The following is a 144,179-nucleotide window of genomic DNA, read 5'->3' on the forward strand; positions in this document are numbered from 1 at the left end:
GGACCGGCGGGCCGACGGGACCTGTTCTCCTGGGGTCGATGCCATCGGTGCCGATGTCTCGGGCATCGATACCGGTACCGAAGGACCGGGCGTCGATACCGATGCCGTCGAGGTCGACGTCGAGGGGCCGGCGCAAGTTCCAAAAAGACGGTCCCGCAGAACTTGCCTTGCAACCTGAGTCCGTTTCCGGAGACCGAGACACAGGGAACACGACTTGATATTGTGCTCCGGCCCGAGGCACTGGAGGCACCAAGCGTGGGTGTCGGTCTGCGAGATCGGCCGGCCGCAGCGACCACACTTTTTAAATCCACTCGGGACCCTTGAGGACATCGACGGAAAAATCGCGTCGGCGAAGTCAAAGTCGTCAATGGTGGCTGAAATCACACCACGAAAAGGAAAACGACCGTGCGGCCACTAGGCCGCAACGCAGCATCCCCGCTGGAAGCGAGGGAAAAAGGGGGCGCGTGCTCCACACGCGCAGGGTTTCTTTTTTTTTTTTTTGTCAAAAAGAAACCGGAAAGTAACGAACAAAGTTAAACAAAGAAACAGCACGATCCGCGTAAACGCGATCGAAATCCGGCGGCTGAATAAGAGAGAGCGGCGAGGCACGACTCTCTCCAGACGCGGAAAAAAAGGAACTGGCGGGAGCGGTCGCGCACGGGTGGGAAGACGGCCGCGCATGCGCGGTGGGCGTGCCCTGCGTGCCGACCGTCACGCGAAGCTTTTTTCTGGTTGGTGGGGGCTGCCGCGGACGTCACCCAGTCGTGAGAACAAGCAGCCTGCTTGTCCTCGGAGAATACTAATGATACACCTAATAAGCAGCATTAGAACATTCAACTAACATAGATATGATGCTAAATAGTTTCTACAAGATGGCTTACCATAATTGCAAACATTTCCACACGGAATGCGCACATTGCAAACATTTCCACATGGAATACGCATATTGTAAACATTTCCACACGGAATGCGCACACTGTAAACATTTCCACATGGAATACGCATATTGTAAACATTTCCACACGGAATGCGCACACTGTAAACATTTCCACACGGAATGCGCACATTGCAAACATTTCCACATGGAATACGCATATTGTAAACATTTCCACACGGAATGCGCACACTGTAAACATTTCCACACGGAATGCGCACATTGCAAACATTTCCACATGGAATACGCATATTGTAAACATTTCCACACGGAATGCGCACACTGTAAACATTTCCACATGGAATGCACACATTGCAAACATTTCCACATGGAATACGCATATTGTAAACATTTCCACACGGAATGCGCACATTGCAAACATTTCCACACGGAATGCGCATATTGTAAACATTTCCACACGGAATACGCACATTGCAAACATTTCCACACGGAATGCGCACACTGTAAACATTTCCACACGGAATGCGCATATTGTAAACATTTCCACACGGAATGCGCACACTGCAAGCATTTCCACACGGAATACGCATATTGCAAACATTTACACATGGAATACGCATATTGCAAACATTTCCACACGGAATGCGCACACTGCAAGCATTTCCACACGGAATACGCATATTGCAAACATTTACACACAAAAATATAAACAGGATGGAGTTGGTCCGGAGGGTGGCTACTAAAATGGTCAGTGGTGTTTATCATAAAGCATATAAAGACAGATTAACAAACCTCAATATGTATTCCTTGGAAGAAAGATGAGAGAGTTGAGATATTATTGAGACATTTAAATATCTCCATAATATAAATTCACAGGAGGCAGGTCTCTTTCACTTGAAAGGAAACTTTGGAACCAAGAGGGCATAAGATGAAGTTGAAGGGGGACAGACTAAAAACTAATCCAACAAAAGATTTATTTACGGAAAGGGTGGTGGATGCGTGGAACGACCTCCCGGTGGAGGTGATGGAGTCAAGGACTGTATCTGAATTCAAGAAAGCATGGGACAGGCATGTGGGACCCTTATGGGGAGGAAGAAATAGTGCATAGCCAAAGACAAGAGAAAACCAGAAAACTTCCACACAAAATGTAAGTAAACCACATCAAGAATGGAAGATGACCAAATGTTGCAAAAAAGTTCCTTTAATGGGTAAAGAACATGTAGATATAAGTCCCAGACAAAGAACACAGGCTGTGTTTCGGCTGGACAGCCTTCATCAGGAGAATCTGTCAAGACTTCACAAATCAGAATTTAATCTGACCAAAAATATCAAACACTGCATTAATTAAACTGTCTGTAAGGGTGCATGTGATCAACATGAAATGTGTAATATGCAATGGAATAAACCTGCATTTACATGAAGTCCAAACCGGAATATCTGCATCAGTACACAAACAGTTTGCATGAAAAAGAAGCAGCCATAGAAAGAATTTGAGAAACTTAAACTGGAAGAAAAGAAAGCAGCGGCTGCCAGTGCATGCAGGAAAGCAGAATTAAAGGCAAAAGCAGTGGCTGCTATTGCAGAATTAGAAGAAGAGGTGACAGCCATTGCTGAATGGAGGAAGGCAAATTTAGACATCACCTTCAAGCTGCTCCAGCAAGACTAATAGTTCTTTGAATTTGTACAATTATCAGGATTTAATGTTTTGTATTCCTCTGAGCAGAAGTACGGATTGATAGTTCTTTGAATTATCAGGATTTACAATTTTGCATCCTTATGAGCAGAAGAGTGGATTGATAGTACTTTGAATTTCTGTGACTATCAGGATTTACAGTTTTGCAGATTATCAGACTTTAAATTTTCCATCTCTGTGGGCTGAAGTATGGATTGATAGTTCTTTGGATGTGTGTGATTATCAGATTATCAGGATTTACAGTTTTGCCAGTTCTAGAAGCTGCCACCCTAGGCAGCCTGTAGTCTACTTAATGGGTAAACTGGCCCTGTTTGAAATAGGAAGTAGTGAGGAAATTTTTAGAACTGCATCTGAAAAGAATTTGTGCTTTTATCAGGATCATAGTAAAGATCAAAGATCCACAATATTATTGTTGATTATTATCTATTTAAAAGCATTTTGCTGATTGTTGTCAGCATCAAAGGGATAAGCTCTGAAAAGGTCGGTGAAATTTAGATGCAAGCAGAAATTCTACACCAGCATTGTATGTGAAATTGCTGTTATATGACACTAGCACAGTGATGGGCAACCTTTTGAGCTTGGTGTGTCAAAATTCGCCAAAAAACCGAGCATAACTCGGGTGGTGTGTCACTTCGAGAAAAAAACCATAATTTCGCGATATTTATAGTTTAAATAACAAAAATGTATAATTGTAATATATAACTGTATTTAATAAACCAAAACCTAATTATTTAACTTACCTGCTTAGTGACTTCTTTGTTCATCTGTCAGTCGGTTTCTTTTGTTGGTCTTGATATTATTTAACTTGTGTGGGGTGCCGTGAACTAAGATAAGTGAGGGGGAGGGGGAATTCTTTAACTAATCTGCCTATTAGTGACATTTTTGTTGCTGAATTTCATTGGCTAAATCTTCAATTGAAGGTTGGTATTTTGTACACTTCAAGCCCAAGCAAGCGCTACTAACTTCATCTTTCAATCTGTTTCTTTTGTTGGTTTTGATATTATTTAACGTTGAGAATAAGGTTTCACAAAAGTACGTAGAGGGAAAAATTGTGAGTAAAGCCATTGCTATATTTTTCAGGGTGCTAAAAGTGTCTGGTAATCGGATCCAGGCACTCCAAATTTCCTGGTAACTCAGATATTCTCTTAATAATTGCATCTTTATTCTGCATATCGTGAAATAGAACTGGTGCACATCTTAGGAGAGTTTCTTTAATAAATCCTCCCTCACTGAGTGCTTTTCCATGCTGAGCTATGGAGTGAGCAATGCTCAAACTTGCAGATGTTAAATTTGTAGAACCTTTTACAAATGTAAGGATGGAATTAGATTGGCTCTTATAAAAGTGTAGCTGCCTGGAAATGTATTCCTTCCTTTCATCCTCACTTTTTGTTCAAGAGCTGGGAATGATTAGTTTCAAAATGTCTATTTATATTCCACGTTCTGCTTACTACCGTTTCAGTACATAGAACGCAAAATGATCTGCCATTTTTTTCTATAATGCCATACATCTCGGTCCATGTCTCTTGAAAGGGTCGGCTACTGCTACTACCACTTCCTTTACTTAACCTTGGTTTTTTATTTTTTGGGTTCTCCATCAGGGGGGCAGTGACAGAAGATAGAATTATAGATAGCCTGTTAGCCCTGCAGGCAATTAGGGGTTAACTAGCCTAACTGACCACCTTATGTAAATTAAGATGGCTGCTGCTATTTCTAATGGCGGGAAACGGCACCCATAGCATATGCCCTCGCCTCTCCCAGCCTCCCCCTCACCTATCTCAGTAATGATGGTCAATTAGAAATCCACGACACCCCAGAACAGTAGATTGGATGATGGTTGCTGGTAATGGTGATCACAGGGCCCTCAGAGATGCGTCCCCCACGGCATTCCGCTGCTCTCTGCTCCGCCGGCCGGAAGTGAGGTCAAAGATCCCCTAACGGCCGTGCAGGAGCCGGGGCAGAGGGAGCAGCAGGGAGGGAACAAGCGGAGGACTCGGAGGGAGCCAATAGGAGCGCACACGGCACCCCCCCAGCGGGTAAACATGCACCGGGGGGGGGGGGGGGGGGGGGGAGGTCACGCTGCACCTGGGGGGGGGGGGGGCGCATCGGTGATCCGCCCCGGGTGTCAGCAAGGAACACCGCTGCTTCTCTGTATGCGGCCACATGCGGCCGCGTGTCAGTACTGCACCCTATGCCTGGAATAAACTTCCTGAGTTCCCATATCACCTCCTGCTGATGAGAGTTCTTCCTGCTTATACTCTGCAGGGAGGAGAAGTGGGAAGAAATCAGGTTACACAAACTAGGACAGAACTTTCCAGCACAAGTTCAGCAGAATGAAAAAATCAGTATGTATGCATGCAAGTGTGTGAGCGTGCATGTGTCTGTGTGCACATATGTGTGTATATGTTTAACAGAGGCAGTTTTCAAAATTCTGTTTTTAAAAGGTCCAGCTACTTCTGGCTAATTTTCATAAAGAAATTACCATTGTGGTTTCTGTTTGAAAATCTGAGTGGCAAGAAGCCATAGGCAGTAGGTAACTCAACTGTTTGGGGAGGATTAGGGTGGGACTATAGTGGGAAGGGATGGGGGGGGGGGGTATGGTGGGGCAACACCTACATAAGCATATGTACCCATCTGTGAATGTACCAAAGTTCCTTACCTCATGTCCCTTGACAATGTCCCTCCAGGAACTTTCCAGCCGGATGCTGGTCTCATTCCCCTCACAAATTTCCCAGAACATTCGCAGGTCACGGGAAAGCCGTGGGAGTCCAAACATGCTATAAAAGGCAAGTTTCTTCTTCAGTTCCCCTGTTTTATCTGACTGTAAAAAGTGTAAATGGACCAGATTAATATAAAGAGATCAATCTGCCTATACATCAGGGAGACACACTGACATTGTAAGTTGTATTGCTATTGGATTACCCCCCCCCCCCCAGTCCATTTTAATAATGGTCTATGGACTTTTCCTTTAGGAAACTGTCCAAACTTTTTAAAACCCTGCTAAGCTAACCGCCTTTACCCCATTCTTTGGCAACGAATTCCAGAGTTTAATTACACATTGAGTGAAGAAAAGGTTTCTCCGATTTGTTTTAAATTTACTACTTTGTAGCTTCATTGTATGCCCCCTAGTCCTAGTATTTTTAGAGAGGCCATCTTTTTCGATAATACGGTTATGGCCAGCTGTTGCATCGCCGCCAAAATAGATCGTCGGCACCGTTGGATTATGCCACTCTATGTTACTCTTTGGGGTTCTGCATGGAATGTTGCTACTAATTGGGATTCCAGAACTTTCAGAACTTTTAGTACAAGAACAGTGCTGGGCAGGGTTCTTGTACTAATAGTTCTGAACAGTGCTGGGCAGACTTCTACGGTCTGTGCCCTGTGAATGGCAAGGAGAAATCAAACTCGGGTATAAAGTATCACATACCATGTAAAATGAGTTTATCTTGTTGGGCAGACTGGATGGCCCATAAGGTCTTTATCTGCCGTCATTTACTATGTTACTAAGTATGATTCACATCTACCCGTTCCACTCCACTCATAATTTTATAGACCTCTATCATATCTCCTCTCAGCCGTCTTTTCTCCAAGCTGAAAAGCCCTAGCCGCTTTAGGCTTTCCTCATAGGGAGTTGTCCCATCCCCTTTATCATTTTTGTCGTTCCACTATATCTTTTTTGAGATGCAGTGACCAGAATTGAACATAATATTTGAGGTGCGGTCACACCATGGAGCGATACAAAGGCATTATAACATTTTCATTTTTGTTTTCCAATTACTTTCCTAATAATACCTAACACTCTATTTGCTTTCTTAGCCGCCGCAGCAGCACACTGTCTGTGTAGATTGCAACCACCTGGAAGTCGTTGGTGAGGCCCCACTTTTTTTGTTGTTACATTTGTACCCTGTGCTTTCCCACTCATGGCAGGCTCAATGCGGCTTACATGGGGCAATGGAGGGTTAAGTGACTTGCCCAGAGTCACAAGGAGCTGCCTGTGCCTGAAGTGGGAATCGAACCCAGTTCCTCAGGACCAAAGTCCACCACCCTAACCACTAGGCCACTCCTACACTTGGAGTATTGTGTTCAGTTTTGGAGTCCGTATCTTGCTAAAGATGTAAAAAGACTGGAAGCGGTGCAAAGAAAAGCAACAAAAATGGTATGGGATTTGCGTTGCAAACTGTACGAGGAGAGACTTGCTGACCTGAACAATACTTTGGAGGAAAGGAGAAACACGGGTGATAAGATTCAGACGTTCAATTATTTGAAAGGTATTAATCCGCAAACGAACCTTTTCCGGAGACTGGAAGGCGGTAGAACTAGAGGACATGAATTGAGGTTGAAGGGGGGCAGACTCAGGACTAATGTCAGGAAGTATTTTTTCACGGAGAGGGTGGTGGATATGTGGAATGCCCTCCCACCTGAGGTGGTGGAGATGAAAATGGTAATGGAATTCAAACATGCGTGGGATGATAAACACAAAGGAATCCTGTTTAGAAGGAATAGTTCCGTGGAATCTTAGCAGAGATTGGGTGGTGACGCTGGTAATTGGAAACAAAATGGGAGCTGGGCAGACTTCTACGGTGACTGAATAGATAGGGATGGGCTGGAGTGTAAATTTTAAGGGGCTTCGATGTTAGCTTCAGAACTTAGTACAAGAACAGTACTGGGCAGACTTCTAAGGTCTGTGCCTTGAGAATGGCAAGGACAAATCAAACTCGGGTATAAAGTATCACATACCATGTAAAATGAGTTTCTCTTGTTGGGCAGACTGGATGGACCGTACAGGTCTTTATCTGCCGTCATTTACTATGTTACTTGAAAACTGTCCTTTTGGAAGGTAATGTTATATGCACCACGAGCATAAAGAAGGAGAAATTAGGTCTTCATTACTAGCAATGGTAAACACTAGTTAATGTCAAACTTAAACAAACCAAAATATAACAATCCTTGGCTGCAACTGGCACCAATTTTAGTCGATATATCGTTTCTATCAGGCTCAAAAACTCCTTTTTTACATTTGTTTTCTGTGCCATCATTTAGTGTGCATCAAAATAAAATGTTTGATCAGTTCTTGAATGCATCGGGAAGGTCTTAGAAGGATCTCTAAGCCCCCTCATGATCGATTAAGATGGAAAGCACTACCAGTGCCTCAGAAATAAGAGTATGAGTTCCTCTTTATGAAACAACCTCAATACTTTCATATCAGCAGCTCCTTCCACATCAGATAAGGGAGGAAAAATATATCACATTAGTCTTAACGTAAGTAATCTCAAGACAGTGAGCTGGTTTCACTCCTAGATCAGGTAGGCCAGAAGTGCTCATACTGGAACTAGGCTTGGGCCAAGATGTTCCTGCATCCATTCCAGGATTAAAATGTGAACACAGATGGAAAGTAGTTCAGAAAACAGGGAGAAAACCCAGATCTGAATGCATTAGAAGGGTTTATACATACACATTGGAGGGGTGGGGGCAGAACTCTGGGCCTGCTTTTGAAAATTTGGGTCAGGACTCTGTAATCTGCTCCCATTTCTCCCTAACATTCAGGGATTTAAAATGCAATCCCTATTTACTTTTCCTCCCCTACTTTAATGCCACTCCTTTTCTGTTGTGGGTACTTTCATCCATAAATAAGGGAGGGGTGGGGGGAGAAGACAGGTCCTTTCTGTATGGATAACAGAAAGTACCGATTCTCAAGTTTAATCCTGCAGTGGTTCCAGCAGCCGTGCAGACAAAAGAAAAAGGACCAGCAGCAAGAGGAAAACACGCTTTCCCAATAAGGATAAACCAGTTTGTCACCTGGCTCATGCTTTAAACCAGTGTTCAGAAAATTGCCCTCAAAAACAAATTACTTTTGCCCTTCAAGTCCACCCCAGCGTTTCATGCAACATGATCTTAATCTCAGCATTTTATGTCATTTATTGCAACCCCTTATCTAAGAAAAAACAAGTAATCCAGAACAGATGATTATTTTTTGCTTACCTAGTATGTGTTTCTCCTTCATTGCCTTCTGTTTCAGTTTATCAGCGAGGGTTATGCAGCACACTTGGCAACACTGGAATTTGGTCATCACTCACGTTCCAAAAAGAACAACTCGCGGATGATCCTGCGGAAAGGCAGCTTTGGCCTGCACACTCAGCCTGAATTCCTCAGGAAAAGGAACCACTTACGCAGGACTATGTCTGTCCAGCAGCCAGACCCACCTTCATCTAACCCGAAACCTGAACGTGCCCAAAGCCAACCAGAATCAGACAAAGACCACGATAGACACTTGCCTCCCATGTCTTGGGTTAGAAGCGGAGTTTACAAATTTGAGCCTTGCCCATAAAACTAAAATCAAAAGAAAGAGTGTTAAGCTTGCAAGTGTAATTTGGAAGATGATATAGAGGTAGGTTTACAAATCTGCAGTCTGAAACGAAAAAGGAATTTTGTGTTCCTGCGTGAAAGAAAATCCCTAAATACAAAAGCTTGCAAGGCCATGTAGAATATTGAATTGATTGCCAAATTTGCTTCTTTTTTTAAGCTGTGATAAGTTTCTCAGAATTTTAACCAAAATGGATATTTTGTTCACACAAAAGTGAACAGGAATTTAAAAAAATATGAAATTATTTTTCTACAATATAAAATACATATGGAAAAAAGGGCTTGGATAAGCCGCCTATACAAAAGGGTAATTATAAGCTGCTCTTGATAGTCTAACTTTTTTTTTTTTTTTAAGGGAGAAAAGGGGCAAACAACGGACATGTAGGCAACTGTGGTAGTTGTATCAGTTCTTGGTATAAACCATCCTGTTGGAAGTAAAAGAGAGGAATATAGGACCTGATATTCAGAGCGACTTAAGTGGGCAGGAGAGGCTCCAGCCCACTTAAATCACGGTGAGCCGCCCAACCACCAATATCAGCAGCGCTGTTGAATATCATCTCTGACCACCCACGTTAAAAGTGGGCAGGTCAACGGCAGTAACAAGGGGTTACACTGGGGAGGAGCGGGCAGTTATGCAGGTGCTACCAATACTCAGTGCCAGGACCTGCATAAGCTAAGTGGGTGGATTTAGGATAGCTCAAAAGCTGTCCTAACTTCACCCACTTAGCTATTTAGGCCCTGGCATCGAATATCGCCCAGGACCCCATATAGTTCATTTTTAATTAAGTGTCCCTGATCTCCCTCTTTATCATCCCCCAGCCCACGAGACTGAACATCCTCCTCCTTCACCCCGGAACTGCCCCCCCCCCCACCCACAGTCTAGGTCAGCCCCCGGACCTAGATTTGTTTCCTGGTGGCCCTAGTAGAGGCATGAGCAAAGCCCCCTCACTCCTGCCCCTCAAGGCTGCCTGTGAAAAATGGCCGCAGCCATTCTTCACAGGCAGCCACAGGACACAAGAGCCAAGGGGGCTTTGCTCCTGCCCCAATACCCCCACTAGATCTACCAGGGAGCAAATGTAAACCCAAGGGGGGGGGGCTACATAGACCGCAGATGGGGGAAGGAGGATGTTGAGTTTCACAGGCTGAGTGAAGGGGGTAGGAATGAGTGGGGGCTTTTGGGGAGGCAAGGAGGGAGATTAGGGGACTTAAAAATTTAAAATAAGTTATCTGAGTCCCGGACGATATTTAGCACTGGAAGTGGGGGGGGGGGGGGGGGGGGGGGGGGGGATCAAGGATCGCAAATTTTTAAATAGAGTTATGTGTGTCCCAGCCAATATTCACCCAGCGCCTGCATAACTGTCTTATGCAGGACCAGTTGAATAGTGGCCGGGACTCGCCTAAGCTCCCGCTTAGGCCTGCCCTCAGGATTTAGCCCCTGATATTTTGTGTCCCCAGCATTGAATATCTGCAGCTAATCTAGCTGACCGCTGCTGGCTGAATATTGTCTGGATAGTGTTTCTGAGGTGAACAGAACTCCTCTTTGGTGCTAAAGTCGTAGAAGTATTATATTTCCTTCACCCAACAGAACTAGAATCTTGTTTTACCACATATTCAGGATGCTTATGAAACCTCCATGCTTCCTGTCAAACATGAAACAAAAGTAGATACTTGTTTCATGTTTGATGGGGGCATACGATATCAGATTAGGCTAGTGTACAGATCTTAGGAAAACTCGTAGAAATCTGTTGGGATGGGCATTTTCACAATTAAGCATTTACTCTTCATTACTAGATTTTTACAATGTTACATGTAATGGATAATTTAAAACAGATTTTGTTATATGTATAAGAACATACTGAGTCAGACCAAAGCCAGGTCTGGGACCCTGTCTCCAACAGTGGTCAATCTAGGTCACTATAAAGTACACAACAAATCCCAAAGAATAGATCCATTCCTTGCAGCTCCATCCTAGAAATGTTTCATGACTTTTTCCTCTAGAAATTTATCTAAAGCCCTTTCAATCTCTGCTTTGGCCATGTCCTTGGGCAACAAATTCTACTGTTTGATAGTTCATTGAGTGAAAAAAAATACATTCCCCAATTTGTTTTAAATCTACAACATATTTCATGTAGTGTCCCCTAATCCTAGTACAGTTTGAATATATAACATATTAACCTGTTATACTCTATTCAGGATTTTAGACGCTTCTTATTCCTTCTGAGCTGTTTCTTCTTTAACCTCAAAATCCCTAATTCTTTAATTTAAATTTATTAGGATTTAATAACTGCCTTTATAAAGAATTTCACCAAAAGTGATGTACACCTTGATATAAAAACTTAATTTTGTTAACAGCATAACAATAGTAAAATGAGCAAATATAAGCATGAATACAAGCTTAGGTAAACCTGGAGACAGCAAACTGAGGGACCCTTTTACAGAGTGGCGGTAAGCCCAAAGCAGGCTTACCGGTGGTAGTCCCACCCCTAGTGCGCGCCATTTCCGGGGGGGGGGGGAGGGGCTGGAAATGGCTTCTGCAGCAATAAGTTAGCGGTAATTACCGCCGGGTTAGCACGGGAGCTCTTATTGCCACTTCATTGGGTGGTGGTAAGGGCTCCTCGTCACATGGCCATGCTGTAACAGCTCTCTTACCGAATGGTCATGTGTGTCCGGGGGCTTTTTTTACCCACTGCTCTAAAAATGGCCCCCAGCGCTAGCGTAGGGCATTTTCCCCACAGCTTGGTAAAAGGACCCCTGAATCCTAATATGAAACAGTAGCAGAAATATAAACATACAACAGAAATATGATTCCATAGCAGGCAGCATGGAGGAACTTTCATATGACACATCTTAATCGGTAGCTGAGGGGACAAGTGCAGTTGATATATGTAGACAGGACAAGATGGGCTAGTAAAAGGCTTTGGAATAAATAGACAAGTGGCTAAACTGAATGTAAATTATATGTAAAACAGGCCCATTTCTGACACAAATGAAACGGGTGCTAGCAAGGTTTTTCTCGGAGTGTGTATGTTTGAGTGTGCGTGAGAGTGAATATGCGAGTGTGTGTGTGACAGAGAGTGAGACCGCTGGATGCGAGTGTCTCGTCTGTCCCCTGCACCCCCCTCCAGCCACCCGATTCGCCTCTCTCCCCTGCCCCCCTGCAGCCACCCAGCATGTCTCCTCTGTCCCCTGCTCCCCCTCCAGCCACCCAGCGATTCTCATCCTATGCCCACCCCCCTGCAACCACCTAACGATTCTCCTCTCTCCCCTGCTCCCCTCCAGCCACCCAGCAGTTCTCCTTTTTCCCCTGCCCCCACCAAGCTCTTCTCTCCCCTGCCCCCCTCCAGCCACCCATCGATTCTCCTCGCTCCCCTGCCCCCCTCCAGCCACCCAGCGATTCTCCTGTCTCCCCTGCCCCCCTCCAGGCACCCATCGATTCTCCTCGCTCCCCTGCCCCCCATCGATTCTCATTCCTCTGTTTACCTCCGTCAAAGCGGCTGTGTCTTTGAAAGCCCTGCCCGTCTGTAGCCTTCCCTTCGACTTCGTTCCCTGAGTCCCGCCTGCTGATGTCATTTCCTCTTTCCACGAGGGCAGAACTCTGAGGGAACAAACTCGAAGGGAAGGCTATAGACATTGAGGTTGGTTGGTCAGTGCTGTTTGTGACGTCAAATCAGGAGATGGATACAGTGTTAGAGGCAGCACGAACCCTTCAACCTTTCACTGCCACGGAGTCAGCTTCAGAACGTTGGAGGGGCTTTTTATTATATAGGATGAGGAACTGGTCTAAGTTACAGGGTATGCAACAAGCTAGTCCAAGTGCAAAAGTGAGTGTATTTGAGGCTGGGAAGAAGAATCAGGCTTTTACCTGCTTCCTGAAGTATGGATAGTCTTGAGTTCAGAGTGCTACTCCTGAGAAGGTTTGCTGGCACATTCGATGAGGATAGTGATGCTTCTTAAGAGGACCTTAGACCTCAAAAGTGTGTAGAAAGTTAACTTATTCTTTAGGTTTTCTGACCCATTTTGTCTGAGGCCCCTGAAAATCAAATATACTTTTAAATTCGGCCCTGTTAGCCAGTGTAGTCTTTGCAGAAAGGGTGTGATGCAGTCATACCGCTTGCCGCCCTCTTATCAGTCATTCTGCAGCATTCTGAAGTAGTTGGATCTCCTGCAGACTTTTTTGGTTTGGCCAATGTACTGTGCATTACAGTGTGGTCAGGTTCATCTTTTTTAATATATGGGGGGAGAGATAGTTTTTAAGGGTTGAATTTGCAGGATCACAGATCTAGCAGAATCTCAGGTTCTGTGACTTAGGGGGGTGTTTGTTGATTTGTCTTAGGAACCCACAGAATCTCAGTTTTGCTTTTGCCCATGCTTAACTTGCTGTTAGACAGCAGTCAATTTATTCAAAGCTCTGGGTAGATCTGGTTTAATGGTATGAGTAGTTGCACATCAGTCTTAACATAAGGAAGCCGTTACATCCCCTTTGTCATTTTTGAGATAAGTTAGAACTGCACCACAGATCAATAGAGGCACTACATCAGAAATATAACAACATAAGCATTGCCATACTGGGACAGACCGTAGGTCCATCAAGCCCAGTATCCTGTTTCCAACAGGTGTCAAGTACCTGGCAAGATCACAGAACAAAACAGATTTTATGCTGCTTATCCTAGAATATGCTGTAGATTTTCACAAGTCCATCTTAATAATGGCTTAATGGACTTTTCTTTTAGAAAATTATCCAAGCCTTTTTTAAACCCTGCAAGTTTTAAACCTCAAAGGCTGCAAAAAGCCACATTTTTAGGATATCCCTCAACAACATGTGAGAGAGATCTGCATACAATGGATGTAGTAGGCATGCAAATCTTAGAGTATTGTCTAAATGACTCTGATACTTTTCCTGGAAAAGGGAATTGCCTCTCAAATTGACTTTGTTTTACCAGCTATTTTACCACCGCTACTCTGTGTTAGCAAGCACTCTATTTTACGCGTGGGAGTAAACTCCACCTGTGCTTTCCTTTCCAACTTGCCCGCTCAACATCCGATGTAAGACGTCTTGGGGATTTAAACCGCAACACCTAGCAGCATTGAGCTGCTCAGTGCCACGCCTAAGGTGCAAGTCAAAGGTGTGTACCTTAGCGTGCGCCTTTACGTGGCACCTGAAGTGTGACTTATTTATTAAGCATCTGAATGAGTTATACCCTTCATTAGTAGGTTCCCTTAATTGTATTCCGTTCTACTGTCTGCCTGAATGAAAAATGGATCGTTTTTGGCTGACAGGTGCAGTATTTTTTAATTATGGGTTGTTTTAATGAAAAATTATTCTTATGGGATGCCTATTTTACCAATTAATACTTTACGTTTAGTAGACTTTTGATAAAAGGCAGACCAATGGTGTGCTTTGTTCATCCTATATGCCAAATGGCATAATACTTTTAGGAACGCTGTTCATATAAGTATTATACTGAAAATTCAAAGCAAATTTCCTATAGAAAAAGCTACCATCTAACTGTAGATGACTATATTATTCTGAAACTGTTCCAATTTAATTTTTTTTAATGTTAATGTTCGCTCCTTGAACAAAACAAATATTATAAATGACTAGGTGAGACCCAACCTGGATTTGTCTGTTTCACTGAACTATGGTTAACATCAGATGATGATCCCATTTTAAACAATCTGTATCCAGTAGGCTATAAATTCTTTTATCATCTGTTTCCCATCAAGGAAAAAAAGGAGAGGAGATTTGGATTCTTTTAAAGTCAGGATACAGGAATCATTTTGTTATCAGATCCTTCATTAGTAGGTTCCCTTAATTGTATTCTGTTCTACTGTCTGCCAGGGAAATGGCATGATACCAAAGATGATTTTTATGAATTTGTGGGTAAAGCGAATGCGACATACCTGTAGAAGGTATTCTCCGAGGACAGCAGGCTGATTGTTCTCATTGATGGGTGACGTCCACGGCAGCCCCTCCAATTGGAAACTTCACTAGCAAAGTCCTTTGCTAGTCCTCGCGCGCCCATGCGCACAGCGCATGCGCGGCCGTCTTCCCGTCCGAACCGGCTCGTGCCGGCCAGTCTCATATGTAGCAAGACAAAGAGAAGGAAAGACACAACTCCAAAGGGGAGGCGGGCGGGTTTGTGAGAACAATCAGCCTGCTGTCCTCGGAGAATACCTTCTACAGGTATGTAGCATTCGCTTTCTCCAAGGACAAGCAGGCTGCTTGTTCTCACTGATGGGGTATCCCTAGCCCCCAGGCTCACTCAAAACAACAACCATGGTCAATTGGGCCTCGCAACGGCGAGGACATAACTGAGATTGACCTAAAAAATTTACCAACTAACTGAGAGTGCAGCCTGGAACAGAACAAACATGGGCCTAGGGGGGTGGAGTTGGATTCTAAACCCCGAACAGATTCTGAAGCACTGACTGCCCGAACCGACTGTCGCGTCGGGTATCCTGCTGCAGGCAGTAATGAGATGTGAATGTGTGGACAGATGACCACGTCGCAGCTTTGCAATTCTCTTCAATAGTGGCTGACTTCAAGTGGGCTACCGACGCTGCCATGGCTCTAACATTATGAGCCGTGACATGACCCTCAAGAGCCAGCCCAGCTTGGGCGTAAGTGAAGGAAATGCAATCTGCTAGCCAATTGGATATGGTGCGTTTTCCCACAGCCACTCCCCTCCTGTTGGGATCAAAAGAAACAAACAACTGGGCGGACTGTCTGTTGGGCTGTGTCCGCTCCAGATAGAAGGCCAATGCTCTCTTGCAGTCCAATGTGTGCAGCTGACGTTCAGCAGGGCAGGAATGAGGACGGGGAAAGAATGCTGGCAAGACAATTGACTGGTTCAGATGGAACTCCGACACAACCTTTGGCAAGAACTTAGGGTGAGTGCGGAGGACTACTCTATTATGATGAAATTTGGTGTAAGGGGCCTGGGCTACCAAGGCCTGAAGCTCACTGACTCTATGAGCTGAAGTAACTGCCACCAAGAAAATGACCTTCCAGGTCAAGTACTTCAGATGGCAGGAATTCAGTGGCTCAAAAGGAGGTTTCATCAGCTGAGTGAGAACGACATTGAGATCCCATGACACTGTAGGAGGCTTGACAGGGGGCTTTGACAAAAGCAAACCTCTCATGAAGCGAACAACTAAAGGCTGTCCTGAGATCGGCTTACCTTCCACACGGTAATGGTATGCACTGATTGCGCTAAGGTGAACCCTTACAGAGTTGGTCTTGAGACCAGACTCAGACAGGTGCAGAAGGTATTCAAGCAGGGTCTGTGTAGGACAAGAGCGAGGATCTAGGGCCTTGCTGTCACACCAGACGGCAAACCTCCTCCACAGAAAAAAGTAACTCCTCTTAGTGGAATCTTTCCTGGAAGCAAGCAAGATGCGGGAGACACCCTCTGACAGAACCAAAGAGGCAAAGTCTACGCTCTCAACATCCAGGCCGTGAGAGCCAGGGACCGGAGGTTGGGATGCAGAAGCGCCCCTTCGTCCTGTGTGATGAGGGTCGGAAAACACTCCAATCTCCACGGTTCTTCGGAGGACAACTCCAGAAGAAGAGGGAACCAGATCTGACGCGGCCAAAAAGGAGCAATCAGAATCATGGTGCCTCGGTCTTGCTTGAGTTTCAACAAAGTCTTCCCCACCAGAGGTATGGGAGGATAAGCATACAGCAGACCCTCCCCCCAGTCCAGGAGGAAGGCATCCGATGCCAGTCTGCCGTGGGCCTGAAGCCTGGAACAGAACTGAGGGACTTTGTGGTTGGCTCGAGATGCGAAGAGATCTACCAAGGGGGTGCCCCACACCTGGAAGATCTGTCGCACTACACGGGAATTGAGCGACCACTCGTGAGGTTGCATAATCCTGCTCAACCTGTCGGCCAGACTGTTGTTTACGCCTGCCAGATATGTGGCTTGGAGCACCATGCCGTGATGGCGAGCCCAGAGCCACATGCTGACGGCTTCCTGACACAGGGGGCGAGATCCGGTGCCCCCCTGCTTGTTGATGTAATACATGGCAACCTGGTTGTCTGTCTGAATTTGGATAATTTGGTGGGACAGACGATCTCTGAAAGCCTTCAGAGCGTTCCAGACCGCTCGTAACTCCAGGAGATTGCTCTGTAGATCACGTTCCTGGAGGGACCAGCTTCCTTGGGTGTGAAGCCCATCAACATGAGCTCCCCACCCCAGGAGAGACGCATCCGTGGTCAGCACTTTTTGTGGCTGAGGAATTTGGAAAGGACGTCCCAGAGTCAAATTGGACCAAATCGTCCACCAATACAGGGATTTGAGAAAACTCGTGGACAGGTGGATCACATCTTCTAGATCCCCAGCAGCCTGAAACCACTGGGAAGCTAGGGTCCATTGAGCAGATCTCATGTGAAGACGGGCCATGGGAGTCACATGAACTGTGGAGGCCATGTGGCCCAGCAATCTCAACATCTGCCGAGCTGTGATCTGCTGGGACGCTCGCACCTGCGAGACGAGGGACAACAAGTTGTTGGCTCTTGTCTCTGGGAGATAGGCGCGAGCCGTCCGAGAATCCAGCAGAGCTCCTATGAATTCGAGTCTCTGAACTGGGAGATAATTTATCACAAACCCCAGTAGCTCCAGGAGGCGAATAGTCATCTGCATGGACTGCAGGGCTCCTGCCTCGGATGTGTTCTTCACCTGCCAATCGTTGAGATATGGGAACACGTGTACCCCCAGTCTGCGAAGTGCCGCTGCTACTACAGCCAAGCACTTCGTGAACACTCTGGGCGTAGAGGCGAGCCCAAAGGGTAGCACACAGTACTGGAAGTGACGTGTGCCCAGCTGAAACGCAGATACTGTCTGTGAGCTGGCAGTATCGGGATGTGTGTGTAGGCGTCCTTCAAGTCCAGAGAGCATAGCCAATCATTTTCCTGAATCATGGGGAGAAGGGTGCCTAGGGAAAGCATCCTGAACTTTTCTTTGACCAGATATTTGTTCAGGGCCCTTAGGTCTAGGATGGGACACATCCCCCCCGTTTTCTTTTCCACAAGGAAGTACCTGGAATAGAATCCCAGCCCTTCTTGCCCGGATGGCACGGGCTCGACCGCATTGGTGCTGAGAAGGGCGGAGAGTTCCTCTGCAAGTACCTGCTTGTGCTGGAAGCTGTAAGACTGAGCTCCCGGTGGACAATTTGGAGGTTTTGAGGCCAAATTGAGGTTGTATCCTTGCCGGACTATTTGGAGAACCCACTGATCGGAGGTTATGAGAGGCCACCTTTGGTGAAAAGCTTTCAACCTCCCTCCAACTGGCAGGTTGCCCGGCACTGACACTTGTATGTCGGCTATGCTCTGCTGGAGCCAGTCAAAAGCTCGTCCCTTGCTTTTGCTGGGGAGCCGAGGGGCCTTGCTGAGTCGCACGCTGCTGACGAGAGCGAGCGTGCTGGGGCTTAGCTTGGGCCGCAGGCTGTCGAGAAGGAGGATTGTACCTACGCTTGCCAGAAGAGTAGGGAACAGTCTTCCTTCCCCAAAAAAATCTTCTACCTGTAGAGGTAGAGGCTGAAGGCTGCCGGCGGGAGAACTTGTCGAAAGCGGTGTCCCGCTGGTGGAGCTGCTCTACCACCTGCTCGACTTTCTCTCCAAAAATATTATCCGCACGGCAAGGCGAGTCCGCAATCCACTGCTGGATTCTATTCTCCAGGTCGGAGGCACGCAGCCATGAGAGTCACCACACCTTGAGCAGCGGCCCTGGACGCAACATCAAAGGTGTCATACACCCCTCTGGCCAGGAATTTTCTGCACGCCTTCAGCTGCCTGACCACCTCCTGAAAAGGCTTGGCTTGCTCAGGGGGGAGCGCATCCACCAAGCCCGCCAACTGCCGCACATTGTTCCGCATGTGTATGCTCGTGTAGAGCTGGTAGGACTGAATTTTGGCCACGAGCATAGAAGAATGGTAGGCCTTCATCCCAAAGGAGTCCAAGGTTCTAGAGTCCTTGCCCGGGGGCGCCGAAGCATGCTCCCTAGAACTCTTGGCCTTCTTTAGGGCCAAATCCACAACTCCAGAGTCATGAGGCAACTGAGTGCGCATCAGCTCTGGGTCCCCATGGATCCGGTACTGGGACTCAATCTTCTTGGGAATGTGGGGATTAGTTAGAGGTTTGGTCCAGTTCGCCAGCAATGTCTTTTTCAGGACATGATGCATGGGTACTGTGGACGCTTCCTTAGGTGGAGAAGGATAGTCCAGGAGCTCAAACATTTCAGCCCTGGGCTCGTCCTCCACAACCACCGGGAAGGGGATGGCCGTAGACATCTCCCGGACAAAGGAAGCGAAAGACAGGCTCTCGGGAGGAGAAAGCTGCCTTTCAGGAGAGGGAGTGGGATCAGAAGGAAGACCCTCAGACTCCTCATCAGAGAAATATCTGATGTCTTCTTCCTCTTCCCACGAGGCCTCACCATCGGTGTCAGACACAAGTTCACGGACCTGTGTCTGCAGCCGTGCCCGGCTCGACTCCGTGGAACCACGGCCACGGTGGGAGCGTCGAGAGGTAGACTCCCTCACCCGCACCGGCGAAGCTCCCTCCGCCGACGTAGTCGGGGAGCCCTCCTGGGAGGCTACCGCAGTCGGTACCGCATGCGGCACCGATGTTGGAGACCTCACCCCGGGCAATGGGCCAGCCGGCGCCTCGCTCGACGGTACCGGTGGCGCAAGCACCCCCGGTACCGGAGGAGTAGGGCGCAACAGCTCTCCCAGGATCTCTGGGAGAACGGCCCGGAGGCTCTCGTGCAGAGCGGCTGTGGAAAAAGACATGGAAGCCGATGCAGGAGTCGATGTCAGAACCTGTTCCGGGCGTGGAGGCTGTCCAAAGGGGAGCGCACCGACACCTCTTGAACAGAGGGCGAGCGGTCCTCTCGGTGCCGATGCCTACTGGGTGCCGACTCCCTCGGCGACCCAGAGCTCTCGGTGCCGACACGGGAAGGGGACCGGTGACGATGCTTCTTCGATTTTTTGGGACGAAGCATGTCACCGGAGCTTCCCAATACACATTGGCGGCTGTGGTACACATAGAAGGAGGGGGGTCTGCACAGAAATTAAATGACCATGTAGAAGTTATGTAAATACAGTAGAAGTCCAAAAATCCGGACTGCTCAGGGGTCAGGTCAGTCTGGATTTATGGATTTTCTGGCAGCTCTCCAATCCTGGCGCTGCACTTTCTCCCTCCATTCCTGGCCCCTCCCTCCCCCCATGGTCAAGATCTTTTCCCTCACTCCCAGCCCTGCCCTTTTGCTCTCTCTCTAACCTGTCCTGAAATCTTCGCTGCGGCGGTCTTACTCATTGGCTGTCTCTGGCATGCACTAGGCCTTTCCCCTCTGATCCATACTATCTCTTCTGAAGACATAATTCCATCAAAAGAGGTGGGAAGGGTCAGAGAGGAAAGACCCTGTGTATGCTGAAGGCAGCCAGTAAGTAAGGTTGCTGATGAGGTGAAGACTTCAGGACAGGTTAGAGAGAGCAAGTGGGCAGGGTCAGGAGTGGGAGGAAAGATGCCCGACAGTGTGGAGGACACCTGGGAGACTCTGTGAAGGGCCGAGAATGCAGGGGGAGGGTGCGCTGGGCTGGGAATGGAGAGAGAGAAGCTGCACTATGTTGGAGGGGAGTGGGGAGCCTGGATTCTCGGGCAGTTGGCAAACAAATTTAAAGGGTGCAGATTTCTACTGTAACGGGGATGTGTCTCATGTAAAATACCTGGTCCATATAGCTCTATCATACAGTTACAAACTGGTTTTGGGCAGAATGTGTTTTCCTCAAAAGTGTGTGATAAAGTGAGAAGCCAGATTTGACCTCTTCAAGCTACCTAAGTACATAAGTACATAAGTAGTGCCATACTGGGAAAGACCAAAGGTCCATCTAGCCCAGCATCCTGTCACCGACAGTGGCCAATCCAGGTCAAGGGCACCTGGCACGCTCCCCAAACGTAAAAACATTCCAGACAAGTTGTACCTAAAATGAGGAATTTTTCCAGTCCATTTAATAGCGGTCTATGGACTTGTCCTTTAGGAATCTATCTAACCCCTTTTTAAACTCCGTCAAGCTAACCGCCCGTACCACGTTCTCCGGCAATGAATTCCAGAGTCTAATTACACGTTGGGTGAAGAAAAATTTTCTCCGATTCGTTTTAAATTTACCACACTGTAGCTTCAACTCATGCCCTCTAGTCCTAGTATTTTTGGATAGCGTGAACAGTCGCTTCACCTCCACCCGATCCATTCCACTCATTATTTTATACACTTCTATCATATCTCCCCTCAGCCGTCTCTTCTCCAAGCTGAAAAGCCCTAGCCTTCTCAGCCTCTCTTCATAGGAAAGTCGTCCCATCCCCACTATCATTTTCGTCGCCCTTCGCTGTACCTTTTCCAATTCTACTATATCTTTTTTGAGATACGGAGACCAGTACTGAACACAATACTCCAGGTGCGGTCGCACCATGGAGCGATACAACGGCATTATAACATCCGCACACCTGGACTCCATACCCTTCTTAATAACACCCAACATTCTATTCGCTTTCCTAGCCGCAGCAGCACACTGAGCAGAAGGTTTCAGCGTATCATCGACGACGACACCCAGATCCCTTTCTTGATCCGTAACTCCTAACGCGGAACCTTGCAAGACGTAGCTATAATTCGGGTTCCTCTTACCCACATGCATCACTTTGCACTTGTCAACATTGAACTTCATCTGCCACTTGCACGCCCATTCTCCCAGTCTCGCAAGGTCCTCCTGTAATCGTTCACATTCCTCCTGCGACTTGACGACCCTGAATAATTTTGTGTCATCGGCGAATTTAATTACCTCACTAGTTATTCCCATCTCTAGGTCATTTATAAATACATTAAAAAGCAACGGACCCAGCACAGACCCCTGCGGGACCCCACTAACTACCCTCCTCCACTGAGAATACTGGCCACGCAATCCTACTCTCTGCTTCCTATCTTTCAACCAGTTCTTAATCCATAATAATACCCTACCTCCGATTCCATGACTCTGCAATTTCTTCAGGAGTCTTTCGTGCGGCACTTTGTCAAACGCCTTCTGAAAATCCAGATATACAATATCAACCGGCTCCCCATTGTCCACATGTTTGCTTACCCCCTCAAAAAAATGCATTAGATTGGTGAGGCAAGACTTCCCTTCACTAAATCCGTGCTGACTTTGTCTCATCAGTCCATGTTTTTGTATATGCTCTGCAATTTTATTCTTAATAATAGCCTCCACCATCTTGCCCGGCACCGACGTCAGACTCACCGGTCTATAATTTCCCGGATCTCCTCTGGAACCCTTCTTAAAAATCGGAGTAACATTGGCTACCCTCCAGTCTTCCGGTATTACACTCGATTTTAGGGACAGATTGCATATTTCTAACAGTAGCTCCGCAAGTTCATTTTTTAGTTCTATTAATACTCTGGGATGAATACCATCAGGTCCCGGTGATTTACTACTCTTCAGCTTGCTGAACTGACCCATTACATCCTCCAAGGTTACAGAGAATTTGTTTAGTTTCTCCGATTCCCCCGCTTCAAATATTCTTTCCGGCACCGGTGTCCCCCCCAAATCCTCCTCGGTGAAGACCGAAGCAAAGAATTCGTTTAATTTCTCCGCTACGGCTTTGTCCTCCTTGATCGCCCCTTTAACACCATTTTCGTCCAGCGGCCCAACCGACTCTTTGGCCGGTTTCCTGCTTTTAATGTATCTAAAAAAGTTTTTACTATGTATTTTTGCTTCCAACGCTAATTTCTTCTCAAAGTCCTTTTTTGCCCTCCTTATCTCCGCTTTGCATTTGGCTTGGCATTCCTTATGATCTATCCTGTTACTTTCAGTTGGTTCTCTTCTCCACTTTCTGAAGGATTGTTTTTTGGCTCTAATGATTTCCTTTATCTTACTGTTTAGCCACGCCGGCTGACGTTTAGTCTTTTTTCCCTTTTTTCTAATACGTGGAATATATTTGTCCTGAACCTCCAGGATGGCGTTTTTAAACAGCATCCACGCCTGATGCAAGTTTTTTACTCTGCGAGCTGCTCCTTTCAGTCTTTTTTTCACCATTTTTCTCATTTTGTCGTAATCACCTTTTCTATAGTTAAACGCTAGCGTACTTGATTTCCTAGTTTCACTTCCTTCAATGTCAGATTTTCTAATCTAATCTGAAATTTATAGACCACGCTAGTCCCAGCATGAGGTTCAAGGCGGTTTACAACAAAGAAAGCTCAGAACAGCAAGAAATACAAAATAAAAAAAAACAGATCAGAATTTATCAAAAAATGTCTTCAGCTTTTTTTTTCTTTCCTAACTACACGTCTGGACTGTGTCATTTTATGCACCTTCTGGCAAAAATAGGTAGTTCTAAAGGGCATCACTCATTAGTGAGGAGCAGTTAACAAGATTAGCAAGTGTTATGTTACTAATCAGTATTATCTATATGCACCAACAAGCCATGTATTTCTTACACTGGGTTGTACTTAAGGTGCAGCACAATGCTTTGTAAATCTGATTGCTGAATCCCTTTCTCTCAGAGCTGATACAATAAACACTTTCTTATAATGCTATGAGAACTGGTTATTTAATTCTGTACCAGTGTTGGTGGATGGGAATCTAGAGACTTTGAATTGGACTGTTTTGGATTGCCCAGGGATAACAGTTACTGCTTGGCACCAGGTGCTGTGTATGGCTAGGTTTTCTCTGTGGTCCCTTCAATGCCTCTTGATCTCTCAATTTTCTTTCCTCCTGCTAGTATAAAGCCAATATAGCATTATAGAAACTTTGAAGGTGGACTAACTGAATAATTTGGAAAAATATTTCAGCTTGCACTTTTTGTTACTTCCATCTAACAGATGGGAATTTTTCTATTCTTATCTCAGTGTTTCAGGGTTGGTTTCGGGAATAGCTTTCTTTCCAGTTTGAAGGACCCTCAAGTCCCCTCTGGGTGATACCCCTTTTTTCTGGTTCAGGGGCTCCCGGCTCTGTCCCATCAATACCCAGGACTAATTCTGACTGCAACAGGCAGCTTTTAAGAAATCGCTGATGATAGAGATATAATTTGTTTTCTTTGGCAGCAATGAATTTACCTGTGGACCTGGGCAGCATCCAAATCAGGTTCCATCGGACGACCCAACAGTGAAAAAATGGCCTGCTTGTCCTTGGAAAAGTAACACTAACACAGTATAAAATAAAATTATTCAGCTTAGGTACAAAATTACAAAGGTATCAGTTTTCATCCATTTTTGCTGCATACTTAAGCCTAATTATCTTTAATTTAGTTGCTAAAAATATATACCTTTTGAAGAACATGACCACTATGGGCCTCTTTTACTAAACCGCGCTAGCAATTCTTGGTGCAGCAAATGCGCCACAGTCCACACATTTGCCAGTCAGGAATCGCTAGTGAGGTTTAGTAAAAGAGGCCCTAGGTTTGGTCTTAATACACGTATAGTTAGCTTGTTTGACATACAACCAGAAAACAAGCTACTTTGCCTGGAGAAGAAGGGAAAATCATTTAAAAAGTATTTCTTTTAATTTAATAACCACTGCTGAAAATTTATGAACTACCAATCTGAGACAAAGAAAAAAAAATAAACCCCAATGAAAAGCACCGTACCATCTGTCTAGCAAATTATATGGAACAAAAAAACAAACAAAAAACACTTCCTTAGAAACAACTGAGACAAATCGCATTGAAACCAAGGCCTACATCAGAGAAGGGGAGACTTCACTTAAGGTCATGTTTTCCTTTGCATGTTTAGAGTTTTGCAGACTTCATTCAGCAGCCTTCTATAATTACTACACGTTATAATTTTCAATTCAAATATTTTAATGAATTCATTTTTCCTTGGTTTTAAAAGGTTACACGATGTTATATTTAATAACTACAAGATGGCACCAAGTATACATGGAAACCTTCAGCATAATGTATAAGTTGCGGAACCATACAATCTGGCATACTCTGTTAATACAGCATTAACTGTTTGACTACTTTTGAAATATAAAAAAATTGCAGAACTATGCAAGACCAAAAAATTAAGGCCTTGGCTCATGCTGCAAATCTTTCAGAACTTTACTAAAAACATCTAATTTTGTAGCTAGGAAAACAATCTTGGTAAGTATTAATTGCAGTGTTCTACTTTCCATTAAACTTAAAAGGGATCCTGTTACTAAGTAGTGGTAGGAAGTGGCCTGCGGTAGCATGGATATGTGGAATTAAAAACCCTATTTATTTTTAGATGGCAGTCGTAAATGGAAAAAAATTGGCACATGGCTATTTATCAGAGTGGAGGAGTGGCCTAGTGGTTAGGGTGGTGGACTGATTTCGACTCCCACTTCAGGCACAGGCAGCTCCTTGTGACTCTGGGCAAGTCACTTAACCCTCCATTGCCCCATGTAAGCCGCATTGAGCCTGCCATGAGTGGGAAAGCGCAGGGTAACAAAAATAAAATAGATACCATTGGAGATTCTACATGGAATGTTGCTACTATTGGAGATTCTACATGGAATGTTGCTATTCCACTAGCAACATTCCATGTAGAAGGCTGCGCAGGCTTCTGTTTCTGTGAGTCTGACGTCCTGCACGTACGTGCAGGACGTCAGACTCACAGAAGCAGAAGCCTGCGCGGCCACATTGGTGATCTGCAAGGGCCGACTTCTACATGGAATGTTGCTAGTGGAATAGCAACATTCCATGTAGAATCTCAAATAGTAGCAACAGTGGAGGAGTGGCCTAGTGGTTAGGGTGGTGGACTCTGGTCCTGGGGAACTGAGGAATTGAGTTTGATTCCCACTTCAGGCACAGACAGCTCCTTGTGACTCTGGGCAAGTCACTTAACCCTCCATTGCCCCATGTAAGCCGCATTGAGCCTGCCATGAGTGGGAAAGCGCGGGGTACAAATGTAACCAAAAATAAAAAAATCACCTACTAAATAGGAGTTAGTAAGGGCTCAGGCAGTAAAGGCTCGCATGCTAACCTGGTGCTAAATTAGGCACCGTGCGGCCCTGCTCAATTATTCCTGGGCATGTCTACTCTCCACCCCCTGCACTAGAACATAAAAAATTATTTTCTAGCCCGGGAAACTGTGCGCAGCAAAAACAAAACTACTGTCAGGAACCCAGGTGCTGTTTTGCCAAGAAGTAGCCCTACCACCTTTAAGTAAAAGGGCCCCAAAGATTTTATACAAAGAGTGTAAGATCCAGATCCTTCCCTAATACTGTGCCTAAAACAACCACCAACACCATAAATATTTACGATGGGCCTGCACAGAGATTTGCAGCAGACCGCGAGGGCAGATTAAGGAGCCTCTCGGCTCAGAACTTAGATGATGTTGTACATTAAAACCAAGTGTGATACAAATGTGTTAACTAACAAATACACATTTTTTTTTCACCCATGAGAATCCAAATATGTGGCCCCCCTACAAAAGGGTAGTCAGGGACCACTGTACTTAAGATCCTAATTGCACTGGTAATTCCTATTATATCTACATGATAGCATGGCCTAACAGACAAGCACCAGGGAAGCCAAAGTTCAAATCCCACACTTCTCCCACTCACTCTCCTCATGGCTTGGGTAAATCATTTCACTATTAATTATTTCACGTTCCAACTGAAAAGGTAACCCTTACGAATTTCTAAGCCTTGAATACAAGGCTCAGAAATACAGGTAATTACATTAAAGAAAAACAAAATACGAAGCTCACCACATTTTTCCAGATTACATGCCATAACTTTTCTATCCTCTGCTCCAGTACTGATAAAAGGCCTAGCTCTGGCTTATAGGTGTTCCGTTGTGAACATTATTCCTCCGTCATTTCCCCTAGTCCTACTAGCAAACTTCTAATTATATACTAACTAATCACTAAGTTTGGAGAAGCGTGTTTATGCTCTAAATTAATTTGCTATTATGAAACAGAGGAATTACAAAAATGGTCTTCCCTGAATTTTCTTTCCTTTAGCCCTTTCAGTCAAGTCCAGACTATTGGGCTATGTCCGTCTACCAATGGAAGAAGACAGAGAATTAAAGTAGTTCCTCCTTGAATCAAATAGATTGAAAATTCTGCAGGAAACACAACACATCTTGGAATCCCTATGGATTGAAATTCCATGTGTAAAGGAGAAAAGGATAGTGATCAGTATTGTGTTCAATTCTGGAGACCGTATCTAGCTAAGGATGTAAAAAGAATTGAAGCGGTGCAAAGAAAAGCTACGAGAATGGTATGGGATTTGCGTTACAAGACATATGAGGAGAGGCTTGCGGACCTGAACCTGTATACCCTGGAGGAAAGGAGAAACAGGGGTAATATGATACAGACGTTCAAATATCTGAAAGGTATTAATCCGCAAATGAACCTTTTCCGGAGATGAGAAGGCGGTAGAACTAGAGGGCATGATATGAGATTGAAGGGGGGCAGACTCAAGAAAAATATCAGGAAGTATTTTTTCACAGAGAGAGTGGTAGATGCTTGGAATGCTCTCCCGCGGGAGGCAGTGGAGAGGAAAACGGTAACGGAATTCAAACATGCATGGGATAAACATAAAGGAATCCTGTTCCGAGGGAATGGATCCTCAGAAGCTTAGCCGAGATTGGGTGGTGGGAGGCGGGGATAGTGCTGGGCAGACTTATACGGTCTATGCCCTGAAATTGACAGATACAAATCAAGGTAAGGTATACACAAAAAGTAGCACATATAAATTTATCTTGTTGGGCAGACTAGATGGACTGTACAGGTCTTTTTCTGCCGTCATCTACTATGTTACTATGTTACCCCTTAAGGGTACTGTGCAGCCATAGAATGTTCAGTAGTTTGACTAGCTAAGCAGTGCTGTTCATGATTCTACTTGTTGGTCAACACAAATTCATAACCATAATACTCACAACCAATAATTTCACTAAGAAAAAAGGCAGAGAGCCCACTAACATACAGGTATTTCACCGAGTCAGGTGATGTGCGAGACAGCATCTGCTGACAATGTTGTGAAGATGAGACCCGAAGTTTGTGAAAGGAGGAAAATAGGAAGAAAACCAACTAAGCAACAGGGTTGGTCTCTAAACTGGTTGGAAAAAAGGAAAGAATATTATCAGACGACATAATCGTTCCTTATCATCCATACCAGACCAGTCCAGACTACTGGGATGTAACAAAACAATGCCTAAAAGGATGGGACTAGAGAATTAAGTCTAAGAAATTGCCCTTTGACCTATTAAATCTGCAGGAAATAGAGCAGAAACGGAGTCCAGAACTAAAAAGACAAACTGGAAACAGTAATCTGACCATCTTACTCCAAAAGAAAAGGAGCACCCAATCTAAAAGAGGGCAAATGAATGTTTTAGAAAGAATGCAAGGTGTAGGCATACCTAGCACCCCAAAGAACAGAAATTTAACACAGAAGCCCCAATTCAAACCATTCAGGAACACAGTGCCCAGAAGGTAAAAAGGAATAAAAACTTTCCTAACAATAAGGGAGAACCAGATAATAAATTAACAAACCAGGATAACCACAGATTCTAAGAAAAGCAAGATTGAGCAACCTCTGTGGCAGATGCCACTGAGCGACAGAGGTATCTATACAAGAACAGCCAGTGGAAGAAGATAGATCCAGCTGAACTGGATAAGTGAATACAGGTGCTTGGAAAAACCGTAGAATATTGGTAATCGAAGTAAATGTGCATGCTAGACAGCTGTCAAAGCTGCAGAAAGAAGCTTTTGAAGCATCAATGAGCAATAGAAAAGTAGAGCAATTATTACTGACATGGACAACCTGTATCTTATACAAAACCGCTCTAAAAAAGGACCCTATTGACTGGTGCTGAAGCTATGCCATCAAGCTGACTCCCGAAGCAGTGGTGTCTAACTGGCTGCTAACACTAAGCTAATGGTAGCCTCAGGAGCAGCTTAGAGAAGGAAGCAAGCTTGAGTCTTCATCAAGTTTCTGATGGTGGTTGCTGCAACTCTTTGCAGGTCTTCCCCTACCTAGACGACTGGTTAATTAAGGTAGCCTCCCGGGGAGTCCAAGTACTTCCCAAAATCAAAGGAGAAGCAGAAATGAATGCATATGCTAAATTGCCTTGCCAACCACTCTACAGTCATACAGGGAAAAAGGAATGCTTTGTCCAGAAGTATCCATCTAGACCCATGCAACACCAGATGAAACATATGGCTAATGAATCAAGAAAAAACTCAACCCTCAAACTCCAGTAGAAAGAGGAAAAATAAAACACTTGACCAGTAACCTAAAAAGTCCATGCTCAGCAGATCCCCAGGAAACCCAAAAGGTGGCAAGATGGCTCCATGGCAGATCTGAGGAGCCATGGCACACAGATGGCCAGAGTAGGTGCATCAAGTAGGCAACTATAGTAGTTGAGTCAACATGCCGAAAAGTATCACTGAGTTGCAGTGCCACTGCAACTGAACCCAATAGCTGGCTAGCATAGACACATTCTACCACTTTCCAACTCAGTTGTGCTATAGCTCTGGGAGCTAGAACTGTAGCATACAGACATAGGCTGCAACTAAGCCACAGAACAGTTGACAGGTGCTACTGAGTCATGGTGCCTATTGCCGAAAGAAGATGTACTGGAGATTGTTGATATCATTTACATCACTGATTGCCCCAATCATGTTAAACAACTGGGGACTACAGCAATTGAGCCTCCTGAGTGCCATGGCAGCCATAAGAGAACCACAGATGCTGCAGAAGCTGCAACAAAGCCCAAGACTGCCATAGTGGTGCCACAAAGCAGAACGCAATTGTAGATGCAAAAGAGCTGGCTACCACTGCAACTGCACAGCATAGAACAGGCTAGAACTATAGCTAAGCCCAAGGCTGGCCCCAACTGTAGCTGATAGAAATAAATGGTGTTACTGCAGTTGTGCCAAGAGCTAGGCGTTGCCACAGAACTGATCACTGCAACAGTCGAACAACCAAGCCATTCAACTGTGGCATACAAGTAGTCATCACTGTCGCCAAACTGAACTGCTTGTTGCTGGAGCCGAGCCATACTAGTGGCCACGGCTAGAGCTGTGTATTAAAGGAGATCCCTACAGCTTGCTGTTGCTGAGCCTAAGACAAAGTTTGATAGCAATAAGCTGTACTATATAGGAGGCCGGTGAAAAAACAGCACATGATGTTGTGATATGTAATAGGCTACAGCTGAAGCTGTAGAATGCAGCTGGCCATGAAGGAGTCCACTGAAAATGAACCAAGAAACTGCCATTGTGGTGCACTGTGGACTTGTGCCAGATAGTGGATAGCTGTTGAAGCAATGCCATACAGATGCCTTTCAGATGTGGGAGGCATAGAAAACCAAATAGGAGCACTTTGAAGGAGAAACATACGCAAAAATGTAGGTGTAGGATTTGCTAAGCTGCGCTTTAGAAGTGGTTGCTGCAGTTGCTACAACCACATAATCTACTAGTCTGGTAGTGGCATACAACAGAACATTGTACACACAACAGTGCTTGAGATAAGTGGCACAGAAAAACAATATCCAAGTGATGTAGCCACCTAAAAGGGGCTGGTCACTGTAGCTATAAGGCTTCAGAAAGCAGCTGAGTTATCAGGCTTGGAATATATTGAGAGGAAAGCATCCCTGAGGAATTCGGAAGTGGAGTCGAGCCAATGGTATTACATGAACTGTTGAAACCACATGACTGAGTAGGCAGAACATCTGACGAGCAGATACTTGGGTGGAGAGATTCAGTATTGGTTGAGGAAGGAAGGCTTGGCTCTGAGTAGTATCGAGGAGAGCCTCCTATGAACTCTTAAGGTCTGAACTAGTTGAAGATGTGATTTGGGGTAATTGACCACAAACCCAAGAAGTTCTAGGAGCCTTATGGAGGTGTATGCCGACTCCTGGGAGGCTACCTTGATTAACCAGTCGTCTAAGTAGGGGAAGAGAACTGCAAAGAGTTGCAGCTACCACCATCAGAAACTTGGTGAAGACTCAAGAAGTTGAAGCCAAGCCAAGTCAAATGGTAAGACCTTGTTCTGAGGCAAGGTCAAAAGACTCTATGGCCTGGGGAGATCAAGTAGTTGCATATTCGAAAATGGTCAATTCTTCCCAGGCAAAGGAAGGGCTGAAAGGCCCCAAAAGGCTGAAAAACTAAAAAGAACCTGAAAAAATGAATACATAGAACAAATGTAACCCAGAAAGAAAAATATGAAGGAAAAAAGCCCCCAAAAGGAAAGGCACCAAAAGGCAAACGTGTGACGTCCTGAGAAAAGATTAGAAAACCAACTTCTCTGCTCTGCGGAAAACAACGGACTGCTGGTTCCACACACTAGCGTCGTCGGGTGGGAAGGCAGGCACAGTGGGGGCACTGTCTCATGGATTTAAAATGACAGTGTCAGCACTAGGCTCTGTGGATGACGTCACCCACATGTGAGAATATTATGCCCGCTTGTCCTCAATTTTTTTTTTTAATTTCTCCTCCCAACTCTGATGAGCAGAGGAGCTCCACAAAATAGCCAGAAATAGAAATAAATGCTGTGACTGAAAGGCAGCTAAGGTTTAACTTATACAGAGCAGACATGCTGGGTTCTAAGAGGAGATCTATATAGGAAAATCACAGCCAGACTGATCAGCAGTTATATCACGGCCATCATATGAAAGAAAAAGGCATGCCGTCAAAGGTGCTGAGAAGCTACTGAGTAACTAATAAAAAGAAATACAAGCACAACGTAGAAGCAGCTCTGAAGAAACTTGCTGAAAATGAGATTCTCTGTGCAGGAAAACAGAGCTGAAAATGACAATGAGGAGAAACATTAGAAAAACTTCAGTGAAATACCTAACAAGGCAAATTCACTTAAATGTTTATTCTGCAGTAATTCCTCAGAGAAAGAAATACGTACAAAGTTGGGATTTCAGGACTGAAAGCATTTGCAAACCAATTCAAAACTGCATAGAGCAATATTCAATCAAAAATTTAAACTCACCCTAATTGCTCCTAATCCAATAGGATAATGATGAGATAAAGAACTACTGTATTTCTTTTAATAATATATAGCCTCATACGTATGAGGCTATATATTATTAAAAGAAATACAGTAGTTCTTTATCTCATCATTATCCTATTGGATTAGGAGCAATTAGGGTGAGTTTAAATTTAGGACTGAAAGCATACAATTTTTCTGCCCTTCTGAGACAGAAACTCCAGTCAGGAAGCAGCTCAAAAGAATAATTAGAAGGAGCCACCAGAATTCTTACCACGAATGATGCCAGAAGCTTTACCTCACCAAGAAGAACTCCCTTAGGCTCCAGCACAGCTAAAAATATGAGCCCCATAAAAGCATAGTTTGGAGAAGGGGGGGGGGGAGGAGGGAGCTCAGCACAACTGTCACCCTAGCTCCTGTAAACCTGGAGGGTAAACCAAACGAGGTGCCAACTTCCATCCTTAGAAACCCCCTGCTCCACTGGCATCCAGAAACCACTAAGTCAGGAACTGGCTGAGAAGCACCAAGGATAAATGCTATTCATTGATTATTAATGTTTGTTTTTTAATTCTTACAACCAAAGAGTCACTTTTTTTATATACAAATTTGAAGATTCTTATCATCACTTTTTCACTATTTTTTCATTTGACGTTTTTCTAGTCATCTTCGCTGTTTTGTTTGTTGAGAAGCACCAAAACGGAGCTGCACCGGCCATCTACCATCTGCTTGGAGACAGAGAATATACTGAACATTCCATGGCTGCACAATACCCTTAAGGGGAGACTCACAAGGAACTACTTTTAATTCTCAGTATCCACCCACTGGTAGATGGACATAACCAGATAGAGCAGGTCTGGTATGGACAATAAGGAATGTATGTTACAGTCAGATAAAAACGGATATGAAACATTTTCTACACACTAAAATGGTCAAATGGGATCTTGGTAATAAAAAAAAAAAACCCCACAGTTTTTGTAAACTACCCTGAGACTGAGACCTCTCCCACCTTCTCTCTTTTAATTCTCCCCCTCCCCAAAGAAACGAAGCTCAGGCCTGGTATAAACACTACTAAATACAACCAAGGTATAGTTGTTTAAATTAAAAAAACAAAAAAAAAAACAAACCCTGAACTTGCAGACCATGCAGCATTGTACAAGAGTATCCATATGTTTAGAGCTTATTCAATTTGTTAAAAGTCTTTGAAAGAATAGAGCAGGCACCTTTTTTTCCACGGAAGCATCATTATGACTGAACGGGAAGAAGTTCCAAAGTTCAAATGCATATGGGAAAAAAGGTCATACTTTGCTAGCAACTGTGTTAATACTGTTTAAAGCCATTTTGGTCCATTGACCGAAGACGTCTTGTATTCCTTCGTAAAGAAGGCTTGAAGAATCTTTGAGTGCGTTGTGTGAGATGCAAATGGTGTACCATCACATGATGGTAATTTAATATAGCTTCATCTCTGAAAAGAAAACACAAAAAGCCATTATTCTCAAGAACCAGTGGTCAGGACAGTGATCCAAAGTGGCTCGACTGTGCAGGATAGAATGGCAAGGGCTGCAGCCACATGCATGCAAAATAGAGTAGAAAATATAGAATCCAATCACAGATCTTAAGCTTATGTACATCTGCATCAAAGGTATATTATTATTATTCAGCATGCACCAGCAAAGGTCAAACTGTATTGCAACTTAAGAGCCAGAAATCTATTGCAGTTACTGGCCTTAACACACACGATAATAGGAACCAGCAAAAAACTAGGTGAACCTTCTGCTTCTAAAAACATGTCTGTCTTATCTCAAAGTGTTTTAATCATAGAAATTTTAACCTGGTCACAGATAATCTATTTAAATGCAATGAAGAGTCAATTTATAAAATCTTCTAGTCCTGGTTCCACCCACACTAATAGTTCTTCATGGTAGCTAAGGGCTTCTTGGCCCACTAGATTTGAGCAGTTATCCCTTACTTACTGTGCCAGCTCAGGCCCTAAATTATTTTCAGTCTTCACTTTTACATACCATTATTATAACCCTCTGCATTTGTCCCATGCCAGATTTCTTCATATGTCCTTTGAGCCTGCCTGCTCCCCTCCCTCAATGGTCTATTATCCATAAGCCTCTTTTTAATTTAAAAAAATGTTAATTTGTGGAAGAAGCCTGTCAGCTATATTGATATTTCTAGAGTGTCCCCTTCCCCCACTTCAGATATTATGCTTAGATCTTATCTATGTGGGTATTTATTTTTCAGGTTCTGTATCCTTCCACTGAAAGGCTTTGATACTCTCAATTCTCTTAAACAACATATGCACACAGAAGCATTATAAGAAAGCAGACTAAAGACATTAAACACACCTGAACCATATACAAGATTATATATACATGTGTGTGTGTGTGTGTATACATATACACAAACACACCTGCATACATGTTTCCATTTAAACATGTCAATATTATGAGGACAATGTTATGCAGAGTAATTTAGGTACAGTTAGCTAGTGTGAATTAAGCAAACACAGGCAAATTAACAAACATTAGTGAGAGAACTGATCTGGAGTAAGAAAAACAGCTATTCTAAAAGTCATGGGGGATTTTGGTTTTCTAATTAAAAAACAAAAAAAGCACTCAAAATGATCTAAGTGCAACATAACGTTTGCATAGCATTTCAAAATTAAATGCTATTAACAAAAGAGTATGGTAAAATATACGAACAAGGCTGTCATATATACATTTCTCACTGATATCCAAAATACATAGTAGTAAAGATTTAAATTAATCTAACCTATCACCAAGTATCATTTTCTGCAGCTTGTATATCAAGTATCTTGAATACAATTTAAATTCATTTTAATTGTTAAATGTCTCCATTTATATTTCACAGTTGACTAGGGTCTCTTTATTAATTGAAGTGCTGGTACCAGTGCTAATTAAAAATCCAACTATTTCTAAAAGTACATAAGTGTTGCCATACTGGGACAGACCAAAGGTCCATCAAGCCCAGCATCCTGTTTCTAACAGTGGCCAATCCAGGTTACAATACCAGGCAAGATCCAAAAACAGTACAATACATTTTATGCTGCTTATCCTAGAAATAAGCAGTGGATTTTCCTTAAGTCCATCTTAACAATGGCTTATGGACTTTTCTTTTAGGAAACTAGCCAAACCTTTTTTTAAACCCCGCTAAGCTAACTGCTTTTACTACATTCTCTGGCAACGAATTCCAGAGTTTAATTACACGTTGAGTGAAGAAATATTTTCTCAGATTTGTTTTAGATTTACTACTTTTGTTCTCATAATTCAGGGGGGGGGGTCAAACTCAGATCTGGATTTCAGTAGGTCAGCAATAAATTCTCATGAGAATTATTTATCTGCATGTAAATGATCAATTTATACACCTTGGGTATTTCAAATGTGAGCCAACATGTGGCCCTCAACAACCTCATCCCCATACTTCTCAGCTTTTATAAGAAACCCCCCCCCCCCGGGCCACCTATAGAATAAGATAAAATTGAACAGCTGCAATAAGAAAATTAATGCTGCAGATACCTGCTATGAGACAAAAAATTTATAGGCCAAAAACTATGTGGAGTAAAAAAATTTGAAATAGGAAAAAATTTCTCGTCTCCATTATTTCCCAAAATCTGAAATACAAAGCCGTTTTTCTCCTCCCAGAATACACAAAAGTAAAAGAGTAAGGTGAACATCATGTTGTTACCTGGATTTATCATCTTCAGTTAGAAATGAGAGAAACGGTCATGTCGCTAATAAGATGGAAAAATATTACATCAGACTTAATAACAGTCACAATAGGAGGTTTGTAGTGGTTTGAATAAAACAGATTTAAATTCTGCATTATAGAACCCAATGAGACAATTTCAATCGCAATAATGTTTAAAAAACATGGGTTAAACTATTGCCCCAATCAAAAATGCAGTTCTAGGGGCAAATAATAGGATGGTAGTCACCAGAGGAAATAGAAATAGAATGCAAGTATAGAAGAGCTGCTAACATGTAACAGCTTTGGAGGAGTGGCCTAGTGGTTAGGGTGGTGGACTTTGGTCCTGAGGAACTGAATTCGATTCCCACTTCAGGCACAGGCAGCTCCTTGTGACTCTGGGCAAGTCACTTAACCCTCCATTGCCCCATGTAAGCCGCATTGAGCCTGCCATGAGTAGGAAAGCGCAGGGTACAAATGTAACAAAAATAAAAGAGATACTATTGGAGATTCTACATGGAATGTTGCTACTATTGGAGATTCTACATGGAACGTTGCTACTATTGGAGATTCTACATGGAATGTTGCTGCTATTGGAGATTCTACTTGGAATGTTGCTATTCCACTAGCAACATTCCATGTAGAAGCCTGCGCGGCCACATTGGTGATGTGCAAGGGCCGACTTCTACATGGATTAGTGGAATAGCAACGTTCCATGTAGAATCTCAAATAGTAGCAACAGTGGAGGAGTGGCCTAGTGGTTAGGGTGGTGGACTCTGGTCCTGGGGAACTGAGTTCAATTCCCATTTCAGGCACAGGCAGCTCCTTGTGACTCTGGGCAAGTCACTTAACCCTCCATTGCCCCATGTAAGCCGCATTGAGCCTGCCATGAGTGGGAAAGCGCAGGGTACAAATGTAACAAAAATAAAATAGATACTATTGGAGATTCTACATGGAACGTTGCTACTATTGGAGATTCTACATGGAACGTTGCTACTATTGGAGATTCTACATGGAACGTTGCTACTATTGGAGATTCTACATGGAATGTTGCTGCTATTGGAGATTCTACTTGGAATGTTGCTATTCCACTAGCAACATTCCATGTAGAAGGCTGCGCAGGCTTCTGCTTCTGTGAGTCTGACATCCTGCACGTACGTGCAGGACGTCAGACTCACAGAAGCAGAAGCCTGCACAGCCACAATGGTGATCTGCAAGGGCCGACTTCTACATGGAATGTTACTAGTGGAATAGCAACATTCCATGTAGAATCTCAAATAGTAGCAACAGTGGAGGAGTGGCCTAGTGGTCAGGGTGGTGGACTTTGGTCCTGGGGAACTGAGGAACTGAGTTCGATTCCCGGCACAGGCAGCTCCTTGTGACTCTGGGCAAGTCACTTAACCCTCCATTGCCCCATGTAAGCCGCATTGAGCCTGCCATGAGTGGGAAAGCGCAGGGTACAAATGTAACAAAAATAAAATAGATACTATTGGAGATTCTACATGGAATGTTGCTACTATTGGAGATTCTACATGGAATGTTGCTATTCCACTAGCAACATTCCATGTAGAAGGCTGCGCAGGCTTCTGTTTCTGTGAGTCTGACGTAGAAGCCTGCGCGGCCACAAGGGCTGACTTCTACATGGAACGTTGCTAGTGGAATCCACAACCTGGGCACTAGCTCTTTTAATTAATGTTCAAAACTATGTCATCTTACCTTTCTTTTCTTTGAATAGCATCATCAAACACTCGAGAGAGGCGTTTCAGCTGGTGGATGCCCAATGAGACACTCTCTAAGTCTACGTCAAACTGCCTGCAAAATGATGATAAAAACAAGTTAAAATAAGCAGAGCACAAATTACTGAACAATTATCACGTCCTCAGCAGACAAGAAATAAATCTGGACAATTATTAGCAAAGGTTTAGCCAGTCTAGAGGCAGTGAAATTGTTTATTTGGCTTCAGTTCATACCATTTCATTGGTAACTCAAGACCAAGTTTATTCAGGTACAGTGTTACCCTCTTTCCCAGAATGCTTACAATTTCTGCTCCTGTAGACAGCAGTATAAATTGTACACACCCAAAAAAGTTTTACTGAGAACTGAATAGAATTTACATTCGATCTAGTAGGAAAGCAGGAAGCAATCCCCCACAAAGCAGATGAAAAGCTCAGATATGCTGGGAGCTAATGAACTGTTGAGGAACTTGACTTCAAGTGCCAGGATGAAAAGGGGCTCTGGGGGGACCTCAATAGGGAAGGCTGATTCTCCAAAACCCTGCTTGCAGAACACGAAGGCAGGCTTGTGATTCCAAAGGGAAAGTGGACCGAGGAGTGTTATTTCTAACAGCAAGCCCAGCAGGCACTGAAGGGAGCAGTCCAGGTAGGACCCTGCCAGATGGAGGTGGGTGACTGGGTATTCTCATAAGGAAAAAGTGCTAGAAAAGCTTGGACTCACACAGGCTAAAAAGTCAACCTAGCTGTGACAGAGGAGGACAATTATTGTTGTTTATTTGGACCTTGTTACAAGCTGCAGGCTGATGGAAAAGCCTGGAACCACAGCAGGTTAAAGTCTACCTGATTTGAAAAGAAAACCTAATTTGCTACTTTGCAATGGGGGGAGGGGGGCAGCACTGGAAATGCAAGTTTATTGAGAAGTGGTTCCCTAGAAGAGACTGTTACGCTTTCTAAACCAAAGACTGGACCACATTGTAAAGGACCAGATTTGCTGGGGTTCTACGGAGAAAACTGATAGAGGAAGCAACACCCGAGTTCTACAGAAGCAAAATGTCAGTATGCATGAACTTCCTGTGCAGCTATTACATCACAAGACCTCTTCAGAGTTTAACTCCTCAGAAATGTGGGTGGATGTATGTTTATCCCACAAAAGGTACAGTAGGAGGCAATCCACTAGGTGGATGAACACAGACTCCCACGAAAAACAAAACTATATGATAGGGAGTGGGAAGTGGACCAATGACTCCAGGGAAACAGAACTATGGTGATAAAAGAAACAACTTTATTCACAGACTCGACACAGTACTGTGTTAAGGCCACAGGCCTGCCTCAGGAGTCTTGATAAAGACTATAACAATATAATTCGGGTAATGTAGCGTCACTCTCTGGTGTTTGTCTTTTTTGTACACCAGAGAGTGACGCTACATTACCCGAATTATATTGTTACAGTACTGTGTCTAGTCTGTGAATAAAGTTGTTTCTTTTATCACCATAGTCCTGTTTCCCTGGAGTCATTGGTCCATTTCCCACTCCCCATCATATAGTGTATGTTTATCCCACCTACAGAGAATCCCCATTACAAGTAAACTTCACCTTCCCGGTTGACAAATAAGACAATTCGGCCACACAAGTGTGGAATCCCAAAGTCAAGTGTTTAAAATTTGGTTAGGCTATCCAGAAGAGATTAATGAGGGGAAAGTAGATTCTGAATTCAAAATGCCTTGCAGAATCGATTGTCCACATATTAGTAAGAGGTAAAGGTGTGAACTGATAATCCAAGTTGCAGCTTCACATTTTTCTTCAATTCAAACTGAGTGGAGGATGGGGCACCAACGTTGCCACAACTCATTTCATGCACCTTTAGAGTCTCGAATTCTAATGTGGTATATTAGCAGCTGGCCTTACAGAATTCAAAGGGGGTTTGGACAAATTCCGGAGGGAAAAAGTCCATTGAACTTTATTCATTTTTTTTTCTTGGGTGGTGGTGGGGGGTGGGGGGGGGGGGGGGGGTTGCCGGGTTCTTGAAGCCTGGATTGGCCGCTGTCGGAGACAGGATGCTGGGATTGATGGACCCTTGTGGCGGTGCTTATGTGCAAAGTATGAAGGGTGCTATATTGGAGAAACAAGGCAGATGCTAAAGACAAGATTTAATCTACATAGACATCATATGAAAAATGCCAATGCCAACCAGGATGTCACCTCTGTAGGATAGCACTTCACAAAACCAGAACACTGCATCAATGATTTTATGGTGAGAATATTAAAAAGGAACTTTAAGACAACCCAGGAATGTTAAGACAAGTCAAAATGATGAAATATTCTGACACCCACCAGATAGGACTTAAGATCTGGCCTTTTATAAAACATAAAATACTACTGCTCTGACACCCTCTTATCTACCCACCCCACCCCCCTTCCTGTGAGACTGTCATTGGAATGCTTTTGTGTTTCACTTATATATACTGATAGTTGTCAATATTTGCTTATTTCCGATCTAAAGAAGGGTTACCTTCGAAAGCTAATCAAAAAATGTATTGTTACTCCAATAAAAAAAGGTATCATCTTATTTTCTTTTCTATGTTTTGTTTTATTTCGACTTCTTACCTTTAATAGGCATAAGAATAAGAAATACAGTTTGCTAGTCAGTTTGATAAGAGTTCTGTTATTGCAAATCCCATTTTGTCTGGGTCAAAAAACACATAGCACCTGCGTTCATATAGTAAATTAGAGTTCTTACAGTTTAAACATGCAAAGCCTGCTCACCCTGAGCATGCAGCTTTGAAAATAAAAGTGGGAAACACACTATGGCATTGTTGATATAACACAAACCACATTTTGGCAGAAAATTTGAGTGTGTTAGAAGTACTACCCTACCATAAAAGAATTGCAGCAATGGAGCTCATCAACTCTTCTGGCTGATGTAATTTCCAAATTTGAGATCTATAAGTCCTTTCATGACCTCAATTAGAACCACAGTAAAGATCCCATGTAGCCTAGTTTTTTTTAAGAATAGGTCTCATAGGTCATATCCTCTTCAAAACTCTTGAAACCAAAATATTTGTGACTGTTTCCTTCTATGGTGGGGATGGACTGTCTTTCACAAAGACATAGGAAATGTCAACATTTCTTGTTACACATCATTAAACCAAAAATGAGCAGAAAAATACATGACATTTTGTGTTTTTAGGTTTTCTAACAATACTGTGCACTTTTCAAAAAACAGCATGCACACTATAATGGAGTCACAGATGAAAGAACGGATAGTTAATTTTCTAGAAGCCAACGGGTTACAGGGCCTGAGGCAACATGGCTTTACCAAAGGAAAATCCTGCCAAATGAATCATATTGACTTCTTTGACTGAGTGACCAAATAACTGGATGAAGGACGTGTGCTAGATGTAATCTACTTGGGATTTCAGCAGAGCCTTTGATACAGTCCCCCACAGAAGATGAATAAGCTGACAGGGCTGAACTTAGGACCAAAAGTGGTGAACTGGATAGGAAACTGGTTGATCAACAGGTGGCAGAGGGTGCTGGTAAATGTAAATATATTTGATAACAGCATTTTTTCAGTTATTACCCAAATACAAACACAATTATAATGTTAATTAATAAATGTTGGATGTTACTGAATTCTATTATTCTGTCTCATTGTATTTCCAGTTTTGGCACAGTATAAGTCATCACAAGGACAAAATATAAGAAAACCAATGGCCTACATTAAAGAAAAAGATGGCATCTGGGAACTTGCTCCTTTTGTTTTGTGGAATGCAGTGGTATATTAGAAAAATGCACTTGCCTTTTTTTATTACTACTATTTCACAGACAGCTGTTGATGGAATAATGAGGGAAGGGCTTCCTTCATGCAGCAGTTCTGTCCAGAGTCAGTCTAAATGTGCCAACATTGTCCAGTTCAGCACATTGTTAGCCCCCAAGTTCATAAAAAGTTAATTATGTTCAGTGGAAGATAAATCTGTTGTCTCAGCCTACTTGCTACTGTTTCATTATTGCTACCAAGTATTACATATTAAGGACATTTGCTTTAAATTTGTTTTAATTCCCTTATCCAGTCCTTACATGCTTTTTTGCTGTGGTTCTGTATTAATGATTTTTTAAAGAAAATAAATGTCGTTCAGCTCTTCTTTGTCTGGTTTTTGGGGGAAGGAAGAAACTTCACGGCAGGAATATTTTTAAAGTTCTTCTTCGTCCTAAGATTGGTGACATTCTGGCCCTCTGTGCCACAGGATCAAGGAACTGAGCTGGACTGCATGGTGTTTTTGGTTCTGGCAATATGTTAGCTTTAGGATCACTGTTTTATGAAAACATATTTGAATTTGATATCATGTCCTACTTATTCATTCAGGGCCCTTTTTGGTGGTGGTGGGTATGCTTTGCACTTAAATTTTAATAACGAACAATAATTGTGGAGATAGTGTAGATATTTTAGAGAAGTAGGGGCTGGTGCAGTGTAACTCGTCATCGCAAATGCTTTCCTTGAATGTTTAAAATGTTCAATTGCTGCTGCCTGTTTGTGTTACTCTGCTTGTTCTAATATTAGCATAGGGCTGAGGCTATGGGCCCCTATATTTCAGTTAAGCTGAATCAAATCGAATCGAAAAACCAATTCATATGAGCGAATCGAAACAAAATATTTTTGTCTAAAATCAGACAGCACTAGTTTAAAGAGGTCTTTTGTCAAAGTGACTTCCGATGCCGTATCTATCAACCCCTCACACCAAAATTTCCTGAACCAGGATGAAGGGTACATCACTGACCCTTTGGCTGGAGATTACCTAGGAAATATCGGTGGCTGTGTAAAGGGACTCTAGCTGTAGCCAAGTTCTCGCGGGGTATATCATTAGCATTTGTATCGGCTGAGCCTATATAAGCAATAGGTGAGCTTGTTACCTGTCCAGGGATAACAGCAGTCGATGGTCCAAGGGCACTAGCATGTCAATGGTTTGGTTCTCCTACAGGAGAATCCGTTTTCGCTTCAGGCTGAGTAAAGCTAGGGATTCCAGATTCTGTTCTCTTAGGGGACCTCCAACGCCTCCCTTTAGGATGCTGACTTGGTATTGCGTCCCTCTACTCCAACAGACGGAACACTAGTTGCATGTTGGCTTCCAGACTATCCATCCACTTCTGGTATTCAGTGCTGGAATTTCTTCCAGGCCAGTTTGGCTGACTCCTTAGCCTTAATGGGCCGACTGGTTGTGGTCGACTGGTAGGCTTTGCTAGCAGGGGGCTTGCTACGTGCAAGAGTCCTGAGAAGGTCCCTTCTTCCAGACCAGTTTGGTCAATTCACCAGTCTTAACAGGCCGAATAGTTGTGGTCGACTGGTAGGCTTTGCTAGCACGTGACCTGGCAGAAGACCTCCCTCCACTTCCAATGACAAGGCATTTTATACAGAGCTTACAATCCATCTTCCACTGGTCCTTCCACCTGCCACGCCACCAAGCTTTAGTCTCATATAACTTTGACACGCCTCACCAAGGTGGAGATGGGTTAATGTTCTTTATCTGCCAGATAGATTTATTTTTTTTTTAATATCCGGGTCAAGGTTCTCAAGAATAAGGCCTTGAACTCTGCATCCTCCATCTCCTGAGGAATGAACTCAGTCTGTCAACTCAAAAGCAAAGCATAGCCACATTTCATTTTGTACGCCTTAAATGGGTCTTAGTATAACCCATAATGCTTAATCAGTGCTTGTTTGAATGCAGCCAAATTTGCCTTCTCTTAGGATGATATGGAGGCTACGACCTGTCAGCATGAATCCGAGAATGTCCATGGCAATAGGGTGATTAAGTCCTGCTCCCTTCTTATCCTTAGGACAACCAGTGCATCATGGAATTGGCACAAATGATCCTTTATGGAGACTATCCCACCTCTACTAAAATGGGTTGCCGTGTTCCTAAGTTCTATCATTCTTTTGCTATGGCTTATAGGCTCAGCCTCCTTTGATGATGACCGGGACCACAGAATGAAGGAGTGGCTCTCATAATGAGGACCAGAGAATGAAGGAGTGGCTCTTATGATCAGGAGTCTGTGTGCGGGTACGAGGTCAGGTATGAGGTGTTCTATGACCAATGCTATCCTCCAGCCATCTCACAGGGGTACTGCCAGCATGGGCTGTGTCGGATCCTTTTTCAAGTGACCAGTGGGTTCCTCCTTGGAACTCTCTTCACTGTCCCCATCAGTGTACGAGTCATACTCCAACTCCTGGTCAGAAAAACGTCTCCAGGCTAAGGTTACGTTTTTCCGGAATAGCTGCTTCCCAAACTCCTTCCTGCCGGGGCTGGGTATCTTGACTCTCAAGCATGACCACCTTATCTGCTAAGGCCTTGAGGTCTGGCTCTGCCCATTCCGTCCATTTCATCAGATCATCTATATCCAGCTGCACTTTAGTCGACTAGCTTTGATATTTAAACTTTGATTGCCCACATCTTTGACCTATTTTTGTAAATAGTCAAGGCGTCTTTTCACTGCTTCTTCAGCTGTGTTCACATGTGAGCATACAGCTGAGTCCTGTTCAATTTTCACCTGCTCAAGTTCTCTCCTCCTTTTCCCCTGTAACAAGAGGTACTGCTCCCATATCTCCTTGCACATTGGGATAGCTTCCTTTTACCTGGCCTACTTGGTGTTGCTCCAGGGCCAACACTCTATTTTGAATATCAAACAGATAACACCTCTGTACCTCATCATGGCCTTTAAGTTCTCTCTCTTTACTGTCCATGGTCTCATTAAGCACCCTAACCTGCTGACGAGTAGCATTCTTTCCTTCCAAGCTATGAAAACCTATCTGGCAGATAAAGAGCGTGAACCCGTTTCCATGCTGCAGACACAACTGAATGTTCTGTTATTCGAATGACTGTGCCCGCTGGAGCGCCGACTTATGTTCCTCCTTTAAGTTATTGTAAACTGGAGAGAGTCGTGCAGTCTCTACAGAAACAGCTTGTCTTTTACGTGTCTGTCCCTGAATCACCCCATATGATAATTCCTGATTTTCCTCAGTAGCTTGCAGGTTTGCTTGGAGAGTCCCGCTCTCCTTCTGTACCCTAGCAAGGTCTGACAGGGCGGTATTCAATTCACTATCTCGCCCACACACTGCGTGTTCAAGTGTTCCCGTAACTTTTCTGTTGTTACCATATACATGAATGCCTCATCAGCTATTGCCCACTCAGAAGGGGCATTTTTTTTCCTCTTCCAACAGAGCTCTAATTAGAGGCATATGGGTGACCTTTACCTGGTAATGCTTTCTCTGAAATAATGGCCCTGTGCAGCAAACCCATATATGCTACTGGTGAGCCACTACCACTGGCACCTAAGGACACCCTCTCCAAAGCCTGGTAGAATGGCTCCTATGAGGCTGCCACAGCAAAGCCTTCAAGTGGTTTAATACCACAACAGCCCAGCAGTACTTCCCACCTCCAGCGCACAGTCATATCCGGTGTTACAAAAATATATTTTTGTAGCACTGGTATGTACCCAGCAGTAATTGGGCAATGCCATGAGCTGCCCGGTTACTGCCGGGTTAGCACGGGAGCCTTTACTGCCACTTCAATGGGTGTCAGTAAAGGCTCCTCCCCAAAATGGCCGCAGAGCTATTTTTTTTTTTTTTTTTTTAAGAAAGGCTTACCTTTTACCCGCTGCGGTAAAAGGGGGCCTCAGCGTAAGTAAAAAATATACCGATTTCAGCGCAGTCCCCATTTTGCCGCAGCTTGGTAAAAGATGCCCTTAATTTGCTGTTTCCTGGAGGGCAACAGTACTTCTGCTGTATAGGGCACTTGCGTATCCAACACCAAACAAATGACTTATTAATCAGGACTGAAAATAAAAATTCCACTGCATGTCCCTTAAACAGACTAAATATAGCATACAATGAAATTTAGTTGCACCGATTTACTATTATGGACGAGTTAACGATGTGATTTTCCTTGCTACTTACAGAGGTTTAAAAGTTTAAAAAGTAAAACCTTTTTTCTTTCCTTCCTGAGCTTAACACCAGCTGTATAGCTTGCTATCAGCAAGGACACTGTTCTGGGAAATATGCCAAATTGAAGCACGGAAAAGAAACAAATAACATTTGTGCTTCAATTAGAAAGCAATTATAATGGTACAACACTTGTCAGTAATTATTTAACTGTAATTATTTTTATTTACTGTATCAGTGGACGTACCTCCAACTATAGGCGGAGCTGGCTTCAGTATAGTGTTTTTGTATGCACTATAGAAGTTGGAAGGACAAATTCTGTAATGCTATTATCGGGAGTTCTAAAACCCCTTTCCACAAATTATAAAACTCCAAGGGGGTATTTTACTAAAGGTTAGCTTGAGTTATCTGCAGCAGGTCCCATTTTATTCCTATGGGCCCTGCTACAGATAACTCTAGCTAATCTTTAGTAAAAGACCTCCCCTCCTCCCCCGAAGTTCTTTTGCTCCAAGAACTGACAAGCAAGGAAACAAACCAATTATTATAAAAATAAAGGCTACTTATTCACAAGTAAGTGAAACAACCATAAGTAAAAACATAAGTGACTAAAAATTAGGTGAACAAGCGACGTAGAGAGGAGATAGTGCCCATGGAGGGAAGGGGAGAAGAGGGGAAATTGTGCCCACGGAGGGAAAGGGAAGAAAGAAAGAAGAGAGGAGATGCCCATGGAGGGAAGATGAAGGAAAGAGAATAGATGAAAACTAGACAGGAAGAAGAAAAATGGAAGAAAGTTGAACTTGAAGGATGAATACAGGGCAGAAGTGGAGAAGATAGAAAAGAAATAATGAATGGATAGGCTACCCTGGAAACAGAGTTCAGAGCACAGACAGAGGAAAGCAGAACCAGAAGCAGGGAACAAGTGAATAGAAAAATAAAATTACCAGACAGCAGAGGTAAGAAAAGGGTAAATTAGACCTCACCTGCTAATTTGCTTTCCTTTAGTCCCTCCGGACCAGCCCAGAATGTGACTGATGGGTTGTGTATGCCTTCCACCAGGTGGAGACTGAGAAAAAAAACTGTGACTCTAGGAGCCAATAAGAACCCTTGCCAGCCAGAGAAAGCTCCAGTAATAAAGTACCAAAGCAGAAGTAAAGACATAGAAGAAACATATAAACTGTGCATCCAAAAACCTGAGCAGCCATCGGCACATTGCCAACATAGGGTGAGTGCCTTCAAGATCTCATGGTCCTACAAAGAGGCCATTTAGTAAACAGAAACAAACATTTAATTATTTAAATATTTAATGCAGAAATAAACTAGCAACACAGCTCGAACAAGAAAGTGCTACTTCTGAAAGGGAGGGGTCTGGGCCGGTCCGGACGGACTAAAGGAAAGCAAATTAGCAGGTGAGGTCTAATTTACCCTTCCTTAGCGTTCCTCCAGACCAGACCAGAATGTGACTGATGGGAGGGACCCTAGCAGCCCCGCCGACAAAACGCCAGCTCCAAAAACAACCTGACAACTACTGAGGAGATCCAAACGGTAGTGCTTAGAAAAAGAATGCAAGGAGGACCAGGTTGCCGCCCTACAAATGTCTTCTGGCGGCACCAGACAACGCTCTGCCCAAGAGGCTGCTTGACCTCTTGAAGAGTGAGCCTTAACATGCTCTGGAACAGGTTTCCCAGAAAGAAGATAGGTTGAAGCAATCATATCCTTAAGCCACCGAGAAACAGTGGGCTTAGAAGCCATGAACCACTTACGCGGACCTCCAAACAGAACAAACAATCAGATCGTCGGATGTCATCAGTAGATTTAATATAGTGTTTCAACACCCGTTTAACATCCAAACACTTCAAATGCCTCTGCTCCTCAGAGCCGGAAAAAGAACCTAAAACAGGAAATACCACCGGCTGAGAAACATGAAAGCGAGACACTACCTTGGGGAGAAAGGAAGGAACTGGTCGCAACGCCACGCGATCGGAACAGAACTCCAAGCTGGTGTCCTGGCATGTCAGGGGGGCCAGTGTACTACAAATCCTGGCCCCTCCCACGACCAAATGGCTCGGATTAGGACGTTTTTGAGCTGGCTGGCTTTAGTTTCCATTACGCTAAAAAAAAAAAAAAAAGCCCAGCTCAGAAACGAACAAATCCATGGCATTTGGTCCGTACAAACCATATTTTCAGAAAAAAAAAAACGTCGTCCATTTTTTTCGAAAATATGGTTTGTCCCTCCTCTTCACGTACCCGTTTTCAGACATAGACGCCCATGGAGATAGGCACTCGCGTTCGATTATGCCCCTCCATGTCTAATGTGACCAGAAGTGGTTTTTGAGTGGCCAGATGATTGTATTCTTCCAAAATGTTCATGAAATGTATACTGACCTGTATATAGGAAGGACTCTTGTTCACAAACGGTCTCAGTTCCTGAAGCGCTTCAGGTGGTATCAGAGACAGTCCAGTTAACCCATTAGTGCCCAATGTTCCCATATTTGGGAACAAATATGGGAACATTGGGCACTAATGGGTTAAGGACACACCCACATAGGATTCCATCAGGTTTTCTAATACAGCTGACTAAAATTGCTCTATCATAGTAACATAGTAGATGACGGCAGAAAAAGACCTGCACGGTCCATCCAGTCTGCCCAACAAGGTAACTCATATGTGCTACATTTTGTATATACCCTACTTTGATTTGTACCCATGCTCTTCAGGGCACAGACCGTATAAGTCTGCTCAGCACTAACCCCGCCTCCCAACCACCGGCTCTGGCACAGACCGTATAAGTCTGCCCAGCACCAGCCCCGCCTCCCGCCCTGGCACAGACCGTATAAGTCTGCCCAGCACCAGCCCCGCCTCCCGCCACTGGCTCTGGCACAGACCGTATAAGTCTGCCCAGCACTATCCCTGCCTCCCACCACCGGCTCTGGCACAGACCGTATAAGTAACATAGTAACATACATAGTAGATGACGGCAGAAAAAGACCTGCCTGGTCCATCCAGTCTGCCCAACAAGATAACTCATATGTGCTAATTTTGTATATATCCTACTTTGATTTGTACCTGTGTTCTTCAGGGCACAGACCGTATAAGTCTGAACAGCACTATCCCCGCCTCCCAAGCACCAGTCCCGTCTCCCACCACCGGCTCTAGCACAGACCGTATAAGTCTGCCCAGCACTATCCCTGCCTCCCAACCACCAGCCCCGCCTCCCACCACCAGCTCTGCCACCCGATCTCGACTAAGCTCCTGAGGATCCATTCCTTCTGCACAGGATTCCTTTATGCTTATCCCACGCATGTTTGAATTCCGTTACCGTTTTCATTTCCACCACCTCCCGCGGGAGGGCATTCCAAGCATCCACCACTCTCTCCGTGAAAAAATACTTCCTGACATTTTTCTTGAGTCTGCCCCCCTTCAATCTCATTTCATGTCCTCTCGTTCTACCACCTTCCCCTCTCCGGAAAAGGTTCGTTTGCGGATTAATACTTTTCAAATATTTGAACGTCTGTATCATATCACCCGTTTCCTCTTTCCTCCAGGGTATACATGTTCAGGTCAACAAGTCTCTCCTCATACGTCTTGCAACGCAAATCCCATACCATTCTCGTAGCTTTCTTTGCACTGCTTCCATTTTTTTTAAACATCCTTCACAAGATACGGCCTCCAAAACTGAACACAATACTCCAGGTGGGGCCTCACCAACATCTTATACAGGGGTATTAAAACTTCTTTTCTTCTGCTGGTCACACCTCTCTCTATACAGCCTAGCAAACTTCTAGCTACGGCCCCGCCTTGTCACACTGTTTCGTCGCCTTCAGGTCCTCAGATACTATCACCACAAGATCCCTCTCCCCGTCCGTACCTATCAGACTCTCCCCGTCTAACACATACGTCTCCCATGGATTTCTACTCCCTAAGTGCATCACTTTGCATTTCTTCAAGGATGACTTAGCCGACATTCCAATTCAAATTGATACATTTCCATTTATGTAAATGAGACACAGCGCAGGATATTTAAATGGCTGGGATCCGCTTCCAGTTTATAGGTCAGCACCATACAGCCGGAGGAATGTCATCTTAGGAGAAAGGCATAGCACTAATCTTAGTGAGACAATACTTGTCTTGATTTTACTTTGAATCTGTGATACCAGCAACAAAGTTGGTCAGTGTATTTTGTTACAGGCCCTTAGTCCCCTGAAGAAGCTCATCGTGAGAGTGAAACGGAGACCCTCGTTGGGACAAGACTTTGAAGCTAAGTGCTATAATTTAAGAAATAGTACACCTAATGCTGGATTTGAAGTACAGTTAAGTGCTGGTATTTAAAACGAAAATTTCAAAAATTGATAAAAAAACAAAAAAATTTGAATGATTGCAGGAGGAGCACAAGAGGGTTTTTTGACCAACGATATGACAATAGTCCAAGATGAGCTGGCATTAAGCTTGTAAGATTGCTGCCTAGCAAAGGACATCTAAGGTCTTTTCCTCCAGCAATAAGACATCATTTGATAGGTTTGATGAAGGGGTACATTGTCCATTCTGGTTTCTTCAGCTTTACAGAGAGTCCTATAGAGTGAATATCGCTGGAGTGAGTCTGTTTTCTAATGACTTCCAGAGGCCTCCATCAGACCTGAGCAACACTGCACAAACACATCAAAGCGACCATGAAGCAGTAAGGTTTCAGGCTGAGCTCATAATGTTTGACAGCATCCTTTCCTCTCAAACTTGGAGACTTTCTCCAAGGCAAACAGTTGAAACTCAGTGAAACAGCACAGTGGCCCTCGCTTCATCCCCTTATTCTTGCTACTTTTTAAACAAATTTCATTGAACAGAGCTTTATGAAGCCTAATATATACAGTGCTGGGTGCTTTATTTTCCTTTTTAAATTATGGCTTGCAGAAGTCATAAGGAGAGAATGGAACTAGAGGTGGAGCAGGAGGGAGACCACAGAAAAAGTACTCCTCTACCCCCGACCCCAAACCACTAAGTGAAAACCCACACTCGGGCCTTAGAAGGATGGTCATCTCTGGACTGATATCTTGGAATCAATCACCAGCCACAGGACTCGACTGTTAAGCCGCAGGCTGTGTATTACACCCTGGGAATAAGGCTTGTACCAAGAATTACACTGAACCAGTCCAACTTGAACCATCTGCTAGATGAACAGAAATAATGTCAACTTACAGGTCACTTAATGTCACTGACAAATTTCAGTTTCTCTGTCTCAATCTACTGATACAGGGACAAAACACATTGGTCTGGACTGGTCTAGCAGGATGAAATAGAAAAACATTTTACAAAAGGCTTCATGTTAGGTGGAGCCATTTGTAAAATACAGAGGGAATTTAAAACTTGTATACATTTTCTTTTATAAAATCGTTCCAAATGGTTTACAAAACAAATAAAACAAAGTCAAAGGTAGCATGTCATGACCTGGACATCTCAATAACTTTTCTAAAATGGATCTTCATATCCACTACATATAATAGGAGATACTGAGTGTATAAATTTAGGACACACACACACAAACGTATCACATTATGAACTTGCCTTATCTTGCTGATGGTAGCAGGTGACGAATAGGGGCTTTTCAGTGCTGCTGTTCTCACAGATCTCCTAAGACCATCTTTACCAACCCAGTGAGAGATAGACTTCCAATCTTCATCTTCACAGTGCTTTGGGTCTTTCCCAGAACCTGGCTTTGGGAAAAACTGCTTGCTAGATCTGGGTGTAACTTTGGTACTTGAGGATTGGTTGGTAGTAGGGATAAGCTTGCTGGTCTTACGGCCAGGGGTCCGAGGTGAAGCAGTTTTATTTGCTCCGTTGTCAATGCAGCTGCTTTGCTTGCCAATACCTTGGGCTTTAGCAGGAGAGGTCAATAAATACTCACTCGGGTTTTGGCAAGTCTTCTGTATTTTCTGTAAAAAAATAAAAATAATAACGAATATCTTGTTTATTTCATAACATTTGATTGTCCACCTTTCATAATAAAACATCAAAAGGAGTGTCCAAGTACAAAGGACTTTGTAAGACAGAATCATTAAAGAATATACCGTGGTTAATGTAGAACGTGTCCTAAAGTTTTAGTGCAATCTTTTATACTATCACACTATAAAATGAATTTTACTAATCGATGCAGTAAACCAGTGTTCTTCCATGCAAGGCCCAGGGGCCAATAGTGGCCCCCGGAGACTCTGAAGTAGACTTCATTAACATTCTTTTTTTTCCCCCTACTGTCCACCTCTCCACCTACTCTTGTGACAGAAAGGAGGAACTGGATGGGGAGGGGGGTGGGGGGGAGAGCTGCATGCTTCATGACAAAGCATTTCTCAATAGAAAAAGAGAACGTATTTGGAAATGCCCATCTCCTTGAAAACACCCCCAATGAAAAGTTTGAAGGCGGGCTGGTGGGGATGGATGTGACCACACACGTGGGAAGATATCTGGTGGTTCTCCTTCAGATCACTTGAATTCAAAGTGGTCCAAACTTAAAATTAGTGAAGATCACTGCAGTAAGGTAATGAGGTGCAAAACATAGAGGAGTAAAAAGTAAAGTGCTCAAAATTGACAGTGAACTAAAAAGCTAGGTAAGGTGAAATTGTGTCTTATGAAAGAGAGAAGAATGGGAAAAAAAGACCAAGGTTTCCAAGGACAGGAACACATTCAATCTTGAGTAAAACAGTGTTTATTGAAAAATCAAAGCGATGCAACACAACGTTGTGTTTTGGCCAGAAGGCTTGCATCAGGAGTCTACAAAAATAAATAAATAAAACGATATAACTTATGAACGTACAAGAGGTAAAAATGATGTACAAAGTGTATGAAAAAAATAACAAAAACCATAATACCAGGATATATAATGTGAGTGTGAGTACATAAGTTAACAGTTAAAAATACAAAACATTTTGCAACACAAGTATATTAGTCACATGTAGTACAATGTACAATTAAATGTAATGAAACTGTTGTAATGTTATGAAATCAATATAAACTATGGTGAACATAAAATGTGACCAAAGATATAAAGCCATTTAACAACACAAGGATATTAACGCCATGTGGAGAAACATTATAGTGATGTGCAAACACTATGACTTGAACATGAGAAAATGACTGGGGTACTTATCTAGTGGAAGAATTAAGACCATACTATTGTGAATGGTGAGCATATGTGTGTGTAAGACACAAAAATATGGGGGCATATATAGCGCTTTAACTGACCTGTGTGCACGTATCAGAATACAATCTTAGGAGTCACAAGAGTCATTCGAAATGGTTTAAAAAATGAAACAAATAATGAATAAGAGTGCTACAGAATTGGAAAGAAAACTGAGGCAGAAGGCAGCCCAGTAAGAATACCCCCTAATTCAACTGAACCCAGAACCCTGGCAAAAAGCAGGTGGCCAGACACTTGAGCACGTGGTTTTAGGACACACAACTTTACTGTGCCCTATCGCCACCTGCTGGCAGATGGACATAAACCCACAAGTCCTGCACCGATCTGTTGCTAAAACGAAGGAAAGTACATTTACCAGTAAAGGAAACAAAAATCTGGGTGAACTGTCCATGAGCATTAGTACAGATAGGCCAAGGCTCTTGTGCAGATCAAAGTATGCAGTGCGCTTTCACTAGGATGTTTTTTTTTCTCCACATATATAGTACTTTGGGGCTGCCCATGATAGATGCTAGCTGTAGCCCTATGGTACAAGCTGGATACTCTGTGGAGGTGATTTTAGCTCAAAGCACTTTAGAGTAGCTGTGTGTGTTGAGTGAGTTTATTATGCTGTAAGTGTGGGGTTCTTCTTAGTTTTTTGTCCTGCATCCTCTGAAGATTTATTCTTAGGGAGCTACCAGTGCCAGAAATGGTATTCAATGCTTAGGAGTCAAAGAAACAAATAAATCTCTATAAACCTAGAAGATGTAATGCAACAATTTGACAAATTGAAGAGTAGCAAATCGCCTGGACCAGATGGTATACATCCCAGAGTACTGACAGAACTGAAAAATGAACTTGCAGAGCTATTGTTAGTAATATGTAACTTATCTTTAAGATCAAACATGGTACCTGAAGAGTGGCCAATGTAACACCAATTTTAAAAAAAGATTCCAGAGGCGATCCAGGAAATTATAGACCAGCGAGCCTGATGTCGATGCCAAGCAAAATGGTAGAGAAAAAAAAATTACAGAGCATATACATTAGCAAGGAATAATGAGACAAAGCCATCACGGATTTAGTCAAGGGAAATCTTGCCTCATCCATCTACTACATTTCTTTGAAGGGGTGCATAAACAAGTGGATAACAGATGAGCCAGTCAATACTGTGTGCCTAGATTTTCAAAAGGCATTTGACAAAGAACCTCATGAATGACTCCTGAGAAATTAGAAAGTCATGGAATAGGACATAATGTCCTTTGTGGATTAAAAACTGGTCAAAAGAGAGAAAACAGAGAGCTGGGTTAAATGCTACCTCCAATGGAGAAGAGTAGATAGTGGGATTCCTCAGGGGTCTGATCTGGGACCACTGCTTTTTAATGTACTTATAAATGATCTAGAGATGGGAATAACTAGTGAGGTAATTACATTTGCTGATGCCAGAAAGCAATTCAAAGCTGTTAAATTGCAATAGGACCTTACAAGACTGGAGAGACAGCATTCAAATAGCAGGTGACGTTTAATGTAAGCAAGTGCAAAGTGATGCATATGGGAAAGAGGAACCCAAACTATAGCTATGTGATGCAAGGTTCCACATTAGGAATCACAGCCCAGGAGAAGGATCTAGCTGTCATTGTTGATGATACGTTGAAACCCTCTGCTTAGGTGTGCAGCGGTGGCTAACAAAGCAAACAGAATGTTAGGAATTATTATGAAAGGAATGGAAAACTTTGCATTGCTCTATGGTGCGACCGCACCTCAAATACTGTGTGCAATTCTGGTCACCACATCTGGAAAAAAAAAAAAAAAAAAGATATAGCAGAATAAGAAAAAGGTACAAAGAAGGGTGACGAAAATGATAAAGGGGATGGGACGACTTCCCTATGATGAAAGACTAAAGTAACTAGGGTCCTTCAGCTTAGAGAAGAGATGGCTAGGGGAAATACAATAGAAATCTATAAAATACTGAGTGGAGTGGAACAGACAGAGGTAAAACACCTTTTTACTTTTTCCAAAAATATTAGGACTGGTGTGCACGCAACAAAACTACTAAGTAGTAAATTTAAAATCGGAGAAAATATTTCTTCACTTTGTTGCCAGAGAATGTGGTAAAAGCAGTTAGGGTTTAAAAATAAAAAAAAGAGGTTTGGATAGTTTCCTAAAAGTCCATAAGCCATTAAGATGGACTTGGGAAAATCCACTGCTTTTGTCTAGGATAAGAAGCATAAAATCTGTTTTACTGTTCTGGGATCTTGCCATTTACTTGTGTGTGACCAGGATTGGCCACCGTTGGAAACAGGATACTAGGCTTGGTGGACCTTCGGTCTGTCCCAGTATGGCAACGCTTATGTTCTTATCTGAAATGGGATAAACTTACAATCTCTCTTATGAACTCTGTGAAGGAAAGTTCCTCAGGAGGGGACAGATCTGATGAGGTACCAAGGGACCTTTCTTCCTAAAGGACCTCTGGGTCCTGGTCAGACTCCCAGGAGTGATCTGAATCAGACATATGCCTGTGGAGAAACTTGAGTCCGTGCCTGCCTCTGTCTACTTGGTTGCTGGCCAGGAATGCCAATTGATAGGTATCCTCTTGTGCTCTAAGGAAGCTTGCTCCCCAGAAGGGCTGGACAATGACACCATCTCAATCAGTGCCAATTCTGACACCCTTCAAGGCATCAGCATTGATGCACAGTAAACAAGCAATGTATGGGACTCCATCGGGGCGACACTGATGGCCTAGACGGCTCAGCATTGCATCGGGTAAGAATGTGTCCCATATTCGCTCCTCAAGGTCAGCCGTTGGTAAAGGATAGGTTCCAGCCGATAAAGTCACATCTATTGCAGGTATGGGGGCTGCATGGATGACCTGGTCCCAGCTCGATGGAATCCGGTGCATCTGCTTTGGAGACTTGGAGAGGGAGCTACCCTCTTGGTGTAGACATTTCTCAGATAATTGATAATGTGCTTCCAACACTGTGCTTCAATGGAGACCAATGCTGATGCTTCTTGGCCTCTGTCCAATATATCAGTGTCCCTCGGTGCCTAAAGAGGACGACATTGAATCCTTACATGTCCTCAGGGTGTGATCAGAGGATGCCTGAAGCTGATTTCCTCAATGTCAATGAATCCCCAGTGTTCGATGGAACCAGGCATTCCACAGTGTCCAATGGAGCCAATGCCTCCAATGCCAGCGTTGATGGACTGGGCTTGTCCATGCCATAATTGTTTGTGCTGCTGCTCGATTCATAATGCTTCTTGTTGATAACTGTGAATACAATTATCAAGGATTGTGGCCAGGTCCCATACACTTCAGGTACCATGAATGAGAGTTATCGTTTCTATCTATACTGCTCGGCATATTTTATCCCAAAATGGTAAGGGTCCGATTATACAATTTAACCTCTCGTTAGCATGGGACTTGGTGGATTATGATATTATGTTTTCTGAACTGTCATATAGGTATTAATGGTAATGTTTTGAATTGGTTTAGAGGTTTCTAAGTCTTATAGTGTAAAACAAAATGGGAAGCTATCAGATAGTTGGAAAAATCCTTGCAGCGCACCACAAGGATCTCCTTTGTCACCTACGCTACTTAATGTTTTCCTACACTCTGAGTTTGGAGCTAACTAGAGAAGGTTATACAACTTACAGTTATGCCGATGATATTATAGTAGTCTATAATTTCTACATCAATTGTTCAAAAATGTTTAACTCTGATTAACTTAATCGATAATGTAACATCCAAGAGCTAAACACTGATAAAACTAAGTTTTTACTTCTTGATAATAATCCTGACCCATTAGTGGACCATGGATCACATGATGGTGGATCAAACTAGATATATATTATCCCTATAATTAAAATACTGAGGGTTATGTTGACCAAACTTTTATCTCTTGAATATCAGCTTAATGCCTTAAGAGTGCTTTTTGCCTTTTGAGGAGTTTAAGACCCATAAGAAAGTTTTTTTGAATTTGAATAATACAGACTATCGATACAAGCATTGCTTTTGTCTAAGTTGACTACTGTAATCTCGTCCATTTAGGTGCACCTAGACATGTCACTTGACAGCCACAATCAAACCAGAACACTGCAATAAGATTCATACTTTTGTTATAGAAGGGTAAAATTTCTACATACTTTATTGAATTGCATTGGTTACCTATAAAGGCGAGGGTCATCTTTAAATTCTGTTAGACAAGGTTTTAAATGGTTAATGTCCAACTTATATATTAGATCATTTACAATTTCCTCCCAAAGTTAGGAACAGAAGATCTTATTATAACTCATTTTTTGTTTGTCCCTCTATTAAGGGAGTGAAGAGATTTAAACTATTTGACAGACTTCTCGCAGTTCAAGCAAAAATCATTGAGTGATTTTTAACCCTGTTTTGTCTCTCAGTTATCCTTTTCTTTACTTAAGAAAAATGTAAAGATCTATCGACCTATCTTTTCAAGAAATTTAGGTAATCTAAATTTCCTAAAAGGCAGTTTTGGTTTTAATCTAAACTTCTCAAGTGATTGTCTTGGTTCTTATTTTTTTTAATACTGTAAACCGCTAAGAATCAGGTGGATTCAGTGGTATAGAAATGCTTTGCAATTCTCTTTTGTTAGGATTTGGAATAGTAACCCAATTTAAATTCGTCAGATTACTTCTTATGTCTCATTTAAAAAAGCTCTTAAAACTTGTTTACAAGCAAAGACTGTGATTTCTAATCTAACATACAACTTTTATATACCGCACCCATCCCAACAGGAGGTTCCTGGCGGTTTATAAATGAAAATACAGCACGATTAAAAAGCAACAAGAATACATCATAATAATAAACATGAAATCATCCTTAAAATTTTTCAAATAAAGTGTTAAGCTTTTTGCATAATCACATATAATCTAACTCTATCCGAATTGGAGCAGGTCAACTATTCCACACAGAGATGGCTTCAAAGGAGAACATAGAACCAAGCCGACTCTTGAACCAAATATCCTTTAAAAAAAATGGATATTTCAATTGTAAACTCTTACAAACTCGAACAGAATTGTATAAAGAATTAGAAAAAAATTGAAGAGTTCAGATATGTTCCCATATATTACCTAAAAAACTAAACATACAGCCTTAAAGGTAATTTGTGCACAAATACAAAGTCCAAGTAGTTCTTTTAAATGACTTGAAACACTATCATACTTTCTCAATCGAAAAATCAGCCTTAGTGCATTATTAAGTACAAACTGTAATTTAGCTAGCAACTTACTACTTAGACCAACATACAACGAATTACAATAGTCCAAGATGGATAGAACCAACGTTTGAAAAGAGACGTATGGAAATATGTTTTATACTATAGCATTTTGTCCGATTGTAGTGTATATGTACTGTAAATTCCTTCTAATGTGAAGTCCTTGTTATAATCTGCTTTGTAGTGTTAATTAAAAGCAGAAGGCCCTAAGTACAATACTGGTGATCTCACTAGGAAAAGTCAGTTTCTCTACCTCCCTCTGCTGGCAAGAAGAGATTTAACACCTGTCAGGATGATACCCTGTTTCCCCGAAAGTAAGACATCCCCCGAAAGTAAGACCTAGTAGAGGTTTTCCTGAATTGGTAGATATAAGGCCTCCCCTGAAAGTAAGACCTAGCAAATTTTTGTTTGAAAGCAGGGCCGCCGAGAACCGGACAAGGCCACCCCCGGAACGCCCCCCCCACCCGAGGTCGCTGGGCCCCCCCTCCACCCACCCTCCGTCGCTCCCAGAACTAACCTTAAACGCCTCCTTTCACCTCTCCTTCCTTCCGTGCCCCGCCCTCGCGGACGTTACGTCAGGCGAGGGTGGGACACGGAAGGAAGGAGTGGTCTACCCTGCTGCTGCGAAGGTGAAAGGAGGCGTTTAAGGTTAGTTCTGGGAGTGACGGAGGGCGGGCGGGCCAACCCCGATGTTTCCCCGAAAAATAAGACAGCCCCTGAAAATAAGACCTAGCGCATTTTTGGGGGCAATAATTAATATAAGACAGTGTCTTATTTTTGGGGAAACACGGTAGGAACATAAGATTTTCCCCAGGAAATAAAAAATCAAGTGTACATATGCAAATCCACTGTATTGATCTCATCAATGATAAACTCATTGGGAACCCAGTATAATGAACAATACAGTTCTAGTTTATTAGATGGACATTAGTTACCTGAGAAACAGAACCAAAAGCATTTTTGGTGGTTCTGGTCATCTTCTTTAAAGGGTGCCATTTCTCTTTAGATTCTAAGCTCTCCCAAGTTGGGTTTTCATCAAGTTTGATATCTAGCTGCTTTAAAGGCAGTCGCTTTCTAACAGACATTCGGATGGTGTTCAAGGAGCTTGATGAAGGAATCTTTTTAAAGTTATCAGGCTTTGGGCTGTCATTCTCATCAAAATTTTCCAGAACCTGATGATTTCTCCAACTAACAGCAATGCCAACACTTGGCAACGGAGTTGTCATCTTTATGTCTCGTAGCAATTTCTTTTTCTAGAAATAAGAAATTATTAGATCATTAATAAATGAACAATTTAATGCACAAAATGACAATCACTTGACCTATTAAATTAACAAAAATCCTAAAACTCGCTAGCTTTGGGATATTTAAAAGGTTGACCTGGGCAATTTAAATTGGTAAAACATTTTTTTAAAAAGCCCTATGTGGAGGGGTAGCCCAATGGTCAGAGCAATGGAAAAAGAAGACCTTTATGTCTTACCTGGTGATTTTCTTTTCTTAAGTCAGACAGTGACACTGTTCTGAACCAATGGAAGTTATCCCTTCCTACCAGAAGATGGAGATAGATAAATCATTATCTGTTCCCTTCTCCACTACTGCCAACTCCAGACTTCGCGCCTTCTGTCTCGCTGCACCCTACACCTGGAATAAACTTCCTGAGCCCCTACGTCTTGCCCCATCCTTGGCCACCTTTAAATCTAGACTGAAAGCCCACCTCTTTAACATTGCTTTTGACTCGTAACCACTTGTAACCACTCGCCTCCACCTACCCTCCTCTCTTCCTTCCCGTTCACATTAATTGATTTGATTTGCTTACTTTATTTATTTTTTGTCTATTAGATTGTAAGCTCTTTGAGCAGGGACTGTCTTTCTTCTATGTTTGTGCAGCGCTGCGTATGCCTTGTAGCGCTATAGAAATGCTAAATAGTAGTAGTAGTAGCAACATTCCATCTAGAATCTCCAATAGTAGTAGACTTTGCGCCTTCTGTCTCGCTGCACCCTACGCCTGGAATAAACTTCCTGAGCCCCTACGTCTTGCCCCATCCTTGGCCACCTTTAAATCTAGACTGAAAGCCCACCTCTTTAACATTGCTTTTGACTCATAACCACTTGTAACCACTCGCCTCCACCTACCCTCCTCTCTTCCTTCCCGTTCACATTAATTGATTTGATTACTTTATTTATTTTTTGTCTATTAGATTGTAAGCTCTTTGAGCAGGGACTGTCTTTCTTCTATGTTTGTGCAGCGCTGCCTACGCCTTGTAGCGCTATAGAAATGCTAAATAGTAGTAAAACTGAATTCTACCAGCAATATTGCCAGCATAAGCAGAGGTGCTCCCTGGAAGAATCCAGCATGCATTTGCCCAACCACTTCAGCTGTAATGATAAATCAAGCAAGCAAAATGCAAAGGAGTGGCACTCGCTACCCTGCATATACCAGGATATAACCATATCACACGAACCTGTAGGGCTTCCCACCACACACACATCTTCCTTGTCATCTGCTGCTGATGACAAGGAAGGGAAAATTAGGTTCTTATCTTGGTAATTTTCTTTCCTTTAGTCACAGCAGATGAATCCATTACAAATGGGTTGTGTCCACCTAGCAGCAGGGGGTGATAAAGAACACTGAAAACCATAGTGCCTCTAGGACGGCTAGCTCCATCTGCCTCTCAGTATTTTGAAGCTTCCAAAGCAGTGTTATACCACAAAGTAGCATAACATGAACTTTCCTCAAAGCAAACGAACGCCCCAGAACAGGAGCAATGACAGAAAGGAGGGACGAACTCAACCTCCTGTAGCAGAACAGAAATCCTGAAGACTATTTTCCAACTTCTCCCAATGAGGGAACATGTCTGCAGGAAAAACTGAACACAAAACAGAGTCAATCAGGGAGGGATCATGGATTCATCTGCTGTGACTAAAGGAAAGAAAATTACCAAGGTAAAAACCTAATTTTCCCTTCCTTGTCATCAGCAGCAGATGACAAGGAAGATGTGTGTGTGGTGGGAAGCCCTACAGGTTCGTGTGATATGGCTATATCCTGGTATATGCAGGGTAGCGAGTGCCACTCCTTTGTATTTTGCTTGCTTGATTTATCATTACAGCTGCAGTGGTTGGGCAAATGCATGCTGGATTGTTCCAGGGAGCACCTCTGCTTATGCTGGCAATATTGCTGGTAGAATTCAGTTTTACTACTGCTACTATTTAGCATTTCTATAGCGCTACAAGGCATACGCAGCGCTGCACAAACATAGAAGAAAGACAGTCCCTGCTCAAAGAGCTTACAATCTAATAGACAATAAAGTAAGCAAATCAAATCAAATCATTTAATGTGTACAGGAAGGAGGAGAGGAGGGTAGGTGGAGGCGAGTGGTTACGAGTCAAAAGCAATGTTGAAGAGGTGGGCTTTCAGTCTAGATTTAAAGGTGGCCAAGGATGGGGCAAGACGTAGGGGCTCAGGAAGTTTATTCCAGGCGTAGGGTGCAGCGAGACAGAAGGCGCGAAGTCTGGAGTTGGCAGTAGTGGAGAAGGGAACAGATAAGAAGGATTTATCCATGGAGCGGAGTGCACGGGAAGGGGTGTAGGGAAGGACGAGTGTGGAGAGATACTGGGAAGCAGCAGAGTGAGTACATTTACAGGTTAGTAGAAGAAGTTTGAACAGGATGCGAAAATGGATAGGGAGCCAGTGAAGCGACTTGAGGAGAGAGTTAGTATGAGTAAAGCGACCCTGGCGGAAGACGAGACGGGCAGCAGAGTTTTGAACCGATTGGAGAGGGGAGAGGTGACTAAGTGGGAGGCCAGCAAGAAGTAGATTGCAGTAGTCTAAACGAGAGGTGACAAGAGTGTGGATGAGGGTTTTGGTAGAGTGCTCGGAAAGAAAGGGGCGGATTTTACGGATGTTGTAAAGAAAGAAACGACAGGTCTTGGCGGTCTGCTGGATATGAGCAGAGAAGGAGAGAGAAGAGTCAAAGATGACCCCAAGGTTTCGAGCTGAGGAGACAGAACGAGAGAGCCATCAACAGAAATAGAAAACAGGGGGAGTGGGGAGGTGGGTTTGGGGGGGAAAATGAGAAGCTCGGTTTTGGTCATGTTTAAATTCAGGTGGCGTTGAGACATCCAGATAGCAATGTCAGACAAGCACGCTGAAACTTTGGTTTGGATGCAAGGTGAGATATCAGGGGTAGAAAGGTAGATTTGGGAGTCATCAGCATAGAGATGGTAGGAAGAGCCATGGGATGAGATTAATGAACCAAGGGAAGAAGTCTAGATAGAAAAGAAGAGGGGACCAAGAACAGAACCCTGAGGTACGCCGACAGGCAGAGGGATAGAAGTAGAAGAGGATCCACCAGAGTGAACACTAAAGGTGCGGAGGGAGAGGTAGGAAGAGAACCAGGAAAGGACAGAGCCCTGGAATCCAAGTGAGGACAGGGTATCGAGAAGTATGCTGTGATCGACAGTGTCAAAAGCAGCGGAAAGATCAAGAAGAATGAGGATGGAATATTGACCTTTGGATTTAGCCAGTAACAGGTCATTGGAGACTTTAGTAAGCGCAGTTTCGGTTAAGTGGAGGGCGAAAACCAGATTGTAGTGGGTCAAGAATAGCATGTGAGGAGAGAAAATCAAGGCAGCGGTGGTGAACAGCACGCTCAAGTAATTTGGAGAGAAAAGGGAGGAGGGAGATGGGTCGGTAATTAGAGGGACAAGTAGGGTCGAGTGAAGGCTTCTTAAGGAGAGGTGTGACCACAGCATGTTTAAAGGCAGCAGCGACAGTCGCAGTGGAAAGTGAGAGGTTGAGAATGTGACAGATAAAAGGAATAACCTTTGGCTGCATGACTAGGAACACAAACACATCTATTTATGCAACACCACAATTCCTCATGTACCGCTACAAAACAAGCTTTTAGTGTGGATAGTGTTCACAATGAGCTCCTTTTATCAACCAGATAGAAGAGATGAGTTTTCAGTTTTGACACTGTATAAGTCATAAGAAAAAAAAATATAAGAAAACCAATGGACTGCATTAGGAGCTTACAGCCCATTTAGTTATGATTAAACAAATGAGAGGTCTGCATGAAACAAAATATTTATTTTTATTATTTTGACTTATAAAGCTACCTGTCCCTAAAATGTCAACTTCTACAAAAGAGATTAAGTGAAGGTGCGAATCTAAGTGCCCCAATGAGAGTTTAATTTTACTTCCATTTCATTACAATATATTCAATTTATAACAGCAGGCTCCCCAAGGCAGATTACAACAAATTATTATGTATTTATTGCATTTGTATCCCACATTCCCCCACCTATTTGCAGGCTCAATGTGGCTTCCATAGATTTGTTAACGTTATCATATCAGGAAAACAGGTATAGATTAACCCATCAGGAAACAGGATATCCTCACTGAAATCTGGCCTGTATTGTGTTATTCCACAAACAGTGTTGAAAAAAATGAGCACAAAATACAGTTTATTACTGCTTTTTGTACCACCTACAAAATAATTTTTTATAATTGTCTAATAAGTTTCAATTTTATTTCATAATCTATATCTACACATGGGAAGCTTTCAAATAAAATTTTTAAAAGCTGTCACATCCTTTTAAGGCACTGCCTATCCAACAGCTTTAGACTTTTTACAAATGGACCATGTCCGTTGCTTCTAATAAGCATTTCCTATTGTTTTGGTTGACTAAATGTGGCAAGCTCCGCCTGACTTCAGCCCACACAATGGGACAGAGAGCCTCATGCCTTTTGCAGTCTCTCCAGTTCTTGTCCAACCTCCTTGCTCCCAACCAACCCTAGGACCAGTGTTGCCAGATGGGTGGAATTGGGCTGGTTTTTAAGCCAGGATGCTGGAAATTTTCGAAGGCTGCGGGAAATTGGGCTTCTTTTTCATTGCAGCTGTGCGGGGTTTGCGCTTTTTTCGTGGGCTTCTATTGGTCCAATAGAAGCTTTTCCGGGGTAGGGTTGACATCAGGGGTGGGGTTAATGACATCAGAGTGACATCAGGGGCGGGGCTAATGACATCAGAGGTGACATCAGGGGTGGGGTTAACGACATCAGAGTGACATCAGGGGCGGGGCTAACGACATCAGAGGTGACATCAGGGGCAGGGTCGGTGACCAGTGTTGCCAGGTGGGCGGTTTTACCGCCCAATTGGGCGGTTTTCCGCGACCCGCCGCGGTTTTTTGGGCTTCTTTTTTTTCTTTTCTGCGGTTTTTCGGGCGGTTTTTTTCGGCCGCGGGGGGCGGGGTTAGTGGATGTTTTGGGCGGGGCCGATGACGGGGGAGGCGAGGCCGGTGACGGCGGGGGCGATGACGCGGGGGTGGGGGTGTCAGGTGCGGGGTTTGAGTTTGGGTGGGTTTTGGGCTGTTTATACGCTGGATTGGGTGGGAAAAAATTTTTCCACCTGGCAACACTGTCGGTGACATTGGAGGCAGGGTTTGAGTTTGGGTGGGTTTTGGGCTGGTTTAGGGCCGATTTGGGGTGGGGAAAATTTTTCCCATCTGCCCACGCTGCCTAGGACGAAAAGGTCACATCAGGACCAAGCCCTACTACTACTACTATTTAGCATTTCTATAGCGCTACAAGGCGTAGGCAGCGCTGCACAAACATAGAAGAAAGACAGTCCCTTCTCAAAGAGCTATGTAATAAAAGTGAGCCAAGTATAGGACAATCAAGCCATTGTGACATCACTGAGGTTGGCTCTTATTGGTGGCCTGAGGCATTATGACATCACAATATTAGCTCTGGTTACAAGAGACTACTACTACTACTATTTAGCATTTCTATAGCGCTACAAGGCATACGCAGCGCTGCACAAACATAGAAGAAAGACAGTCCCTGCTCAAAGAGCTTACAATCTAATAGACAAAAAATAAAGTAAGCAAATCAATGTGTACAGGAAGGAGGCGAGGAGGGTAGGTGGAGGCGAGTGGTTACAAGTGGTTACGAGTCAAAAGCAATGTTAAAGAGGTGGGCTTTCAGTCTAGATTTAAAGGTGGCCAAGGATGGGGCAAGACGTAGGGGCTCAGGAAGTTTATTCCAGGCGTAGGGTGCAGCGAGACAGAAGGCGCAAAGTCTACTACTATTGGAGATTCTAGATGGAATGTTGCTACTGTTGAGATTCTGAGATTCTACATGGAATGTTGCTACTACTACTACTACTATTTAGCATTTCTATAGCGCTACAAGGCGTACGCAGCGCTGCACAAACATAGAAGAAAGACAGTCCCTGCTCAAAGAGCTATGTAATAAAAGTGAGCCAAGTATAGGACAATCAAGCCATTGTGACATCACTGATGAGGTTGGCTCTTATTGGTGGACTGAGGCATTATGACATCACAATATTAGCTCTGGTTACAAGAGACTACTACTACTACTATTTAGCATTTCTATAGCGCTACAAGGCGTACGCAGCGCTGCACAAACATAGAAGAAAGACAGTCCCTGCTCAAAGAGCTATGTAATAAAAGTGAGCCAAGTATAGGACAATCAAGCCATTGTGACATCACTGATGAGGTTGGCTCTTATTGGTGGACTGAGGCATTATGACATCACAATATTAGCTCTGGTTACAAGAGACTACTACTACTACTATTTAGCATTTCTATAGCGCTACAAGGCGTACGCAGCGCTGCACAAACATAGAAGAAAGACAGTCCCTGCTCAAAGAGCTATGTAATAAAAGTGAGCCAAGTATAGGACAATCAAGCCATTGTGACATCACTGATGAGGTTGGCTCTTATTGGTGGACTGAGGCATTATGACATCACAATATTAGCTCTGGTTACAAGAGACTACTACTACTACTATTTAGCATTTCTATAGCGCTACAAGGCGTACGCAGCGCTGCACAAACATAGAAGAAAGACAGTCCCTGCTCAAAGAGCTATGTAATAAAAGTGAGCCAAGTATAGGACAATCAAGCCATTGTGACATCACTGATGAGGTTGGCTCTTATTGGTGGACTGAGGCATTATGACATCACAATATTAGCTCTGGTTACAAGAGACTACTACTACTACTATTTAGCATTTCTATAGCGCTACAAGGCGTACGCAGCGCTGCACAAACATAGAAGAAAGACAGTCCCTGCTCAAAGAGCTATGTAATAAAAGTGAGCCAAGTATAGGACAATCAAGCCATTGTGACATCACTGATGAGGTTGGCTCTTATTGGTGGACTGAGGCATTATGACATCACAATATTAGCTCTGGTTACAAGAGACTACTACTACTACTATTTAGCATTTCTATAGCGCTACAAGGCGTACGCAGCGCTGCACAAACATAGAAGAAAGACAGTCCCTGCTCAAAGAGCTATGTAATAAAAGTGAGCCAAGTATAGGACAATCAAGCCATTGTGACATCACTGATGAGGTTGGCTCTTATTGGTGGACTGAGGCATTATGACATCACAATATTAGCTCTGGTTACAAGAGACTACTACTACTACTATTTAGCATTTCTATAGCGCTACAAGGCGTACGCAGCGCTGCACAAACATAGAAGAAAGACAGTCCCTGCTCAAAGAGCTATGTAATAAAAGTGAGCCAAGTATAGGACAATCAAGCCATTGTGACATCACTGATGAGGTTGGCTCTTATTGGTGGACTGAGGCATTATGACATCACAATATTAGCTCTGGTTACAAGAGACTACTACTACTACTATTTAGCATTTCTATAGCGCTACAAGGCTTACGCAGCGCTGCACAAACATAGAAGAAAGACAGTCCCTGCTCAAAGAGCTTACAATCTAATAGAGTACCTATACCCTACTAAATGGTGCCCCATCTACAGGTTACCCAGATACCAAAAATGATCCTTTCTTCTTGTCAATTTTACAATCCAACCCGCACAATTCCTCCTAGAATAAGTGATGCTGTATGAGCTGCAAGTAGCTAAAACCCTCATCAGCCAGTTCTTCGCAGTTTGGCACCATGAAGAAGTGCACTGTGCACACACGCCCTTCAGCCGAGAAGCAGGGTCCGTTGCAGCCCAGTCCCCCCAAAAGACCCGATGGGTCCTCTCGTTAACAAAAGAAAACCCCGCCCCTCGCCCACATGCACAGACCGTGTTACTCCTGAACTCACCTCAGCGCCCGCTCCACCTGCCTAGTTCACTGTTGTCTTCCACGCCCGCCACCACTTTCAAACTCTGCAGTTTTCCCTTTCCTCGTTTCTTATTGGTCCGCTCGCTGTTTCTCTTATTCAACGGCTCCTCCCCGCATTCTAAGATTCCCCAAGGAGGCTCCTCCTCCCTCGCTTTGACATCGGAGTCTGCTGCTTGAATCCACCTCACCCCCTGCCCCTCCCCTTATGCTGACACTAGAGAGATGTGGTTGAGTGTTGATTGCGCGCGTGACGTTGCGTTCGCACTTTGAAGCGTTTGGAAAGCAATACGACTGAATCAAGGAGGGACCTACGCGTTTTTCTTATGGAGCGATCACTGAACGTGGCTCCCTCTGCAGTATTTTCAAGGAATGGCAGGACTGATGGCCCAGTGAGCAAAGATAAATGCAGGTTCTTGATCAGAGGTAATAGCATGCTTAAATTTACATGCTATTATCTCTGATCATAAGGGCGGTATAGCCCGGCAGCATGTGGAACAGCGCAGGCTTGTGATCATCCGCCAACGATTGAACTACTTGAAAGGAATGTGCTTTATACAACAGTTTGCAGACTGGATGGACCGTACACGTACAGGTCTTTCTCTGCCATCATCTACTATGTTACTATAATAGCTTAAAGGCATGCCTAAACCCTTATAGAATACTAGCCCAAAGCAGCTTTGATACCCCATATTTTAGATGTGGCCACTTATGTCATCTCAATAGCAAGTGTAAGTGGACATGCCTAAATGTTCCATCTAACACACAAGTCTTTAGTATTTTATAAGTTGTGTGCATCGCTAGGCAAAATGCCCATGACACGCCCATGTTCTACCCACCTTAATGCCCCTCTTGCACTTCCGTGCTGTATGATTTAGGTGCACTGTTTATAGAATAGGACCGTGTACTTTTGTGCAAATTGCCAATTATTGGTGCCAATCACCTGCATAAGTGCTAGTCCTATATAATATTTCTCACCTCCAATGTTCTATTGGTCTTGCTGCCTGTGTTCATGATTTCTTCGGACTTGGTCTGCTAGGCTCTGTAGCACAGGCTAACATCACCGTGCCCATTATGACATCCACATCAGAACCCGTGAAAAAAAAAAACCATACATGCCTCGCAGCTGATCCACCCCCCCCCCCCCCCAAAAAAAAAAAAAACTGGCACGTACATATTATCCCATCAAACTCATACCTGGGAAGCCCACTACTAGCCCCGCAGCTTTCCTTCTTCAGTGCCCTGTCCCCTCTGACACAACTTCTCTCCCTAACAAGCTCCCGCGCTGCCATGCTGAAAACAGGAAGTCGCCTCACAGGAGAGCACTGTGTGCTGGATGCTGGAGAATTGAAAAAGTTGCACCAGAGAAGGGCGGAATTCCCGGGAGAGTGTACGAGCCTCTCAACTACCTACCCACCCACTGTCTGTCTTACCCAGGTTCCTCCGATGTCTAAGTACCGCCTCGTCCTGACCTTCTCCCGGCAATACAGCATTACAGAGGGTGTCTGTTAGGAGAAGCGAGACACATGCACCCGGTGGGAGACAGCAGGGCAGGTGGCAGCAGCCAGGCCGTGGCGATCAGGAGCCTCATCAGGCGCCCGTAGTGCAGCAGGAACACTCGGAGGGACAGACCCTGAAACTCGGAGGAAGGGGGGGGGACAACCCTGGAACTCGGAGGGAGGGGACGACCCTGAAACTCGGAGGGGGGACGACGACCCTGGAACTCGGAGGGAGGGAGTGGGGGCCCCTGGCACACACACTCATTCTCACACAGACACTCTCTCTCACAGACAGACTCGCACCCAGTCTCACTCTCTGTCACACACACACACACTTGCACATTCACTCTCTCTCACAGAGTCTCTCACACACACTCTCTCAAACATACACTGAGGAAAACCTTGCTAGCACCCGTTTCACTTGTGTCAGAAACAGGCCTTTTTTTACTAGTATTCTATAAATGTGTGTGCTATTTTTTTTTGTTTTGTTACATTTGTACCCCGCATTTTCCAACCATGGCAGGCTCAATGCGACTTACATGGGGCAATGGAGGGTTAAGTGACTTGCCCAGAGTCACAAGGAACTGCCTGTGCCAGGAATCTAACTCAGTTCCTCATTTCCCCAGGACCAAAGTCCACCACCCTAACCACTAGGCCACTCCACTCTAATGGCACCTAAATTTATCCTTTCTTGACAGAATTGCCTTTAAAATCCTTATCTGGCTTACATAGCCTTAATAACAGAATGACTCCTATATTTAGTGAACTGCCATATTCCCTATGTTCCTACTCCGACCCTCTGCTCATCACAAGACTCCTTGCTCTGTATCCCTCACCCCTCTGAACTTAGACTGGAATACTCTAATCATTCTGGCTTTGTGTTCATAACACAGAAGAAGAAAGATAAAGCAACCCTACAGATGAACAAGTAGCCTTCCAAAAAAAGACCTAAAGACCACATTTGGAGGTAGATATAATATCAACTTTATTGATGCCACCAATTATGTCCCTGGGCTGCATCGCTAAAATGACCGAGCACAAAGTTTACATGCGAAAGGAAAGGACCTGAAGAGTGTGATTTACTCCTTTGAGATCCACAATAGGCTGGTAGGAACCCTCTTTCTTGGGGACCCACAAAATAGATGGAATAACGACTTATGCCCCATTCCCTTTTGGGGACGAGAACCACCTTTAAGACCACCAGGTGACGCAGAGTCTGCTGAACCACCCGTAATTTCTAAGGGGCCCTGCAAGGAGACACCATGGAGAATAGTATCAGCAGGCATAACATTTCACAGTATTGTAGTTTCTGACAAGTTATGACTTCTGTTAACCCGGGGGGGGGGGGGGGGGGGGGGGGGGGGGGGGAGGTTGGTTCCTGAATATACAGTGCCACTGTATTGTTTTCTTGGTGTGCAGCATCACAGCTTGATCCGAGCAAATGAATGTCACATCCGCCATTTTTCAAATCCACAAGGCAATGGTTTGAATTTGTGTAATATGTGTCCCCAAGAATTGGAAAGACCAGTACTTTGATGCTGATTTACATTTCCCCTAATTCTTTAACCTTAGTGCCCGAGGGCACGTAGGCACCTATGCGCATCCAACGCGCATCAGTTTGGTTCTACCGCCCGGCAACCGCAAGCCCCGGGCAGTAATTCCATTTTTTACACGTGTCCGAAAATATTTTTTATTTTCTACCATGTGGCGCTAATCGGGCAGTAATCTGCAGTGTACGTGCGCTGACGATTAACACCCGGTTAACACGTGAGACGTTACCGCTAAGTGTGGAGGAGTGGCCGATTGGTTAGAGCACTGGTCTTGCAATCCAGAAGTGGCCGGTTCAAACCCCACTGCTGCTCCTTGTGGTGTTGGGCAAGTCACTTAACCCTCCATTGCAAACTTAGATTGTGAGCCCCCCTGGGACAGAGAAATATCCAGTGTACCTGAATGTAACTCACCTTGAGCTACTACTGAAAAAGGTGTGAGCAAAATCTAAATAAATATTTGAGATTCTACTTGGAATGAATGTTGCCATTCCACTAGCAACATTCCATGTAGAAGCCTGCGCTTGCAGATCAGCAATGCGGCCGCGCAGGCTTCTGTTTCTGTGAGTCTGACGTCCTGCACATATGTGCAGGACGTCAGACTCACAGAAACAGAAGCCTGTGTAGCCGCATTGCTGATTTGCAAGAGCAGGCTTCTACATGGAGTGTTGCTAGTGGAGGAGTAGCCTAGTGGTTAGTGCAGTGGACTTTGATCCTGGGGAACTGAGTTCAATTCCCACTACAGCTCCTTGTGAATCAGGGCAAGTTACTTAACCCTCCATTGCCTCAGGTACAAGGTTAGATTGTGAGCCCTCCTGGGACAGAGAAATATCCAGTGTACCTGAATATAACTCACCTTGAGCTACTACTGAAAAAGGTGTGAGCAAAAATCTAAATAAATAAGTAAGTCAATGGGTGGCAGTAAGGTCTCAGGTCCAAAATGGACACGCACCAATTTTAATTTTGCCACATGTCCATTTTCAGCAAAAAAGGCTCTTTTTTTTTTGCAGCATGCTGAAAAATGGAGCTGTGCGCGTCCAATACACACACCTACAACAGCGCAGGCCATTTTTCGGTGCACCTTAGTAAAAGGACCCCTCAATGTAAGAGCCATTTGCTTGCTAAGATTATAGAACACTGGCACTTACTGACATGAATGTAGATGCAAGGGGATGCTCACAGAGGGGAGGTGCACAAACAGTTACACGCATACATAAGTAATGAAACGCTTGGAAAAGTCCAAGGGTCCATCGAGCCCAGCATCCTGTCCACGACAGCGGCCAATCCAGGCCAAGGGCACCTGGCGAGCTTCCCAAATGTACAAACATTCTATACATGTTATTCCTGGAATTTTGGATTTTTCCAAGTCCGTTTAGTAGCGGTTTATGGACTTGTCCTTTAGGAAACCGTCCAACCCCTTTTTAAACTCTGCCAAGCTAACCGCCTTCACTACATAAGTACATAAGTAATGCCACACTGGGAAAGACCAAGGGTCCATCGAGCCCAGCATCCTGTCCACGACAGCGGCCAATCCAGGCCAAGGGCACCTGGCGAGCTTCCCAAACGTACAAACATTCTATACATGTTATTCCTGGAATTTTGGATTTTTCCAAGTCCGTTTAGTAGCGGTTTATGGACTTGTCCTTTAGGAAACCGTCCAACCCCTTTTTAAACTCTGCCAAGCTAACCGCCTTCACTACATAAGTAATGCCACACTGGGAAAGACCAAGGGTCCATCGAGCCCAGCATCCTGTCCACGACAGCGGCCAATCCAGGCCAAGGGCACCTGGCAAGCTTCCCAAACGTACAAACATTCTATACAATCAAGCCATTGTGACATCACTAATGAGATTGGCTCTTATTGGTGGAATGAGCCACTATGACATCACAATAGGTTAAATCACTGCTCTATGTAATAAAAGTGAGACAAGTAGAGGACATAAGTAATGCCACACTGGGAAAAGACCAAGGGTCCATCGAGCCCAGCATCCTGTCCACGACAGCGGCCAATCCAGGCGAAGGGCACCTGGCGAGCTTCCCAAACGTACAAACATTCTACACGTTATTCCTGGAATTGTGGATTTTTCCCAAGTCCATTTAGTAGTGGTTTATGGACTTGTCCTTTAGGAAACCGTCTAACCCCTTTTTAAACTCTGCTAAGCTAACCGCCTTCACCACGTTCTCCGGCAACGAATTCCAGAGTTTAATTACGCGTTGGGTGAAGAAAACTTTTCTCCGATTTGTTTTAAATTTACTACACTGTAGTAGGCTATAGAATATTATCAATTTTTGCACTGAAGTGCTACATTTAGCCATACGCACGTAAACCTGCTATTGGCATGGCGTAAGTGGGCGCACCTAAATATATGCTAGTATCCTATAACAGAATCTGGGCACGCAGATGCCATTATAGAATTCATGCTCAGCATGCTGCATTTTGGTGCACTTTATAGAGTTGCCCCCATTCTGTGCTACAAAAATACCCAGCAGCTGCCCTAAACTGCTAAGCACAGAAGTTTCAAAGTGAATGACAGGGGAATTTTCGAAAGAGAAGGGTGCCCGTCTTCTGACACAAATCGGGAGATGGGCGTCCTCTCAAGGTTGCCCAAATCGGCATAATCGAAAGCCGATTTTGGGCATCCTCAACTGCTTTCCATCGCGGGGACGACCAAAGTTCACGGGAGGGGGGCGTGTCAGCACCGTACCGAAGGCGGGACTGGGGCGTGATTAAGAGATGGGTGTCCTCAGCCGATAATGGAATAAAGAAGGGCATCCCTGACGAGCATTTGTCCGACTTGCTCCATTTTTATTTCATGACCAAGCCTCAAAAAGGTGCCCGAACTGACCAGATGACCACCGGAGAGAATTGGGGATGACCTCCCCTTACTCCCCCAGTGGTCACCAACCCCCTCCCACCCTAAAAAAAAAATTAAACACTTTTTTTGCCAGCCTCTATACCCAGTTCCATCACAGCAGTATGCAGGTCCCTGGAGCAGTTTTTAGTGGGTGCAGTGCACTTTAGGCAGGCGGACCCAGGCCCACCCCTCCCCCTACCTGTTACACTTGTGGTGGTAAATGTGAGCCCTTCAAAACCCACCGTACCCACATGTAGGTGCCCCCCTTCACCCCTTAGGGCTATGGTAGTGGTGTACAGTTGTGGGGAGAGGGTTTTGGGGGCTCAGCACCGAAAGTAAGGGAGCTATGCACCTGGGAGCAATTTGTGAAGTCCACTGCAGTGCCCCCTAGGGTGCCCAGTTGGTGTCCTGGCATGTGAGGGGGAGCAGTGCACTACATATGCTGGCTCCTCCCACGACCAAATGCCTTGGATTTGGTCGTTTTTGAGATGGGCGTCCTCGGTTTCCATTATGGCCGAAAACCGGGGACGACCATCTCTAAGGTTGACCTAAATGTTGAGATTTGGGCATCCCCGACTGTATTATCGAAACAACAGATGGACGCCCATCTTGTTTCGATAATACGAGTTTCCCCGCCCCCTTGCCAGGACGTCCTTAGAGATGGGCGTCCCTGTTCGAAAATGCCCCTCTGAGACTTTAGTCATTGCTGTGGGTATCCTTCTGATAAAGAATAAGTGCCAATTACCGTTTCTTATGGCAGAGCAAATGATCTTCCTTTTATAAAGTGAAAGCTCAATGTCCAGAATGAAGGGAGAGATTAATTATGTATTCTTCCTCTTATATACAGTATTGGCAAAAAAACTGGGCATTCAACAATTAAGTGTACGAGTCAGTATTTTGCACTCTTTCTTCCAACCAGCTGCCAACATGTTTTCACTGTGACGGCACTTCACAAACAGGTATGTAGCCATCTCTGAGAACACAGATTATACATGATTGCATTAAAGATTATGGGAAGAAAATAAGGTTAGTATTAAATCAAGGCACATTCAGAGCAGTTAATTATCCACACCAAAAGGGTAGACACCCCTGATTGTGTGGATAACATGATGTAACCCGGGTCTCACTCGTGTGCTAGCTCCGGCCCTGGTCCACAAAGCAGATTAGTTTTACATTGAGGGCTACTCTCACTTCACTCATCCATTCCAGTTCGCCTGTAGTCGAGCTTTGCAGTGGGTCTATGATCTGGAATAGCGATCCGGGGGGTTTGGGAGGCACTTGCACCCTCATGCTCAAAGATTGCCGTGTTCTGATGGGACTGCAGTCTTTTCAAATTGGCCCAGTAAGTATCTGTCTAATCTCGAGATAAGATGAGCTAGTAAAAATAAATGAATCACGATCAAAAAACTGCCTGACAGAACAAATTTGTTGAAGAATTTAAAAAAAAAAAAAACTGTTTTAAGGACACTCGATTTGTGTTGGATAAAAGAGAGCTGGTAATGTATGGTGACCCCTATGTAGCAGAAAGACTCTATTGGAGAAATAGAATCAAACAAAAGGTTAAGATTATCAGTCAGTCAGAAAAGACATCCCGTGATCCTTATTTAATATCAGATGATGATCTAAGAGCCAGTCTGCACTGACTCAAGACAAGCCTGTAAGGGACCAATTGAAGGAACATCAGTGTCAGTGAAACGGAGCAAGAGAATGTCATCAGCATAGAAGTGTGAAGAGATTGCAAAAGATTGGATGATGGTAGCTAGAGGCTCAGGAATAGACTAAATAGAAGTTGTGAAAGGATAGATCCCTGTGGAATGTCAGGCTTTAAATCCTAGGACTGAAAAAAATGAAGTACTCTTAACTGCTCTGAAGGGAATAATTTTCATCTAGGGGAGTCCAGATATAGAACTACTTAGGCATGCTGAAAAATGGCTTGAGGTAGTTTAGGCGCGGGTTTTTGGCGCACGCCAATCCATTTTTCTGCGCGCCTGTAAAAAAGGCCTTTTTAACATTTTTGCCGAAAATAGACGTGCAGCAAAATGAAAACTGCCGTGCGTCCATTTTGGATCTGAGACCTTACCACCAGCCATTGACCCAGCAGTAAAGACTCGTGCGGTAACCGGGCGGTAATGACCTACACGCATTACGCACGTCCAAAAATACATTTTTCAGACGTGCGTATCGGACGCATGCCAAAAATGAAATTACCGCAAGAGCCATGCGGTAGTCGGGTGGTAACTCCATTTTGGCATGCGTTGGGTGCGCGTAGACGCTTACACGGCTTAGTAAAAGGGCCCCTTATTTTCTAAGCTAGACCCCTTTCAACATTATTTTCTCCATCTCAACGTAGACTGCAATCATCCTTTGGTCACTAGATGGCACTAAAAGACCACTGTTGTTACAGAAGGTAAACTGCCTACTTTCTATGTGCTTTTTTGTGGCATGTTTGTGTGTCTCTGAGAAGGGAATATGGCAGAGAAAGAGTAACAGATGGAGGCTGTAAGCAGAGCATAAAGGCAAGCAGGAAGAGGAGATGGCTCACTGGGATGAGGGAGTGCAGAGTATGGGGAAGAAGCAGAAGAGTGATTGATTAAAGTGAAGAGTAAGATGGGACAGGATTGAGAAAGGGGAGAGGTAGGAAAAACTGAATAAGGACCAAAACAGATACAGAGAAGACAATAAAAGCAGATGAAGCATAATAATGACCTAGGAGATGGAAGATGGAGAGCACAAGAAGTCAAAGGAAATAATCCAAAAATAAAACACGACAGGGGGAGAAGATGTTAGCAGTGTGAAGAAAGACAACAGAGGGGTGGAAAAAAAATGGATACAGTGGTATGTGTGGTTGTCATGTTAGTTGCTGTGGAAGAAGGTAAAAGATAACAAGAAAAAGAAAGCAAAATTAAGGGGCCCTTTTACAAAACAGCTCTAGGGCTACCGCATGGGTAGAGGGTGCAGAATCGGCATCTTGAGGCATCCCGTGGTATTTCTGAGATCAGCACGTGCCGTTTCCCGTGCTAGAAAATCACTTTTATTTTCTAGCGTGGGGGCGGGGAATATGCGTTCCTGGCAGTAATTGGGCAGTGCAGGCACACTGCTTCACAAATAGCGCATAAAGCCCTCACCGCCTACTAAATAGGAGGCAGTATGGGGTCAAGCGGCAATGGCCGGGCACTGGAAAGTGAGTGAAATTCATGGAATGGGAGGGATGGGAGGAGAAGGGAGAAAGTGTAGTAAGTGGAAAGCTGATAAGTAGGTGAAAGAGGAGACTGAGAATGGTGGGAAGGAGAGATGAAATCTAGTTACCGAGTCTGTGTCATCTGCCTTTTTATGAACCTGTATCAGAGTTAGGCATAAGGAAGGACAGTGACGAAACAGAAAATGGAAATAAGATCCTGGAAAGGAACTCGGAGAAAAGCAACAAAAGGAAGTAGTAAGGAGAGATCAGGACCAACCAAATTTAAAAAATAAAATGTTCAGATAAGAAAGATACAAATATATTTATATTTGGTACAGACTGTGGTGTTCCTTGGTCGGCTGCCACCTGGAATGGATTGCTGTTGTGCATCCCCCCCCCCCCCCCCCCCCAAGTGCACCGTTGACCCACCCCCGGTGCATCACCTCCAAGCTTCCCTCCTCCCGGGTGCATTCTTCTTACCTGCTGGGGTACTGGGAGCAGCTGCTCAGCTGTTGGCTCCCCCGGTTCCCTGCTCCCTCTGCCCTGGAACAGGAAGTAACAGCAGAGGGAGCAAGCAGGGAACTGTTGGAGCCCACAGTTGTGTGTTTTCCTTCTGCACCAATTTGAATTTAAAACTGTGAGAAAGTATTTTGAACTGATGCTCTATCTTTTGTTATGTCACTGATCTATATCTTTTTTTCAGTGCATGATTTCACATTTGCATTTATAGAATATGTGACGTAAGTAAATTACCTTTTATATATATTTGTTCATTTTAGTTTTATGTCTGACATATATTTTTCTATGAATTTTTAATTTTTGTATTTGTACGTTTTATAGCATTACCCCTGATGCACCTTTGGGCAAAACATGGTCACGTCGGGTCATTAGTTTAATAAAGGGAATGGGACTTGATATACTGCCTTTCTGAGGTTGCAATCAAAGCAGTTTACATATTATATATGTTCCTAGGCTTCTGCAATAACCATTTTATCATGTTGGGCAGACTGGAAAACTCTTTTTATTGGAAAGAACTAAAAACAAATGACATACAAATAAAAAACAAGCCCCTAACTATACACGGTCATCCTATCTATGTACACCCCCTCCCCTCAATAGTACCGTGGAAAACTCTGTTTATTAGAAAAAAACCAAAAAGCAAATGACATGCCATTCAAAAACAAGCTCCTGGCTAGACACGAACTTCCTATCTATATACCCCCTCCTCTTCCTTAGTAATACTGTGGACCAACCCCCCGACCCCACCCAAACCCCACAAACCCTTTCAGACAACTAGCACACAATCTAGCGTGTCCCCTCATGGCGGCTGAAGCCGCACGTGTCTCCACCACCTCGAAACCACCCCCACCCCTTTTTCCACCCTTTCCCACTTCGCCGCTTCCTGCACCGCCCTCACCACATCCCAGCTGACTGCCTCCACTGGCCGGACCTCCTGGTACAGGGACACCCTGCAGCGCGCCATCCAGAGGCAGTACCGCAGTATCACCGAGATCAAAAAGCGTGTTACCGGATCCCCGCGTCCCCCTCCACCCCCTGGGCCGTACACCCAGTCCGCATAACTGTATTTGCGGAAACTGGAGATCTGCAGCAACGAGGACACCCGGTCAGAGACCTGGACTGTAAATGGGCACCGCACCAGGAAATGCTCCATCGTCTCTTCAGTTCCAGCACATTCCTCCCATGGGCACCCTCTATCTCGCACATTGCAATATTTCAGATTTCCTCTGACGTACAGTCTACCGTGAAAGGACAGCCACGCCAGGTCTTTATACTTCACCGGGATGCGGTCCGAAGCAATCAACCGTAGCTCCTGCTGCAACAGTGGGGCCGGCGTGTCCCTCAGCGCCAGAGGAGCTGAGAACATCTGCGCCCGTACTCTGTCCATCCAGATCCCCCATTGTCCTGCTTTCACCTCCCCCACCGTCAGCCCCCACACCCTCATCAACTTCACTAGGGTCTTGCAATAACTCACCCCCCCCCCCCGGGGCCCCCCTTCGCAGTGCCACTACCCTCCCCCCTCCCGCCATAGGTCCCAATATCTTGGCCACCACTGCAGGACACTCCTTGCCCACCCCGGTGGCTCCCGCCCTACCGCCCTCCCCAGATTGAACTGCAGGAACAAAGCGCTTAAAAACAGGACTGGGTTTATCATGCCCCCCCCTCCCTCCTAGGCAGATATGTAACATTCCGTTTTACCGGATTCGTCCTGTTGCCCCAGAGCAGCCGGAAGAACACCCCATACAAGGCCGCGTACCGGCTCTCTGGCAGCAAGCTGATGTAACTGACGAACAGAAACAAAGGAACTAAGTGTGCCTTGATGAGCTGTACCCGCTCCCCCATGGTCATTCTCCACCCCTTCCATCTATCCACCCTCCCCTTCGCTTCGTGGAGACACCTATCCCAGTTGTAGAGCCTATAATCCCCCTTCTCAAAGTATATTCCCAAGACCCGTATGTGTTCCACAGCTGTAGGAAACCTACCTCCCAACTCAAACTGCAGCCCCTGATCCCCAACCCACAGGCTATTGGACTTTTGAAAATTGACCTGCGACGCTGTTGCCTGCGAGTATTCCTGGATCAGGTTCTGCAATCTACCCCCCTCCCTCTGGTCCGCTACCCACACCGTAATGTCATCTGCATACGCCACGACCCTTAACTGGCTATTGTCCCCCACCTCCACCCCTTCCAGCCCTTCCCCCCCCTTCTCCAGCCGTCTTATGAAAGGGTCAATGGCGTATGCATACAACAGCGGGCTGAGCGGGCACCCCTGCCAGACCCCTGCCCCTACCTCAAACCCCTGCCCCCTCCACCCGTTAACCAGGGGAAAACACCCCGCATGCCGATAGAGTAGCTGTAATTGCTCTATGCAGCCCTTCGGAAACCCGTAGTGCTCCAGAATGCTCCATAGGACACCCCACTGCATTCTATCAAATGCTTTTTCCTGGTCGAGTGTTACCAACAGCCTAACGTGCCCTCCCACTCTACTGCGTTCTACCCCTCCCGCACCCACGCTGCCGCTTCCAAGACCCCTCTCGCTTTAACCCCACATGCTTGCGAGGCTGCCAGCAAATCCCCAGACACCTGCCTCATTCTCTGGAATAGCTTTCACGCGAAAATTTTCCGATCCATGTTAAGCAGCGCTATAGGCTGCCAGTTGGCCAGCATCGCCGGGTCCTTCCCCTTACTTAGTAGGGTAAGAGCCGCCTCTGTCAGGGAACTAGGCAAGGAACCCTCCAACTGGGCTGTCCCCCATACCCTCACCAGGATCGGCACCAGCTGCTCCTTAAAGGCCTGGTAGAACTCAGTCGTTAGCCCATCCGTCCCCGGCGAGGTCTTCCTGTGGAGTGCCCGGATGGCTTCCTCCACCTCCTGTTCTGTCCACGTGTTCAAGAAGGCTTGAAGCTGGGGTCCCCCGTGACCTATCCCCGGGGTTCCTTCCACATAACGCTCTATCTGCTCTACATCGATCTGCTGGGCTGAAAAGAACGCCGCAAAGTGGTCCCTCACTGCCCCCAGAATCCCCTCCCTTGTGTCCCACAGGACTCCCTGTGCGTCCCACACCCTCTCCATCACCCTGCGCCCTCTCCGCTCCCGGCAGCAGGCGAAAGGGTCCGGGCTACACACTTTCCCAAAGTCCCGCTCGTACACCATGGAGGTGTAGCGGTTGTACCTGCTCCAGGAGTGCTTGGAGATCATGTATTTCTTCCTCCCTCCCCCCTTGTGAAATCAGTGTGTCCCTCTTTTTCTTTATCGCCATGCCCAACTTTGTCCTTTCCCTCCCCTCCCTTCTCGCCTATCTGAGAAAGAATCCCCGCGTTCGTCTTTTCACTGTATCCCACTACTCCCCCAATGACTGAAATGCCCCCTGCACTGACACCTGAACTTCCAAAAAACGGCGGTACTCCTCCTGCACCTGCTCACTACCTAACCACTTTAAATTCAGTCACCATAACCCCCTCCCTGGCCTCTGCGCTGCCGCCCCCCCCCCACCTGAAGGAGGACCATGTGGTGGTCTGAAAAGTCCACGTACACGATTCGTGGACCCCCCCCCAGACAAACCCCCTTCTTTACCAGGAATCTATCGATTCTACTCTTACACTGCCCTCGAAAGAACGTGAACCCCTCCTGTTCCTCACAGAAGGCCACATGCGCGTCTACCAGCTCCGCCTCCCGCATGATCCCTGCCAGCCTCACCCTGTCATAGCCCACCTGTACCGATCGTCCCCCACTGTCCTTTTTCCGCAATATGGTGTTAAAATCCCCCCCCCCAGACTACTTGGCACAAAGTGTATAGGTAGGGCTTGATCTTCCCAAAGAGGAGCACCCTTTCCTTCTTGCTTTGGGGCCCGTACACATTCACCACCCTCAGTGCTCTATCCTCCCAAATCACATCCACAAGACATCTCCCTACCCCCAGCTCCACCACTCGCTGAATATTCACCCGGTGGGACTTAAATAAGATCCCCCCCCCCACACACACCGAGGGACCCCACTTCCAGGCCCGCCTCGCCCACCTGATCACCTCAATGGACCACAGCCGAGTCTCCTGGAGCAGGAAGTAATCTGCTCGGACCCTCGCGAACCAGTCATACGCTAAATCCTGCTTCTTCGGAGAGGCGATGCTGGCCACATTCAGCATGACAAATGTCAACACTAAGCCTGCCATCCTCATTGCAAGTCATGGGTCTGCTCACTCCCTCCTTCTTTCCTTATCTCCTGGGATACCCCCTTCTTACCCTGAAGCAGGTCCTCTGCTATGCGGTCTACGTCGTCCCCTGCCAGATCCCCCTCCCCCCCGCGGCCTTCCTGTCTGCACCTTACCCCCCCTCCCCCTTTCTTCCTTCTTTGCTCTATCCGGACCCACCCCCTGATCCCTCCCACTCCCCTCCCACCCCCTACCTCCTCCTCCTCCTCCGAGTCCTCCACCTTCTCCAAGTCCTCCAGATCCTCCTCTAGCTCCACTCTGTCCCCCCAAGCCTGCACTTGGGCCTTCACCACCTGCCCGGCCCTCTCGGCTTTCCTCTTACTCCCCTTTCCCCTCCCTTCCCTCTTCCTCCTCCCTCACCCCTCCCCCTCCCCCCAGAGCCTTCCCGCCCTTCTTCCTACCACCAGTACCCTCCGCCAGTGCTTCCTCATATTTCCATTTGCCCTCTCCGATCCCCCTGCTGCCCCCTCTTCCTCCATCAACTCCACCTCTTCTCCTTCCCCCTGTTCTTCCTCCTCCCTCCCAACCTCCCTATCCTCCTCCTCCTCTTCCAACACCTGAAATCTGTTCCCCCCCTCTTCCCCTGCAGCGAACCCTCCCCGCCCTCCCCTAGTTTCCTCCCTCCAAAACTTCCCTTTCCTCTGTGGCACTTGTACCCACTCCCCCTCTCCCCCCTGCTCCACTCCTGACCCAGCCCCCTGCTGCCCCCCCCCTCCTGCATCCCCTCCCTCTCCCCCCTTGCCCCTCCCTGCCTATCACCCCCTGCCCTACCCCCTCCTCCCTGTCCCTTCCCCCACATATCCCACTCGTTATGGGCCGCCCTAGGGCAGTTCCGATATGCATGGCCTAACCCGACGCAGAGGTTGCACCTGATCGCGGTGCAGTCCTCTGTGGCGTGCTGATCCCCGCATCTTCCACACTTTACCACTGGGCATGACATAGTAACATAGTAAAATAGTAGATGATGGCAGAAAAAGACCTGCACGGTCCATCCAGTCTGCCCAACAAGATAAAATCACATGTGCTACTTTTTGTGTATACCTTACCTTGATTTGTACCTGTCCTTTTCCAGGCACAGACCGTATAAGTCTGCCCAGCACTATCCCCGCCTCCCAACCACCAGTCCCGCCTCCCACCACCGGCTGTGGCACAGACCGTATAAGTCTGCCCAGCACCATCTCCGTCTCCCGCCAACGGCTTTGCCACCCAATCTCGGCTAAGCTCCTTAGGATCCATTCCTTCTGAACAGGATTCCTTTATGTTTATCCCACACATGACATGCTGAAGTGCCTAAACGAACCACATCTGAAGCACTGCCACGGCTGCCCCTTGTAAAAGCACAGTATCCTGTCGTGACCGATAAAGGCAGCCGAGGGAATGTGCTGGACCACGTGGCTATCCGGTCTCAATTTGACCAGGGCTCCCCAACCTCCTGCCCAAACCCTGCTTGGATCTGGTAACTTTGTAAGCGGGGATCTCAGCTCCGCGTACCTCTGTAGCCAGTAGGCTAAATCTGCCCCAGAGATAGACTCATTTCTCATGAGCAGGGTGACCTGCACCAGGTCCGGCTTGCTGATTGGAACGGCCCTGAGGTCCCGCCACTCCCCCTTTCCCCTCACCCCCTCGTACCTTTCCCAGAATATTTCCATCCCCCTCTGGGTCATGAAGCTCAAGTCATACTCTGGGATGTTGATGGGGTGTATACACTTGGATGTTTTCACCTGGACCTATTTTTCTTACGACTAAGGCACAAAAGGTGCCCGAAATGACCATATGACCACTGGAGAGAATCGGGGATGACCTCCCGTTACTCCCCTAGTGGTCACTAACCCCCTCCCACCCTCAAAAAACATCTTTCAAAATATGTCGTGCCAGCCTCAGATGTCATACTCGGGCCCATGACAGCAAATGCAGGTCCATGGAGCAGTTTTAGTGGGTACTGCAGTGCACTTCAGACAGGCAGACCCAGGCCCAAAGCCCCCTACCTGTTACATTTGTGGAGGGATCAGCGAGCTCTCCAAAACCCATATATAGGTGCCCCCTTCACCTGTAAGGGCTATGGTAGTGGTGTACAATTGTGGGTAGTGGGTTTTGGGGGGGGGGGGTTGGGGGGCTCAGCACACAAGGTAAGGGAGCTCTTTTCCTGGGAGCAATTTATGAAGTCCACTGCAGTGCCCTCTAGGGTGCCCCGTTGGTGTCCTGGCAAGTCAGGGGGCCCAGTGCACTTCAAATCTGGCTCCTCCCACGACCAAATGGCTTGGATTTGGCCGTTTTTGACATGGATGTCTTTGGTTTTGAAAATTGCCGAAAGTCAGAAAAGTCCATGTCTAGGGACGACCAAATCTAGGGATGTCCAAATTTAAGGATTTTGACGTCTCTGACGGTATTTTCAAAATGAAAGATGGACATCCATCTTGTTTTGAAAATACGAGTTTCCCCGCCCCCCGGATTTCGCCATTTTGCAAGGATGTCCCTTTTGAAAATGCCCCTCTATGTAATAACCACTAGGCTTCTCCTTCACATTGGTGTGTGACCTTCACTCATGATCTGTCCTTTTTTTTCCTGTTTTAACGCACTAAATATAAATGTTTAACACTATAGCTTGTGTCTAATAAAACCCGCTGGCCCCTGCAGCTGAACATTGACCTGTTAGTTCTTATTTTTGTCTTTTCTACCAAGCTGTATCATGAAATTTGAAAACAAGCTCAGAGGCACTTTCATTCTGCAGCCTTCTGCAATCTCATACTACATGAGGAAAGCACTTCAGAGTCTCCCTCTCATTCCTGTCAAAAGCTTAATCCACCTGCCTGGAAATGGATTAGCTTTGTAATGCACTACAAACACAACCAGATGCATGCCTAGAGTCTGGGTTTGCAGAATTATATTAAGACAGAGCTAACCATGGAGGAGGCAAAGCTGTTGACGACAGAAGGGATACAGAAGACCATTCTTCATGGGGGAACGGGTGACATCCCCAAGTTTATCACTGGCTCAAAAGTAAGTTGGATTTCACGTGCGAGAGGAAGGTAGGATAAAGGAAGCTTAAGGGCAGACAAAATGCAATGTCAGAGAAAGGACTTGTAGCTTCTGAAATAAGAAAAAGATATTTGCCATCCTCCTCCCTGCCCCCCAAGCATTTCTTTCCATTTAACTAACAATTCAGTGAAGCAGGAAAAAGTTCAGTCATGCTAGAGTTCTACAGGAGAAAAGGTGAGGGTTTTGGTAATGCAATGGTCCAGCAGATGTGTTGATCCTTGAAATAACTGATCTCTTTTCAAGATGTGGTGCCTTTAATTGAATCATTTAAGAATTATCCAAAGGTGATGATGGACATAAGCATTCAAAGCCACTTACGTGGCTTTTGAGGGCAATTTTTACAAGTTAATGGTTGTTTACCCAGATAAACAGACTCTCTGAAAAATGTCTCCACTATGTAAGGGTAAAAGTACACGAACTTCACTTGCATTTTTTGTGCCTGTGTTTTTGGAAGTGAGATTAGGCCATGGGATACAAAAACATATATATCCACAAAAATGTGGATCCAGATGTCTAAGTAGTGATAATAACATAAGCATTGCTATACTGGGACAGACTGAAAGCAGGTCCATGAAGCCCAGTACCCTGTTTCCAACAGTGGCCAATCCAGGTCACAAGTACCTGGCAAGATCCCAGAACAGTAAAACAGATTTTATGCTGCTTATTCCACAATGTCCTTCATATATTAAAGATACTAATCATTTCTTACAGATTTTGAGGGACACGTGTATTCCACAAGCTAAATACACATTGGTAACTTTTGACATCAAATCGTTATATACGATGATACCGCAAGATGAATTAATAGAGGTGATATTTTTGCTGCTGGAGGGGAGACATAGACCACATGAGGTTCCCACCAAATTTTTGATGTCATTGTTAAAAGTAGCTCTTTGTAAGAATTTTTTCAAATTTGGTGATAGTTTATATCTTCAAACCTCTGGTGTGGCCATGGGTGCTACTTTTGCCCCAACTCTAGCTAATTTATACATGGCAGCGTTTGAGAATAAATGGTTATACACCTCTCCTTACATTCAGAACATTGTGGTCTGGCGTAGGTACATAGACGATATTTTTGTTCTATGGAAAGGTACTGACAGAGAACTATTGAATTTTCAACTGTGGCTCAATCATTGCCATCCTCGCATTCAATTCACTATATCTTTTTCAGATAAGAATATTCATTTTCTAGATGTGGATATTACTCTAAGAGCAAATGGTTTTCAAACCAAGGTATACACCAAGTCTACAGATAGAAATACCATTTTAGACTATGGCAGTTGCCATCCTAAAACTCTTCGACAAAGTTTACCCTTTTCTCAATTTCTACGTTTCAAACGGATTTGCACCGAAGAAGTTGATTTTTGCCAGCAAGCTCAGACATTTGGCTCCAGATTATTACAACGCAGTTACCCGAAAAATGTTTTAAAGAAAGCCTACACAAGGGCTAAATATGTGAATCGAGATCTGCTTTTGCAACAGATTACTTCGGCCCCACAGGAAGATCCTGTTGAAACTTTCATTATGAGATACATACAAGGTGGGGAAGCTGCTTCATATATTATTAAACAACATTGGGACATTATGCGTGTCCATCCTATTTTTGAGAATTGTCGTTTAAGGATGGCCTTTTCTCGTGCACGCAATCTCAAGGAAATTTTAAGCCCAGCTGATTTGTCAGCTCCTGCAGCTATAGAGTTTAACACTTCTGGTAGCCATAAAAAATGCAATAAAAATGGGTGTAAAACATGCCCTTTGACTATTGAAACAGATAATTTTTGGCATAATGGCCAATGTATCCAACTCAGACATCAAACTACCTGCCGTACAACACATGTTATCTATTATGTTAGGTGCCCATGTGGAAAAATTTATATTGGGAAATCCAATAGAACATTAAATGCCAGAATGGTCGAACATAGATCTAGAATTTCAGCTCAAATTATTGGTGCTCCACTAGTCCAACATTGTATTTTAAAACAACATCCTAGTGAATCATTGAAATGCATGGTAATTGATCATATTCAGCCCAATGCTCGTGGAGGGAATATTAACAGAGCACTGCTTCAAAAAGAAACTCAATGGATTTTTCGTTTAAATACGGTTGAACCCCAGGGCTTAAATGCCCACTTGCAATGGAACTGTTTCTTTTAAGGATACATAATAGAGTCATTGCCGTTTATGCCGCTATGGTTTTTCGTTATAGTAGAAAAAGAGAGAGAAATATTTTTCTATTTATAGAAATCTTCGGTAAGACATTGCAGATGTCTATGGTCTACTCGTTTATCCCATTGAGTTTGTCTCTTTAATTCTGTATAATTTAAACATTCGGTGGCTTTGACGTCACATCCCAAGAGGTGGAGTTTATAATTGAGAGCACTAGCACGCCATCGCCATTTTAGATTGGCACAGCATCGAGTGCAGTAACTGTTGCTGTGAGTCCAGACGCCAGTTTTATATAGTAAGTAAGCTAAAAATCTTTAAATTATATATAATAACGTTGTTTCTCCGTGTTACAGGAATTATGCCCTTGATAAAGCAGTAGACCGCGAAACAGGGTCCTGTCGGGCGCACAGTGATAGCGGAGGTGCCTAATATGACATTGATGAGCTCCAGTTTAAAAGACGACATTTAGCGTTTGGAGCCTTCAAGCTAAGTTGATTTTGTGCATTATTTGCTAATTTATTGCAATGATGTTTATTTTTTGATCAGTAGTACTTAAAAAGTCTTTCACGCCTGGCAATTGATATTTTTATTAATGAATGAGAAACATTACTCTATCCAGGCTTAAATATATGATAGACATGGTATACTACTGGTTGGCTGGAGGTGTTCGATGATTACAAATCTACATAAACTTGTGAGTTTAATACAAGTAGACGTATTTAGACGTCCAAGTTGTTATGAGACACCTATACCAGTCAGAAGTTCTTGAATGCAATATTGGTTTTTGTTCATTATCAGTTGTGTATTTTTACAAGTATTTTTTGGACAAACTTAAGCCATTATATTTGTGTATTTTTGTATCCTAGAAATAAGCAGTGAATTTTCCCAAGTCCATCTTAATAATGGCTTATGGACTTTTTGTTTTTTTTAAAAGGAAATTATCCAAACCTTTTTTAAATCCTGCTAAGCTAACTGCTTTTACCACATTCTCTGGCAAAGAATTCCAGAGTTTAATTACATGTTGAGTGAAGAAATATTTTCTCTGGTTCATATTAAATTTACTAATTTTTAGCTTCATTGCATGCCCCCTAGTCCTAGTATTTTTGGAAAGAGTAAACAAATGATTCACATCTACCAGTTCCACTCCACCAATTATTTTATAGACCTCTATCATATCTCCCCTCAGCCGTCTTTTCTCCAAGCTGAAGAGCCCTAGACACTTCAGCCTTTCCTCATAGAGACATCGTCCCATCCCTTTTATCAACTTAGTAGTTTCATTGTGTGCCCCCTAGTCCTAATATTTTTTGAAAGAGTAAACAAGCGGTTCACCTCTACCTGTTCCACTCCACTCAGTATTTTATAGCCATATGTTGCATCTCTCCTGGCATGCAGAGGTGCTGAATTGGTGCAGTATGTGCTGTTTTCCTGCAATTGCAGTTTTTGTAAAGGTGTTCCTAAAGCTTGTAAGTTTATGAGCGATGGGTCTTATTGCTGTAATAGTACTTTCCTGTTGCCCTAGGAGATGTTTCTATAAGGGACCAGGGAGAGCACGGCACCAAGAGACGTCAAAAGGTAGGATAGAGAGTGGCCAGAATAAATTAATAGACAAGTCTGCCAAGTGTTCAATTACTTCTAGAGATGTGGGAAACTTTGTTTATGATGTGTGAAACACTTCCATCTGTATCTAATCTCTGCCTGGTAAGAGCATAAAGAAATATTGCATAGTTTCCCCAAGATCAGTGGAAGAAATCCAGCTGAGTTTTTACAATGGACTGTATAGAAGGAAAAAAAATCCACAGAAGATCTGTGGAAATCTGCCAAGTCAAGGAAATCCACCTTGTGGACCACCGGTAGATTTCTCCATGCATTCATGGGTTTATTTTGCCCAACGACTGCACTAGTTCTTTGAAAAAAGGTTTGCAAACTAATGCTACAGAATCACAGGCTTTCGAAGAAAGGGGAGGGATTCAAGATGGCGACCAAGCAGGACGTGCGATGAGGACGCTCCTAGAAAAACTCTCTTAAAGTTTTGTTTCTTACAATAATTATGCCGAAAAGGAAAGGAAAGCCGAGGGGACCACCTCTCCCGAAGCAAATTCCTTTCTTACCTGGGCAGCAGTCCATGTCAGTATATCTGGTTTCAACTCCAATCGTGGACGTATCCGCTAGCGGGGCAGGGAAGAGCCCCGCTCTGGAGAGCTAAGTATCGCTCAGTCCGTTGGGACCTTTGACCCCGACGCCACTGCGTACGCCCGGAGGTCCTGTACCGAGCCCTGAAGGAAAGGGGAACTCGGAGTGGCGCTCTCCGGAGACGTCCGTGCAGCCCGAGATCTTTGGGATGGCGCAGGGAGACCAACGAACGCCGGAAGATCTGGTTGGGGTAACCCGTGGGAAGTCGCCTGAAACAACAGCGCAGGCCACGGCTTGCGCTTTGGCGATTGAACCGCTGAGTAAACCTCAAGTGGTGTCGTTGGAATCAATCTGGACAGCCCTCAAATCACTTCACAAGGTCTGTACTTCATTTATTACATTGTCATTGAATAATTCTTCTCAGATACATTTCTTAAAAGTTCAAATGGAGAGAATATCAATGAAGCAGACTAGTCTGGAAACACAAGTTGAAAAATTAAATCAGCCATAAGCCCAGATTTCCGGGGATCGTATATTAATCCACAGGAAAATTGAGAATATGGAAAATTACTCAAGAAATCTGAACTTGCGAATATTAAACTTTCCAAGATCTCAATTTGTGGCTCCTAAAGACATGTTTGCTAAATTTTTGAAAGACATATATAAGTATTCTGAGCAAACAATTCCCCCAACTCAAAAAATGTATTATTTGGATGTGAAGACTCCTCCATTACAGGAAACTCCTATCGAACCACAACCTCAACCCATATATTTATGCCAATGATGTAACAATATACATCCCTTTCAAACAAGACATTAAAGAAATCTCCAATGAAATCAACCTAAGTCTACACATCATGAACACCTGGGCAGATGCTTTTCGCTTGAAACTAAATGCAGAAAAAACTCAATGCCTGATACTCACTTCCCAGTACAACACGAATGAATTCACCGCTTTAAACACACCAAAACTAAACCTTCCAATCTCAGAAACGTTAAAAATCCTTGGAGTCACTATTGACCGCCACCTAACACTCGAAACTCAGGCAAACAACACAACTAAAAAGATGTTTTACAGCATGTGGAAACTGAAAAGAATAAGACAATTCTTCCCAAGATCCGTCTTTCGCAGCCTGGTGCAATCCCTCGTTCTCAGCCATCTGGATTACATAAGTACATAAGTACATAAGTAGTGCCATACTGGGAAAGACCAAAGGTCCATCTAGCCCAGCATCCTGTCACCGACAGTGGCCAATCCAGGTCAAGGGCACCTGGCACGCTCCCCAAACGTAAAAACATTCCAGACAAGTTATACCTAAAAATGCGGAATTTTTCCAAGTCCATTTAATAGCGGTCTATGGACTTGTCCTTTAGGAATCTATCTAACCCCTTTTTAAACTCCGTCAAGCTAACCGCCCGTACCACGTTCTCCGGCAACGAATTCCAGAGTCTAATTACACGTTGGGTGAAGAAAAATTTTCTCCGATTCGTTTTAAATTTACCACACTGTAGCTTCAACTCATGCCCTCTAGTCCTAGTATTTTTGGATAGCGTGAACAGTCGCTTCACATCCACCCGATCCATTCCACTCATTATTTTATATACTTCTATCATATCTCCCCTCAGCCGTCTCTTCTCCAAGCTGAAAAGCCCTAGCCTTCTCAGCCTCTCTTCATAGGAAAGTCGTCCCATCCCCACTATCATTTTCGTCGCCCTTCGCTGTACCTTTTCCAATTCTACTATATCTTTTTTGAGATACGGAGACCAGTACTGAACACAATACTCCAGGTGCGGTCGCACCATGGAGCGATACAACGGCATTATAACATCCGCACACCTGGACTCCATACCCTTCCTAATAACACCCAACATTCTATTCGCTTTCCTAGCCGCAGCAGCACACTGAGCAGAAGGTTTCAGCGTATCATCGACGACGACACCCAGATCCCTTTCTTGATCCGTAACTCCTAACGCGGAACCTTGCAAGACGTAGCTATAATTCGGGTTCCTCTTACCCACATGCATCACTTTGCACTTGTCAACATTGAACTTCATCTGCCACTTGCACGCCCATTCTCCCAGTCTCGCAAGGTCCTCCTGTAATCGTTCACATTCCTCCTGCGACTTGACGACCCTGAATAATTTTGTGTCATCGGCGAATTTAATTACCTCACTAGTTATTCCCATCTCTAGGTCATTTATAAATACATTAAAAAGCAACGGACCCAGCACAGACCCCTGCGGGACCCCACTAACTACCCTCCTCCACTGAGAATACTGGCCACGCAATCCTACTCTCTGCTTCCTATCTTTCAACCAGTTCTTAATCCATAATAATACCCTACCTCCGATTCCATGGCTCTGCAATTTCTTCAGGAGTCTTTCGTGCGGCACTTTGTCAAACGCCTTCTGAAAATCCAGATATACAATATCAACCGGCTCCCCATTGTCCACATGTTTGCTTACCCCCTCAAAAAAATGCATTAGATTGGTGAGGCAAGACTTCCCTTCACTAAATCCGTGCTGACTTTGTCTCATCAGTCCATGTTTTTGTATATGCTCTGCAATTTTATTCTTAATAATAGCCTCCACCATCTTGCCCGGCACCGACGTCAGACTCACCGGTCTATAATTTCCCGGATCTCCTCTGGAACCCTTCTTAAAAATCGGAGTAACATTGGCTACCCTCCAGTCTTCCGGTACTACACTCGATTTTAGGGACAGATTGCATATTTCTAACAGTAGCTCCGCAAGTTCATTTTTAGTTCTATTAATACTCTGGGATGAATACCATCAGGTCCCGGTGATTTACTACTCTTCAGCTTGCTGAACTGACCCATTACATCCTCCAAGGTTACAGAGAATTTGTTTAGTTTCTCCGACTCCCCCGCTTCAAATATTCTTTCCGGCACCGGTGTCCCCCCCAAATCCTCCTCGGTGAAGACCGAAGCAAAGAATTCATTTAATTTCTCCGCTACGGCTTTGTCCTCCTTGATCGCCCCTTTAACACCATTTTCGTCCAGCGGCCCAACCGACTGCAACTCACTATAGCAGGTTGCAAAGAGCAAATACTGAGAAAACTCCAAACAGCCCAGAACACAGCAGCCAGACTCATCTTCGGAAAACCAAAATATGAAAGTGCAAAACCCTTACGAGAGAAGCTACACTGGCTCCCACTTAAGGAACGCATTACTTTTAAAGTATGCACATTAGTCCACAAAATCATTCACGGTGAAGCCCCAGCCTACATGTCTGATTTAATAGACTTACCATCAAGAAACGCCAAAAGATCATCCCGAACTTTCCTCAACCTCCACTTCCCTAATTGCAAGGGCCTGAAATACAAGACACTGCACGTGTCAACCTTTTCCTACATGAGCACGCAGTACTGGAATTCACTGCCACACAACCTGAAAACGACCCACGAGCAAACCACCTTCCGCAAACTACTGAAGACCCATCTTTTTGAGAAAATTTACGGAAAGAACCAAAACACATAAAGCCGCACTCACTGTTCAATAATGCATCATTACAGCCACTCTGAATTCCCATCCCCTACCTCACCTTCTCATCTCCCGCAAACTCACCACACTCATACCTTACTCACAGAAAATGTATACCAAATGCTTTCCTGTTATTATATACCACCCCTTTTTGTTTCCCGCTGGTTCCCTCCAATGTATCGCCCCTTTTAGTTTCCCGTTCTTTCCTTCCAATGTCTCAATGATCTTTTCCATTGTTATATTCCTTATTGTTACAAGACTTTGTCTCGCATAACACCTCATAATGTAATCCATAACTGAGTTGTAACAAACTGTACTTCCAGTTTTCATAACGTATTGTAAGCCGCACTGAACCCGCAAAAAGGTGGGAAAATGTGGGATACAAATGCAATAAATAAATAAATAAATAAAGATAATTCTACGCAGGATATATCATCCGACATACTGGACTTGACAAACTTTCTAGAACAGTCGAAGGACAATACAGAGACTAGAGCAACCTTGATGGTATCTTTTGTTTTCCTGCAAGATAAAGAATCTTTGAGACCTTATTTTAAAAACATGTGTCCTGAATTTAAAGGAAGCAAGGTCTCTATATTTCCAGACATTGCTCGATGGACCCAGCAAAGACGGAAAAAATTCCTGCTCATGAAACAGGAATCTTTGAATATAGGAACAGTCTTCCAATTACGTTTTCCATGTAAATGTGTTTTGATATTTAAAGAGAAGAAATATGTGTTTTTTGAGCCAGATCAACTGAGGTCATTTCTTGATAAGAAGGGAGACCAGGGTTAATGCCAGATAAATGAGTCCTATATAAATATGGATAAACACTGCTTGTTTTCTTTTAACTTAGTGTTCTAGCACCAACTTCCTTTGGTATTATTATATCTTGAATCCCTCTATTTGTGGACTATAATAACCAGCCGAACATATATTCTTTGTTTGTAAAATTTATCTATTAAGTTAGAATATATTTTTTTTAAGGCTGGTGTATCTTGTCAAAGAGTTATTCTTTGTATATTTTGTATTAAAATGATAAATAAAGGAAAAAAAAAAGAATCACAGGCTTTCTGCAAATTGGTTAAATCAGTTCACAAGCCTTAGGTAAGGAAGCTGTCCCCAACCTTAAAGGGAGAGGATCTTGCTAATGAGCTTATTTGTTTTGCAAAGCACAAAGGGTAGCCAGTATTATATGTAAATATCAGCTGGAATAAGAAGCTTACATAGGTCACAAGCACAGTAGGAGGGAGAGTAACTTGCCTCTAAGAGTTTACAGAATAAATGGGTCAAGAGAATCATGCAGGATAGCGGACAAATGAGAGGTTTATAAACTTACTAGTAAAAAAGCCCCGTTTCTGATGCAAATGAAACGGGGGCTAGCAATGTTTTCTTCTGTGTGCATGTGGGAGTGTGTGTGTCCCTGCCCTCTGCCCTCTCTCCCCTCCCCCCTCTGAGTCCTTCACTGTTACAGAGCCAGCGATTTCCTTCACTGACTGTGTTACAGAGAGGGCGGGGCAAACACTCATAGGGAAACCGGATATCTCGCCCCCTTCACACTTCCGGCTGGAGGCTTCATAGAACGTTGGTGTTGCCTTTTATATAGAGAGATGTCTGGGATTGAACCAGTTACATAAGTACATAAGTGTTGCCATACTGGGACACACCGAAGGTTCATCAAGCCCTGCATCTTGTTTCCAACAGTGGCCAATCCAGGTTACAAGTACCTGGAAGATCCCCAAACAGTCCAATATATTTTATGCTACTTATACCAGAAATAAGCAGTTAATAGGGAACAGTTACTCATGTTTATGTTGATGTACTATCTATCATCAGTGTACAACAATAGAAAGAATAAAATAACAAATAGAAAACTAAAGTTACAAAAAAATGGACTTGGGGAAACTCCACTGCTTATTTCTGGGATAAGCAGCATAAAACATTTTGTACTTTTTTGGGATCTTGCCAGGTACTTGTGACCTGGATTGGCCACTGTTGGAAACAGGATGCTGGGCTTGATGGACCTTTGGTCTTTCCCAGTATGGCAATACTTATGTACTTATATGTACTTATTCCTGATGGTTTGAGGCCCCCTGTTACATGGCAGCCCAGGGCAGTTGCCTGGTTGCCCACCCCGAACGCAGGCCCTGGTTAGATTCAAGACATTCTGGCACTCAAGAAAAATTTCAGGTCAACTAAATGCTTGTTAACCCTGATGCTAAGTTATCACAGACCTACCAAGTTTCCTGCATTGATCTGGAGACTGTCGCTTTGAAGGGCCATCTCTTACCCAAAATCAGGAGATTCTGGTGGATTGTGGGAGACTTGGAAATCAACCAGTCAGTTTTTTTTCTGCCTACATTTGACCATGAGCAACTTTAGATCTCATGACTGACATGTCCAGTTGCAAGATTAACAGGCAGGAAATGTGGTCTCTGAAATTTGAAGCTGTTCTTGGCTACGAGACTGGCAGAGAGAAGTGTTGCAGAAGACGTAAAGTGGGGTGTGGCATGAGCTGTGTTGGAAGGTGGGGTCAAAATCCCCCACTTAGATATTGCATCCCCTTTGAATCTCTGTTGTCATATATCGGCTGTCAAACAGGTTCACCATAACTTGTACATTTTATAAAACTAAATTTCTAATTTTCCTTCCTTCCTTGTTTATTTTTAAAATATTAGTAGTGGGCTGACCTTCATTTCATGTTTCTGGTCCTTATGGGGTTGCCAGAGGGTGAGTGCATTTGAGTTGGGGGTTGGAGGAAACATGGAAGGGCATTTTTGATATGACATCCAAGTCCAATTGTAGACGTTTTGGCAAAAACGTCTAAAATTCTCATCCTGAACATAGCACAGAGCGCCTACAAAAAAAGAGGAGCACTATGATGCAAATCAATACAAAAAAAATAGAAACTTTGATTCCCTGAAAGGAAAAAATATTCCTAGATCAGTCCTATTAAGTTACACTATCCTGAGGGAAAACTCTCAGTAGACACTGAATAGAACTAAAGGGACATTTGGATAACTCTGTGGTTTTGCTTTGTGGACAGGTAACATTTCATGTTCGCACGATGAAGTGTGACAGTGACCGCACTGTGGTTGATGACAGCAAGCTGATTGGCAGGCCCCTGGAGATCATCATTGGAAACATGTTCAAACTGGACGTCTGGGAGATTCTACTCACATCCATGAGAATTGGAGAGGTTTCCGAATTCTGGTGTGATGTAACTGTGAGTACTGCAAAACATTCAGTGGATAGTTGCACTATCGCCATATCACACATTGCTATGCCTCACATTCAGAGCTTTTCAGAATGACTGCCCATCATATCTTGCATTATTGATTATCCCTTATGTGCCAGTACAACCTGCTCAATCTTTTAATGACCACCAATTGAAGTTCCCTACTCAAGCTCCAGCTCATCCTGAAGCTACAAGACAGTGAGTATTTTTTTTTTTGCTACACACCTGCATTATTTTTCTTACATTTGTACCCTGCGCTTTCCCACTCATAGCAGGCTCAATGCGGCTTACATATTATATACAAGTACTTATTTGTACCCGGGGCAATGGAGGGTCACAAGGAGCTGCCTGTGCCTGCAGTGGGAATCGAACCCAGTTCCCCAGGACCAAAGTCCACCACTCTAACCACTAGGCCACTCCTCCCTATCTCCTATATTGATGAGTGGAATGGGTATACAAGACTTTCAAGATCTCAATAAAAACATTTGCAGAAAGCATCTGTGATCTGAACATGAGATATACACATCGAGCAACGCAGAAGACTTCTGCACGGGTACTAGCTCACATGGAAGACACAGCTGCACATTGTATTAAAATGGATGTTGATGAGCTAATTTAGGTATTCCGTGCAATCCAAAGAGTCCGCAGTTCTTTGTTCATGTGGGTCTGGGCTAGCATGGAAAGTTTTGTGAAGAGGATTTCTTGTCAATCTTTCAAATTTAACTGCTGGTTTTGTCTTACTTTGCAAGTGGAAGGAAGCCCTTGCAAGCTTTAAAGGTAGATGGAAAGTAACAAACATGTGCGTGTGTTGGAACAAAATCAAAAGTGAAAGTGCATATTGGTGCTTACTACTACTTATTTCTATAGCGCTACTAGACGTACGCAGCGCTGTACACTTGAACATGAAGAGACAGTTCCTGCTTGACAGAGCTTACAATCTAATTTGGACACACAAACAGGACAAACAAGAGATAAGGAAATATTAAAGTGAGGATGATGAAATAAGGGTTCTGAACAAGTGAATAAGGGTTAGGAGTTAAAAACAGCATCAAAAAGGTGGGCTTTTAGCCTTGATTTGAAGATGGCCAGAGATGGAGCTTGACGTACCGGCTCAGGAAGTCTATTCCAGGCATATGGTGCAGCAAGATAAAAGGAACTGAGTCTGGAGTTAGCGATGGAGGAGAAGGGTGCAGATAAAGATTTATCCAGTGAACGGAGTTCCTGGGGAACACGCACATTAGTGCTTTCTTCTGCACCTAAATTTAATCCTTGCAAAAATTTTATGTGTAAACAGTTTTTTTCACGCTCATATTTTGTCAAGTGCTGACACTTCCAATTTCGTTTAGACATGCACTCAAGATGCTATGCTTATTGCAAAACCTTGTGTGCATACGCCCAGCGTATTTCCCCCATATTTGTCGCAGGTTTTCCACACATAAAATTTGCATGAAGCTTGCGTTCTGCAGTATTATGTTTGCGGTAGAAGCTCTACCGCAGGCCTTTCTTCATCAGCCACTGGCTGCGGACCTTTAAAGATGCTGCTATAGGTCCTCTATCTGTGCAATGGTTTTTTCTTGCTGCTCTTCATGTGAACGTGTATGCCTTTCCTATTTTTATGGCGCTCCTTTCTTATGACTCATTTTCAATTGTAAACTGCTTCGACCTGCTAATCAGAAGATTAGTGGTATAGCAAGTTTCAAATAATGAAATGAAATTTTGTATTAATAGTGCAAAACTCACGTTTTTGCTGCATTCAGTTTCAGAGAGAGAGATCACAATTTGTATTTTTTTGTGCTGTTATGCTGCCGTGATAACACATCCCAGTCATATCTTTCTTTGAATGAAGGTTGTTCAACTTGGTATACAGAGTAGCTCTTTCTTAACGCAGCTGTGAATTTATACCTACTAAACAGGTCAACGTTAAGGGCTAGATTCAGTAAAAGGCGTTCAAAAATCGGAGCACAAAATAATTTATTTATTTATCAATGTAATTATACCCCACATTATCCCCACAAACATGCAGGCTCAATGTGGCTTACAAAACCAGAGAGAGAGAGAGAGCTCTCTGGGTGATATCAGATACAAATTAGAATTGAAGAGCAAAAGTGCAAGAAAGAAAAGACACTTTAAATAGAACATTACAAAAGAATGGGTCAAACCAGAATCCATGTTTGCATGCTTGCAGGGGTCATAGTCCTCCATAGGTCCTGTAGAAAATGTGTTTGCAAACAGATGCGTTTTCAGTGCCTTGCGAAAGAGAAGGTAGTCACTCAGACTGGTTATGGCTCTGGGAAGTGCATTCCAGTTGTGCGCACTGATGAAGGGAAAGCTTGACGCCTGAATAGAGCCATGCTTACATCCTTTCCAGCTTGGGTAATGCGAGGTGAGATATAATCGAGATGTTGGGTCAGCATTTCTGGCAGGCAAGTCGAACGGTATTCTATAACGAGTGTTTCAGGATGGGTGTCCTTTTATAGAACAGCGCATAGCACTAGAATCTGTGCCCAACATTGGGCATATTTACACCAACTGAAACCAGGTGTAAATCCCAGCATGCAAGTTGAGTGCAGATCCCCTAAATTCTGTAACAGTGCATGCATTTTAAGGGAACACCCCTGATCCACCCATGTTCCTCCCATCGTTACACCCCTTTTTCAGATCCATGCAGAAACACTTAGGTGCTATTTATAACTGGCATGTAAGCGTAGTTCTGCAATGATCTGCTGCTTTTGGGCTGTTTCAGCACCTTGTTTTCGATATAATGTTTATTTGGACTTTCTATAACGCTTTACCTAATGCACAGATCCAGGCAGTTTAGAAATTCAAAATCATTTAATAGAAAATGGTAAAGAAGTACAATCTTGATACGAAAGAAAAAACATTACTCAACATAAGTATTTAATACCTAGGGAGTGAGGAAAAGGCAAGGACAAAAAAAGAGGGGTTGGATGAGGGACGGCAGGAAAAAGGGGGGGGGGGGGGAATAACGTAGAATTCCCTAGTTATCGGGAAGGGAAGTAGGCCAACCAAATCAATGATGTGGTCCAGAGGCGAGTTGCAACAGAACCGTGTTTCGGCACTGAAATGGCTGCTTCAGGGATCAGTGTATCTGATATTAGATATATGAAAACGCTTGAGTCTGAAGAGCAACAATAAAGCTTTCCAATGAGTCAAAATGCCAACACAGAATATGCACTGTAATGCGCGGGAATTTTAGTCATACTGAGGGCAGTTCTATAGCTGAATGCTTTCATTTAGGTGCTAGATTCCATTAAAGCATACTAGTGTAACCCAGTGTCATCACATCTAAATGTAGGTGCCTGCACTTATGCCATAAGTATATAGTACATAAGTGTTAGCATAGTAAAAGACCCTCTAAGAGTCTTTCAGGTGAACCTCAACTATTGGTATTAGAATGTTCTTTTGCCTATAGTTTGGACAGGAAGCCTACACAAGCCATTGAGAATTCTCTTTTTCATTTTTCTCTGAACATGGATTCTGTCTTCAAGAAGTTTCTTTTCCTTAGCACACAGGTTTATACCCAATTGTTTCTAAAAGTCTCCGTCGAATTGCCGAGGGGAAAGATCCAACAGACTGGCACATGCATACATGTGGATTGGCTAACATGTTTGCCTATCACACTCTGGGATATGACGACCTGGATGAGCTGCAAAAGCAACCACAGCCACTCATCTTTATTACTGAACTTCTAAAGGTATGGTTGGACAAAGGTCTTGAGGAAAGATAAACACTAGAAAAAGTTACGAAGGGAGGTGGTGAAAACTCTATCACTGTTTTTCAGAAGGAAATAAGACAAGCATCTATGATGGTTAAGAACATAAGAACAGCCATATTGGGTCAGACCAATGGTCCATCCAATGGCCAATCCAGGTCACAAGTGTCTGGCAGAAACATAATAAGTAGCACCATTCCACGCTACCAATCTCCATCTCCATCTCAATAGCAGGCTACGGAGTTTTCCTCCAGGAACTTGTCCACACCTTTTTAAAACCTAGACACGCTAACTGCCGTTAACTCATCCTCTAGCAATGGGTTCCAGAGCATAATTATTCTCTGAGTGAAAAAAAATATTTCCTCCTATTTGTTTTAAAAGTATTTCCATCAAATTTCATTGAGTGTCTCCTGGTCTTTTTACTTTTTGAAAGAATGAAAAATCGATTCATTTTTACCCGTTTTACACCACTCAGGATTTTATAGCCTTCAATCATATCCCCCCCTCTGCTGTCTCTTTTTCCAAGCTGAAGAGCCCTAACCTCTTCAGCCTTTCCTCATATAAGAGGAATTCCATCCTCTTCATCATTTTGGTCGCTCTTCTTTAAACCTTTTCTAATTCCACTATATCTTTTCTGAGATATGCCGACCAGAACTGAATGCAATACTCAAGGCAAGGTTGCACACGAGATAATTTGGGTGTGCAGTGTTATAGAATAGTGCATAGGCAGACCTATGTGTAGGACCTAATTAGAGGTAATTAAAAACATTAGTAACAATTAACCTCAATAATTGTTAACGGCTCATTAACAATTATTTTATTTTATTTATTTGTTACATTTGTATCCCACATTTTCCCACCTATTTACAGGCTCAATGTGGGTTACATAGTACCATAAAGGCATTTGCCAAGTCCAGTAGGGGACAAGTACAAAGGATGTTATGGTGGAATAGGGAAGATAAGATTCAGGCACGTGGGATTAAAGGTAAGGAGGGTTTGATAATGTCCAATACGATCTTTGGTAATGAAGTGTTGCAGAGTTGAGGCATTTAAGTTGGGTCAGGCGGGTATGCCTTTCTGAATAGATGAGTCTTTAATGATTTTCTGAATTTTAGGTGGATACAGGGTCCGTGTCCAAATTTGGGTGACCTTTATAGAGTAAATGCAAAAAAAACAGGATTCTAAGTTTTTACCGGACATTATTGATAATTAACATGCACTATTTGCAAATACCCATGCTAAGAATGAAAAGAAATGTGAATGAAATGGAAATCTGACAAAACATTTGTTAACTGAAACATCTTGTTTTGTGTGGTTAGGTAGAATCTCCAAGTACCTACAAAAAAGAATCCTGGGCCATGAATAATGAAGAAAAGATGAGAGCTGCACCCATTTTACATGGGGAAGGAAACCGACTTTTCAAATTAGGTCGATATGAGGATGCTATCAACAAATATCGACAAGCTGTCATCTGCCTGAAAAATATCCAGATCAAGGTAACTGCTGCCATTCCATTCTAAAAAAGTAAGAAAAGTCCGTGATTAATGCTTATATCAGCACTGATCTTTGACAGTGATGCTCAACCCACTCCGTGGGACATACCTGGCTAGTTGGGTTTTCAGGGTATGTATGAGATAGATGTGCATACAATGGAAAGCAGAAAATACAAATTTCTCTTATGCATATTCATGTGGACAACTTGAAAACAAACCTCCGAGGACTGGGATGAAAACTCCTGGTATCTGTTGATGCTTTTTATTCCCTCAAACACCGCTACCCCTTACTTTAAGATTTCTGAACCAGGAATACCCTGTACAATTTTTTTTTTCAAAGTCTAAGCTTGCTGTTTCTAGACATCATCATGTCGTCATTACTGATTGAGATGAGGGAAAGACAAAAAAAAAAAAGACTTAACCTTTCCTATTCCCCGCAGGAAGAAAAGAATCACATTTTGGGGGATAGAAGGTAATGCAGGCATAAAACTTTAAACGTGTAGTCTTTTAATGTTCCATTGAAAAAGCAAGTGGGGAAAGCATGTGGAGCATGGCTCATGTAATTCTTCCCAACCCCATTATGTATGTGGGTGAATGTATCTCTGCATTGCTTGTAGGTTGTTGGGTGTGGGGTTGTATGTATATAATGAGCTGGGTAAAGTTATTATGCTGTAAAAATGAAGATTTTATAAGTAGGGGAAGGGAGACAGAAGGAAAATGAAGACCCCCCCCCCCCCACACCTATAACTGGGTACCTCCATTTAGGCATCCCAGAGCTGTGTGGTGGGTATTTATTCTATAACAGAACCTAGGTGCCTAGATTCCAATATAGAATACTTGCATGCTTGTTAACATCCAATTAACAGCGCTGATTAGCTAGTTAGCCAATTAAGTTACAAGCACTGATGTAGAATATGCTTTGTTTTTTGCACAGAAATTAAGGTGCGATATATAGAATTGGGGGGTTATTTTACTTGGTTTCTATCTTTTTAATCATTATTATAAAGGTCTTTTTTAAGACCCATCAGTTATGTCACAAGATTGACAAGGCACAATATTGGAGATTTATAATCAACATAATATCTCAAGACTCATGAAGCAGGTCTCAGGCTGAAACACGGCACCGTGTCGAGTCTTTGCTCGATAAACGTTTTTAAGCTTTAAACCTGTTCTCTTCATTTCTGGAGTCTGTGGTCCACTTCCCACCCCCTTTCTTTGTCTTTATTATACCCCAGGGGTAGGCAACTCCGGTCCTCCAGAGCCGTAGGCAGGTCAGGTTTTCAGGATATCCACAATGAATATGCAGGAGATAGATTTGCAAGCACTGCCTCCATGGTATGCAAATCTATCTCCTGCATATTCATTGTGGATATCCTGAAAACCTGACCTGCCTGGGGCTCTCGAGGACCGGAGTTGCCTACCCCTGTACCCCTGGGATTAGAGTTCTCCACCTGGGTGGAATTCTACTGGTTATTTTATGCCCATATAAAAGTTTACATGGGATCAATCTCTATACCTTTATACACGTAGATAACAGCAAATTATGCATAGTCTTCTATGTGTAAAATGGGGGTTTACAAGGAGAAAGCATTTGCAAAATGCTCCTGGTTATATCTGCATTCTGCCTTCTTTAGACTAGTCCTGAGAATAATAAGTTCTGTGTCCAACATAAGCTTGTATTTCTGAATGCAAGATCATTCCACCCTTGTAAATAGATTTATGCAACGCAATCATATATACAATTGTTTGTCAAACCCTTCAGGCAAATATTTCATGGTAGACAGTGCATGATTTGTATTGTAATGGTAGCAAAGGCTGTAAGGTTTTATTGCAGTACAAGAGCTGATGTGCAGACAGAGGGTATCAAATGCAGATATGAATCTGCGTTCAATATTTCACTGCAGAAAATAAGAGGCCTGAGAAAGTGAAGCATAGCAAATATATTTTTAGTTAAGTTTTGCTTATGATTAAAAAAAAGGCTTATTAGGAGTGAGGTAAATAAATTCATAGAGGCACCAAAATAATAATAAAAATTATTGTGTTGATGACTGCATGTGGTGACTTAAGTTTTAATATTCATACAGAAGTACTATTAATAAATGACGATTATGACCAGCTTTGGAACAATTTACACTGCAAACAAATTTAATTTCTTCAGAAGCTCTGGGTTTCATTACATTTTCTCAACGAGATGGTGAGCTTCTATACGTCAAAATAAATCTACTTTAGGGTGCTTTCCTCAGATACGGCCCTCACGCCTGATCTATTCCTTACACATTGTGTTGGAGAAATTATAATTGACTAGTCTGCCTGTGTTCTTCCATTGTGTGGCTTCTCCATAACAGAGATTATGCAAATCATGCACCGTGGTGGTGTTGCTCATACAAAAAATGTCAATATCTTTCTATATCATTTCTAATAAGCTTTGATACATTCATTAATACTGTTAATTAAATAGCTGTAGACTATATGTAAAGTGCTTATTAACATCGATCCATGTAATGTCACTTTATTGGCTTGTAATAACTCAATGTAAGTAGCTGTTCATCATTTGACTGGCGTTTAAGAGAATGGTTATTCCTTACCTGTAAGCTGAGGGAGAAGGAGCAGGCTACTAGGACTTAATTCTACAAAGAGGATGTTGACCTCTGGGTGCTAGTTACATATGTAAATGTTTAGAATACTAGCACTTCACATGTATGTGTGCACAGAGCATAATTTTAGAACTGTTGTACAGAGTTTAATTACTCCTTGCCTTGATTATGCTAATGCGTTACTATTAGGACTTCAAAATACCCAGATTAAAGCACTACAAACAGCTCAAAATTCAGTAGCCAGGGTTCTGACAGGGACTAATTGGTTTACTTCCATTGCTTTCAATGGAAGCAAAAACCGGACTGGATCAATGTGTACTCCTTTTTCTGGAGCCATATGGTAACCCTAAGCAAACCCCCTGAATAGCATGCACTGACTGTGTATAATCTTACTCAAAATTGATCATTAATGCGCTTGGATGCACTTGTCTAGGAGAAGCCCTGGGAAGTATCATGGTTGAAACTGGAAAAGATGATCAATACCCTCATTTTAAACTACTGTCAGTGCCTGCTGAAACTGGAGCAGTACTACGAAGTATTGGAACACACTACGGACATCATTCAGCACCATCCTGGTATGGAGACAAGGGCAGATTCACCAAAAGGCAGGCTGGGCAAGTGCCTATAAGCAGCCACCTTACTGTGTGAATCACTTGGGGTAATTGTATAAAGAGGTGCTTAGATATAGACATGTGTAACTGAGTTCGATTCCCACTGCAGCCCCTTGTGACTCTGGCTAACTCACTTAACCCTCCATTGCCCCTGGTACAAAATAAGTACCTGAATATATGTAAACCGCTTTGAATGTAGTTGCAAAAAACCTCAGAAAGGCGGTATATCAAGTCCCATTTCCCTTATATAATACTGGTGTAAAGCCACATTTGAAGAAGTTCATAGGCAACCTTTGACATACTGAGTGCTCACTTCTATGGTGTAATGCATACATATCTTAGCAAATGTATTTATTTGTGCACCTGACATAAATATTATATTGCCAAAATATGTTGGGCATTGATTACAAGAATTAAATGGTAATGCAACATTAACACTAATATCAGAGGTTTCTCTTTTGATAACGTTACATACGTCTATGACCACTGATTCCCTATGTAGGTGATTCTGTTCTTGGACTGGGTAAGTTACACTGTACCATCTCACAAAGAGATCTCTGCGCCAGCTTCACCAGAGAAGCGCATTCAGTGAACTGCGGAATGCAAGGCATGGAAAATTATGACCTAAAAGACACTAAGTAGGTGACTGATTGCCAACACATAGGCAAATTTACCAAGAAAGCTCATATTCACATTCTGATTTAATGTCCCATGCGGCTAGGTTTACTAAAAAGCACTACTACATTAGCATGTGCCAAAAAACATTAACATGTGTTAGTGACGGGAGCCCCAAGTTCTGCAGTGGGACCTATTTACTAATGCACATTAATGTCATTACTGTGCATTAACGTGATAGGGAACTTTAGTTAATCTAGTCCTTGATGAGTACTCACAAAAATGACATAGTGTGAAGAGGCCAGGAAGAATGATTTTCAAATGCATTTTCTGGGACAAAATGGTCTGATTGAAAGCTGCCCTCCTCAAATATAGCTGAAATCGTGCAACAGTTCCACTATAAAAGCACTTTTAGCCAGGTTCAAAAAAGGCCTTTGTGGGACAGCCCAGTAGCTGTACACTACATAAGTATTGCCATACTGGGAAAGACCAAAGGTCCATCGAGCCCAGCATCCTGTTTCCAACAGTGGCCAATCCAGGTCACAAATACCTGGCAAGATCTCAAAAAAGTACAAAACATTCTATACTGCTTATCCCAGAAATAATGGTCTATGGACTTTTTCTTTAGGAAGCCGTCCAAACCTTTTTAAAACTCCGCTAAGCTAACTGCATTTACCACATTCTCTGGCAACGAAGTCCAGAGTTTAATTACACGTTTAGTGAAGAAAAAGTTTTTCCGATTCGTTTTAAATTTACTACATTGTAGCTTCATCGCATGCCCCCTAGTCCTAGTATTTTTGGAAAGCGTAAACAGACGCTTCACATCTACCCATTGCACTCCACTCATTATTTTATAGATCTCTATCATATCTCCCCTCAGCCGCCTTTTCTCCAAGCTGAAGAACCCTAGCCGCTTTAGCCTTTCATCATAGGGAAGTCGTCCCATCCCCTTTATCATTTTTGTCGCCCTTCTCTGCACCTTTTCTAATTCCACTATATCTTTGTTGAGATAGGCGACCAGAATTGAACACAATATTCGAGGTGTGGTCGCACCATGGAGCATTATAACATCCTCATTTTTGTTTTCCATTCCTTTCCTAATAATACCTAACATTCTATTTGCTTTCTTAGCCGCAGCAGCACACTGAGCAGAAGGTTTCAACGTATCATCAACGACGACCCCTAGATCCCTTTCTTGGTCTGTGACGTCTAACGTGGAACCTTGCATGACGTAGCTATAATTCGGGTTCCTCCTTCCCACATGCATCATGGGAAACAGCCACCAGGAGTGTGAAGTGTGCGGGCAGCTCACAGTGGCAGGCGAGTCGCGACGCAAACGATCTGATCCGACGCATTCTGTGGCACCCTCGTGGCATGCTAGTGGGAAGGTGGCGGGTGGCAACATAGCGCATGTGCATAGGCGCCGCATGGAAGTGCCGCGGGAAAATGGTGCCGCCACATGTGCACTTAGGTGCCTTTTTTATACAAATCTATTTGGGGGGAGTGACCGCTCCCCCTGCGCCCCCCCCTAGCTATGCCACTGCTTTTATTTAGTAACCATAACAAACCCAATTCTGTATCATTTAACAAGCCATCCCAAATTCTTAAACATGTCAATAACAATACAATAGCCCACCAGGTTAGATGGTCATGACCTAACCCAGTTAAGTTCAAATAAACCCCAGGTATGACCTCCGGTATCATCAAGTCATGCTTGCTCCTCAAGATCTATGGTGGGTGACACACAAGGATCCATCCTTGCCCCCCATATAGGGCCAGACTTAATGATCTCAATATGTATACTTTGGAAGAAAGGCGGGAGAAGGGAGATCTGATAGACACATGTAAATACCTACGTGGCATAAATGTACAGGAGGCAAATCCCTTTCAATTGAAAGGTAGCTCTGAAACGAGGGGGCATATGAAAGGGGACAGAAATACTTCTTCACGGAAAGGACTCCCAATGGAGGTGGTGGACATGAAAACAGTCTCTGAATTCAACAGAGTTTGGGACAAGTATATAGGATCTCCAAGGGAGAGGAAGGGATAGTAGGTGGCATGAATGGGCAGACTGGATAGGCCATTTGCTCATTATCTGCCTTTATTTGACTATGTTTACAGACCCAGATATTCAGAGTCGGGTCCTATCCAGGCACCGACACTGAAAATTACTACTACTACTATTTAGCATTTCTATAGCACTACAAGTCATACGCAGCGCTGCACAAACATAGAAGAAAGACAGTCCCTGCTCAAAGAGCTTACAATCTAATAGACAAAAAATAAATAAAGTAAGCAAATCAAATCAATTAATGTGAACGGGAGGGAAGAGAGGAGGGTAGGTGGAGGCGAGTGGTTACAAGTGGTTACGAGTCAAAAGCAATGTTAAAGAGGTGGGCTTTCAGTCTAGATTTAAAGGTGGCCAAGGATGGGGCAAGACTGAGGCCCCTTTTTACTAAGGCACGCTGACGTTTTTAGCGCACGCTAAAATTGTAAGGCGCGCTGTTAGAGACACCCATAGGAATGTATTGGCGTTTCTAATGTTTAGCGCGCTAAAAATGTGAGCGCACCTTAATAAAAGGGGGCCTGAGTCTTTGGTGGGGCATGCTGTTACAGCTGATATTCAGTTCTGTAACCACATTACTAACTGGGCAAAGTTAGGACTGATATTTAAGTGGTCCTACTTGGCTGGTTAACTATGTGGGCACTGGCAGAGAACATCGTAGATGTCCGCATAACTTCTGGCTCCACCCAGATTTTGCAATGGACCATCCTGGCACTATCCGGGGAGTGCTACGGTGGCCAGAGGGACTAATAAGCAACACTGCCCTGGCAAATGCCACTGAATGTCCCTTCCTGAGCTTCTCCTGCCTGCTTAAATAATTTTGAATATTGAAAACCTAGTTTTCTCATTGCAATAGATTCTATTAGCACAACACTTGTGCCTTATCTGAAGAGTACAGTTTCATTTGGTAAACTTCTGATCTCATTTATTCATTTGTCTGGCATTAACCTTGTATAATCTGCATAATCACATTTCTGGAGTGCTCTGACTCATTCCAGTGTTGCTTAATGCTTGAATCAAGAATTTAACTTTTTTTTAAAGATGTATCTGTAGCTCACATCATATTTGTAGAAGAATCTTCATCCATTTGATTCTCTCTCTCTCCCCTCTAGGTCTTGTTAAAGCCTTCTACATTCGGGCCAAAGCCAATGCTGAAGTCTGGAATGAGGCTGAAGCCAAGGCCGATTTTAAGAAGGTCATAGAGCTGGATCCCGACATGACAAGAGCGGTGAAGAAAGAACTGAAACTGCTTGATCACAAAATGCAAGAAAAGAACAGTGAAGACAAACTCCGCTACAAAAACCTGTTTCTCTAGGAAATACTAACAGCATTTAGAATAAAAGTCAAATGCCTGCCAAGAGTTTACAGAAGCAGGATTTGCCCCCTGACTAGGCCTAGCTCTTTGTCCCCTTCACTAAGCACTAGACTACTCTTCCACTTTCTTAGGTAACTAGCATCAGCAAGCTTATATTCACAGCCTGGTCCACATCCAAGATCGTCAGTTGAGGTTGTCTTAACCAGTCCAAGTATCCAATTCTTCTCACCATATCAATCATTCCTAGATCAAACTCTCCAGTCAGCGGCACAACTAAACAGGTCTCAAGTTCTGGGAGCATCTCTGTTTCTAGTAATCCTTTCTCTAATCCTATGGATCAGTCAGGTTCTCCAGGGGTGAGCTGAATGGTTCTTCCTGTAGTATGCAGGAATTTTTGTAGCGCCGGTGTGTACTCGGTGGTAATCAGAAACCTGCCTTTTACCCGCTGCAGAAAAAGGGGGCATCGGCTTGCGTCAAAACCATGTGCTGACGCCAGCACAGGCCCCCTTTTGCTACAGCTTTGTAAAAGGAACCCACGTAAGTAAAAGCCAGCAGACAAGTTGTAAAGGACAGCTATTTACTGACCTAACTTTGTACAGTTGTGACTAACATTTGGGAGTTATTCTCCTTTTATCGGAGTACTGCACAATGAACCAAGGGCGATGTACTACTACTACTTATTTCTATAGCGCTACTATACATACGCAGCGCTGTACACTTGAACATGAAGAGACAGTCCCTGCTCGACAGAGCTTACAATCTAATTAGGACAGACAGAACAAATAAGGGATAAGGACAAAGAGTAGCAAGATTCCGTGCAGAATCCTAAAGAGTAGCAAGATTCCGGAATCCCATAGTAGCAAGATTCCGTGCAGAATCCTAAAGAGTAGTAAGATTCCAGAATCCCAAGACTACTACTACTACATATCATTTCTAAAGCACTACTAGACGTACGCAGCACTGTACACTTGAACATGAAGAGACAGTCCCTGCTCAACAGAGCCTACAATCTAATTAGGACAGACAAACAGAACAAACAAGAGACAAGGGAATATTATATTATATAGAGCCCGCCTTGGTGGTAATATGTGGGATATAAATGTTCACAATAAATAAATAAATAAAATTAAAGTGAGGATGATAAAGTAAGGGTTCCGAACAAGTGAACAAGGGTTAGGAGTTAAAAGCAGCATTAAAAAGGTGTAGACCCAGTAACATACAAAATGTAACCAAGACTTCACTTCATCCTTGGTTAAGAAGCTTTATCTCTGCAGCAGACGAATAACTGTTTTGGTTCTGCAGATAAAAACAGAGTCAGCATTTCTTTTCAATCTGTCGCCAGTAAGAGTCCATTACCATCAACGGCCTGACTGATCATGCTTTTTGCTTTCTGCTAAGCGCAAAAATGAAAGAAATCAAACTATAAATTCATTATAGTCGTAACTTAAAACTTGCAAAACAGTCAAATCAGCTCGATTGTAGCAATGGCAAATGAGTATTGACTGTGAAGATTAGTGGCATTCGTTAAAATATTGCAGAAATCCACAGCTAAATTCAGTAAAGCTATGTCATAGTTCCCCATGGCTGACCTTGACAGACCTAGATTACAGCTAGTGATTTCTATCCTCTGTTAACACATAGCTTATTTTGCAAACAGCCTTCAAAAGAACTCATTGAATTTTCAATACATGTACATTGCAGAAGTGAAGGGAAATGATTTCATTGTATTCTTCTTCCTGATGGCAAATAAAAGAACTGAAAATTCATGCAACTGAATCTAACTTTTCATCAAATCTTAAATTGTGAAATGAAAAGTAACAATGTTTGTCGAGGCAGGACTAGAAGAGTGCTTTTCTGACATATCTCTTGACTTTTCAGGAAAATTACTGTAATGGCAGCATAGTGAATTTGCGGAACAACGGCAAGCAACCACGGGAATCCACGGTCAGGAGATGCAGCTCCACTGCTTTCCATGGGCTGCTTGACACTTTTTAGCAGACGGCTATGTAATTGCTCAGGAACTGAAATGTCCAGAGTTCAAAGTTTGATCAAAGCTAATCTTCTAGCAAAATACACCTACTACCAAACCATGTTTATATTTATACCTTTCTCCATTCAGTATTTTTGTGATGGTTCATTTGATACCCAATGATGCTTATTTGATATTGGAAACCAATCACTTTTCTGCATTATTTATTTATTGGGATTTATTAACCGCCTTTATGAAAATATTCCGTGCAGACCTACCCCCTTTTAAACCCTATCTGATACTGCAGTTTATTGACTGACAGTGATACGTTAGTTAAATTTGTAGCAACTAGAAACCTGACTTTGGACTTTTGAGACTGTCAGCATGGGTTCAGCCAAGAGAAGTCTGCTTCATTTCTTTGAAGGCGTGGATAAACATATGGATAAAAGTGAGCCGGTTGATGTAGTGCATCTAGATTTTCAGAATGCTTATGACAAAGTTCCTCATGAGAGACCCCTGAGAAAATGAAAAAGTCAAGCGATAGAAGGCAATGTCCTTCTGTGGATTAGGAATTGGTTATAGGACAGAAAACAGAAGGTAGGGTTAAAATGGTCATTTTTCTCAATGGAGGAGGGTGAATAGTAGAGTGCTGCAGCCAGGGATCTGTACTGAAACCGGTGCTATTTAACATATTTATAAATGATATGGAAATTGTGACGACGAGTGAGGTGATTAAAACTGCAGATAACACAAAACTATTCAAAACACATGCAGGAAGACCTTAGGAAATTGGAAGACTGGGCATTCAAATGGCAGATGAAGTTTAATGTGGACAAATGCAAGGTGATGTTAACATATGACAGAAATTTAAAAAACAGTCTTTATTATAGATTTAAACTCCTTCAGGTCTTATAAAAGATCACATTTTATCAGGGAGGGCATTCCACAATTGTGAACATTTAATATAAAAAGAAGAATTTCTGTATTCATCCAGGTTATCAATAGAAATCAAACAAAATAAAACATGGAAAAGAAAATAAGATGATACCTTTTTTATTGGACATAACTTATTTCTTCACTCAATGTGTAATTAAACTGTGGAATTCATTGCCAGAGAATGTAGGAAAAGCAGTTAACTTAGCGGTGTTTAAAAAAAGGTTTGGATGGCTTTCGAAAGGAAAAGTCCATAAGCCATTATTAATAAGGACTTGGGGACAATCCACTGCTTATTTCTAGGATAAGCAGCATAAAATGTATTAAGTACTTGTAACCTGGATTGGCCACTGTTGGAAACAGGATGCTGAGCTTGATGGACCTTCGGTCCGTCCCAGTATGGCAATACCTCTGTACTTAAGTGCCGACTCTGCCCCTGGAATGCCCTCAAAGTAGCTGGTTTTGGTTTGGGAGTTAACCGGGCATTTTCAGTGGCACTAACCGGTTAAGTGCTGCTGAAAATGCCCGGCTAACCCCGGACAGACAATTTAAATGGCCATAAGCCTCTCCTGGCTTTTAAAATGGTTTTGAATATCAGTCCATCATTCTTAATCCTTTGTTCCACTACTACTGAAAATGTCTTTCATCTCACAATCCAGCAGAGGGCAGCAAGTAGCTAGGAATACTGATAACGTTTGATTTGGCAAGTTAACCTTCCAAGCGCAAGAAATCTATTTACATCAATACTAGCAGCAGAGCTGAGAGATGCCACACACCACAACCATTAAAAAAGGGCATGTCACACATTCAGGTGACTGTGCAATCTGCCTTGACATTTGCGGTCCAATCAGAAGTTCAACCCAGAGCCTACTTTTTGAGCAAATGGGCATGTGCACCTGCAGATATGTATGGAAAAAGTAAAAACTCCCTGCTCAGGTAAATGTGTGTGTGTTTGTTGATGTAGTATTGTTTATATGTGATTTTTATGTTGATTATTATGATAGATGGTTTTTATCTTTTAGTTTTACTTTTACTTGCACTGTAAACTAAATAAATAATATATAAAATAAACTGTTTTGTTTTCGTCTAAAGAAAACATTGAATTGAAATGCCCTAAACATTAAACACAAAAGTTATTAGGGTATTTTACTTTACTGGGAGCATCGGGTCTTAAAGCTGCAGCCCCAATGTTCCCAGGCTGTAGCATAAAGGGTCTGGTGCCATTCCCCCTCCTTCCCTTCTGATCAAATCCTCCCTGATTAAACCTTCTTGAGCTCATCTCTCCACCCCAATCAAGGCCCCCCCTGACTACATCCCCCATCCTAATCAAGGCCCAAACCTCAGCACATCCCCCCAGCTCATCTTCCCCAATCAAGCCCCTCCCAGCACATTCCCCTACCCCAATCAAGCCTCTCCAAATCCTTCAAATGGCCCCTCCCAAATGACTCCCCACAATCTATAGGGCCTACCAGCCCTGTACTTGGTAGTCCAGTGGTCATTGGGCAGGAGTGATCAGCAGTTGATCCTGCCCTGCCAGCGCCATCTCCAAAATAGCACCTCTACTGGTAGTTTCACGCTACTACTGCTAGGCGGTCATGTTTCCTTATACACGCCTTATATGGAAACATGACCCTTAGCTGTAGTAGCATGATACTACTCTGATGGATCCAAAAATATATATTTATATATGTAACATTGAATTTTGATACTGTAAGAAGGTGTTTATTTTTGTGAGATTATTCTTACCTTTCTCCATTGTTGAGGATATCTTTGTGCTTTTGCTTCAACTATTTGAGAATCTGAACTTAGACATATGCATGAATGCATGTGTGCACTGTGCCCAAACTTCACCCATTTGCATATCCATTGGCAAAGCACGCTAGTCCTTATTCTATAAGAGATCACAAATGCACATACTTAGCATGTTAATGACTAGAATACTGTTGTATGTGAATTCTTATCACCTAAAACTATGCAGCTCCTTATAGAATTACCCATTAAGGGTGACAATATTTATTTGTCAGGAATGCATGTAATGACCAGGATACTGTCATATACATACATTTATGTGCACATCCAAGTGTAAGTGGCAGTATTCTGGCTAGGTACTATTCTATAAAATGGTGCATAGTTTGAGGGTGGGTACACACATGGATGGAGTCTGGGTGGACTGTGAGCAGGGTGCACGGTTAGCTATAGTGCAAAGTTCAAGGCAATGGCATAGCTACGAGGGGCCACGGGGGCCTGGGTCCCCATATATTTGGCCCTGGACACCCCTGCTGACGACCCTCTCGACCCCCCTCCCCTGCCGTCGCCTACCTTTGCTGGCGGGGGACCCCAACCCCACCAGCCGAGGTCCTCTTCTTCCAGCGCAAGGCTTTGTTCTGTTTCTGTGAGTCTGACGTCCTGCATGTTGTACATTGTACATGCAGGACGTCAGACTCACAGAAAGAATGAAGCCTTGCGGTGGAAGAAGAGGACCTCGGCTGGCAGGCGTTGGGGTCCCCCGCCAGCAAAAGTAGCCGACGGCGGCGGCGGGAGGGGGGGTCGAGAGGATCGGCGGTGGGGGGGGTCAAAGTTGTTGGTGGTGGCGGCGGGTCAAAAATGTGCCCCTCACCTTGGGCTCTGGACCCCCCCTCCCGCCAAAGTCTGGCTTCGCCCCTGGTTCAAGATTCTTATTTTGACACATAAAAGTCTTTATATAGGTCTTCCCCCACTATTTCATAAACCATTTGATTTTGTATGTTCCTAAATCATATCTAAGCAAACCAGGAGAAAGTAGAGGTTGACCAAATGACGAGTCAATTCAAAGTTGAGTTGGCTCATAATTTGGACAACCTTTACTCTCTCCTGGTTTAGGTTACTTCTCCGTAGAGGTTTCCTTCCTGTTTGCTGTAACCTAAAATATGTCTACAATTGCAAAAGAATAATTGTAGTTAGACTTGATTCCACTAGAAATGCAACCTTGTTCTTTCTTGCTCCTTCTCTTTGCAAGTTTCTACCTTTATACCTCAGACAATAGACTAATTTTAAGAAATTCAAAATAGGGTTGAAAAATTTGGGCCCAATATTCAGCTGATGGTGATCAGCGTTTTGCTGACCACCACCGGTGTTAAACCTAGAGACTGAATGCCAGTCCATGTTTGGGCAACTGCATTGAATGCCCAGAATTCTGGAGCCGGCTATCGCACGGCTAGTTAAGTGTGATATTCAGCACTTAACTTTTATGCTGTTCTGTTCATGCTAACTTGATGGTTAAGTGCTGAATATCAGCATTTAACTGGCCCAGTGCTGACTCCACCCCGATCAGGCAATTTAATTGGCCGGGGACCATTTCGGGCCCATTAAATTGCTTTGAATATCAACCCCTTTTTTTCCCTTGGCTTTTCCAGATGACTAGCTCTCTCCATCTAATATTCAAAGCAAGTTAACCGGCCGGAAACGACCACTGACTGATTAACTCTCTTGGTCACGGCTATCTAGTCATTTTCAACGGTCATCCTTGCTGAAAATGACCAGTTACCACTGAACTTAAAGCTGGCTATGTCGAAAGTGTTCCAGGGGCATTCCGGGGGCAGACTCCAGTTAGGTCCCAATATTCAGACCTAACTGGCCAAGTTTCATGCATAAATAGGACCATAATAATAGCTGTCCTATGTTTATGCACTAACCCTTGGCCAGTTAGATCTGAATATTAACCAGTCATAAACTAGGCAGGTCAGGGGCGACAAAGGGGGTGGTGTTAGGGAGGAGCCCGAGGTGATGTGGTGCCGACAGTATTCAGTGCTCAAAAGGTATCCTAAATGAGTTCATGTTATTTGGGTGCTGGCACTGAATATTGGCCGGCGCCCGCATAAACTTTTGCAGCTCTAAAAAAGTCTCCCAGTCCCCCGACACAGCCCCCTGCTTCTCATTCCCCTCCCCCAGCTTGCATCATGAAGAAGACCCCCCCCCCCCCTTCCCAGGGCCACTGAGAGACAAAGCCGGGTTTGGGGCAAACATTAAGGTTCCTCCCCCCCCAGCATCATCAGTCAAAAGTGAAATTTTAATAATATCCATACCGCTCCTCTACAACCAACTGTCCACACTAGGGTTATAAGTAACACATTACATTACAAAACATAACACTATGGGTTTGCATTGTACAAGAACTGGTTACCAATAAAAGAGCAGGGAAAGAAGTTGTGGATTAGGAATTGGTTATTGGACAGAAAACAAAGGGTAGGGTTAAATGGGCATTTCTATCAATGGAGGAGGGTGAATAGTAGAGTGCTGCGGGGATCTGTACTGTGGCTGGTGCTATTTAACATAATTATAAATGAACTGAAGTGATTAAATTTGCAGATGACAAAACTATTCAAGGTTGTAAAACACATGCGGACTGTGAAAAGTTGCAGGAAGATGTTAGGAAACTGGAAGACTGGGTTTCCAAATGGCAGATGAAATTTAATGTGGACAAATGCAAAGTGATGCACATTGTGAAGAATAATCTGAATCACAGTTACCTGATGCTGGGGTCCACTTTGGGGGTCAGCACTCAAGAAAAAGATCTAGGTGTCATTGTAGACAATACGCTGAAATCTTTTGCCCAGTGTGCGGCAGCAACCAAAAAAGCAAACAGGATACTAGGAATTAATAGGAAAGGGATACAAAATAAGCCCGAGATTATTATAATGCCTCTACATCACTTCATGGTGGAACCTCACCTTGGGTGTTGCGTTTAATTCTGGTTGCCGTATCTCAAAAAAGATATAGTGCAATCAGAAAAGGTTCAAAGAAGAGCGACCAGTATGATAAAGGGGATGGAACTCCTCTTGTATGAGGAAAGGCTAAAGAGGTTAGGGCTCTTCAGCATGGAAAAGAGATGGCTGAGGGGGGAAATGATTCAGGTCTAAGTGGTTTAGAATGGATAGAAGTGAATTGATTTTTCATTCTTTCAAAAAGTACAAAGACCAGGGGACACTCAATGACATTATATGGAAATACTTTTAAAACAAATAGGAAATATTTTTTCACTCAAAGAATAGTTAAGCTCAGGAACTTGCTGCCGGAGGATGTGGTAACAGTGGTTAGTGTACCTGGGTTTAAAAAAAAGGTTTGGACAATTTCCTGGAGGAAAAGTCCATAGTCTGTTATTGAGATGGTCATGGGGAAAGTCACTGCTTGCCCTGGGATTGGTAGTATGAAATGTTGCTACTAATTGGGTTTCTGTCAGGTACTTGTGACCTGGATTGGCCACTGTTGGAAGCAGGATACTGGGCTAGATGGACCATTAGTCTGACCTAGTATGTCTGTTCTTATGCTAATCAAATGGAAGACAAAGCCTTTTATCTATTGGTTGCAAAAGAGGCAGCCACAAAACAACAACAACAAAAAAAAAACAGGTCATTGTGACAAACTTCCTGTTGGATCACCAGGATGGCAAAATGTTAGGATATAATACCATTGATTGGAATCCACCCATTTTACTTGTTCAAAGCTTAAAAAGGTCAAAGGTATAATACCTGTAACCTATGACCTTGAGTTTAAACTTTGAACAAGCAAAACTGATGCAGATTCCAATTCATGGTATTTCCTGCATCTGCTCTTGTTTTTCTTAACTTCAGGAAAGGTTCTGCACATCATCAGACTTGAGTCTGAGAATGAAATGTTCTGGTGACTTCTCTTTATGACTAGCAGAAACAGGGCACTCTTTTTTTCACAACATAAGTAGAAAATGCATGTTTAATTGAGAGCGAGGCTTAAATAGTCATTACATTCCATACCGTTTCCAAACCATGTTGCACATTTGAAAATTAAAAACAGGAACTCTCCATGCTGCCTGCCCCTCCCTACAAATTATATTACTATAATGCTTTAAATAGGAGTTCAGAGATCTGTTTGTCTGAGTGCAAATGAAGTTGAAGTTCACTAACTGGCAGTAGCTTACTCCTCACGCAGTCTGTTTCCTGCTCCTGTGTTATCATGTTAACTCTGCCCTGCCAGTCATGGGTCCTTCTTCCTGCTATATCCCCTCCCGCTCCTGCCTATGAGGAAACAGGAAGTACTTCACACAGGAAGCAGGACCCAGTAGGAAGAAGGACCATGGCCAGCACAGTTTACGCAATAACGTCCAGTCTTCTGCCTGTGCCAGCCACCGGAAGCTTGAAAAAAGTGTCTTTTCTATTGCTAACAGCGGACCCTGCTTGGAGGCCGGGCCCAGGTTAATCTTGCCTTCTCTCCCATTTTTCAACCAACTAATTTTATTCTTCTACGGGGCAGTTTCCAAAAGTATCTACATTGCTGTGAACCCACGGGTCATTTTAGCCATGGAAGTTTCATCAGTTATCAAAGATAAAGCAGAAACGCACCTTTTGGTTACAACATTTCTAACACAAAAGATACCTATAGGGATTTGCGCCCATGTTTTGTATTAATGCTTTCTCCCAACACATTTGGATGGTCATTTCTCAGAGACTTTAGCTTCCAAATCGACCTTTAGTTGGCACATGGCAGCCTAGCAACTCCTTCCTTTTCCCTGTATGCAGATTTGGATGGACACCAGATTTACAGACTCCTGAGGCAGGTGCTTCGTGCCAAACCGCAGCAACTCTGTCATGTCTTTGAGTCTTTTGATGTGTTTTTTCTAAATAAATCTCACGAACAAGAACTTTAGTGTCCCTCTTGTGTCCTTTGGATGCGCCAACCCGCCCTACTCCTTGCTTTGTGATGCTTTCTCCGTGACAAATAACATGCAGTTTTGATAATGCTGTTTCACCCAATTTGATGTCATGCTGGGAATGCCTTTACATAATGCAAGGTAAAAAAGTATGTGCACTGTGGAGCAGATTCATGCATGCCAAGAAAGCCTAAATCAAATTTACATCCTGTCAGTATATCACTGATATTAACAATCTCAGGGCAGGACCAGTGTCCTAGATACGCTGTTGTCCTACACCATTGTAATTATCCAAGGTAATCATTTTTTAGAGTGAGAAAAAGGCTAAAAATTCTGACTTTGAGAAACAATAATTCATTTCACATGAGTCACTTCTTGCTAAAGGTTATAAATCTTAGATGAATCAAGCACGTGAAAGGATTAACTGGTGCCCTCGGAATATACATCTTGTCTCCAGTAATCATCAATACAGAAAGGCATTTTCATGCTCTGTCCACAAAGCACTACTTTTCTTTTCCTCCCAGTAAATTTATCAGGGCTTATTTTCAAACTTCAAAATCTACATAAATTAACATTGTAATGATTTCTGGGCATAATACCAGCATTGTTTGTTTCAGCATAATATTTCAATTTTTGATCAGCTGCTGGCAAATGACAAAAGACATGAAAGTCATATCAAGTTCAAACCGATGCAAAGTACAGTAAGTGAGAAATAAAATATCCTAACTGCTGCGCAGTGTTGTAACTAAGTAAATGTAATTAGTTACTGTGCTTAAGCAAAAGTTTTGTCACTTTTACTTGTAAAGACGTACAAGAAACATTTGTTACTTTACCAAAATAATAATTTCACCAATTTTTATTTGCTATTTGTTACATTTGTATCCCACATTTTCCCACCTGTTTGCAGGTTCAATGTGGCTTACCTAGTACCGGAGAGGCGTTTGCCGACTCCGGTGTAAACAAATACAGATTGATGTTGTGGTAAGAATAAAGTTCATGTGGTACAGCCACATAAGGGAATCGTACAATGGAAGGGGTGCGTTATGTCCATTACGTATTTTAGTTTTGTTGAGTAGCAGAGATCAGGCATTTATGTTGGATTGGTAGGGTATGCCTTTTTGAACAGGTAAGCTTTTAGTGTTCTACGGAAGTGTAGATGGTCGTATGTGCTTTTCAAGGCTTTTGGTAGTGCGTTCCACAATTGTGTGCTTATGTAGGAAAAACTGGATGCGTAGGTTGATTTGTATTTGAGTCCTTTGCAACTTGGGTAGTGCAGGTTTAGGTACGTTCGTGTTTCTAGTTGGTAGGTCAATCAAGTCTGCCATGTATCCCGGGGCTTTACCGTAGATTATTTTGTGAACCATAGTGCAGATTTTGAAAGCAATGCATTCTTTGATTGGGAGCCAGTGTAGTTTTTTACTACTTTTACTCAATTATATCTGATGCCTACAGTTAAAAATAAAAGCGGAAGAAAGATGTAAATGACGATTGCTTGGTAAACCAAAGGAAACAGCATAACCTGGAACAGGATTTTGCTATTACAAACCTCGTCATGCAAACAGTGGATCAGCTGTTAGTGAACATAATCTATGAGAATAGTGGAATTGCCTGTGTTTGCGGAATTGAATACTGGTCTCCAACCAAACTGAACAGTGATGCGTTGGGTCACTTTGAAGCGGAGATGAAGCCAAAGCTTTTAGCAATTCTTGGTGAACAGACATATGTCTCTACCATAACAGATGGTGGTCATCCCACAGAAAATCTGAAGCAACTGTCCATTCATTGATTGAGTCTTTAGAGAGGAAGTCTGCTTTTGCGATCTTAAGGTTGAATGGTTCCCACACATTTAGGGGCTCATTTTCGCAACAGAAAAACATCCAAAAAATTGCATAACAAGCATGTATTTCTCACTGAAAAACTTCTAAAGCATATAATCAAACCAACCCCCCAAAACTGCCCAAGTCCACTAGCTGTCAAAAAGAATATGTTCCCAGAGGGGGTGTTTTGTGGGCATGGCATGGGCGGTGTTACATGATGAGCATTTGTTGCTGATAATGGATAGCAAAATAGTTTCCTGGGGCAGAAAGAAAAACGGGAATTAGACCTGCTTTAAAAGCGTCTAGGGTAAAGCTCAGTGCTTTTTTTGTAGAAAAAAAGGTGCCGGTACTCATTATGGGCAGAGTCACAACATATGGCTCCACCCCTATGATAGCCACACCCACAGTAGCCACACCCCTTACTCCAGCCATGATGCATATAAACAGACATCATTGAAAATATTATAGTAGTATAGGAGAAAAAATGTGATTTTTTTTCATTATAAATCATTTCTGTAAGCTGTTACAGCTCCAGTATACCCAGTGCAAAATAAGACAAATTCCAAACACTAAAATGAAAATAAAATGATGTTTTCTACCTTTGTTGTCTGGTGACTTTGTTTTTCTATCCATATTGTCCCAGTCTCTGATTCTGCTACTCTCTATCTGTTCTCTTAACTCTGTTTCCAGGGCTTCCTTTCCATTTATTTCTTTACTTTCCTCCTTTCTTCTTCATTTCTTGCCCTACATCCATAAGTAAAAGCTGTGTCCTCCTCCGTGGAATTGACTGGAGGAGGTATAACGTGGATCCAGCTTTTGCCTATTTTCTCCATCCATGTGCAGTTTTTCTCCTCTCTTTCCTTTCCCTCATCTCCATCCGTGTGCAGTTTTTCTCCTCTCTTCCCTTTCCCTCATCTCCATCCATGTGCATCTTCTTCTTTTTTCTTTCCTCCCCTCCATCCATGTCCAGCACTTCTCCTCTCTCCTCCCCTCCATCCATGTCCAGCATTTCTCCTCTCTTCCCTCCCCTGTATTCATAGAAAGCAGTAATTCTCTCTCCCCTCTCCTCCATCCAAGTCCAGCATTTCTCCTTTCTCCCCCCAAACCCCTCCATCCATCCATGTCCAGCAATTCTCCTCTATCTCCTGTCCTCTCTATCCATTTCCAGCATTTCTCTTCCATGCCCTCCCCTCCCTGTGCATCTCCTTCCTGTCTTCCCTCCCCTTCATCCATGTCCAGCATGACTCCTCTCTCCCCGCCCTCCATGTCCAGCGATTCTCCTCTCTCCCCTGCCCTCCCCTCCCATCCATGTCCAGCAATTCTCCTCTCTCCCCTGCCCTCCCCTCCCATCCATGTCTAGCAATTCTCCTCTGCTCGGTACATTGTGAAGCTGTATTTCCGAGGGCAGGAATCACTGTTTTTTTCTCCTAATGGGAGTTTTTTTTTCCAATTGACTTAAGAGACCTGGCCTCTGAAAGATTTTGATAGCAAATGTAGGACCAGTGATAACAACTACTTTCAGCAAACAGCTTGAGTGCACGTATGAAGCTATTGTGCAAATGTGTTCTGAACAGAACAGTCAAGCTGGGAAGTCTTGAGGTCCTCTTAATAAAATTAAGAATTAAGAATTGTGATCAACAATCAGCTGTCGATGTTTGGAGCAGAATATTTTGAATACCACGTGGTAAACATTACAAGGATTAGAATAGAAAACCAGTGGTCCCTATTTAGAGCATTTTATGATCATCCATACAATATAAATAATTTTTCTGTATATGTCACCACGTTTTATATGTACTTCGTAGATCTACACATTACGTGCCTTCTAACGCACGCATCAGCTGTTCGCCAGTGTCTGAGACCCATCCCACGGAACACCATCGAGCGAGACTCTGATGCAGGCCTAACGGCCAAAACACAACCATTGTGTCGAGTCCTTTTTTTTCCATCAATAAACAAGTATTTTTAAGATCCATCTCTTCAGGTTTTGTTTTGCTGTGGTCAAACATCCCACTTTCTTCTATACCTGTGTTCTCTCGTGGGGCGTTCGAGTTCTCCGCTTGACTGTGGACTTTTTTGAACCGAAACAAATGAAGGTCAGGTATACACAAAAAGTAGCATATATGAGTTTATCTTGTTGGGCAGACTGGATGGACCATGCAGGTCTTTCTCTGCCGTCATCTACTATCTTACATGGTCATTCGCCACCTCTTTTGACTTCTAAGATAATATAGAGACCTTTAAAGTTAAACCCACCTAATCTCAGCACCCAACATTGCTAGTGAAATGTGGAGAGAAACGAGAGTGCGTAAAGTTCTTCTTCCACTTTATTGTCTGTCATCCCTTCTGGAAGCTAACTTTTGGACATGCAAGCTCTGTTTACTGAAGCAAGGTGGGATGAAGGTTTATAAGAGAAGTAAATTCCAATCCTGGACCCCGAACTTTCAGTCCTTAGAATGGCAATTATCTTGTGATCACCACCATACTAAAAATCTATCTATCCAATAAATCGTACTACATTGCTATGATAAAAGCATTATATTTCTTTTGTATGAGAAGATAACTGGATTGACAGCTTAGAGGGCTGAACTGCTGACTTGAAGTGTGCAATTTGTCAGTGAGACAGGAATGCATCCTTTATCTGTAAGACAGGTTAATAATAACCTCAGAGGATAGTTTAAACCTATGGTACATACAGCTGTAATTGTGCTGAGGGGTCCTAGTGACATCATAAAACACAAGACTGAAGGTTAAGTGATTTCAAGGAAGCCAACAACAGTACTTTCAAATATACCAGAGCATTTAGAGCATAGTGCGTAGGAGTGTAAAATGATTGGAAATAACAGCTGGTTGCATGTTGAGTTTTGATCCTGTTCTCATCCCTGATCAGTGCTTTGTATTATCTTCATATCTCAGAGTCCCTGTTAGGGATTTTTTTTAAAGTTCAATTAATCTTTACTGTTTATAATCAATAAATAAAACATCAAATCAATATGAACTTTGCAGGGGCGGCCTAAGACAATCTGCTGCCTGAGGCAAGGAATGAGCCTGCCGCTCCAGCTCTTCCGCCGTCACCCCACTACCACAATCTGACTTCTCTCCCCTTCCTTTTCCAACCCCCTTCCCCCCTTTTTTTTTTCTTGTTTTGCAAAAGGCAGATTCTGATAGGCTGCCCTGCCCCCGGTCCTGGCCCCTTCTCGCTACTGCTGCCTACCTCACAGGAAACAGGAAGTTACATCAGAGAGTCGGGCCGCAGTAGACAGTCTAGGACCAGCAGCAGGGCAGCCTATGGGAATTAATACTACCCCTGTCACTAGTGAAAAGGTAAGTTTGAGGAAGGGAGTAAGGGAAGGAAGGGTGGGGGGTGATGCTGCCTCAGAAGAGTGCCACCTGAGGCCCCCACCTCAGCTGGCCTAATGGTAGGGCTGCCACTGGAACCTTCTGTGTGGGTTATGATTATTATGGAAAATTATGAGGCATAGGGAACAATTCTATGAATTGGCACTTTGCTTTCAGTACTCTGATACAGTGAGAGTGCCAGTTCACTAATAGCATCAGGATGCTCTGATTCCACAAACCCACAATCGGTGCCAAAAAGCAGGCATGCCTGCTTACACCAAGTCAATGGCAGTCATAAGTGGGCCACTCAACACAACAGACTGTTCACAGAACGAAACAGTAAATACAACAATAATATAAAACATCTGGAAAAAAAAAAAAAAAGAAGTATGCCTCCGCCCCCCACACACACACACAATCCCTCCTCCCATTCCTCCAACATTTAGCCAAGCCAAAGCACAAATTCCAATTGCCCATGGTTCCTTCAGACAACTGCAACACAATTCCCTTCCTGCTCACTCCTCTCCCCTCCGCTATCATTGCCCTAAACCCAATGACAATTGACACCACTCAAACAGCCCCCTTTGCTTATCCGTCAATTTTTAGTCTACTTCTCCAACCATGCCTTGTTGGACAACTTACAGAGTTCTATAAGCTGTGTGCATTGATGGTTGACACACCCATGTTCTTCCTACATGTACACTCCCTTCACAACTGCATGCTATGCCACATACACGCAAGCTTACAGAATAGCACTTTGGGCAGAAGTGCATGTAAGTGGTGCCTAATTTGCAGTTACGTGCACCAGACATGCATAACTGCAGACCTGCCTTATGCAGAATTGTGTTTATAGCTTTTGACTGGGTCCAAACTCATTGCAAATTGCGCTATTTCTCTGACACTGCTTTCTCATATAGACTGATTCTACCATTGTTTCACACATAAAGAAAAGCTATATTTCCAGATAATAAAGATAATAAAGGCTCCTTGTGACCTCAAATATAAGACAATTTATGGTTCCTCCTTCCCTTATCTCAGCACTCAACTGTGGAACGGGCTGCCGCGAGAGGTCAAATTCACTCCTGATCACCCGACCTTTAAGAAGCTACTCAAGACCTTCCTTTTTGGCAGAGCATATGCTGTGAGCCCTTCTGGAGCCACGCCATTTTAACCCGCGGCTCTCTCTCTCTATGATAACTTAACACCTCTCCTCTCTTCCTTTTCCTCCTCAGTTATTTCTTTCTCCCTCCTGTGACCTTGTATTTTGTACTATTGTTTGCTTTTTTTTTTTTTATTTATCATTTTACTTAATTACATTCACATTTATCATATAAATGTAAGGAAATACAGAAATTAATATAAAAAGGAAAACATTTTCTCTCAACAATATATATTTACATAATTGTCCACAATTGGAAGATCCAAGATAGGGAAACAATCTTAAAGAAAATAAGAAAAACTCAATATGGTTAATCTTACACTTCACATTTTCTGAGGGAGGAAGGTTAATCGGTTATTGCAGCCGGTACAGTGGTAACTGAAGGAAGTTGCTGCAGAGGATTCTTCATGTTTCCAAAAACTCTTACATTCAAAGTTGTTAAATCGTGACATGATTGTGAAAAATTACAAGAGGACCTTACGATACTGGGAGACTGGGCGGCTAAATGGCAGATGACGTTTAATGTGAGCAAGTGCAAGGTGATGCATGTGGGGAAAAAGAACCCGAATTATAGCTACGTCATGCAAGGTTCCACGTTAAGAGTTACGGACCAAGAAAGGGATCTGGGTGTCGTCGTCGATAATACGCTGAAACCTTCTGCTCAGTGTGCTGCTGCGGCTAGGAAAGCGAATAGAATGTTGGGTATTATTAGGAAAGGTACGGAAAACTGGTGTGAGGATGTTATAATGCTGTTGTATCGCTCCATGGTGCGACCGCACCTTGAGTATTGTGTTCAATTCTGGTCGCCGCATCTCAAGAAAGATATAGTAGAATTGGAAAAGGTGCAGCGAAGGGCGACTAAAATGATAGCGGGGATGGGACGACTTCCCTATGAAGAAAGATTAAGGAGGTTAGGGCTATTCAGCTTGGAGAAGAGACGGCTGAGGGGAGACATGATAGAGGTATATAAAATAATGAGTGGAGTGGAACAGGTGGATGTGAAGCGTCTGTTCACGCTTTCCAAAAATACTAGGACTAGGGGGCATGCGATTAAACTACAGTGTAGTAAATTTAAAACAAATTGGAGAAAATGTTTCTTCACCCAACATATAATTAAACTCTGGAATTTGTTGCCGGAGAAAGTGGTGAAGGTGGTTAGCTTGGCAGAGTTTAAAAAGGGGTTAGACGGTTTCCTAAAGGACAAGTCCATGAACCGCTACTAAATGGACTTGGGAATGACCCACAATTCCGGGAATAACATGCATAGAACGTTTGTACGTTGGGAAACTTGCCAGGTGCCCTTGGCCTGGATTGGCCGCTGTCATGGACAGGATGCTGGGCTCGATGGACCCTTGGTCTTTTCCCAGTATGGCATTACTTATGTACTTATGTATAGTAAAATATTTAGGGATAAAATATGAGTTCTTCAATGTGATGATGGGGTGTGTTGCGTTATCTTTTCTGCTTTGTTGTTTCCTTATTAGATCTCTTAGTCTAATTTTGCTTACTTCCACCACTTTTCTGGTCTAAGGAAGAAAACGTTTGTTTCCTACTAATTTTCCTGTATTTGATTTGCTCTGTTTTGCTGTAACAATTTAAAAAAAATGAAACAAGAATGAACACATCAGAGCAAAAGATAACATTCATAGATGTTCACTTGTGTTTTCTGTAAATCATAATGTAGAATCCGATGTGCCATCAAAAGTGTCATTAAGTTCATGAATAACTTAGAGTTTTGGATCATCCGTATTGCTTTTCTCGAGTTTTGATGAGGTTATTCCACTGTTTTCACTTGGCCATTATGAAAGTATCATTAAATAAGATGTACAGTTATAAACTAAGACATAACACATAAACATCGCCATGCTGGGACAGACCAAGGGTCCATCGAGCCCAGCACCCTGTCTCCGACAGCGGCCAAAACAACAAGCATTTCGTCCCGCCCATCCCAGAAATAGTGGATTATTGCTACGTCCATTCAATAACATTCTATGGCCTTTTCCTCCAGGAAGCTGTCCAACCCCCTTTTAAACTCTGCCAAGCCAACCGCCCCAACCACCTTATCCGGCAACGAATTCCAGAGTCCAACCACGCGTTGAGTGAAGAAAAACTTCCTCCGATTCGTTTTGAATTTACCACACTGCAGCTTCATCGCATGCCCCCTTGTCCTAGTATTTTTGGAAGGCGTAAACAGACTCTCCACATCAACCCGTTCCATTCCACTCATTATCTTATAGACCTCTATCATATCTCCCCTCAGCCGCCTTTTCTCGAAGCTGAAGAGCCCTAGCCTCTTCCGCCTTTCCTTATAGGGAAGTTGTCCCATCCCCTGAATCATCTGTTGTCCTTCTAATTTCACAAACATATGAGATAGGAAAGGATCATGATATCTAGAATTCTGTATTTCAAATCTATGGGACAACAACTTTAATCATTTCTTGCCTTCCATTACAGAATCTAATTTTTCCCATTTTTTGACGCTTAAAATAGCTTTTTTTTTCTGTGGGAAATTGAAAAACGAAATAACAGGCTCCTTTTACTATGCTGCGGTATTGATTCCCACGCAGCAAATGTGATGAAGCCCATAGGAACTGAATGGGCTTTGTCATATTTGCTGCGGCTCAGTAAAAAGAGCCCCACAAGTCTCATGCTGAACAATTTTGTTGCTCAGTCTCTGACAAAGAAATGGTATTAACAGTTAGATGTTAGCCTTTGTTGGGTCTTGTTATATCACTAACATGTGTAATGAAAACTATTGTGAGAGTGTGAACGCCCATATCTTTTTAATTTATTTATTTATGTACAGTATATGATGATCATTAGAGACACTGATCACCTAAATGGTCTTTTTGAGACAGAGAATGTATGTTATTTAGGTTCACAAAGGTATTTATAATTAGTGATTACATTTCTTTTTTAGGCAGGTTATGGCACAGGAGGTATCTCACCTGTTGTCAAGGTGTAAGTGCCGGGGCCTAAATTAGGCATGGTGTGACTAAATTCTGTATTTACCTGTGCAAAATTTTGTAACACACCGAAATTGCCTCAGCCATGCCCTAAATTTTACATATGTTAGGATTTATGTGCAGATCATTATAGAATATGATCTGTGCATAGATCCTAATTAAGGGAAATGGGACTTGATATACAACCTGAGGTTTTTGCAACTACATTCAAAGCGGTTTACATATACTCAGGTACTTATTTTGTACCAGGGGCAATGGAGGGTTAAGTGACTTGCCCAGAGTCACAAGGAGCTGCAGTGGGAATTGAACCCAGTTCCCCAGGATCAAAGTTCACTGCACTAACCACTAGGCTACTCCTCCACTCCAGGTCAATTAATGCCAATAATTGGTTGTTAGCAGCCAGTTATTGGCGTTGGTTGGCTTGTTAAGCAGTTTGCTGGATAATCTGAGTGGGATAGGAATGGGCCACAAATCGACTTAGATAAATGAGAGGCAAGTTGGACCGCTAGATGACCGAGGGGTAAAAGGGGTGATCAGAGAAGACAAAGCCATAGCGGAGAGATTAAATTAATTCTTTGCTTCGGTCTTCACCGAGGAAGATTTGGGTGGGATACCGGTGCCGGAAATGGTATTCGAAGCTGATGAGTCGGAGAAACTTAAGCTTGGAGGATGTAATGGGGCAGTTCTACAAACTGAAGAGTAGCAAATCTCCTGGACCAGATGGTATTCATCCCAGAGTACTGATAGAATTGAAAAATGAGCTTGCGGAGCTATTGTTAGTAATATGTAATTTATCCTTAAAATTGAGCATGGTACCGGAAGATTGGAGGGTGGACAATGTGACGCCGATTTTTAAAAAAAGGTTCCAAAGGACATCTGGGAAATTATAGACCGGTGAGTTTGATGTCAGTGCTGGGCAAAATGGTAGAGACTACTTTAAAGAACAAAATTACAGAGCATATTCAAAAGCATGGATTAATGAGTTAAAGCCAACATGGATTTAGTGAAGGGAAATCTAGCCTCACCAATCTATTACATTTCTTTGAAGGGGTGAACAAACATGTGGATAAAGGTAAGCCAGTTGATATTGTGTATCTGGATTTTCAGAAGTTATTTGACAAAGTACCCCATGAAAGAGAAAAGGCGGCTGAGGGGAGATATGATAGAGGTCTATAAAGTAATGAGTGGAGTTGAATGGGTAGACGTGAAGTGGAAAAAACGTTTCTTCACTCAACATGTAATTAAATTCTGGAATTCATTGCCAGAGAATGTGGTAAAGGCGGTTAGCTCAGCAGAGTTTAAAAAAGGTTTGGACGGCTCCCTAAAGGAAAAGTCCATAGACCATTATTAATTTGGACTTGGCGAAAATCTACTTTTTCTGGGATAAGCAATATAAAATGTTTTGTACTTTTTTGGGATCTTGCCAGGTATTTGTGACCTGGATTGGCCACTGTTGGAAATAGGATGCTGGGCTTGATGGACCTTTGGTCTGTCCCAGTATGGCAATACTGATGTACTTAAGAACGCTGATTCACATCCGACTCAGCTCAGATGTAGGCTTACCACAGATATAAATATTTATGTGTAGCTTGATTAGCACATATGAAAAACCATTCTGTAACTGGGAATGTGCAGTTACCCGCACCTTGAAAAAATGTACTATGTGCTATTCTTTAAGATAAGCTTTAGCACTTAACTGCAAAGGGGGCGTGCACATAGGCGGAGCATGGTAGGGGCATGAGTGTGACTCCAGCTTATAGAATACTGTAAGCTACGTGCATTGAATGGTGCACTTTAGGCACACCTATTTACATCTGCCACTGACCTCGTGCACATGGTCACATTTAAATTTAGGTATGCCATTGCGGGGTTGTACTAGTATTCTCTAATGGAATTGAGGTACTCAGATTATGTTATACAATAGGCACTCCCCAAGCAGCATTGAGGCACCTGATTGGAGGTGTTCTGTTATTGAATTGCCTCTCTTGTCTTTAGTCGAGTGCACTGTGGCTACACAACCCCACTTCTGTAATTTTCTTCTATTTCCAACCCTCTATTCTATACCGAATTCTAGTCTTTGATTGCTATGACCTTTATTGCTTTCCACTCATCATTTTGCTGGTCTTTTCCTCTGTCAACTCTTCTTCATTCTGTTGATTTAGTGAATCTTCATTGCAAACTCAATCATGCACCTTTTATTTATTCACTCTCCTCCTCTGTGGGATACTGGCACCGTCTCCATATGCACTGACCTTTCCCTACTATTTAGGAAAGATATTTAAAATTCTCATCGCACTTCCACTGCTTTGCTTGATGTCACCCATGGCAGGTTAGGTATGCTTTTTCTCTCTTTTCCACATTATATCATTAATTCCCTTCCTTGTCTGCTCATTTAGGAATAGTAAATGAACACTGTACCCTTTTTCATGTGTGCTAAATTAATATTGCAAAGATATTTGAATCAATGTAATTAAAAACAATAAGCTCAATGCTGAGCAGGATGACAACTGCATAGAGAAGGTCTCCGTTCATTTTTAAGCTGGAGTCACTTTGGATTCTAATAAACTGAAGGAGAGCCACCAAATATGTGGGTCCATGACACTGCAGACCAGAGCATGTCAATGACATCCATCCCCACCAGCCCACCTTCAAACTTTATTGTGGGGTAACCTCAAGGCTGTGAGCATTTCCATTGCATTCTCATTTGTCTATTGAGAAATGCCTTGTCCTCCGAGCAGGCAGCTCTTCCCCCCATCCACTTTCCTCTCTGAACTGAGCCTGGATACCACGGCAGAGTAACAGAAAAAAAAATAACAGAAAGACAATGCAGGAAGTCTTGGCAGTCATTGCAATGGAGAAGTGGCACAGGGCAGGAATGAGTGGGGTTCATTCCTGCCCTCAAAGACGCCACTAGATTACCAGGCCTTCTTAAGGTAGGCCTGGGGAGAGCCCACAGGTGGGATGGGAGGGGAAGGGATCATGGGGGAGGGAGAGATGTGAGTTTCAGTTTTCAGCCGAAAAGGCACAGGCATTTTCAGCCAAAACCTGAACTGGATTTCAGTCTAGTTTCAGTGCCGAAACCAAAGATCAGTAGGCCTTTATTTCAGTGCCAACTATCTAGTTAGTGATCATATGCAGACCACTGACCAGATAGCTTACCAGATAAGCTAGTCTTTTTTGCTGTCCTAAATTTATCCAGTTAGCGGTCTGTACATCCAGATTTTCCTACATAAGCACACAACTATGGAACGCATTACCAAAAGCCGTGAAAACAACTTATGATCAGCTAAACTTCCGGAAATCATTCAAAACTAACCTGTTCAAAAAGGCATACCCTTCCGACCCAACAACACAACGAAACCAAAGCTTGTAATGTACATATAATAACTCTTCCTCTCTATGATTCCCTAATGTGTCTGTACACACGACCCTTACTCTGCCACAACATTACTGTATTTGTTCATACCGGAATTGGCGAACGTCTTTACAGTACAATATAAGCCACATTGAGCCTGCAAATAGGTGGGAAAATGTGGGATACAAATGTGATAAATAAATAAATAAAATATTCTCTAAGTGGATAACCTCCAGCTCTGCCCAAGTTCCACCCATGGACTGCCTCAGCACTGCCCAGATAGTACCAAGGTGGGCAGAGAAAATATTCAGTCCCATTATACTACTACTACTACTACTTAACATTTCTAGAGCGCTACTAGGGTTACGCAGCGCTGTACAAATTAACAATTAAGGACGGTCCCTGCTCGGAAGAGCTTACAATCTAAAGGACGAAATGTCAAGTTGGGGTAGATAAGTTTTCCTGAGAAGAGGTGAAGTGGTTAGGTGCCGAAGGCGATATTGAAGAGGTGGGCTTTGAGCATTGATTTGAAGATGGGTAGGGAGGGGGCACGGCGTATGGGCTCAGGGAGTTTGTTCCAGGCGTGGGGTGAGGCGAGACAGAAGGGGCGGAGCCTGGAGTTGGAGGTGGTGGAGAAGGGTACTGAAAGGAGGGATTTGTCTTGAGAGCGGAGGTTACGGGTAGGGACGTAAGGGGAGATGAGGGTAGAGAGGTACGGAGGGGCCGCAGATCGAGTGCATTTATAGGTGAGTAAGAGAAGTTTGAACTGTATGCGGTATCCGATTGGAAGCCAGTGAAGTGACTTGAGGAGAGGGGTGACATGAGTATATCGGTTAAGGCGGAAGATAAGACGTGCGGCAGAGTTCTGGATGGACTGAAGGGGAGATAGATGGCTACGTGGGAGGCCAGTCAGGAGTAGGTTGCAGTAATCAAGGCGAGAGGTAATGAGAGAGTGGATGAGAGTTCGGGTGGTGTGCTCGGAGAGGAAGGGGCGAATTTTGCTAATGTTGTAGAGGAAGAAGCGACAGGTCTTGGCTATTTGCTGGATGTGCGCAGAAAAGGAGAGGGAGGAGTCGAAGATGACACCAAGGTTGCGGGCAGATGAGACGGGGATGATGAGGGTGTTATCAACTGAGATAGAGAGTGAAGGGAGAGGGGAAGTGGGTTTGGGTGGGAAAACAATAAGTTCAGTCTTAGACATATTCAGTTTCAGGTGGCGGTTGGACATCCAGGCAGCAATGTCGGATAAGCAGGCCGAGACTTTGGCCTGGGTATCCGCAGTGATTTGTGGTGTGGAGAGATAAAGCTGGGTGTCGTCGGCATAAAGATGATAGTGGAAACCATGGGAAGAAATCAGGGAGCCTAGGGAAGAGGTGTAGATTGAGAAAAGAAGGGGCCCAAGGACAGATCCCTGAGGAACTCCAACAGAGAGCGGGATAGGGGAGGAGGACGCACCATGAGAGTGTACTCTGAAGGTACGATGGGAGAGATAAGAGGAGAACCAGGAGAGGACAGAGCCCTGGAACCCAAGGGAGGACAGTGTGTCAAGAAGTAGGTTGTGATTGACAGTGTCGAAGGCGGCGGAGAGGTCGAGGAGGATGAGGATGGAGTAGTGACCTTTGGATTTGGCGAGGAATAGGTCATTGCAGACTTTAGATAGTGCTGTTTCTGTTGAGTGTAGGGGGCGAAAGCCGGATTGAAGCGGATCAAGGATGGCATGAGAGGAGAGAAAATCAATACAGCGGCTGTGAACGGCGCGTTCAAGTATCTTGGAGAGGAAGGGTAGGAGGGAAATGGGGCGGTAGTTGGAGGGACAGGTAGGGTCAAGTGATGGTTTTTTGAGGAGTGGAGTGACCACAGCATGCTTGAAGGTGTCCGGGACCGATGCAGTGGCGAGTGAGAGGTTAAGGATATAACAGATGGTGGGGGTGATGGTAGGAATGATGGTGTTGAGTAGGTTGGTGGGGATGGGGTCAGAGGAACAAGTGGTGGCTTTCGAGGAGGAGAGGAGATGGGTGATTTCCTCTTCGGTGATAGCAGGAAAGGAGGAGAAGGAGGCCTGGGTAGGTTGGATGACAGAGTGAGATATAGGCTGAAGAGGAGGAGAGGGAGTAGTGGAGAATTCGAGGTTGATCTTCTGGACTTTGTCACGGAAGTAGTGGGCTAGAGATTGAGGAGAGAGTGAAGGTGGGGTGGGAGCAGAGGGCACTTTGAGGAGGGAGTTGAGGGTGGCGAAAAGACGACGAGGGTTAGAGCTGAGGGAATTGGTCAATTGGATATAGTAGTCCTGCTTAGCGAGGAATAGGGAGGATTGGAAGGAGGATAGCATGAATTTGAAGTGAATGAAGTCAGTAAGGGTGCGAGATTTCCTCCAGAGGCGTTCAGCCGAACGGGCGCAGGAGCGGAGGTATCGGGTGCAAGGGGTCAGCCAGGGCTGGGGATTGGTACGTCTTGTGGGCCGGGGGGTGGACGGTGCAAGGGTGTCAAGAGCAGAGGAAAGAGTGGCATTGTAAGTGGAGACAGCGGCATTATTTGGCTAATGCCGCTGAATATCCCTCTTGTTGGCAAATATCCGGTCAGCAGCACCTGTGAACCAGATAAGTGCCTTTGAAAGTCTACCCCATACATTTTCTTTTTTGATGGATACTATTCTCTGCTAATAAAATGATTTCTCAGAACATAAAGGCACCTTTATTATGTCAATTAGTGTTGAAATTTAACATTTTAGAGGATGACGAACTTGACATGATGAATTGTTTTTCCAGGTGCATAGCCTGAAATGTCTTCTGGTCCATAAGTCATGATGACAGGAGAGGCACAGAGAGTGCGGCTGTTCAGTTCAGCTCTGTAATATAGAATGTTACAAATGGACTGACATCATGTGAAATGAAACTTCAGAACAAGCAACTTCAATGCTCTCTCTCTCATTAGCCCTTTGTTGCACTGACAAAGAAAAGAAATGTTGCCTGCAGCTATTTCAGTCATGACTGACAGCGGATTCAGCAATGTGCATAATTACAATATTCATAAATAATTTTTCACCATAATTAACAAAGACAACTGTCTGCTTTTGCTCTGATTAGCTAAAGATATGTTAAAAACAGGGGCTGCATAATTAATCGAGAAATGTAAGGTTCTTTACCAATCCAGAGAGGTTGCTCTGGTGAGCTTGTTAACTGACGTCACCCGAAGGATAAAAGTTGTCTGTTAGCTTGTAACTTATTAGGGGCAAGGTGAGAGGATACCAGTACAGCACATAGAAAACAAACAAAAAAAAAAATGGTGAAGAAACATTAGCCACCATAAATAATGGAGCCTGCTAAGTATCTGATTGCATCTTGACCAAATTACAGATTTATTTATTAGGATTTATTTGCTGCCTTTTTGAAGAGATTCACCCAAGGCGGTGTACGGCAAAAATAACCTGACATAGGCAATATGCGATGAAAGTAGTAAAAAATATTCAAATAACTGTACACACTATAACATAGCACACAACACAACACAACACAACACAACACACATTAAAACATCTTAATAGACAGCACAGGTGGAACCTATAGACAGATAAGAGAACTAGAGGAGTTGAATTTAGAAAGCAATTAAAAACATATTTGTTCCAGCTGGCTTATAAAAATGACATCGAAAAATAATTTGTGGACAAGAACGCTGATACCGTTTGTACCATGTTTGAAGGGAATGATGTTAACTCCAATTTTGATCTTGCATTTATTCTATATAATCCTGAAATTTACGCCATTATGAGAGGCATTTTCAATATGACGCCTAAATCCAAACGTCCAAAAATCAAGCGAACACGGCCATTTTCAAACGTCTATCTTTTTGTTTCAAAAATGGCCATTTCCTAAACATTTTTAGACATTCTGTGCTGTTTTTCTTTTGTGACCATTAAAAAAAAGAAAAGTCCAAGGGAAAAAACACAAAAACAAGCTATTGGGATGTCTTGGGGGGGGGGGGGGGGGGCAGCATTCTTTGTAGACTAGCATCACAGACATCCCAGCAGAACAGTGTGTCACCCTAGTGGGCGCTGCAGTGGACATCACATAAAAGGTCCCAAGTACACATCTCAACGTTACCCCCTTATATTGTATGGTGAGCCTTCCAAAACCCACCAAAAACCTACTTTAACTGTACACTACCACAATCGCCCTTATGGATACATGTGTCACCTATATGTAGGTACATTAGGTTTTTGTTGGGTTTTGGATGGCTCACACTTTCCACCATAAGTGCAACAGAGCGGGATATGGGCCTGGGTTCCCTTCTCTACAGTGCACTGTACCAACCAAAAAGCTACTCCAGGGACCTGCTTGCTGCTCTAATAGGACTGGCCATAACAACTGAAGCTGTCGTAGGGGCTGGTATGTACTGTTTCTTTCACATATTTGGGGGGTGGCAGAGGATCAGTGACCATTGAGGGAGTACGGGGGGGGGGTGTCATGCCTTAATCCCTCCAGTGGTCAACTGGTCATTTAGGGCACCTTTTAATGACAATCATTATTGAATCAGGTCCAGGCCAAAATGTCCAAAATGTCTGGATGTTTTTGCTTTGTTCTATTATGGCAGAAAAATACCCAAGATGTGAGAATGCCCAAATCCCACCCCCAACATACCCCCTTGTGATTTGTATGCATTGCCTACTGACTTTACCTGTGCCTGGATTACTCTCTTGCCTGCTGTTTGCCTATTGACATTGCTTGTTCCTGGATTACTCCCCTGCATGCTGCCTGCCTATTGACTTTGCCTGTAACTGGATCACTCTCTTGCCTGCTGCCTGTCTGGCCGATACGTTCACCACCCCGCTTCCAGCTCTGTCTCATAAGTCCTGCAGGCTGCCCGCACCTAGAGGCTCAACCTCTGGGGAACTGCGGTCAGCACAGGTGAAATCCGGCTTGTCTGGCCACCAAGCAGAATCTGGTCCGAGCACCGGGCTCAGCAGCGCTCTACTTGGTACAAGATCTCACAAGTCTGACAACCATACAGCACTCAAGGGTAAAGAGAAGCCACTTATAGGAATACTCTAGGCTGTACCATATAGCACTCAAGGATAAAGGGAAGCCATTTTTTTTGTTACATTTGTACCCCGCGCTTTCCCTCTCATGGCAGGCTCAATGCGGCAGGCAATGGAGGGTTAAGTGACACAAGGCTGTGCTACAAAGCACTCAAAGGTAAAGGGAAACCACACATAAGAATACACAAGACTGTTTCACGGAGTCAAATAACAGACACTAGAAACAAAGGGAAAAGCAAGAAAACAGGGCAAGCTGCCTTTACATACACCAATCAGATAAGGAGCAAAGCTCACAAAAATCAGCAGACAAAGAGTTAAAGCACGCTAAAGGGAAGGGCTGCTTTAACACACAAGTCAGGAAGAAGCAGGGCCTACACTGCAGTCAAAGGTTTAAAGCTAACAAAGGGGGAAAACAAACAATGTTCTTACCAGAACTAAGCAGCACACAGACACAGAGCAAACAGAGCACCCACAGCTGCATGGAAGCAAGATAATCAAAGAAAGCAGCTAGGCTAGGGAAACAATCAATCAAGCATACGCTGTGAACAGCCAGCACACAGAGAAGCTACAAGCAACAAGAAGAGTAAGCAAACTCCAATGGATACACAGTGTGCTACTACCACAGACAGAGAGAGGGAAAGAGACTCAGCTGACAGGAATCTGTTAATCCGTTCATGAGCCCTTGAGCCTAAGCTGAGGCTTAGGAAGGATCTTGGCCAAGGCCTAGGGTGGACTAAACAGGCGCTATGCAAACCCACAGCCACAAACAAAGCCCCGCACACTCAGGACACTCAACCAGAACCAGCAGAAAATGGAGATAGACCACTCAGGCGGGCCTCAAGGCCAAACGGGAACCCACTCGTATAGAGTCCAAGTGTACGGGCCTCATGACCGATCTGGAACCAAGTCACACACTAGGGAAGGGAAAAAGAACAATGAGGGATCCACGGAGGGCCTGGAGCACATGCAACGCACACAGCGCTAGTTAGACCCAAGGGACGGGCGACAGACAAGAAGCTGGAAGGTACGGGCTACGACCAGGGGAAGAGAAAGCCGAGGACAGAATGGGACACAGAGTCTATAGGAGCGGAGATGCTGCTGCTTGGGGGGGGGGGGGGTTTCAGGAAGAAAGGGAGTAGATGCTGCTCGGGCAGGGAGTTCAGGAAGAAAAGGAGGAGATGCCACTGGAGGAGTTGAGGAAGGAAGGGAGGAGATGCTACTAGGGGAATGGAAGAGGAAATGGGGAGATACCAGGTTGCAGTCTTGTAGCCGGGGTGGGGTGACAGAGTGTGAGTGATGCTGGATTACAGGAGGCAGAAGAAAGAGAAGTTGGGTTGAGAGGGGTGCTAGAAAGGAAGGGAGGGAGGGAGGGAGACATGTCAGACACAGGGGAGGAGTGGAAGGGAGAAAGGGAGAGACTGACTTGGGGGAGGGAGTGGGGAAAGAAGAGAGATGAACTCTGGGGAAGGAGAAATGTCAGATTTGTGGAAGCAGGCAGAAGAGGAAGAGATGGATGGGGAGGGTGGAAGCATAAGCACATAAGTACATAAGTGTTACCATACTGGGGCAGACCAAAGGTCCATCAAGCCCAACATCCTATTTCCAACAGTGGTCAATCCAGGCAGAAGAGCGAGAGGGAGATGGACTTGGGGGAGGGCAGGGAGAGATGGTGGCGGGGTGGAAGGGGGAGGGCAGGGACAAATGGTGGAGGGGGGTGTAAAGGGGACAGAAAGAGGTGGAGGGGAGGGAGAGATGGACTTAGGGGATGGCAAAAGGGGTAGATGACAGGTATGGAGGCAGAAGGGGTACATGGAGAGATGAAAGAATGCTAGGCGCAATATATAGAATCCGGAGGATTAGTGGAGACAATTTTTAGCCCAGACAGCTTGCCTGGGTAACCGCTGAGTTAATCAAGCAAATTCCTTTGAAAGCTGTCCTTATATTGCTTCCACGCTGCCTAGTTATTTGTTTAAAGTTATTTATAGCCTGCCAATCTGAAAATCTTGTTCTCTTACAATTAGCACCATAAATACAATCTTTTTTTTAGTTACCAAAGAAACCTAAATATAGTTTTGCGTTGCTTGTTTCATTTGCAAAGCAATATACCACTTCCCATAAAGATAAGAATACAGTGCCTGAAAATCTCACTTTTTGGCCTTCAATCTCAGTCTTTAGAGCAGTAGATATCACTCTTTGGGGTGGCCTACCCTTAGTCTCCCTGGGTATCCTTGTTGATTTCCCTAAAAAAATATAGGACTTCGATCCATGTAGGTGGTGGTGTGAAACCAAGTCTGGATCAGCCTGATTTCAAAATCTGTAGTCGGTTGTCAACCCCAGGTGTCACGTTTACAAAGCTGGAAACTTGGTTTGTGAGCCCTTGGGCCACTGCTGAGGAGCGGCAGCGGCAGGCAAAACCACTCCACACCAATGACAAGGCAGAGCTAACGTACCGGCAACTCCAGGCAAGGTCTCTAGGCAGTCAGCCAGCAAGCAGAAGACAGGTCCAGGCAAAGGTTCAAAGGGCAGGCGGCGAGCAAAGCAAAGTCCAGGTCCAGGCAAAGGTTCAAAAGGCAGGCGGCGAGCAAAGCAAAGTCCAGGTCCAGGCAAAGGTTCAAAAGGCAGGAAACCAGCAAAGACAGAATCAGGTCCAGACAGTCTCTCAGGCAGAAGTGCACCAGCACCCACATACCAGGGCCTAAGACGCAATGCAAAGGCCACTGACTGCAGTCTCTAGGTGATTAATAAAGCCCATCCACACCTGAGGCGCAGTTGCAGTAAATCTAAGTAACTATGGAGGCTGTTCCCACAGGAGATCTCTAAGGGCCAAATATGGGCTTCCTTCCTGTCCTCGTTACTCCAAGATGGCTTCCTATGATATGATCTATCCAAGATGGCTACGACTCTAGAGCCATCCAAGATGGCTGCAGCCAATGATCCAACCCAGATGACGGCTGCCAGAGATAGGAAACCAAAACAGACCTCCCCAAAGACAGAACTACTCCAGAAAGGATAGGCAGAAGCCAGCTCAGAAGGTGACCCCCAGAAATCAGGTAGAGGCTGTGAGGGGTCACGACCACAGATGTGACACCAGGTTTAAGTCCAGAGGTTCTTAACCCAGTCCTTGGGGACAAACCCAGCCAATCAACTTTTCAGATTAGATTCACATTAGATACACTTGAATACAATGGCACCTCGCTCTTATTTCTCTCTATGTCTCTCTGTCTGTCTCTTGTCCCTGCTGCCCACAAGCAGCAAGTTATGAATGTCTTTGTGCAAATTTACCGCATGCATATTCATTGTGGATATCTTGAAATCCACAGTGGTTGTGTGTATCCTGAGCACTGGGTTGTGAACCCCAGTTTAAGACTAACCCCAGTTTAAGACTGATTAGCTCAGTGCTCCCCAAACCTGTCTTGGTGATCCCATAGTTGGCAAACGCATATGATGTATTTTTCTATCGATGGGTGAACCAATGTATGCAAATGCTTCTCAGGTTTATTCATTGTGGATATCTTGAAAACCTGACTGCTAAGGGATCACCAGGACAAATTTGGGAAGACTTTGGTTGGCCTTCGGTCCCATTTCTTTCATGGGAAATCAGCATGCTGATCCTCAAGCACACTTCTTTCCCTGAAAAGTAACAAGGTTTATTGGTTAAGACATGCAATACAAAGCCATCTGCCAAAGTGCATTAGACAAAGCAAACAAGGGTCCTAATCCCATGAATATCAACAACACTATTAATATAAGCATTACCTGTCCACAGCTCACTACCATATCTTAACTGTTGATTGCTGTCTAGTAAATCATGTGATATGTGTAGCATGACAAAAGTCCAGACATTTACAGCACCAGTCCCGTTTAAAGTACTCAGCACACCACTGAATGTTTCAGCTATATTAGATTCATCTACAGTAGAGACAGTCACCTGTTCTACTCTGATTACTACTCTAGCTTTATCACCTTATAAACAATGGTTCATTGAATATGTTCTTTAGGTAAAGACACAAATTGTTTTGTTTTTGGTATGAAAATTAGAGCCTCTAGGGAGACCCAAAGATGGCGAAAACATTTTTTTTAATGATGAGACCGGGGGTACTTCAGCTGGGAGCCACTTTTTCAGATATCCAGTGGCATTCCTAGGTTGGCTGCCACCCAGGATGGATTGCCGTTGCTCAACCCCCTGGCGCATCATCACTCCCCTCTCCCCGGCGCTTCATCACCTCCACCCCCTCCGGTGCATCACCTCCAACCCCCCGCGCATCATCATCTCCACCCTACCCCAAGTGCATCGTTCTTACCTCCAGGGCCAGGGGGTGCACTGAGCAGGCTAATGGCTGTCGGCTCCGCTGGTTCCTTGCCCCAGAACAGGAAGCAACATCAGGGGGAGCAGGGAACCGGCGGAACCGACAGCCACGCGGCTGCACCCTGCACCCCCTTGCTCCTGGGGCAGACCGCCCCCACCGCCGCTCCCTTGGTATGCCACTGGAGATAGCCATGCAAGTGTGTAGTCAGGTTTCAGTCTTGTAAATATGTCTTCTTTGAACCATCCCAGCATACTGCCTTTTTGGCAACTAAGTAGACTGCGACTTTACTATAGCTTTGAGGTGTAGGATTAGCAATAGTATTTGTTTGAGTTATTCTGGTCATTTTCTTTGTTTATTTATTCTTTTGCTTAGTTCATGGCTTCCTACTTTGTAAATCTTGGATCTTGTATAGGGGACTTGAGGAATCAGTATGCTTTATGTATTTAAGTAATTATTTTTCTTTTTGTATTTGGGCATATTGTATTACTTTTCTGTACAAGTGTATAATGCTTGGTTATGTGCATTAAATGTTTCATAAATAAATTATTTAAAAAATGGGAGTGGCCTTACCAGAAGTCCTTAAGCTGGTGGAGCTTCTTCTCTTGCCTTTTCCATTTGGCAAGAGTTGTGAGACTTCCCCTGGAGAATAGCGGTGCCAACACCATCAGATACTGTGAGATACACCCGCACATGTCATCAGGGGCTTTGAGCCCCATAAGGAGCTGGTGCTCATTCAGTAGTTTGGAGGTGCCCTTACCAGGAGTCCTCAAGCCCTTTCCATTCGGCATGAATCATGAGACTCCCAGTGGGGAGTAGCAGTGCCAACATCTTTCCCTTCCCTAAATTGAAGACATCTACCCCAAATACTGTTGGACCTATGGATAAGCACTTGATTACTTCAGGAGCTGTGAAGCAGGTTCTCTCCCCCTCTGGAGCCTCCTTAATCTCCTCAGAATGTACTCCTCCCCTCCCCCTCTTCCAGCTTAGATGGGGTGTCCCAAGCGGTCTCCCCTCATTGTGCTGGGATACAAGTAGGCTCTTCTCCACAGAAGTTACATTTTTCTAAACTGCCAACACCTTTACTATGAGTGGAGTCAGGTCAAGATTCTCAGCTTAATGAGGCTATGCAGGATATTACTTTAAAAGATTTGTGGGACTCTAATCAATGGGTGAAAAAGGATGTCACTTTTTCGAAATGTTGTTGATAAACTTTCTGAAATGGACTCCAATATGATGGTTTTGGACTCTAGTTGTTGAAAAACAGGTTTCCACTCTTCAGGCATTTTCAGTCTATAATATTAAAGATTCCTTAAATATTCATATGAAGCTGAAACGACAGAGAATTTGAATAGGAATAAAACCCTGCAATTTCTTAATTTTCCTTGTATCTATGTATTATCTCCAGGGATTCTTTTGAGAAAGTATTTTAAGGAGATTTTGGCTTTAGATAATGCTGACACTTTTCCAATATTAAATTGTTATTACCTCTCAGGTAAAAAGAGAATATAAGGTGACCAGCAGGGAGCAAATCAATTTATCGCCGCTGAATTGGACCTAACAGCTTTTCTGGAAAATAGTCAGGATATTATTAATACTAGGTCCACTCTGCTGGCCACCTTAGCTTCTGATTTAGAAAAGAAGTTGACATTTTTCTTTTTGTCAATGTAATCTCCTTAAGTTTGGTAAATCCATTCCCCTGATCTTCTCTTTTGAGGTCTAAGAAAGAGTGGGAAATTTACAACCTGGTTGTATAATCCTCTTTAAATTTTTTCTTGAAACTAATTTCTCTGTGTTACTTAAACTTTTTATTTGTTTGTAAAATTCAAATTCTATAAATAAAAAAAAAAGAAGTTGATCCTGTAAAGATATTTTCAGAAAAAGGATGTACTTTATAGTGGTGCAAAATTTTCCATATTTCTTGATGTATCCAAGGCTACTCAGCTCAGGCGCAAGGCCTATTTGACCTTGAAGTCCCAAATAGTGGCACTGGTTGAATTCTTTTTCTTAAGTTTCCATGTAAATGTATAATTACTTTTCAGGGGAAAGAATTTGTTTCCTGGGATTCTATTCAATTGGAGCAATTTCTGAAAGGACATGAGAAACACTTTCTGCTTAGAGCAAATGTTATATGGAGTACCTCGTTTACAGACAGGACTTATTAATTTTTTTTTTAGTTAGGTTCTGTCTAACTCTTTGGGCCCTGTTTACTAAGCCACGCTAGAGGTGCACTAATGTTTTTAGTGCACGCTAACCATGTAGATGCCCATAATATTCCTATGTGCGTCCACACGGTTACCACGTGCTAATTTTTAGCACGCACTAAAAACGCTAGCGCACTTTAGTAAACAGGGCCCTTTGTTTCTTATTATAAAGTCATGATTGTGAGGTGAAGTTATCTCTCTTGATGTGGGCTAGGGGGAGCTTTGATGTTTGTTTTTTCTTTTTAACTTTTCTTAGATTTTCTTTTCCCATTCTTTCTACTTTTGATTTTGTACTTTTAAAAATTAAAGTTCTCAGCTCTTTTTTCACCCAGTATCTGTGGAGTCATCGTGATGATGTCAGGGAGTTCCTTTTACCATTGGCAGCTGCTACAACATAAGTGACAACAGCTTGAACATGGTGGGAAGTCTTCCAGTGGGTTTCCATTTGACTGCTTTTCAGTGGTTTGCACTTGACTAGTAAATAAAGCCAGTAGTTCTCAACCCATACATGGGACTGCTGAGCTGGTCTGGCTTTTCAGGAAATATTCAGTGAATATGCATAATACATATATGCATGTAATGAAGGCAATGAATGTACATATATGGGAGCAATTCTACGACCTAAGCACTAACATTTACATGGGCCATTCATAAATGTTTACAATGCTAGCATATACGCCAGCATGCCTAAGTGCTCTTCTGCAAATACATGCTTAACTTACACAGCATGTATTTGTAAGGGAGGCATACACAGGGATGAAGCATGGGTGGGACACAGACGGGGCTCTTCTGTATGTGTTACTTACAGAATACTGTAAGTGACACATACACACCTGTCACACTTAGGTGCTTGCACTTACTTCTAATTAATAAACTGAGTGCCCTCGGAATGAGTCCTAAAGTGACGGACTTGGTTAGGAACTGGTTGAGTGGAAGGTGACAGAGGGTAGTGGTAAATGGAGCTCATTCTGAGGAAAGGGATGTTACCAGTGGTGTGCTGCAAGGTTCGGTTCTTTTTAACATTTTTGTAAGTGATATTGTGGAAGGGCTGTCTGGTTTGTGGATGATACCAAAATCTGCAATAAGGTAGACACCTCTGATGGTATAGATAACATGAGGGATGGTCCGGAATTTGGCAGCTAAGATTTAATGCTAAAAAAAGGCAGGGTCATACATTTGGGCTGCAAAAACCAAAGACAACGGTACAGTTTAGGGGGTGAAGAACTTTTGTGCACAAAAGAGGAGCGTGACTTGGGTATGATCGTATGTGATGATCTTAAGGTGGTCAAACAGGTAGAAAAGACTACGGCAAAAGCTAGAAGGATGCTTGGGTGCATAGGGAGAGAGAGAGAGATGCTACTTAAAGTATAAGGAGAATTAGGAAGAAGAATCTAGAGGATTGTGAATGTTATTCTTTAATTTTACCGGCATATTCAAGTAGTGTAAATAGTTTTTGGAAGCATTATCCTGTTGACCAATATCCAAGTTAAAGTAAACTCTTCACGGTTTGGAACATATCTAACTGTGTGGATTACTTTATTGACTGTGAGAAGTTGTCTTGTCCACAAGGAGGGTGAGCCCTTAGGTCCCGTAAGGCCCTGAAGGACCTCAAAGGACAGCCGTGAAACCCCAAGTCTTCACCCGCGGCGACCGCCGTTCACCAAGGGTTGAGCCCCCAGCTGCAGGCGGTCAACGGGACTTCAGGAACCGCGGGGTTGACGGACTGACCTGGACTGGAACCGGGAGAGAAGTGGGCAGGTGGAATAGAGATGTCCACAAACTGGCAGCAGATCAGGGTAGGCAGCTAACAGCGTAGTCGGAGTCAGGCGAGAGGTCAAGGCAGGCGGCTAGTAGAGAAGTCAAAGTCAGGCCAGAGGTCCAGGCAGGCAGCTAGCAGAGATAACCAGGAAACAGTCCAAAGTCCAAAATCAGCAACACCAGGAAACCGACGAAACACAGGAACCACGGAGATTGGCCTCGGGAACAGAACCTGAAGCAATGTTCTAGCTCAGTTCCCTTCCTTAAATACAGTTCAACATCAGCCGCCCCGCCCCCGTAGGTACAGCCGACCAATCCGGACCTGGGTATCGGCAGAGCCCCTCTGATTGGCTCTTTCCGATTCCCCAGGCGGGACCACCAACTTGGCCTCCCAATCCGGCACCTCAGAGGCGGAGCTCCGGGCCCTCCCGCCCGGGAGGGAAGAAGACGCCGGCCATCGCGCCTCGGCACCGCCTCCTTCAGCGGCGCAAACATAGCCCCCACAGCCGGCGACTGAGAGACCGGTGGCCGCAGTCGCCGGCCTCCGGCCTCAGACGGAACAGCCATCGCTGTGGCCTCCGGACCGCTACCCCTCGCCGCGGAAGGAGCGATGGACGCGACAGAAGTATACTGAGAGTATGAATATAAATGACAATGGCCTCCTAGCTTACCTAGTCCCAGCTCTGTCCTCGAACTAGACCAAGAAATATATGTGTAGTGAATTGATGCTCACCCAGGAACCTAGGCTCGTTTTATTTTGAAAATGATTCTTGGTTTTTGTCAGCAGTACAGTTTATTAGGTGACATTTCTTTCTAATTGAGCTTAAGCCATTTCCTGCCAGTCTGGATGGTCATTTGGTGGGCATGGATTTTTACTCTTGCAGTATCTCTTATTCAGGAGGGCCCATCCATCCTTCTGCATGCATAGGTTGGTTTGTGTTTCCACTGTTGGCTTGATTTATGTCTTGGTAAGCTGGGGAATAAGAAATGGGGTAGGGTATGAGGAGTCGGTCATGAATACCTACGTTGCTAAAATTCTGCACCAGCTCTTGATAAGACTTTTGTATAAAACGATCAGATACTGCTGCCATTGCATCTTTATTGCCAGAGATTTCCCTAATTGTTCTAGGGTTTCCTATGACAAACCTTCCATCCTTTTGCACACTTCTGTGCTTTTTCCCTGCTCTCCTACATCTTTTTCAATTGTAGGCCCCAAGACACTTATTAAACGTGTCCTAGCAAAATGTTTGCACAGTAGTAAACTCATTTCCACTTCTGTGTTCCTGTTTTCAACCTGATCCAAGACACATTTTTCCCTTGGTTTCAGGGTTTGTTTGTTTTTTAAATCATGATCCAACCAAACCAGCCTGTAGGTGGCTACTGAGTTCTGGGTAGGGTTTGGGCAGATCATGACCTTGAGAACGGCTTACTTCTCCATACCATCTACTCTAGATCAGGGATTCACAACCCAGTCCTCGGGACACACTTAGCCAGTCAAGTGTTCAGGATACCCACAATGAATATACATGAAATAGATTTGCATACAATAGAGGTAGTGTATACAAATTTCTCTCATGCATACTTATGCTGGGTATCCTGAAAACCTGACTGGCTA

At 43.7% G+C, this 144,179-nt stretch overlaps 2 protein-coding genes across 3 annotated transcripts; one reads left to right on the top strand and one right to left on the bottom strand.

Annotated features, from left to right (window-relative positions):
* Positions 1-32,535: 32,535 nt before the first annotated feature.
* On the bottom strand, positions 32,536-111,806 carry PIMREG (PICALM interacting mitotic regulator). Of its 2 annotated transcripts, XM_030222574.1 has the most exons (6): positions 111,719-111,806; positions 58,592-58,909; positions 50,820-51,187; positions 37,323-37,418; positions 35,607-35,652; positions 33,299-33,357 (listed from the first exon to the last, which is right to left on the bottom strand). In XM_030222574.1, the coding sequence occupies exons 1-5, from the start codon at positions 111,797-111,799 to the stop codon at positions 35,622-35,624; spliced, it is 894 nt and encodes a 297-aa protein (XP_030078434.1). In that variant the 5' UTR covers positions 111,800-111,806; the 3' UTR covers positions 33,299-33,357; positions 35,607-35,621. The 2 variants fall into 2 exon arrangements, with proteins under 2 accessions (XP_030078432.1, XP_030078434.1); XM_030222572.1 differs by lacking the exon at positions 35,607-35,652 and having other exon boundaries at positions 32,536-33,357.
* Positions 94,457-107,339, top strand: AIPL1 (aryl hydrocarbon receptor interacting protein like 1). The gene is made up of 5 exons (XM_030222575.1): positions 94,457-94,632; positions 98,171-98,359; positions 99,697-99,873; positions 102,898-103,039; positions 106,868-107,339. The coding sequence occupies exons 1-5, from the start codon at positions 94,474-94,476 to the stop codon at positions 107,068-107,070; spliced, it is 870 nt and encodes a 289-aa protein (XP_030078435.1). The 5' UTR covers positions 94,457-94,473; the 3' UTR covers positions 107,071-107,339.
* Positions 111,807-144,179: the final 32,373 nt, after the last annotated feature.

This window comes from Microcaecilia unicolor, chromosome 13 (assembly GCF_901765095.1).
Source record: "Microcaecilia unicolor chromosome 13, aMicUni1.1, whole genome shotgun sequence".
Lineage (NCBI taxonomy): Eukaryota > Metazoa > Chordata > Amphibia > Gymnophiona > Siphonopidae > Microcaecilia > Microcaecilia unicolor.

What these genes read in the sequence shown, in the direction of transcription:
- AIPL1 (XM_030222575.1), top strand. Translation starts at nt 94,474, where the DNA reads ATGAAGTGTGACAGTGACCGCACTGTGGTTGATGACAGCAAGCTGATT. An exon ending in AATTCTGGTGTGATGTAACT is followed by an intron (nt 94,633 to 98,170) that starts GTGAGTACTGCA and finishes TCTTTTCCTTAG; the next exon opens with CACACAGGTTTATACCCAAT. An exon ending in TTATTACTGAACTTCTAAAG is followed by an intron (nt 98,360 to 99,696) that starts GTATGGTTGGAC and finishes TTGTGTGGTTAG; the next exon opens with GTAGAATCTCCAAGTACCTA.
- PIMREG (XM_030222572.1), bottom strand. Translation starts at nt 111,799, where the DNA reads ATGCATTCATGCATATGTCTAAGTTCAGATTCTCAAATAGTTGAAGCA. An exon ending in ATCCTCAACAATGGAGAAAG is followed by an intron (nt 58,910 to 111,718) that starts GTAAGAATAATC and finishes TCTTATTTCTAG; the next exon opens with AAAAAGAAATTGCTACGAGA. An exon ending in GCTACCATCAGCAAGATAAG is followed by an intron (nt 37,419 to 50,819) that starts GCAAGTTCATAA and finishes ATCATTTTGCAG; the next exon opens with GCAGTTTGACGTAGACTTAG.